At 35.9% G+C, this 102722-nt stretch overlaps 1 protein-coding gene across 3 annotated transcripts; it reads right to left on the minus strand.

Annotated features, from left to right (window-relative positions):
* Positions 1 to 26607: 26607 nt before the first annotated feature.
* LOC123531541 (gamma-tubulin complex component 5-like) lies at positions 26608 to 92080 on the minus strand. 3 transcript variants are annotated; one of them, XM_053517089.1, is made up of 22 exons: positions 91937 to 92080; positions 82737 to 82843; positions 81083 to 81194; positions 78456 to 78552; positions 77784 to 77863; positions 69909 to 70023; positions 68130 to 68274; positions 67152 to 67241; positions 66246 to 66402; positions 65257 to 65395; positions 64541 to 64794; positions 63349 to 63464; positions 61604 to 61860; positions 58926 to 59172; positions 49890 to 50052; positions 47722 to 47784; positions 46683 to 46859; positions 45937 to 46057; positions 43798 to 43955; positions 38310 to 38524; positions 37436 to 37536; positions 26608 to 30780 (listed from the first exon to the last, which is right to left on the minus strand). In XM_053517089.1, the coding sequence occupies exons 1-22, from the start codon at positions 92066 to 92068 to the stop codon at positions 30737 to 30739; spliced, it is 3090 nt and encodes a 1029-aa protein (XP_053373064.1). In that variant the 5' UTR covers positions 92069 to 92080; the 3' UTR covers positions 26608 to 30736. The 3 variants fall into 3 exon arrangements, with proteins under 3 accessions (XP_053373064.1, XP_053373063.1, XP_053373062.1); XM_053517088.1 differs by having other exon boundaries at positions 91922 to 92080; XM_053517087.1 differs by lacking the exon at positions 91937 to 92080 and adding an exon at positions 91479 to 91628.
* Positions 92081 to 102722: the final 10642 nt, after the last annotated feature.

A 102722-nucleotide genomic window follows, 5' to 3' on the forward strand; every position in this document is an offset into this window, starting at 1 on the left:
GCCCCACGGGCCGTGGGCCGAAAACAGCAACGTCTGCCAAGATGGTTGCTAGAGTGAAAAAAATATTTGCTACTGATGCAAGATACACCGCTAGGCAAACAGCTAGTACGGTGGGCATCTCATTGGGAGCAGCTCATACAATTCTGAAACGTATTTTGAAATGAGAAAGATCTGTGCTAGATGGATTCCCCATCTGTGACAGATAGCGAAAAAAGGGGGCGCGTGCAATGCGCAAAATTGTTGCTTAAACAGTTTCCAAATTACAATGCACGGTCTTTCGCAAATGTCGTCACGGGTGACGAGACATGGGTTCACTTTTTTTTGAGCCCAAACGAAAGATTCAGAGCAAAATATGGGCAACAAAGTCTGGCAAAAGACCATGCATTGCAAAGAGGACCATGAGTTCAAGAAGGTAATGTATGCCATATTCTTCACAACTCAGGGTCCCGCCATTCAGGTTGCTGCACCTAAAGGCAAATCCGTAAATGCGAAGTTTTACAAGACTAGTTCTTCGAAAACTGAAGAAATATTTCAAAAATCTAAGACCCGCAACTGGTTTGGCCAATGCCAAATTACTACATGACAATGCGTCATCGCAAAAGGCGTCTATTGACAAGACTTCTGAAGCATGAAAAGGTTGTTGTGCTCCCTCACCCTCTTTCGCCTGACCTTGCCCCGTGTGACTTCTTTTTTTTTTTCCAAGGCTCAAAAATACCTTTCTGTCGAAAATTTGTGCAGCGCAAACACCTGGGTTTCTGCAATATTCCATGTCTTCATAGTATACCTAGAAAAGACTATGAATTTTTTCAGCATAGTTTTAAGAATATAGATAATAACTATCTTACACTGTAAAACAAAATGGATTGAAATTTAACTTAATACACTGATTTCTATACATATTGCTACATTAATTCAATGAAAATGTTAAAACATTTTAAAAACATATTTTCTTGGCCTAATATATATCACTGCCCAATTTGTAACTAAATATTTGTATATCTAATTTTTTCCCATGCAAATCATTATAATTACTATCATGGAAATACAAAAGAATACAGTTATTTTGTGGTGCCTTTTTAAAGACGTGCCATAAAAAAAACTGTATTCTTTTGTATTTCCGTGATGGTAATTGTGCAGTTTTGGGCATGAAGAAAATGAGAAATAACAAGTATCTAGTTAAAATTGACAGTAAATATATATAGGCCCAAGCAATGTATATAATGTCAAACAATATTAAATTAATTGTAGTATATGTCAGTACTTGATGTTTTAAAGGGTGAGTTTAGACCACTTTGTTTCTACAGTATAAGTATTTATTTTATGAAACTAGACTTTAAAACTGAAAAGGGGAAAATTGACTGAATAAGTTTGCGACGAAGTCGTGAAAACGCATATATTCAGGGAGGGCCTAAATTGTCCACTTGTCATCTTGTAGAATAGCTGTATTTATACCAGTATTATCAGAATGATTTGCACGAAGTTCACGGGTGGAAAACGTAGGCCACTAGATCATGGTGGGTCTTTAATGTCTAAATTTTTTATAGAATGAAACGTAGCATTACGCAGAAATTGATTAAATAATTTTGCAGAGGAAGTTGTAAAACACATTTATTCAGAGGGGCCTAAATTGCCCACTTGTCATTTGTAGAATAGTTGTTTTATAACAGTGTTATCAGACTGATTTGCACGAGTTCATGTGGGAGGAAAAAGTAGGTGACTAGGTCGTGGTAGGTCTTTAATGTCTAAATATCTTATTAAATTTATGCAGCATTAGCAGAATTGGTTGAATAAGTTAGCAGATGAAGTTGTAAAAACACATTTGTTCGGGAAAGGGCCTAAATTGTCCACCTGCCATCCGCAGAAGAACTGTTTATACTCAATCTGACCTAAAGTACATCTCCTATTATGCTACGCTTAGGAATCGGAAAACGAGCTATTGATGCCTCGTTCTGACAACCCTTCCGCTAGCCAATCAAAACTAACTTACAACATTCTGCAAGCTTGAAAAAGCCTTGGTTTTTGATATATAAAATTCTGATGTCGACAGATGTCAGATAGCCGTTACTCAGTCGGTAGACACTTGCTTTGTAAAGGAGGGGTCCGTGGTTCAGCCCTGGACTGACTGAATTTGGTTTTACTCTTTGACATTCGAACAAGTCGTCTGTTGGTTAAAATAAAAATAGTTTTGCAAAAATCCAAAATATACAGAAGACGAATGTGAATGGGTCATTCTCAGATCTTCGTTTAGAAGATCAAGTACTACAGACAGATTGTATTTTTACTACGCGGGGGTGGTTCTTTAAATACGCGCCACAAAATAATTTGTTTTCTTTTGTATTTTCTGGATGGTAATTATATATGCTTGCAAGAAGAAAATTGAGAAATAAAAGTACCCAGCTACAAATTGACAATGACACATAAAAGGCCAAGACAATGTGTTTAATCTAAGTATATCATTGAATTAATGTAGTAGTATGCCATTTTAGGTCACACTTTGTTTCTACAATGTAAGATATTTATTTTATTCCATGTTTATAAAAACTATACTGAAAAGAAAGAGATGAATAAGTTTCAGACGAAGCTATGAAAACACGTTAATTGGGGAGAGCCTAGATGTCACCTGTCATTATTATACCTGTATTATCAAAAAGGGATTTGCATAAATTTTCATGTAGGAGGAAAAAGTAGGTCACAGGTCGCGGGGGTCTTTATAAACCACCTCCTCAGGGATTTAGAATTTATCACACGGGTTTGGGAATATGATTTAAAAACCATCCACGACCTAGTGACCTACTTTTTTCACCACAAAAATTTCATGAAAATCATATTTAATACAGGTGATATACACTATACTACAAGTTTTCAGGTGGACAACTATGCCCCTTCCTGTAAAAATCGTAGAAACAAATGTGATTGAATTTAACTAAATACACGATTTCGAAACTACTGCTACATTAATTCAATGAATTGTTAAGACATTAAAACACATTGTCTTGGCTTAATGATGTCACTTTTCAATTTGAAACTTAATATCTCATATTTTCATGCAAATATATATAATTACCATCAGGGAATACAAATGAATACAGTTTTTTTGGGGTGCTGACAGCGTCTTTAATAAATTGACCAGTCGCCCCCTATTCAATAAAACTTATATCTTTGACCAATCTGTTTATTTCAGGTATCGATATTTAAAACACAAGTTCCGTTTTAATAATATCGCCGCAATTTTCCGTCACAATCTGAGTGTCGAGATTGCAGAAAAAAATTTAGGCATCTGTCTTTAAACTAAAGTTTGTGTATTGTGCAAATTATTTCTTTCCTTCTAACAAAATGAAGCCTCTGAAGCCTCGATCGAGATACATGCAAACTTTTACCTTTGTACAATAATAATCAATTACGTCGGCTGAAGATCCTTTAAAACTTTCATAAAACCTAAAAGTTATCAAAAATGTAGCAAAATATTAAATTGAAAGTCAACTTTGCACCTAAGTTAACCAAAACTTGGTGAGGCCCAAAAAAATTGAAAAGAATGGAACGGGGCCGATAACTTTCATCAGAAAGTAATATTGTTCATTATAGAAAAATCTTAAAATACTTCTTACATATAAAAGAAACAAGAGCTGTCACTATTGGTGACAAATGCCGCCGAACCCATCCCCAAAGAATGATACAGCTGTATGCGTAAAAAATCACATTTTGTGACCTTGCCCTTGACCTAAGTGACAGACATTCTCAGTATGGTTAACATTTATTTAAAATTATTTTCAAATCCCCTGATATATGGCAGAGTTATGAACCAGACAAGAAAACTTTTGACTTCTCGTTTAACCTTGCCCTTTGGGAGCTAGGGGGGGGTCTAGGTTTTGTGCATGACACCAAATCTCATTTAGGGAACATTTATGCCAAGTAATTTCAAAACCCCTTTTTCGAAGGCAGAGTTGTGGCCGTAAAAAGCAACAGCCCCTGTTAACCTTTAACCTCCCTTTTTTGCCCCTGTTATGTCCTCTTTTTACCCTCTCCTCCCTTTTTATGCCTCCCATCCCTTTTTATACCACCCCCTATTTTTATGCATGCCAACCTTTTTTTATACCACCCCCTTTATGTCTTCCTCCCTTTTTGTGCCTACGCCCCCCATCCCTTTTTATGTTTCCACCCCTTTTTTTATGTCCTTTTATGTTTCCCCACCTTTATGATCCCCCTTTTATGACTCTCACTTTTAACTTCCATTTTTACATTACCCGCTTTTACCCCATTTCCATTTTTTTTAACCTGTCATATTTTGTTGATGGATATCTGCTGTATATTTCCACTACAGTTTCTCTTATGTGATGTGTGACCGGCTGTATTTGCTGTGCTCAATGCTTCCAGGGAGTCGACCCCTACCTTTTCATTTAAAGACATTCTGTGACAAGGTGTTCATTGTAGCTGTTTACGAATTTAGTTAAATTTTGTGTCATGGCATTTTTTTGCAGTTGTACTTAAAAAAAACTTTTACTAAAAGAGTATGATGCATACCGATTGTTTGGTATTCATTCATTTTACAGGAACAGGTGGAAGAATATTGACAAGCAAATCTTAAAGCCCATGATACTGTGATGCTTTGATACTTGTCATTTGCTATTTAGCCTCTCGTTCTGTGCTTTCTGCAAAGGCACTGAGTACATGCGTTTGGGTACGTTTTCTTTTATATATTTTACACGAGCATTTAAAACACATTGTGCATTCAGTTACATAATTTGTAAGGGACTCACCTGGCGGGTATAACTTTTATTTACCTGGTCCTATAACTTTAAAACCCCAACCGCAAGAGTTCAGCTTTCCGGGGTATTTTTTTCATTGCCGATCCGGGGCGGTGCCCCCACTGTGTTCCTCTGTTGTCTTGTGGTTAATTTGTTTTGTCTACTCTTTTATGTGTATATGTTTATCGTTTACACATGCATTATATACATACACTAGCTGTTGTGGGTTTTGTTTAAGGGGCTGCCTTTTTTTGGAACAGCCTGATAAGTTTTTTTTTACTGATCGCTGTGCTTAAAGGGTCGTAAGCTAAAAGGGTTGAGTATATCTTTAGGGATAATCAGAGCTAGACAAAATGTCCCGACGGTTGAAAGAAAAAATGGATGAAAGTAAAGGGAAAAACACTCTCTATTTTAGAGCACTGAGTTTGAAAGGTGGTCAGTCATATTTAAGCAACATTTTATGATATGTTTCACTTTTCTTATATTCTGTCACAGATTTACTTAAGGAAAAAAACTGAGGCTCTTTGCATATAGTTAGATTCCTTTTAGAAAATGTTTGATTTAATGATCTTATAAAATTGTATACTGAACAGTCTTGTATTTCTTCTGATTTCAATAAATTTTTAGTTAGTTATAGATATTCATATACTTCATAGGTTAAGAAAAAATTAATACAATTGATATTGATCAACTTTACCGCTTCACCAACCTGAGATTTTTCACAGATTTTTTGAAACCAATTATGCATGCTTTAATTGATTATATTCGTTACGGGTTTTGTTCTAGATCATTCTTACAAAATGTATGGGTTTGGTCATCTAAGATCTTTTCGCGAAAAAAATTAGTTGTTTTTTTCTTAAGCAACAAATTGCTTCCTTAAATAAATCAAAGAGCTATAAAAATAAATGTATTTTATATTTTCTTTGATCAAGCAGGGAGATAATACACTCTTTTTTATTCCTCGTTTGGTTTTATTTTTAAACTGTTTTTTTCCCTTGTATCTAAATGTTTCCAGTACTAATTTTGTTTATTGTAAAATTGTGATGGAGAAAAAATGGGTCACCCCTCTGCTCCATCAGAATCGAACCCACCCACTACAATATAACCAACTGCTGTGACATACATAAAGTAACAGCGAAAAAGAAACCATGTAACTGAGCTAGAAAACTAAAAAAAATGATAGATGAGTGACGAATTAGCCACGGTGGATCTACCGACGGAGCAACCGAAGATTACCGCCGGCAGAGATCATAGCTTTTGTCTCAGATGATCATACTGCTTTTGTCTCAGATGATGATAACCCACCATGCTATGGCTCGCCCAGAATTGCACAACACATTTTGTATATATAAAGCTATAAAGTGTGTTATTTATAGATATTACTCAACGCAGGACGGAGAATAGGGAAATATCCCGATGTTTCACGCTTGAAACTCAAAATATCTAAAAATAGTTTTATGACCGCGAGATAGCTTAGTAGCTACCACACTTGATAAAGCGAAGTTTCTTTAAAAGATTATCAGAATAGTCGAAAGTTTTCTGGAAATATTATTGCGATAATTTACAATATTATCTCGATAAGTATTGCGTTGTGTCCATTAGCTGGATAGCTTTTCTCGGTACCTTCAGACATTGTATTGGTATTTCGAACTTTTCTGAAAAAAATTATCTCAATAGCCAAAAGTTTCATAAAAATGAAAAAAAAACAATTAAGAAAAAATATTTCAGGAAATAAATAAAATATCTAAAAAAATATTACTTCTGCTGATAAAAAATGGAAGGTAACTAGATTTATACCGTGATGGCTATCTAACTACCTCCAATATGCTCTACTTTTACAAACATGATCCTATCTATCTATCTATCTATCTATACGGCTGGACTCCCCTCAGGGGTAAATAGCCGGGTTGCGCGTCACAACCGATAAAAAGTTGTTTAAAGCAATGCTTCAAAATGAAGATAGTGAGAAAGAAGATAAAAGTATGAAAATGTTAAGTAAGACGAAATATATACAAGTTAAAAGGGTTAAAAAAACACCCGTTTTGTGAGTTCAGGGCGGTAAGAGAGGACCAAGGTCAAGACATCGTTTAACCCCTCAAGGTCAGGCTGAATTACAGTTTGAGAAGGCAGGTGGTTCCAAAACACGACAGTATAAGGAAAGATTTCCTTGCGGTTTTAAGGTTTAAAAAGGTTTAGTAGTAATGACTGTTACAGGAGAAATTTTTGCATTGTAAAAACTTAATATACAAATGTATTTTTATGATTAAAATTATGTTGTCAGTTTTGAAGAAAACTGTTGTGCATTCATCAGAAACTACTTCGTGACGAGTAAGGAATTTCAATTAAAAAAAAGTGACAGAAAAAAGCATTGAAATAAAGGATCTCAAACAGATTTATAAAAATATGCTCAAAATTTTATCCCAAAATAATTTTATACGTACAGCCAAATTTATCATAATATATGGCCAGTAAATGATTAAGATGCTATTTTTGAGGTCCGCAGTCATATATATGTATAGGATATATAATGTTTTAAAAAGTGATATTTCACCCCTTCTACAAACAAATCATTATTGCTCAAATTTGTGCTTATATATGCTAAACGTGGGAGTGGATAAGGCTGTACGACACATTTGTACAATTTTGCAAAATGTATGCATAGAAATAAACGAAACTGGATGAGCATACCGGAAAAATAGTTCATGTTGACTACAAGGCAATTAACGAGATTAGGTCATAATAGAAAACTTTTGATAAAACATGCAAAACCTTGTGTTTCAACATAGATAAACATTTTCTGTAAGAGTCAAAAAGAGTAAAGAAACTTTTTTGCCAGATTTTAGCAAATTCCACCATTTAAATCTTGTTTAGTGACGAAAAAGAAGAAAAAAACATGCGGAAAAAAATCGATCTTTCCTCTATCAAGAATCAAACCCCACGCACTACTTTGAATTACTCTTAGTTGTTTATATTTTGCAGAAACCAACTTGAAAAGAAACCAACATCATCTAATGCTGTAAAATACAAAAGGTGAGAGTCGAGTTAGCACAGGGGGTTCTACCGACGGTCCAACCGAAGTTTTCCGCCGGCAGAGAAATGCTGCTTTAGGCTCAGATGTAAGTTTCAGTAAGTGAAAAGTACCCCCATGCTAGGGCTCACCCGGTATGTCACAAGACATTTTAAATATAAAAACCCTAGCTTATGTGTTTTTTATAGACATTTACTCAACCGATGAATCTATTTTTAAATCATTAGATACAATAAACTTAAAAAGTAAATAAAAAAGCTACATATTAGACAATTATCCGGCTTATGCACATGACTTTTGTTTCTTCAACTTTCAAAGACCATTGAAATTGCTGGTTGACTTCTTGGCCCAATCAGGACAGCATTTTTTTTTTGTAAAACTTTTGTTGCCTATGACCCAAAAAAATCTTTGTGATTGTGATGATAGTTTTAATTTCACAAAACGCTTGACAACAACAAATATGGCGCGCTCCATTGAAAAAGATGATTTTCCAGTATAACTAGCTTTAATCTAAGAATGAAAGTTTGATGAGGGACATTGGGTGGTCACAGTAGCTTGTCAAAAACATTTCCGCTAATGTGAGAATAGTCAAAATCTTTTAATTTTTATTTTTTATTCAATTTTACTTAAAAAATCTTTTCACACACAGCTTAGTCAATCATATTAATGGCTGAAATTAATTAATGAAAGCATTTAATGAATTTAGGCACAGTTAAAGGGAACAGGACATTAATCTTATTAATACAGTAGTCGAATTAAATTTTAAGCCAAAATAAATCTTAAACACAAGATTTTCTAAGAAAAAATCCAGCTGTAATGTACACTTTAAAAATCTAACTCAATAAATGCATTCATGCAGCTTTGTAGAACAAAATTTTCATTCTTTTAATGTCAAAACAGTGCGAATGCTTTGATAATACAGGGAGTTGTCGTAAAATTTGTAAAAATGGTTTTAATTGTAAAAATGGGTTTAATAAAACAATTAACAATTAATTAGATGATAAATAGGATTGAAAGAGCTATTTCATGCTCACAAAAGTACTAAAAGGGTCAAGTGACTGTTAATTGTCAGATTTATTTATCTTAAGACTTCTTGCATCATGGTGATAGTTTGCATTTCCACTACTGTCCTAAACAGCTCAAACAAACCATGCCTGCAACATTTTTTGTTTTTGTCTTGTACTACCTGTGGAGTTTCCACTTTTCTATTTTAAAATGTCTACAAGTTTTCTATTGTCTTTGCCAGATTTATGGTGACATTGGGAATATTTCCAGCACTGTGAGTATCTGAAAAACAAATAAAATTTTACATTGTTTTTGTAAGTGCCATCTGGATTTTCAAAATATTGCAAGTGAAATTCCTTTCAGTCAGTATAAAAGCTTCATTTAATTTTACCTCAGACCAACTGGGCAACAACCACAACGTTTTATAGTGAAAATAATTAATTTATTTTACTAATATTTTAAACGACGCACTGAGACATTATAGGTCATATGGGGATGTTCCAACATTGATGGTGGAAGAAGACTCAGGAGCCCCACAGTACATCATTTCTTCATGAGCCGGCACTTGAGTAGAACCATCAACCTTCCGTAAGCAACCTGGATGGCTTCCTCACATGAATAATTCAATGCCCCAAAGAGGCTCTAAATCACACTGTGAGGGGCAAATGATTTGAAGTCAGCTAATTTTGACCACATGGCCATGGAGGCCGAGTGAAAATATAAAAAACTAGAGCTGCTTTGAGAAAAGTGAATGTCTCCAACAACTGCCTAATGATTAAATAGCAAGTCTGTCTTTATTTTACTGTTTACTCACTACAAATTCAAGGGCCAGAACTCCAAAATGCCTTGTCTAGTGACCTAGTTTTTGACCCCAGATGATCCATATCGAACTTTACCTAGATTCATCATGGCAATCATTCTGACCACAATTCATGAGATCAGTTGAAAAATACAGCCTCTATCGCTACACAAAGTTTTTCTTTGATTTGACCTAGTGACCCAGTTTTGATCCCGATGACCCATTTTCGAACCTGACCCAGATGTCTCATTTGACCAAAATTCTGAAGATCAATTGAAAAATACAGACTCTATCGCATACACAAGGTTTTTCCTTGATTTGACCTAGTGACCTAGTTTTTGACCCCAGATAACAATTTTCAAACTCGGCCTAGATTTTACAAGGTTTTCAATCTGACAAAATCATGAAGATCAGTTGGAAAATACAGCCTTTTCGCATACACATTTTTCCTTGATTTGCCCCAATGACCCATTTTCGAACTCGGCCTAGATTTCATCAAGGTAATCATTTTTGACCAAATTTCATGAAGATCAGTTGAAAAATACAGCCTCTATCGCATACACAAGCTAAATGTTGACGGACAACAGACGCCGGACATCGAGCGATCAGAAAAACTCACCTGAAAAATAAACGAACGCCGAGCTTTTTTTGCTATTAAACGTAGGCGAAAATAGCGAAAAAAGATTTTTTCATGGTGCGCTTGGAAAACACTTAATAACTTCATCATTTTTCGGTATATATATAGCTCAAATTTCGTATAGTAAGCTTTATTAACATTATTTACGATATGAAAAAAAAACTTGTAAATAAATTTTAAAAATAAACAAATGCCGAGCTTTTTTTTGCTATTTAAAGTATTTTTTGCAAAACAAAGTGTTTTTCGCTATTTAGGCATACCGTTGATAGGTGCATCACTTTAACCATGGACACAATAAAGAAAAACAATGAAATTAATCAAATTTCAGGTAGGTCTAGACCTTTTACGATCTTTTTTTTTATTAAACTTTTTTTTCTGACCTCCATTGTGTAAAAAAAAGAGCAATGATTGAGATGGATATTTACGGTGTGTTTCGGTCGCTTCATATTTTGAGAACGATACTACGATGTTGAAAAGTTGATTTAACGAAACTACGACGGTGAAAGGTCGAACCCATGATGATGAAAACACAGAACTACGATGTTGAAAAGTCGAAACCACGATGTTGAAAAGTCGAAACAACGAAACCACTATGATGAAATTACATTTTATTAATTTCGAATTTTCACCATCGTAGTTTCGTTATTTCGACGTTTCGTGTTTTCATCATAGTGGTTTCGATTTTTTACAATCGTAGATTCGTGTTAATTCGACTTTTCGAACTCAGAATATGCGGTGATGGCCCTAACGTACGCGACACCGTAGACATTACATCAATACAGAACCCTATATCTCGAAAGTCAAAATCACGAAACTGCGATGATGAAAGTCGAAAACACGATGGTGAAAGTCAAAATTACGATGGTTAAAACTCGAAACTACGATGGTGATTGTCGAAATCACGCAATATCATTTCAAGTTTACACCATCGTGGTTTCGTGTTTTCTTTATCATGCTTTCGATTTTCGTCATCGTGGTTTCAACTTTCATCATTGTAGTTTTGTGATTTCGAGGTATGGGGTTTAGGAAAGTTGAAAGCACGATTATAAATGAAAGTAGAAACTACGATAATGAAAGTCGAAAGTTCGATGGTGAAAGTCGAAACCATGCACGATGATGAAAACACGAAACCATGATGGTGAAAATGCGAAATGATATCGCGCTTTCATCATCGTGGTTTCGTAATTTCGACTTTTACTCGTAGTTTCATGTTTTCGCCTTCGTGGTTTCGACTTTCACCATCGTAGTTTCATGATTTTCGAGGTATGGGATTCAGGAATAAAACTCTCAATGGTCCAAACGGAACACCGTAGTTTTGAGCTGGCTCGTCTTCTGTTAATTCATCAGAAATTTCGTCAAATTTTATACAATGTTCTAACATGTAGTGCTATATATACAGGTTTTATTTTCGTATTCCATTGTACAAGTTCATGAATTTAGAGTCATTGTGATGCTTTTAATGTTTATTGAGATTTGAATACGCTTTGATGATTTGACAGTAACGATCAAAATCGTTTATAAGGAAACATTAAAACCCTCTTTTTTTTGTCTTCACTTCATTTCTAAATGCCGTTTTTCTCGTCATTTCCTACCATTTGGATTGTTCAACGTGCGGAATGGATATAATATAACTGTGAAAAGTATTTCATTCTAGAAAAAGTCCAGGTGGCCGAACATTGAAATTAGACAGTCGTTATTGTCATACGATTCATGAAATAATGGTAAAATCTTAAAAAAAACCCCAAAATTCCTGAAAGAAAGGGAAAAGACTATGTAAAGACAGAAGAATGTGAAAGACATATATTACAACGCAAAAACCATAAAACCAGAAAAATACTTATCACTTATAGTAAGTGGGTAAAAATATCTTTTGTATTTTTTTAATGACCCGCCTTGAAACAACACTGAACGATATTGTTTACCCCTAGGCAATTTGCAATACACAATAAAAGTCAAAGGGTTAATTTTAAGATATTTGTTACAATTAATCATTTATGCTTCATGTGATTGTGTGCAATCTTGAGACTAAACAAATAATAGATATCGCAATTTTTTAAAACGATGATTAAAGAATGTACCAAAAACATGCATTAATTTAAGAATACAGAATAATTAATTTCAAAGTAGGTTCGGAAAAAAAGAGATATCAGTTCATTTAAGGCTATCTTCAAATTGAAGTTTGGTCATAATATTATTATGAATAATAGAAAATGATTTTTTTTTTGTTTCAAAATTATTAAAAAATCCCATATGAAGAAAAGAAAGATGACCGCGTCGGAGATCGGACCCGAACCGCCGCGGCAATAAAAAGTCTCCAGATCGTTCGGCAAAAAATAATATAGGTACTGGAAATTAATCATCGCTATATTTCTTTAGAAAGCTTGAAACTCAATTACTGACAACTTATTTACCCCAAAACCATGAAATTGTTCTTTAAGTATTTTTGGATGAAAAATAAACGATTTTGTATTTTTAATGCGAATTGAACACTAATCCCCTATAGCGTTATTTTAAACGAACAGGCGATCTAGGTTTCGGCGTATCTGGGGTTCAACAATTAATTTGTTTTAATTTGTCTAATTACAATGTCAGTTTTTTTTTGTTTTTTTTTTTTTTTTGTCAGGTGAAGTTGCCTACAATTCTAGGCTTTGAGCTATAACAATTTGTACTGACAACTTCGGACTAGCAGACGACAATATTTTCCTTAACAGATTCCGAGTACTTACGGATGAATGTAGGACGTTTTGGCCAGCGGACGTTTTGGCCCGGACGTTTCGGCCTAGGATCTTTCGGCCTAGGATGTTTTGGCCAGGCATTCTTTGGGGGTAGGACGTTTTGGCCAAAAATAAGTTGTGGTTCCATATCATGCAAAATATGGTCTGGAGAACAAATTAAACTGATAATAAAACATACTCATGGTATTTTATTTTTATTTTTTAAAATCTTTCTATATGTATACATATAAACATATACACATTGTATGTGTCTGTGTATGTTAAAATATTTGCCATTTACAACAAACCAAAAGAGTTATGAAAATAAATTTTATTCACAATTACATTTTTAAAAAGAATGATCAATTATACTGTAACATATGATATGATAACATATTAATGTCCAGATCATAATTTGCATATTATGGAAATAATTTCTTTTTGGCCAAAACATCCTACCTCAAAAATTTTCTTGGCCGAAACGTCCTAGGCCAAAAGATCCTAGGCCGAAACGTCCGGGCCAAAACGTCCGTGGCCAAAACGTCCGTCCTCCCTTACGGATAACGGCGGAAAAAGCCGGAATTTTTTAAGAAATGTTCACTGTACACACTAAAATGCAAAAAGGACCAACAAACCATTAAAAAAATTAAAACAAATTACACATAGCGAAAACTGAATAATTTTTCTACATTTTTGGGGGTATCGAATTTTTGATTATTTGCGGAAAATATCTCATTTTATGTTATATTTGAAAAAGTCAGTTTTTTTACCCGTTTCCTACAGAGTCTATATGAACTGAGGTGGGTCTATTTAAAGTCAAAAAGGACCAACCAAATATCAAAATATCTTTTTTTAAAAATATTCATAATATCCGGAATAAATTAAACTTTAATTTGTGGGGTATTGAATTTTTGATTTCCAAATAGAACTTTTTCTATTTAAGTTTAAGTATTTTTTTCCTTCTTCGTTTATATAGGCAAATTTATCCATTTTTCATATAGATCGATGTTACTAAAAGTTGGTAATGCATTACGAATTCTCATAACTTTCCTTTTTGGAGGACAAAATTATTCCTAGTCCGTGTCAGAAATATAAAGCAAGATTTAATCAGAGCTGTTTTTCTTCTATATATAGAAGAGGCCGTTTATTGGTCCCTTCCCCTGAGAAAAATTCTTTCAACTCATGCAGATTTTCCCTACAATTGACTTCACATCAGTATTTTTACTTTATTAATCAGTATAGTTTATAGTTCGAGCCATTTCCCAACAAAATAACAGACCTAGGTCCTTGCCCTTAGTGAAAAAACCCTGAGATTAGATACATTTATTAGATTTGCTGTAAATATCGAGCTATACTATCTGTACATTTTAAACAATCGAATAAAAAAAATGAATAAAGAAATGCTATTTTTTTTCAGGAAATAAATAAAATAGAAAGAGGTTCATATTAAAGTTTGACGGTGGAAGGTGGAGTAAACGGAATTGCGTTGTAACTGTATCCACTGCCACCTACGTTGGATACATTGTTTGGTCGTTGTTTGATGGTGTCATACTTACGATGTGTGCCTTGATCCATGTTTTTCATAGTGTGCGGGAGAACAAGTTGTAGGTGAAGTGGGGATAGATATGGGAGTGGTTACCCATTTTGCAACTAAGGGCAGTGTGAAACGGTAATCTCTGGTGCATTTTCTGGGGTTGAAACTCCGAGTACTAAAATACCATTTTAATATCCATATCTGAACGCAGGAACGCAGGAAGAGACCGATGTATTCGTTTTTTGAGCCCATCGAAATACTCTTGAACATCACAAAAACAACCAAAACAACCGACTCAACATTTTCTCAGAACCCCCAATGCTGTTAAGTGTTGCTGATTACCCCCTGTAACCCAAGACAACACGTGTATTTATACGGAGAATACGGAAATACGCCGCATGTTTCACGATTTGCCCAAAAGTAGCCTACCACCGAACCCTAAAACAACATGCACATTTTGAAATATTGGCACAAATGACGCACTCTGGTGCTTCCCCCCCCCCCCCCCAAACTTTGATGAAAATCCGATGTCCCCTTCCTCCTCCTCTTAATATCTATCAACGGATTGAATAAAGGGAAGTAATTTGAAATAAATGATTAATGTTGAGTTTAAAACCTTAATAAAGGGAGGTAATTTTAAAAATCCATACTAAATATATTTCCTTAAGATACAGTCATAAAATTATGGTTATCTCAAACTTTGTAAGATACATTTATATATATAACGTCAGCAAACAATATTTACATAATATTATTATAAGGAACTTGGCTATCAGTCATTTTAGTTTTTGTATATAAAATCAAAATCAGCCTACATTATTTGACGGAAAAATGCATTCCTATTATTAACCCCTATTGGAAGGTTAATGATATCTGTTTAATTTTGACGTCTCTTAAACGAGATACAAACATATTACTGTTGTGAACAGGGAATGAAAAGTGGGGTTTTTTTGTACATGGTCTCGTGAACATAGATAGTAAACAAATAACAAACTTTATCATTCTTCACAGATACAAGATGTTTCATTAAAAGATGCTAATAGTAGAGCGGGTGTGGGTAATCTCGAACAGGGGGGTAATTCCGAACACATTTTTCCAATGACATTTTTGTATTCTTGAAAGGCACCAGTCTAATCCACAGCGTCACATACAAGATAACAACGAATTCCATATCATATTGCTATTTAAAGCAAACCCTTTTTTCGCGCATCTTTTCAAAATAATAGACTAGAATTTATACGACAGCATGCATGCAAGTCGTTCTTACCCGTTTTTGTTATTCGAGGGAGTAGTACGTAAGGATCTAAAGTATTTTTTTTTTACCGCTGACAATGTTTTGATGGAATTCTTACATCACAATGTCCCGTGGGAAGGGAGTTAAAATGCATTTATCATTATAGAAAACGTTGAAAGAGCAAAGAAGCCGTTCGAAATTAGACACACTTGTTAATTAATGTGTGGCTAATTCCAAACAATCAATATATGAAGAAAGTTTAACCAAAATAAGTACATATAAAGACTTATACTATATCTGAAGCAAATAACTAGAGCTAGATTATAAATTAAATAAATAAGTAGATAAATAAATATATAAATAAAAAATAGATACAGTAGCAAATAAATAAATCTATACTTTGTAAAATGAGTTTTAACTTCCTTTTATTCATACTGGCTCGTTTTAAAACATGACTGTGCAATATGATCCGACTCTGGGAGAGGAGGCGGCGACTCATTAGCAATAGCATGAGCTGTCAAGAGTTGCAAGCGAATTTGGGTGCCAAGATAACCCTGCACAACAAAGTCCACGTTTATGCTATGCATGTGAAAAACCCTTCATGCACCAATTGCGGTGCAGATTTCACCCTAAATGTGTGGCAGATGAGTTATTGGGCATACAGACAAACTTCCGTTGAATGCAAATACTGTTAATTTAAACACAGATTCTAAGACTTTCAACACTACACACTGCATCATTGTATAGGGTGGTAATACCATATTCAATGTTTCGGACATTAATCATGTAGAAAGTTGGCAAGATGTTGTGCTGTGCTTCTGCAAATTTAGGTTTAGATACAGATGCTCTGTAAATTCTAGTTGTATGTTTTGTTTTATAAAGTTTCTTTGTTAAAAATGCAAGTAATATCACAAAGAATGTCTGTATTTATCATTGTAAACAAACAAAAGTTCTGTTTTTAAGAAGTTGGAACTGTTCGGAATTAGCCCCCCTGTTGTTCGGAATTACCCCCTCTGTTCGGAAATACACGTCCAATAGGTAATATCTTCAATACACTGTACTGACAATATCTGTATACTTATATAGTTCGGAATTATACACGCTAAATCAGCTGGAATCACTCTATAAACAAGTTGTTTTAAATGGCAATATAAGCGGGTATATCAGAACATACAACATTATTGCTTAACTGTTCGGAAATACCCACTCCCGCTCTACTTAGGCGTAAAAAAATTGTTTCCGGTATCCCGTCCTATCATATTGTTGTGAACAGGGGATGAAAAGTGGGGTTTTGTACATGGTCTCGTGAACATAGATAGTAAACAAATAACAAACTTTATCATTCTTCACAGATACAAGATGTTTCATTAAAAGATGCTAATAGTACTTAGGCGTAAAAAATTGTTTCCGGTATCCCGACCTATCATATTGTTGTGAACAGGGGATGAAAAGTGGGGTTTTGTACATGGTCTCGTGAACATAGATAGTAAACAAATAACAAACTTTATCATTCTTCAGAGATACAAGATGTTTCATTAAAAGATGTTAATAGTACTTGGGCGTAAAAAAATTGTTTCCGGTATCCCGACCTACCCTAAATTTTTGGCCCGACCTTAAATGTTTTTATGGCTTTGGAGAATTTTTTTTCAACTTTTTAACAAAAAGTTGCAAAACTGCACTTTTTATGCTTTAAACATGGCCAGTGATGTTAGAAATCAACTTACTGATGCTCTAAAGGAATAACCCCTTTATCTGTATTCATTTTTTGACACAAAAATAATTTCCGAAAAGTCTCCCTTAATAAAAAAAAAAAATCACAAAAAAAAATTTTCCGACCTACCTAGCCTAATTTTTTTGAGCATGTTACCGGAAACAAAGATTTTTTTAGGCCTTATATGAGACTGGTTTACAATGTTAGATAACATCTTGATAAAAACGCACAAAAACTAAGAGTCGCTAACCCTCAATCTGACTAAAGTACATCTCCTATTACGCTACGCATAGGATCTGAGAACGACCTATTCATAGCCTCGTTCTGACGACCCTTTCGCTAGCCAATCAGAGCTTAACTTACAAAATTTAGCAAATTACCTGTAGCCTTGTCTTTTGATATTTACAATTCTTATGTCGGAATATGTCAGATAGCCGGTTGGCTCAGTCAGTAGGCCACTTGCTTAGTAATCGAGGGGTCCCGAGTTCGAGCCCTGGAATAACTGCACATTTTTCTTACTCTTTGACATTCTAACAAGTCGTCTCATTGGTTAAAATAAAAATAGCAATGCTGGAAATCCAAAATATACAGAAGACATATGTGAATGGGTCGTTCTCAGATCTTCGTTTAGAAGATCAAGTACTTCAGTCAGATTGCGCTAACCCTACACTTGGATTTTTGCTTTATCGTTGTCAGCTATTGACCTATTCAGTGAAATGAAGACAGTGGCTGCTTTATTTATTTACAAAAAAATATTTAAAAATGCGAAAGCGCAACCCGCACCCCCACCTCCGATATATAGTACACTTTAATCAAATTTCTTAATTGTTTAGAAGAATAGGAGAAGAATTCTATAAGACATTGTCTTTCGTTCTAATCCTGGCTATATATGGAATAAATATGTTTAAACTAAACTAATTGTTTACAAATACATGTTAAAATTCAGCAAAATGGATTAATGTAAAGACATCTTACGACCTGTAGACATAAAAGTACACATTACAAATTGATCATGCAAAAGATATGGTTTTATTGTATGAACCTTACTTCATCTGTTTCTACAGTTGTAAGATAGTTATTTATCTATGGTTCTTTTTAATTATTCTGAAAAGAACTCGACTGGATAAGTTTGCATGAAAACACATATAGATCTATTCAGGGAGGTCCTAAATTGTCCACCTGTATTATCAGAATGAATTTCAGGAAGTTCATGCGGGAGGAAAAAGTAGACACTAGGTTGTGGTAGGTCTTAAAACTAGTTCCAAAAAAGTCTTTCTTTTTTAAATCCTAGATATTTGCAGTTTGTGTACTGAGGCTGAGAAACTAACAAAATCATACCATAGCATCACTTGATTTGTTGAAATTTTAATATATTATATATATTAATAGATTACTTAGAACACATTTTTAATGTGTACCTTTGGAGGATACTGTTCCGTAAAAGTTATAAAGGGAAGTAATCAATTGTATAACTTTTCTCTTCATTTCTCAGTATTTTCATTAAGGAAATTATTTATTTCGTAGTATTAATTTCATGATATTATGAAAGTATTTTTTGTAAACCATTTTAATAAAGTATTGCTTTAGCAACATTATAAAATATTATTATAGTTTGACTATTTAAAAGAAAATCGCTCGCAGCGCGTTAACGGACAAAGGCAAATCTATATTGATAGCCCCTACTTACTGTTACTGGTTATTAATATGAATTTTCGAAACCTCGGTACGCTGAGGTACATAGAAATGATATCGTACTCTTGGTACGCTGAGGTACATAGAAACGGCACCGTAACTTTGGTACGCTGAGGTACATATAGGGACGGTATTTCATCTATCTTCTTCCGTTTTTGTACATTACCCTCTCTGGAGCATTGTCGTACAATGTGACTGTACAAGGTCATGACATGGTGAGGCGCAATAGGTGCAGATTAAAAAAAAAACAATAAAACTTTGTACATATTCAGTGTTATTTACATGTGCGCCAACCCTCCCTTGAATGCCTCCAGACTGGGTGCTGTGGCGATGTGCATTGGTAGCTGGTTACATAGGCGTGTAGTGGAGGGGAAGAAAGAGTGACGAAGGTAGTCTGTTCTGCAGTATGGGATGCTGTAGCCCACCGCGTGGCCTCTCGTCGCAACAGTTGCGGTGCGGAGGAACGGGGATGCAGGGATGTCTACGAGGCAGTGGATGACGCGGTACATCATGACTAGTTTTGCATGGGCCCTACGTTGTTGGAGGGACTGCCAACCTAGGTCCAAGATCATCTGGGAGGTGCTGCTTGTCGTGTGATAATCACCTGTGACGAATCTTGCCGCTCTGCGTTGGGCTGCCTCTAGTTGCTGGACGCAAACCTGTGTGTAGGGGTCCCACACTGACGACGCATACTCCAGAGTTGGTCTTACCAAGGACTTGTAAGCTTGTTCTTTGGTCTCTGGTGGACAGCTGGATAAGTTCCTCCTGAGGAATGCCAAGCTGTTGTTTGCCTTCTTGGTGGTGGCGTCAATGTGTGGTTTCCATGATAGGTCATCTGCAAGAGTCACCCCGAGATATCTGCCTGTCTTGGCCATGGCAAGATTGTGTCCATGGATTCTGTATGAGGACTTTACTGGGTTTCTCTTCTTGGTAATGTGGAGGACCTCGCATTTAGAAGGGTTGAAAGACATCAACCAGTCCTGTTCCCACTGTTGTAGTCTATCAAGGTCTTCCTGCAGCTTGGCAGAGTCTTCGGTAGACCTGATTAGTCTATAGAGGAGGGTGTCGTCAGCAAAGAGACGAGAAGTGGAGCTCACTCTGTTAGGGGGGTCATTGATATACACCAAGAAGAGTAGAGGGCCAAGGACTGATCCTTGTGGCACGCCTGAGGTGACTGGGGCGGATTCTGACATATGCCTTCAACAAGGACCTGCTGACTCTTGTCACTTAAGAAGCTCTGAATTCAGTCAAGTACTGTACCCCTGATGCCGTAGTGTCTCAGCTTAATCAGCAATCTTTCGTGAGGGACCTTGTCAAAGGCTTTGCTGACGTCAAGCAGGATTGCATCTATCTGGTCACCAGCATCTAGTCCAGCTGTGAGATCTTGAATGGTAAGTATGAGCTGGGATTCACAGGACCTCTTCTTGCGGAAGCCGTGTTGTTGCTCTGACAGGATCTTGTGTGAGTCGAGGTGTGTCATGATCTGGCTGTGGATTATATGTTCAAGCATCTTACAACATACAGAGGTTAGGGAGATCGGCCTGTAGTTTACCGGGAGGCTTCTGTCACCTTTCTTGAAGATGGGGGTCACATGGGCCTTCTTCCAATCTTCTGGTACTTTTCCCTGTTGCAGTGATGCCTGGAAAACTAGTGTGATTGCTGGTGCTATGTCGTTGGCCATTTCCTTCAGGAAACGCGTAGGTATGGCGTCTGGTCCTGCTGCTTTATGAGGTTCGAGTGACTGCAGTAGTTTCTGGACCCCTTGTTGGTCAACACAGAAGTGGTGGATTGCTGGGAACGGGTCGCCCGACATGATTGGGAGTTCTTTGGTATCCGCTATTGTGAAGACACTACTGAACTGTTTGTTCAATAGAGACGCTTTGACCTTTGGATCACTGTGAGCAATGCCGTCGCTCTTCAATGATGACACTCCGCTGCTGTCGCACCGCTTGCCCTTGATGAAGGTGTATAGCTTCTTTGGGTTCCGGTCTTCGGTTACAATATCCCGGACATAATTGTTGTAGGCTTTGCGATATTCATACTGGGTGCTCTTACGGAGTGTCGTGTAGCGTTCCGTGTCCTCAGCAGTTCTTGATGTTCGTGCTCTGTGGTAAGCCCTTTTCTTTTGTCTGGATAGGCGCTTTATCTTCCGGTTTACCCATGGTTGGCTGAACCTAGACGATGTCATCTTTGAGGGTACGCTCTTGTTGATAGCTTCTAAGGTGAAGTCTCTGAAGGTGGACCATAATGTATCAATGTCAGTGGATGGAGAATGTTGCGCAGTGAAGTCAGTTGAGAAGTCCTTTACTGCCTGATTCAGTGTGGTGAGGTCAGCCTGGTTCCACAGCAGGACCTTCCGTTTTGGGGGTCGGTTCTTTGGGACTCTAGTGGTCGCTTGTGTAAATACAATATCGTGGTCACTGATCCCGGGTACTGGTTTGCATTTGTCTATGAGGGATGGCCGGTTGGTGATGAAGAGATCAAGGGTGTTTGCACCTCTGGTAGGGAAGGTCACCACTTGTTCTGAGCCTGTGTCGTAGATCAGATCCAGTAGTAGCTGATTTATCTGGACTACGTTACTGTTCCCCTGTATTGTACTGGTTTCCCAGTTGATGTCGGGTAGATTCATGTCCCCAGCTATCCAGACAGTGGAATGTGGGTGGGTGAGATACAGGTCCTTCATTTTTAGGCACAGCTCTTCCATGTAGTGTACATCACTACTTGGAGGGCGGTAAACGGATGCCACTATTAATGGATGCTTACCGTGGCATTCAAAGGATGCTGCACACATCTCGGTGTTGGTGGAGATGCTTATCTCTGTAGCTGTGATGTTGTCTCTGGTAGCAATCATCACCCCACCGTGATGACTGTAGGCCTATAGTTAAAAGCAAACTGTGTCGTATACAAATATAGAGGTTCACACATTGTTAACAATAACTTGTTAATCATTTTTGTATTTATGTCGAATCAGACAGCAATAATACTGAAAAAACTGGCGAAATTACGCATTTCATACGACAGAAAATCTTTTCTTGAATTTGCGACAGTCGAAAAGAGCTGCAATGTAACATACCGCATAATGGCGGATACAAATAGTCCTCAGTTTTTTCGCTGTGTAGAGCTATTTTCCTTATTTTCTTTGCATTTTTTTTTGGTAAAATCACATGACAGATCTATGCTTGACATGAAGATAGCATTTTGATCATGAAATAACACCATGACAAAATATTTCATGGAAACTTAAATCATACACCACCAGTATAATTTGGGGTCTCATTTTTTAGCTGATTTTGCAGTTTGTGTGTTTGACTGAAATTATTTTTCTTGCATCAAACATGACCCCCACTTTTCTTTTGATTTTTAGTTAGCACTGACAATATTCTTCAAGAAAATGTAAGTTACTGAAATTTAAAATGGGTCCTGATGTGTGCTGCGGTCATTGGAAATAGGTCAATTTTATATAGAATAAAGAACAACTATAAAGAATAACTATTTAGTGTGTTATAACCAAAGAGCTATAAAAATAAATGTATTTTATACTTCTTTGGTTATAACCTAATACAGGTTTTGAATCTATATCTCATCTTTTTTTTTTGTGACTGCACTGTTATACAGCCTGCAAAAGCATTAATTTACTCGTGGAGTATCATTCTAATTGCTTATCTAAAGAATGTGTGATTATATACTTATAGTTGCTTTGTTAGTTCAGTTAAAGCTGCGATGCTGTTCTAGCCACATGCCTAATAAATATGTAAGCTAGAATCTTCACATCATCCGTCGCCGCAACAACAGTACGACCCGAAGACAAGCACGTGACTTTCGGTCTCGTGACTAATTTATCAATTGATCGATTGGCATTAAATATATATATATTACAATTGGCGAATTCATTTTTGCTGGACGTGCAGAAATCTAAAAAAGTTTGAATATGCCAAAAATAACCCCAATTTTATTTCGCGTTTCATTACAAGTATAGATATCTAATTAAATTTCGATTACAAGCAGATTTTAAACGATGGGTCTTTATAAAATTTATTGAATGATTGTTATAGGTGTATTTTATAAATACGACACATCTAGACATAAGTAATGCGTTTACAAAATGATCAAAAGCCGACAATTATAGATCTATATGCCATAATATGGGCAAATATCGGAAGGAAAAAAGAGGTCATTTTGTTTCTGCCTTTTTTATTTGTTTTGGGTTTAACGCCATTTTTCAACAGTATTTCAGTTATGTAACGGCGGGCAGTTAACCTAACCAGTTTTCCTGGATTCTGTACCAGTACAAACCTGTTCTCCGCAAGTAACTGCCAATTTCCCCACATGAATCAGAGGTGGAGGACTAATGATGTCAGACACAATGTCGTTTATCAAATAGTCACGGAGAACATACGCCCCGCCCGAGGATCGAACTCACGACCCTGTGATCCGTAGACCAACGCTCTTACCTACTGAGCTAAGCGGGCGGGCTTATTCTGCCTTTTTTAAAAACCATATACAAGTACAGTACGTGTATTTTTGTGATATATCATAACTGAGCTGACAAGATCATGCCATAGCATCACGTCTTAATATTGTCTTTTTTTAATGTGTATACCTATGTGCTGTGACTATAGACAAAAATATAAAGGGAAGTAATAAATTGTATAACTTTTTTTGTTTGTTTCTCAATTTTTGAAAGCAAAAATTATTTTTGACCAGTAGTATTAATTTTATAATATTTTAAAATATTTTCGTTAAATTTTTTATAAAAAAAAAATGCTTTATCAAACCTTGTAAATAATTATTACAAAGCGTCTACTTAAACGAAAAATATCTCCAATTTGGTAACGGACAAGACCAAATCTATATATAGTAACCCCCACTGGTTATTATTTTATTAATTTTGAATCTCGGTACACCGAGATACATAGATGTGATGAAAAGAGAGCCTGGTACTGGTAATGTGCCGCATCGTGAAATTATTCAGTAGGCGTACAATATTATTTCCATTAGAATAATTTGAAAATAAAACTTTGTTCTTCGCTCTTAAACCTTGAATTCAATTTAATTAATTAAGGTTTTAAAGAAGGTGGAAGGCTGGCAGACCTGACATTGGTAGCCTACCGATTTACTTACACTGACCTCTCTGCTAAAGAAACTGTATAATGTAAAGAATTAGTTTGCTGGTAGGTGACAATGTGAAGATGTTAGGCTAATGCAGATTTTTCGAAATACAGATTCTTTTCTGCAAACTTCTGAGTTGATCAGTGACGGTATGAAACTAAATACAAGGACTTGTGTAGCGCTGAACCCCATTAATTTTTCATTTATTTTACTCTTTTTATGGTTGGCGCACTTACACTTAACAGTGTCATTACATCTTCTGCATATCTCAATAAGAGCACCACAATGCGGTGCAATATATGACCGAAGGTATGACTTTTGACCCCCAAGTGTGACCTCGACCTTGTAGCTAGCCTTCCAGAACATGCGTTCTGCATATTGTCTTGATGTGGTGGACATTTATGCCAAGTTTCTTCGAAATCTTTCAAGAGAGCGATGACCTTTGACTCCCAAGTGTGACCTTGACCTTGAAGCAAAAACATCAAGAACATGGCACTCTGCATGTCGTCTCGATGTGGTGAATGTTTGTACCAAGTTTCTTTACAATCCTTCTAGCAGTTAAAGAGGTACAGAGTGGACATGAAACACCTCGAAGCATACCATCCAGAACATTTACTTTGCAGGTCGTCTCGATGTGGTGAATATTTGTGTCAAGTTTCTTTGAAATCCTTTATATAATAAGGGGTTCAAGAGTTACAGACTGGACACGAAATTGCTCATGGATGGACAGACACTGAGGGTATAACATATTACGTCCCTTTGGATGTATAAAAACTGTCCTACAGTCATCAAACATCACAGGAATATTATTCAAAATATGAAGCTGTGGTTTCACACAGCTAGGTCAGAGCTATAGCCCTTGACTTAGTAGCACAAATGCTTTAAAAGTTCAGGCCACATGTATCCAACAAGAGGGCCATGAAGGCCCTGTATCGCTCACCTGACCTATTGACCTAAAGATCAAGATAAACATTCTGACAAAGTTTCATTTAGATATGGTCAAAAATGTGGCCTTTAAATAGCTTTTCCTTTGTTTTGACCCGGTATTCAACCTTGACCTAAAGATCACCAAGATTTACATTCTGACTAAGTTTCATGAAAATACAGTCATAAATGTGGCATCTGGAGTGTAAACAAGCTTTTCCTTTGATTTGACCTAGTGACCTAGTTTTTGATCCCACCTGACCCAGATTTGATTTTGACCTATAGATCATCAAGATTAACATTCTGACCAAGTTTCATTAAGATATGGTCATAAATGTGGCCTCTACAGTGTAAACTAGCTTTTCCCTTGATTTGACCTGGTGACCTAGTTTTTGATCCTATATGACCCAGATTCAAACTGGATCTTGAGATCATCAAGATTAACATTCAGACCAAGTTTCATCAAGATACAATCATAAATCTTGCCTCTACAATGTTAACAATCTTTTCCTTTGATTTGACCTGGTGACCTAGTTTTTGACCCCTGATGACCCAATATCAAACTCGTCCAGGACTTTATTGAGGGTAACACTCTGACCAAGTTTCATTAAGATTGGGCCCAAATTGTGACCTCTAGAGTGTTAACAAGCTTTTCCTTTGATTTGACCTGGTGACCTAGTTTTTGACCCCTGATGACCCAATATTGAACTCGTCCAAGATTTTATTGAGGGTAACATTCTGACCAAGTTTCATTAAGATTGGGCCCAAATTGTGACCTCTAAAGTGTTAACAAGCTTTTCCTTTGATTTGACCTGGTGACCTTGTTTTTGACCCATGATGACCCAATACCAAACTCGTCCAAGATTTTATTGAGGGTAACATTCTGACCAAGTTTCATTAAGATTGGGCCAAAATTGTGACCTCTAGAATGTTAACAAGCTTTTCCTTTGATTTGACCTGGTGACCCAGTTTTTGACCCCAGATGACCCAATATCGAACTCGTCCAAGATTTTATTGAGGGTAACATTCTGACCAAGTTTCATTAAGTTTGGGCCCAAATTGTGACCTCTAGAGTGTTAACAGTCAAATTGTTGACGACGGATGACTGACGGACGACGACTGGCAATCACAAAAGCTTGGAGTCAAAATTTTTTATTCTGCCTTCTTTTCTTTTATTACTACCACCTCTCTGTCTCTCTCCCTGCCACACACACACACACACACACACACACACACACAAAGTATTACCTTTTAGTCAGTTAATGACTAACACCCCCACCCCAAGGTAGTACGAAAATTTACTTGCATTGTCAACAAGTACAATAATAGGAAGTATGGGCTCCAGTGTCCTGTGGACAAACTTTTAGCTTTTACTATTTGACCACTTGCTACTTAAGCCTGACAAAAAGGGAGATAATAAAACTTACCATGACATATCCCACTTATCCTTCCTGTCAGGTAGGTAACAAACAGTAATCACAAATTTATCATTCACTTTTTATTTACCATAAACTTAACATGTCAATACATTTAAATACAGTATATATCAATCACATAGCAAATATGAAAGAAAAAAAAACAGCCACCAACTTATTCCAGAGTCCCCTAACCTACATTTTTAACATTGCAGAGTAACACAACACTTTCTATTTAACAATAACTTCTGATACTTTAAACTTTTTCAGCGCATTTTAAATCTGGCCACTATGCATAGAAAACATGGGTCATTAAATATATTCTGAGTTCTGAATTTCTCACTAATAGAACATATAGTATACCCCTCTATTTGTAAATTCACCAAGTTTACACACAGTCACTGTGATGAAAGAACAGTAGATTTCAATGTCCATCTTAACTTTAACAAGAGCTCGTCGAACACGAAATGCCCCCCTTGATGCATTCAGTAATTGCACAAGGAACAGTAATTATATGCTCACTGTAAACAAAAGTTCATTCTGGTTTAATCTGACCTTGACCTTTAACCTATTAACCTAACAAGAGATTACAGAGTGATCTTGGCGCCATCCACTGAGCCATTTTTGAATGTTCCAAATTTCAAGACTTGTTCAAGGTCAAAATCAAGGTCAAATTTCATTTTGGTACAAAACAATGTGTATGCGGTCCAAATTTGAAAGCTGTAGCTTGAGAAATGTGAAAGTAGGTCACAAGGTCAAAATCAAGGTCAAATTTTATTTCGGAACACAAAACTACGCAAGTGGTCCAAATTTGAAGCCTGTACCTTCAGAAATGTGAAAGTAGGTCACTAGGTCAATCTCAAGATCAAAGTTCATTTCAGTACACAAAACTATGCACGTGGTTCAAATTTGAAGGCTGTAGCTTGAGAAATGTGAAAGTAGGTCACTAGGTCAAAATCAAGGTCAAATTTTATTTTGGAACAAAAAACTATGCATGTGGTCCAAATCTGAAGCCTGTACCTTCAAAAATGTTAAAGTAGGTCACTAGGTCAATAACAAGGTCAAAGTTGTTTTCAGTACACAAACCTATGCATGTGGTCTAAATTTGAAGGCTGTAGCTACAGAAATGTGGCAGCAGGTCACTAGGTCAAGATCAAGGTCAACTCATGTCAAGGTTCATCTTGCCACTCAAAACTATACATGTGGTCTAAATTTGAATGATGTAAGTTATTGACATGAAGATTCTAAGTTTTTCCCTATATAAGTCTATATGAACCATATGACCCCTGGGGCGGGGCCATATTTGACCCTAGAGGGATAATTTGAACAAACTGGTAGAGAACCACTAAATGATGCTACATAACGAAATATCAAAGCCATAGTCTTGGTGGTTTGGACAAGAAGATTTTCAAAGTTTTTCTCTATATAAGTCTATGTAAACCATGTGACCCCCAGGGCGGAGCCATATTTGACCCTAGGGGAATAATTTGAATAATCTTAGTACAGGACCACTCGATGTCATATACAAAATATCAAAGCCCTAGGCCCTGTGGTTTTGGACAAGAAGATCAGAAACCGTTTAACTGTTCCTGGCCAATGTGACCTTGACCTTTGACCTAATGACCTCAAAATCAATAGGGGTCATCTGCTGGTCATGGCCAACCTAACTATTAATTTTCCTAACATTAGGCCCAAGCGTTCTTGAGTTATTGCCTGGAAACCATTTTACTGTTCCTGGTCACTGTGACCTTGACCTTTGACGTACTGACCTCAAAATCAATAGGGGTCATCTGCTGGTCATGATCAACCTCCCTATTAACTTTCGTGATCCTAGGCCTAAGCGTTCTTGAGTTATCATCCGGAAACCGTTTTACTGTTCAGGGTCACTGTGACCTTGACCTTTAACATACTGACCTCAAAATCAATAGGGGTCATCTGCTGGCCAATACCAATCCCCCTATCAACTTTCATGATCCTAGGCCCAAGTGTTCTTTAGTTATCATCCGGAAACCGTTTTACTATTCAGGGTCACTGTGACCTTGACCTTTGACATACAGACCTCAAAATCAATAGGGGTCATCTGCTGGTGATTACCAACCTCCCTATAAACTTTCATGATCCTAGGCCCAAGCGTTCTTGAGTTATCATCCGGAAACGGATTGGTCTACATTCCGACCGACAGACCTACCGACCGACATCTGCAAAACAATATACCCCTCCTTCTTCGAAGGGGGGCATAACAACATATACAGGTGTAAGTTGTAGCACTGAGAACTTTCTATAATTTTGCTTGTGTCTTCTTTAATATGTATTCTAATATGTATTCTCTTCTCTATTAAAGCACTCTTACGCTACAATGACGTCACATTAACGTGCGGTGACGTCAATGTTTTTGTTGCGACCAAGAAAGAGCGCTACTATATTTCTTCTACTGTTTTAGATTAAGGGCATATTAGAATCAACATAATTTATAGCAAAACCGTGTTTTAACACTATTTATACACTCGGGCGGTAATACGTCGTACAAATAATTTCACTCGGGCTGCGTCCTCGTGAAATTATTGAGCCCGACATATAACCGCCCATCTTGCATAAATAGTGTTAAAGCACTCTTTTGCTATAAATTATTCTTAAATTAAATGCAAATGAACGTTACAAGTATCAATCACCATGCTAAATTCTGCATTTAATCTATTTTTAAAACACCAGTTGGCAAATTAAGTAAACAAGAGGGCCATGATGGCCCTATATTGCTTACCCACGATTTTCAGCTCACACTGGTACAACAAGAAACATTTCTGCCAATTGACTTTGAAAACTGGCCTGCAAATTCAGTGAAGAAGAGCTATATTGGGGAAAACAGACTTGCCCATAGGCAGGTAGGTTTTAGGCGATTTTAGTAGATGGCCACCAAAGAAACATGTCTGTGAAATTGTTTCAAAATAAGACTTTAAGACTAATAGTTTAGGAGATATAGTTTGGAGTGTTTTTATATTTAGGTCTGACAGCAATGCTTTTTTGACAAATGAGAATGATTTGATCAATTTTAGTAAAAGTCACCCAAGGAAGATTTGTGTAAAATTATTTCAAAAACAGGCAAGCAGTTTCTGACAAGAAGAATTTTGAAGTTTCCATTACAAATATATAATTATAGGGAGCAATGACCACGCCCTCAGGCAGCCAAGTTTTTTTCGACAAATAAGAATAATTTTAACAAATTTGGTAAAGAGTCATCCAAGGTTCACTCAAGGCTGTTTCTGACAAAAAGATTCTTAAAATTTCGATCATATTCATATAGGTACATATAGCTCCCATCCCTATGTTTGTTCTGTCATATTTCTCATATATAATTTTTCTTCATTAACAGTGGAGATAACTCCAGCAGGTTGTTTCTATATTGACATTTTTTATTGCCCCTGACTCAGAACATAGGACATTGGGTGAGTGATCAAAATAGCTCACCCCAAGCACTTTCTGCTCTGGTAAGCTAAAAAAAAGGCCAAAATATATGTTATCAAAGTCATATTATTACAGTATGTAATATACATGTACGGTACAATAGAGATGCCAAGTACCGGTAATAATCTTTAAAGATCCTTGTAACATGTTAATTTATAATCATTTGCTAAATTTTAATCTTAGAAGCAAGGCATGAAATCAGGAATATCAGATATTCCAGGCAAATTATAAATGTTTTCAAAAATGAAATAATGCTAGTGTGAATTGTACAGTTTTTCTTATAAATATAGATCAATATAAATTAGCAAATGGGGAAAAACTAAAGTTCACACTGCTCGTTACTAAGCAACTCGTATCTGCCACAATAACAGTCACATTGTTTATTATGTCTATATATGTATATAGTTCCTGACAAAGTTATCAGTTCATTGTATTCTGCTAAATTTAACCACATTTATTTTGTAGCCCTTTGCAACACAAAAGTGCATGGGTGAAAAGATGCACTCTGGAAACTCCTGGATATGTCTTTTAATCTCTGAATAAACTTTCATTCTCTGTTGACAGTGGCATGGAAACAGGTTTTCTCTACACTGCAGGGTCCCATACTCGAGTCCATTCTACTACAGCTCAATACAAGTTATTTACTCCAGTACTCTGCATGTCCGGCTCCTCTGTCCTCTGTATACCACTCCGCATTGAGCACATGCTCCACAAACATGACCCAGATGTCTTGTTACCTTGGAATCAAGTTCTCCAAACCAAATGCTAATGATTCCACTGAAATTTAAAGAGGTATACTTCTATACATTCTATTAAAATTTATATCTGTAAATGACTAATTGTTTTGTTTCCAACAAATGTAAAGAACTTTGTTGGATTATATATAACATCAATAATTAAGGAGATACAGTTTCAAAAATCAACAAAGGTTATTTGTACAACACATTATAATGGACTGTGAGAGGAAACTGGGTAAGTAATCTTTAGCTACTGAACACAATTGTTTTTTCTTGGGTTCAAGGTCACACCAACACAAATATAAGCCATATGGCAGCTTCACAGCTCTTGATGATGGAAAAAGACACTCCGAGCGAGGTTTCGTATCCACTACAGTGAGGGGTGGTTTAAAGTCTGTGACCTTACCAACTCAGCCTCAGGCTTACCGACTCGGCCTCAGGGGCCCAAAGAACAGAAATTGTTTTATTGTTTTAGCCTTGAGGTCAGTGTTACCTTTACATTTGCCAACTAGAGCTATCACTAAAGGTGATGAATGTATGCCCCCCCCACCCCCCCACCCCCCGCATGCACTGACACAGTACATTGCAATTTGACACGCACAAGATTGCATAATTATGTGGACTGTATGTATACAGTATAGTAACAAAAAACAAAGTCCCATAACTATGCAGAATATTTATCTAAAAGAATGTAACATGCACCATGCACAACTAGGGTTGGTACTGATCACTTGTGTGAAGTTTCATTAAATTGTGTGCAAGGGTTTGGTAGATTAGGCATGCACAAGATTGCATATGCAGACTGTATGTACGTAGTATGTTAACAAGAAACAAAGTCCCATAACTGTGCAATTTTTGTCGCTGAAAGAACCTAACATGCCCCATGCACAACTACTGTTGTTACTGATCACTTGTGTGAAGTTTCATTAAATTGTGTGAAGGGGATGAGGAGAGATGGTGCGCACAAGATTGTGTCTATGTATATAGTATAGTAACAAAAAAACAAAGTCCAATAACTCTGCAAATTTTTTTTCTGAAAGAACCTAACATGCCCCATGCACAACTACTGTTGTTACTGATCACTTGTGTGAAGTTTCATTAAATTGTGTCAAGGGGATGAGGAGAGATGGTGCGCACAAGATTGTGTCTATGTATATAGTATAGTAACACAAAAACTTAGTCCCATAACTCTGCAAATTTTTTTCCTGAAAGAACCTAACATCCCCATGCACAACTACTGTTGGTACTGATCACTTGTGTGAAGTTTCATTAAATTGTGTCAAGGGGATGAGGAGAGATGGTGCGCACAAGATTGTGTCTATGTATATAGTATAGTAACAAAAAAACAAAGTCCCATAAATCTACAAATGTTTTTTCTAAAAGAACCTAACATGCCTCATGCAAAACTACTGTTGGTACTGATCACTTGTGTGAAGTTTCATTAAATTCTGTCAAGGGGATAAGGAGAGATGGTGCGCACAAGATTGCGTCTACGGACAGACAGACAACCTGAAACCAGTAAACCCCCCCTTACAACTTTGTTGTTGGGGGGTACTGTTGTTACTGATCACTTGTGTGAAGTTTCATTAAATTGTGTTAAGGGGATGAGGAGAGATGGTGCGCACAAGATTGTGTCTATGTATATAGTATAGTAGCAAAAAAACAAAGTCCCATAACTCTGCAAATTTTTTTTCTAAAAGAACCTAACATGCCCATGCACAACTACTGTTGGTACTGATCACTTGCGTGAAGTTTCATTAAATTGTGTCAAGGGGATGAGAATAGATGGTGCGCACAAGATTGTGTCTATGTATATAGTATAGTAACAAAAAAACAAAGTCCCATAACTCTGCAAATTTTTTTTCTAAAAGAACCTAACATGCCCCATGCACAACTACTGTTGGTACTGATCACTTGTGTGAAGTTTCATTAAATTCTGTCAAGGGGATAAGGAGAGATGGTGCGCACAAGATTGCGTCTACGGACAGACAGACAGACAACCTGAAACCAGTATACCCCCCCTTACAACTTTGTTGTCGGGAGGGGAGGGGAGGGGGGGGGGGAAGGGGAGTACAAAAACTCCTCACTAAGTCAGCTATTGACCACAGGCAATCATGAAATTTGGAGGCTGTAGGCCTGTGAATGCATCAGATATTGACTTGCAATCAATTCAATTCAAGGTTACAATGACAACAACCTTTGATAGATAAGCCTCAGACCAGGAGTCATTTACTGGCTATCGGCAAACATCATTTGGAAGTTTGGCAGCAACAGAACCAGGCATAATACAATAATTTATCAGAGATCATTTTAATTCTCGAGGACAATGTGACCTAAAATGTTTCAGTTTCATGGTCGTTAAATCTACTGAACCCAAAACCAATAGTCTTCTACTATTCACAGCAACTTTGATGATTTTAGGTCAAAGAGTACTCCAGTTACTGACCAACTGACAGTGAATGAACAATATACCCCCTCTTCTTTGAAGGTGGGTTGGCGGGGGCGGGGGTTGAAAAAAATGTACGTTAAATTTAACATTCTGCTTTATATTTTCCAACTGTAATCTCCAATCATAAAACTAAAGGTAGCTTTTAAGAAAAATACAGCATGTGACATTAAGCAAAATAATAAAAGCTTTCAGTTAAATTTGGATTCTGGAGGCATTGACACATGATCAAACCAAGAGCTGTCACTAAAGGCGATTAATAACCCCACAGACCGCTTTGGCACAAGGTAAGTAAAATGTGATCATGACCTTTGACCTTTACATGTGACACTGACCTTTGACCTATTGACCTAGGTTGTACACTCTGCAAGATGTCTTGATGAGGTTAACAATTAATGCTTTGTAAAAATTCTTCCAGTAGTTGAAAAGATATGGAGCAGACACAAATTTGAGCTACTTAATCTTTGCTTTGACCTGGGACCTCATGGCTTGGATTGTGTACTCTGTATGCCACCTGGATCAGGTTAATAACTCAACGCTAATTTTATGATAATCTTTCCAGTGATAAAGAAGATATGGCAAGGACAAACAAGAGGGTCATGATGACCCTAAATCACTCACCTGAGTAATATGAGCCACATGTTTAAAATGGCAAACTGATGCTAAAATATTACAAAGTAGGTCAGTAGGTCATATTTATGGTCACTGAAAGTCAGTTTCAAGATTGGTGTGCAAAACTGTACATGTCATCCAAATTTCAAGGCTGTATCTTAACAAGAGCTGTCACAGGAGACAGCATGCTCGACTATTTCGATGCTCGATAGTGAAACTGGGCACATCTGAGGAAACTGGAGCTGTCACTGGAGTGTTTATTAACTCCAATGGTGAATGAAGATATTGGACAATTGCCTGCGTCTGTGTCAAAAATATTAAGTAATAAGAGAGGTACAGATAAAGTGTATCAAAACATTTTAAGTATAGCCTAAGCAAAAAGGGGGCATAATTAATAAAATATTGGTGCAAGAGTTATGCATCTTGTGTCATATGATGTAGGTGATAATGTGGAACAACTACTTCAAGTTTGAATCAAATGCATTTCATAATAACTGAGAGATAGTGAAAATGCATCAAAATTCACTTTTAATTCTAAGTAAAAGGGGGCATAATTCATGAAAAATTGGTGCCAGAGTTATGCACCTTGTGTTAAATGGTGTGGGTGATGATGTTGAACAACTATTTTAAGTTTGAATCAAATCCATTCAGTAATAACAGTGACAGAGTGAAAGTGCATCAAAACTTTAACCTGAAATTCTAAGTAAAAAGGGGGAATAATTCATGAAAAATTGGTGCCAGAGTTATGCACCTTGTGTCAAATGATGTGGGTGATGATGATGAACAACTATTTTAAGTCTGAATCAAATCCATTCAGTAATAACAGTGAAAGAACGAAAGTGCATCAAAACTTTAACCTGAAATTCTAAGTAAAAAGGGGGAATAATTCATGAAAAATTGGTGCCATAGTTATGCACCTTGTGTCATATAGCATTGGTGATGATGCTGAACAACTATTTTAGTTTGAATCAAATCCATTCAGTAAAAACAGAGATAGAGTGAAAGTGCATCAAAACTTTAACCTGAAATTCTAAGTAAAAAGGGGAATAATTCATGAAAAATTTGTGCCAGGTTTTTTTTTTATTCTATAGCAGCAGCCGAATATCGGCCTTGTCCCCCAGCCGAGGATTTCCCCCACAGCCAAGGATTTCCCCTACTGCAGTCCGAAATTCCCCTACGTCCAAAATTCCCCCCTCCGAAATCGTAAACAAAGCAAGGGAGATTACTCTGTTAGTTCATATTGACGCTTTACGATACTGTTTTACAACATCATCGGTTCCGATACCAAGCGTAAAAAAACTAAAATATCAGAGTCATTTTCGGAGGTAAACGGGATTGTTAAAAAAAAACTTCTTTTTTCATCGGCAAAAGACGTAAGTATATGTCTCATATTAAGACACACTTTGTAAATATAGTTTAAAGTGTTTATTATGCATAATTGTAAATTCCTCCCGCCCCCTCCCCGAGTGAAAAAAATCCCCCAAAATTGCTCGTCGCGTGCTATTATTTTCTTCCCCCAATGACAGGCTGGGGCCCCTTCCTCAAGTCCTAAAAAAAACCCCTGTGTGCCAGAGTTATGCATCTTGTGTCATATGATGTGGGTGATGATGTTGAACAATTATTTTAAGTTGAATCAAATCCATTCAGTAATAACAGAGATAGAGTGAAAGTGCATCAAAACTTTAACCTTAAAAACTAAGTGGAAAGGAGAGATAAATCATGAAATATTGGTGCCAGAGTTATGGCCCTTATGCCAGATGATGTGGGTGATGATGAGGAATAACTATTTCAAGTTTGAATCAAATCCATCAAGTAATTACAGAGATAAGTTGAAAAAAGCGAAAGTGTAAAAAAACTTTAACCAAGGTGGGGACGCAGAAAGACGCCGACACCGGGTCAAGTAGGATAGCTCTCCTTATACTACGTATAGTCGAGCTAAAAAACAAAAAAGTAGGTCAGTAGGTCAAGGTCACAATCAGGTGACCCCTAATCACTTGGGGTCATCAGGTAATTATAATTAAACAGTCTAGGAAATATGATCTGATAATTTTTGAAGTTTTTATTCCTATATAACTAATACAGCAAGTGACCCCCAGGGTGGGGCCTCTTTTCACCCCAGGGGAATAATTTGAACAATCTTGTTATACATCCACTAGGCAATGCTACATACCAAATATCAAAGGCCTAGGCCTTGAACTTTCAGACAAGAACATTTTTTTCCCTATATAAGTCTATGTTAAATTTGGGACCCCCAGGGCAGAGCCTCTTTTCACCCCAGGGGCATAACTTGAACAATTTTGGTAGAGGACAACAAGGCAATGCTACATACCAAATATCAAAAGCCTTGGCCTTGCAGTTTCAGGCAAGAAGATTTTTAAAGTTTTTTCCTATATGTCTATGTAAAACTTGAGACCACCCCGGGGAAGGGCCTCTTTTCACCCCAGGGTTATAATTTGAACAATTTTGGTAGAAGACCTCAAGGCAATGCTACATACCAAATATCAAAGGCCTGGTTTTAGACAAGAAGATTTTTAAAGTTATTTCCTATATAAGTCTATGTAAAACTTGGGACCCCCTGGGGCGGGGCCTCTTTTCACCCTAGGGGCACAATTTGAACAATCTTCACAGAGGACCATTAGATGATGTCACATGCCAAATATCAAGACACTGCATTGCGGTTTTGGACAAGAAGATTTTTAAAGTTTTTCCTTTCGGTTGCCATGGCAACCAGAGTTCTGCATTGAATTCAATTCTTTGAACAATTTTGAAACGGGACCACCCAAGGATCATTCCTGTGAAGTTTGATGTAATTCTGTCCAGTGGTTTTCAAGAAGAAGATTTTTTTAGAAAATGTTGACGGACGGACGACGCACGACGGACATTGAGCAGTCACAAAAGCTCACCACAAGCCTTTGGCTCAGGTGAGCTAAAAATTAAGCTATTTGATCTTTGACCTCTATGTGTGACCTTCACCTTGAACTAAGTGACCCAGGTCATATGCTCTGCATGTTGTCTTGGTGAGGTAAACAATTTATGCTTGTTTTAAGAAACACATTCCAATTGTTTTGATGATAAGTAGGGGACAAAAACTTCAAATGTGACTCTGACCATGGACCTAAAGAAATGAACAGTTCTTTGAAAATCTTCCCAGCAGTTTATAAGATATGGAGCGGATACGAAATTAAGCTATTTGACCTTTCACCTGCAAGTGACCTTGACCTTGGATCTAATGACCTGGCTTGTGTGCTCAGCACTTAGTCTTGGTGAAGTAAACAACTGATGTAAGTTCCAAGAAAATCGTCCAAGTGGTTTAAAGAATACGAAACAAACATGAAATTAAGCTATTTGACATTTGCCCTCCAAGTATGACCTTAACCTTGGACCTAGTGACCTGGGTTGTGTGCTCTGCATATTGTTTTGATGAGGTTTACAATTGATGCTAGTTTTATGAAAATCTTCCCAGCTGTTAGGAAGATATGGACCAGACATAACAGATGGACATGCAAGACTCCTATATAATATAACCACCACATACTTTGTATCTAGGGGTATAATAAACAGTCCTGAACTACTGTATTAGATCCCTGCACAGTTAAAACACTAAACAAAAAGAAAACAGCTAATACTTAATACTAACAATGTGGAAATGATCCCCTTTGTATGACAGAGTTAAGGAATGATCTGAGAAATTGTATACACCGTGAAAACTCCATCTCTGTATCTTCAATCTGCTTCATACTGAAATAAAATATTCTTAAGTAATTATATGATATCACTCAAACTATTGCTGATGAATAATTATATGCATTTATATATTATTATGACTTTACTGTGTAAAAATATTTTACGATTCCATGTGAAAATCTGACCATATATTGTTTGAGTCCCTTGCGAGCAGAAGCAAGTAGAAAGTCAAAATATTTATATGACATCTGTAACAATGTGTACTGAGGAACTACTTACTAATAAATATATTTTTGCAGTTGTATATTTAATTGAAAGCTTTTGTCTGTGTACATTTTAAAGAAAGGACCAATAATAAAGGATAAATAATAAAACTGTGCAGTTCAAATAGGTAGTATTGCAAAGTTAACTCAGTGAATATTGTATACCCCTCTTCCCATTAGGCTTAAGGAAATACATCTCTGTGTAATCATCTAGGTGAACAACAAATCAGAAAAGCATGGTGATGTAATATTCCCTATATATCTATTCAAAAAAGCGATGTCCAGTATAAGATAAGGATAAGAAAGTGCAAAATCAGTCTAGTTAAAAGAATTTTCAGAAACATATAACATCTGTCTTTTTAGAACCATTTCATTTTACCGACACTGCAAAATAGCTAATAATCCTCTACACGTTTGTCACACTGGAAGTACAATTTCTATACTAGATTCAACGCAATAATGCATTCCAGACGAGAGGAGACAACAAGTTTTATCCGAAGCTTTAAACATAGATATGTAAGAAGACAGGACTTGTAATTTGCAGGTTGTTTCTATAGTACTTACCTGATATTATCTATCCCACAATCCCACTCTTTTTGAAATCTAAGAGATAGGTTAAGCACCTTCAGCACAGCCTCTTTCAGGAAGGTATTTTTCTTGTGTAGTAGACAACGCTCATGGATTTTACGAATATATCCTGCATGAATTTCAATAATCTGATCCAAATCTTTGGCTTCCTTCAAATCATGTGTAAACTCCAGTCCAATACTATGCAGAATCTGTTAAAATATGAATACAATGTTGGAGGACAGAAACGCTTGACTATTCGAAAGCCTTGTTATCAAAACAATTACACACATGAATACTTCAGTTGAAAAAGGGATATAACTTTACAAGAAAGCTAGGCCGAGTTTTGAAACCTGTACAGTGCAGGTAAGATCAACACAGTAGGCAACTGTGTGAAGTTTCAATTTTTTCTCATCAGTGAGTGCTGAGATACAAACTTAAATGCAAAAACTAAACAAAAATAAGATGCAGGACTTTTTCAAATTGAGTTATGGCACCTCGTCATGTCAGCGCAATAACTCAATAAGTGCTTATATAATATATATACACTTATTGAGTTACTGCACTGACATGACGACCTGCACACTGCATGTCAGATGGTAATAATGAACAAGCATGTGAGTTTGTTTGTTTGTTTTGGGTTTAACGCCGTTTTTCAACAGTATTTCAGTTATGTAATGGCGGGCAGTTAACCTAACCAGTGTTCCTGGATTCTGTACCAGTACAAACCTGTTCTCCGCAAGTAACTGCCAACTTCCCCACATGAATCAGAGGTGGAGGACTAATGACTTCAGACACAATGTTGTTTATCAAATAGTCACGGAGAACACACGCCCCGCCCGAGGATCGAACTCGCGACCTCGCGATCCGTAGACCGACGCTCTACCTACTGAGCTAAGTGGGCGGGTTAACAAGCATGTTTCAATCTATTTTCTATAGTGATTCCTGAGATGCAAGAAAATACTGACACTGACGAGAACACTGGCAAATAGGTGATTGCAATCTCTACATATTCTCTGAATAGTCAAGCTTACATATTTTCGATACACATTTGTTTTGGGATAAGCGTCATTTGTTAACAGTATTTCAGTAATGTAACAGCAGGCATTTAACCCAACCGGTGTTCCTGTATTGGACACTTAACTAAATCAACCAAATATCCCATCTTGTAGTCAGCTTAAAAAAAAACACTTGTCAAGGCTGTTTAGTTTAGTTCTAAGTTACTTGTAACACTAGATACATGATGCCACAGTCATTCACTGACAGTTTTACAACTACTGTGGAAGTGTAACTACTAACGGTAGTATTAACATGTGGTAGTCAGTTAACTTTGTTTTGTTGGGTTAAACGTCACACCCATACAATCATAGGTCATGTGGCGACTTTGCAGCTTTTCATGGGGGAGGAAGACCCAAAATGGCCCTCAGTGCATTATTTCACCATGGGCGGCACCTGGGTAGAAGCACCAACCTGTAAACCAGCTGGATGGCTTCCTCACATGAAGAACTCAACACCCCAAGCCAGCCTAAAACCCTGCTGGTAGTCAGTTAAATGATTAGTTGTCAATTGAACAAACAGTGGTCAGTTAATGATCAGTTAAAAGAAACCTGTGATCAGTTTAACTGCTAGTAGTCAATTTAAGCAGTACTACTTGTGATCAGGGTTAACTACCAGCAGTCAGGCTATCTACTAGTGGTCAGGCTAACTAGCAGTGATCAGGCTTACTACCAGCAGTCAAGGCTTTTTTTCCATTCTTAACCCTAGTTGCCCCTAAAACGGCTAAAACTACCCAACCTGAAAAAATTTGGGAGAGGACCTTACAGTGATGCAACAAAAGAAGATTGATAAAGATTCATCAAGTGGTTCATGAAAAGAAGTCATTTAAAGGTATTTCTATTTTTAGATCTAGTGGATCTTACAACAGACCCAAGTGTCCCCTTTTGAGAACCTTACAATACGCTTCGCACAAAGTATGATGAAGAACCATCAATTTTTTCATGAGAAGAAGTCATTTAAAGGTATTTCTATTTTAAGTTCTAGCAGGCCCTAAAAGGAGCCAAGTACCCCCAATTCTCTATAAATCAAATTTGATGAAGATCCATCAAGCAGTTCATGAGAAAAAAAAAAAATTCAAGGCATTTCTATTTTTAACTCAAGTGGCCCCTAAAAAGGGCCAAGCATCTTCATTTGATCAAATTTTGGGCAGGACCTTATAATGATCCCAAAGACCAAGTTTGATGAAGATCCATCCATCGTTTCATGAGAAGAAGTTGTTTAGATGTATTTCTATTTTTCCTTCTAGTGGCCCCTAATAGGGGCCAATTACCCCAATTTGTAAACAAGAGGGCCATGATGGCCCTAGGTCGCTCACCAGAGTAACACACCATAACAAACATGTTTGACCTAGTGACCCAGTTTTTGAAACCACATGACCCAGTTTCAAACTCGTCTGAGGTTTCAAGGAGATAAACATTCTGACCAAGTTTCATGAAGATTGCAGCAAAAATGTGGCTCTAGTGTTTTTTTCTTTGATTTGGCCTTGTAACCCAATTTTTTACCCAACTGGACCTAATTTTCAACCTGTTTGAAATTTCATGGAGACATTCTGACCAATTTTCATTAAGATTGGACCAAAAATGTGGCCGGAGTGTAAACAAGCATTTTCTTTCATTTGACCTAGTGACCTAGTTTTTGAAACCGAATGACCCAGATTAAAACTTGTCCATGATTTCATGAAAACAAACATTCTGACAAAGTTTCGTGAAGATTGGAGCAAAAAAGTGGCCTCTGGAGTATAAACAAGCTTTTTCTTTGATTTTACTAAGTGACTTAGTTTTTGACCCTACATGACCCAGAGTCGAAATCATACAAGACTTAATGATACCAAACATTCTGACCAAGTTTTATGAAGATTGAATCAAAAATGTTGCCCCTAGAGTGTTAACAAGATTTTCCTTTGATCTAACCTAGTGCCCTAGTTTTTGACCCCACATGAACAAGATTCGAACTTGGCCTAGAGGTCACCAAGATAAACATTCTGAATAAATTTCATGATAATAGGGTCATAAATGTGGCCTCTAGAGTGTTAACAAGCTTTTCCTTTAATTTGACTGGGTGACCTAGTTTTTGACCCCACATGACCCAGATTCGAACTTGACCTAGAGGTCATCAAGACAAACATTCTGACTAATTCCCATGAGTTTCAAACTTAAAATGTGGTATCTAGAGTGTTAAGGAGGTAGGTTACCTTGTTACAAGGGTAAATTCAAGTTAGTTTAACCGCTGCATTTGTTTGTATTCCATGTAATATGAAGTTTTACCTGCTACAATCTCAATTTCGTTTGTCTCTGTCCCTTCAAATTCAATTTTTATCTAGGTTTGAAGAACATGACCCTCTGAAGGTATTTCATATTAAAAGAAGAAGGAAAATACGGATATTTAACACTTTTCAGTGTATTTTAGTTTCATTGATATCCGTAAAAGTCTGCATAATTTATAATTTTACTAGTATGCACGTTAGCTTTCTAATATAAGCTTTAAATGCATATGTCGCGGGGCTCGTGTTTCCATAGTAACGCATTTTCTCTCAATTTTAAACAACTATGTATAAAAATAGGGGTTTTCGACGGCTTAAGTGGCATTCTGTTAATGACTAACATGGAATATTTGGGAAATATTATAAGCAAAATACCCTGGACTTTACATGGTACCCTATTTTTCTTAAAGTTTACAGTAATCATGGCAACAGAGATGTTTAAATTAAATAGTTTATATCTTGCTTTTTGTCGTAATTTTTTATAGAAAAAATATTGAATAAGATTATCTTTCTAGTTAATGCAGCTTTAAAACATATTATTTCTAACGTAAGTTATATTTTCTTGTTATTTGCATTGATTCAAACAAATTTCACAGCTTAGAATACATACGGCAGTACCCCTCGCCTGGCATTTTTCATGGAAAATTCGTTCAGCATGCTGATATTATTCTAATGGGTATTGTTGAAATGAAAATAAAAAGCCGAAGTTGTGTTTCTTAAATAGACCAGTGTCAAAGCTTTTGAATTTTACATTTAGATACATAGGTCACGGGCTTCGTTTCCATGGTAACATCAATTAAATTTAAGGAACCACATTTTTCTACTGAAATTTGAACAGTTTTAGATCTTATTTTTAGTATATAAGTAACAAATTATCAACCGAACCTGAAAAATAGGTATTACAAATCAAACTGCTAGATTTTTTATTTGAAGATGGCCGTTACAAGTAGCCTTTCATCCAACTATATTCCAAATAACATTGGTTACCATCATCCATTTTCTTACAATCCGCACAACGTTTCAATATAATTACATAAAAGAAGCAAAATATTGATGATTATTCAGAGCAAAAGATTCATAACAAATATTTCAGCAAATATTTGTTATTTGAAGATAGTTAAAATAAAGAAAATGCACAGAATTACGTACTTTCAAGATAAAAGCTATTAATTTTGCGCGATAACTGACACGTAACGTCATGACGTCAATGACGTCATTTAAAGGCAACATTGTTTTGAAGCGTTTCTGCGGCAATTGATTCATTATTTCTGCATTATTAAACCATAAAGTATCAGATCGGAGGCAGGTTCATGATTTGTTTTCAGGAGAATTAATATACAAACACATTTAATTTTTCGTAAACGTCGTCGTAAATCGTCACGTTAGCTTCCGGTTGGACATGCGCACATACAAATATGAAGGTAACCTACCTCCTTAACAAGATTTTCCTTTGATCTGGCCTAATGACCTAGTTTTTGACCTGACATGACCCAGATTCACACTTGGCCTAGGAATCATCAAGATAAACATTCTGAACAGGTTTCATGAAGATAGGGTCATAAATGTGGCCTCTAGAGTGTTACAAGCTTTTCCTTTGATATGACCAAGTGACCTAGTTTTTGACCCAACATGACCCAGTTTCGAACGTGGCCTAGAGGTCATCAAGATAAACATTCAGACCAAGTTTCACGAAGATAGGGTCATAAATGTGGCCTCTAGAGTGTTAACAAGCTTTTCCTTTGATCTGACCGGGTGACCTAGTTTTTGACCACAGATGACCCAATATAGAACTCGTCCAAGATTTTATTGAGGGAAACATTCTGACCAAGTTTCATTAAGTTTGGGCCAAAATTGTGACCTCTAGAGTGGTAAAAGTCAAATTGGTGACGACGGACGATGAACGACTGATGACGGACACAGGGCGATCACAAAAGCTCACCTTGAGCACTTTGTGCTCTGGTGAGCTAAAAACGATGAGAGGGCCTTACAATAATGCTACTGACCAAGTTTGATGAAAATGCATTATGTGGTTCATGAGAAGAAGTTGTTTAACAGTATTCCTATTTTTAGCTCTTGCGGCCCCTAAACAGGAATAAAGTTCAGGTGAGCTAACAATAAAAGTTTACTATCAGAATTGACTACCAGTTATCTTAAAAGGTGTATGCCTACCCTAGTCATGATATAGTTGTGTAGACTGTTAACAAAGTTGATGAGTTTCATTCTGAGGAGATGCATTCTGTGAATTCTGGCTGACCGAGGTTCTTTATCCAGGCTGAGGGACTTCAACAATCTGTCTGTGGTTGAGGAAGCACACTCTTTGGCAAGATCTAGAAAAAACACAATTAAAATTTATGACACTATCTTCATGAAACCTGTTCAGAATGTAATGTAATAGCTGTTTTGTAGTGTCATCACTGGAGGTCATTTGGACTGAAATTATTCCAATGTATTCGTTTTTCATTTAATGAACTTGTAAAACTCCTACATTTAAAATCTGTCATTTGTATTTCATTATGTACTCAATTGCACTTAACTGCTAGATATCCTGCACTGGTACTCAAATTTCATATATGAGCCGCGCCATGAGAAAACCAACATAGTGCATTTGCAACCAGCATGGATGCTGTTTGCTAACAGTTTCTCTAATTGCAATAGACTTTGAAAGCGAACAGCATGGAACCTGACCAGACTGCGCAGATGCTGGTCGCAAACGCACTATGCTGGTTTCCTCATGGCGCGGCTCATATATCAAAATGACACCTGCAAATACCTATCAACTTCTACTTACAATTTGTAAAGCAATTGTGGAATAGAATCTATATGAAGCTCATCACTATTGTTCTTAATACTAAATCAAAAGATGTTAAGTTTAAAATTGTATAAGAAAAACACCAAAGCAGCATTAAACCATACATTGTAAAAAGAACCATCTCAGAAGACAGTGTTCTTGACTATTTCATTGCTTGATAAATTGGATGGAAGATTGAGCTATAAACAGAGAGTTTAATGACTCAAATTTGGAAGACAATAGATGACAATAGCTTAACCTTTATCCTGCTAAATTTCTAAAATGGACTGGTCCATCATTCAATTTGGGCAGTATCACTGATTAGTCAAGGTCACAGCTGATAAAAATAGATATTTTAATGCCCCCACACATCTATGTGGGGGACATATAGTGTTGCTGCTGTCCGTACATCTGTACGTCCCGGAATCTTGCGTCCAACTCCTCCCACACTAATAGCTTGTATGCTTCAAACTTTCACAATTGAACAAGAATGATGTGCAGATGACCTTAATGGAAGGATCTTTCTCTTTGAATATTACTGCAGTTATGGGTCTTATGCCCTTTAGTTTTTTGCAATATAGAGGATGGCACAGTGATATTAAAATAACTTTTTATCACAAGAAAAGTTAGGCCTTTAGTGGGATTTGAACCTCAATCCATCTATTCCACGGCATAAAGATCACTTTAGCCCAAAGTTCTAGACCACTGTGCCGCAAACTGCAGATTTCAAATTAAGTTATATCATTCCAAACTAGAGTTATTGAGCGGAAACCATTTTTTTTTTTACTTTTTGGTAACAGTGGCCTTTAACTCTTAAAGCTATCAACAAACCAAGTCTGCTGACAACAGGAGTACCTAAACTCAAGATACTGAGTGGAAGCCATTTTTCTGTTTTTAGTAACAGTGATCACATATATCGACCAAATCTAATTCTTCAAATATGCTTGTTTTATACCAAGTTTGGTGTCAATAAGTAAATCCCAACTAAATCAAAAATTGGAAACTAACTTTTTAGACAAACAGAGTTTAAAAAGTTTTTTTTAGTTTAACATACCCTTCACCCAATGGTTTTTTATCACAAAAAAAAAACAGGGTTACAAACCATGTGTTACCTGATGAGGAGAATTATTTTTTAAGTTTGAAAGACGAACCCATTAAATAACAACAAAGATATAGTGAAAGTACATCAAAATTTACCTAAACTTCTAACTAAGAAGGGGGATGATTCATGAAATGTTGGAGCAATAGTTATTTTCCTTGTGTCATATCAAGATCATTAATTTTTGGTGATGACGAGGAATAACAATTTAAGTTTGAAGAAAATTCATTCTATAATATAACACAGATAAAACGAATCAAAACTCTAACCGTTTGGACAAGGACACCGGTGCGAGGGCGAGTAGGATAGCTCTCCCTATATTTTGTATAGTCAAGCTAGGACCTTCAAACTCCACTCTAAAATCTGACAAACCAAAAAAAAAGAGACCCACTGTTTGGGCGTATTAATGTCCTTTTCTTACCATAAAATCTGAGTTCATCAAGGCAATATTTGGCACGTTTAACTTGAAGCAGGAAACTGAAGATGTGGTTGTAAATCTCTTGACATCTTTCATTGATCACAACATCCACTGGACTAGGAATCTTCAACGTAATGAGAAAAGTAATTATTTTCTTTGTAGGATCAAGAATGTAAATCAGTTTAGGGGCATTTCAAACTGGAGAACATACTTAAGCAAACAATTCCATTTTGTTAAAACTTTTAGGAAAATTTGGGGTTAGCTAGTTGAGAGGTTGTGTTTGGTGTTGCTAGCCACTATTTCTAAGTCAATTCAAGTTGGATTCCTTTTAATGGGTGAAATTATTCATATCAAAACATGAAGTGTTCTGTAATAAATGACCTGACTGTATAATTCATAATTATTTTGAACAGTTTGCCACTTTAAATGTCTAAATATCTTGTTGTCCTCAGCAACTTTAACAAGCACAGTCATGCTTTGTTTAAGTAAACTGATTTTTTTGCTTGGGTTTTATATCCCAGTGACACAATATAGGAAGACCACAGGAGCCCCTCTGGGCATTATTACAGCCACGGGTGACCACAAGAGTAGAACCACTGATCTTTTTTAAGCCAAATGGATGACTTACTCACATTAACAAACCAGCACAGCTAAACCCTGCTGAGAGTGACTTTGAAAATGTTATGATCAATAAGGGTAAATATTCAGAATTTAAAAACACATAAAAAAAGGAACCAACAGAACATTACCTGATACTGAAGTTTCAAACAGTTTGTCACATTGATTGGCTGAGAATCTCTATCATCTTCACTTGTGTCAACGAATACAGCTATCCTGGTCACCTCATCAGGGAAATGTCGATCAAGCGCCTCGTGCAGGGCCCATGTTACTGTTGTGGTATCCTTCCAATGCTCGTGTAATCTGATCTGAATAAAAAAAGTAAATTATCGTGAATTTGTATACAGGATGTGGTGAATTTCAAATTTATATGATATGGGAAATTTCATGCTTATATGATACGATGAATTTCAAGCAAATACTGTATATATACATGTACAGTTAACATATGAATTTCCAGCAGACATGATATGACGAATTTTGTTTTTATGACGTAATGAATTTAAAGCTGGATACAATTAGGTGGATTTAATGTTATTTCTGTTGAATTTAAACCTAATGTAATAGGGTGAATTTCAAGTTTATAAGATACCTCATGAATTTCAATCTTAATAAATAATACATGGTAAATTTCAAGCTTTTATGACGACAGTAAGATCAAAGATTAAAAGTGAGCTGGACGATCAGACAACAGTATTCTGGACCCTAGCAAGACTTGTACTGGTGGTGGGGAGGTGCAATTTTTCTTTTTTGTTGGGTTTTATGTTACACTGACACAATATAGGTCATATGGCCACTTTTCAGCTTTGACGGTGGAGACAGACACCAGGTGCCCCTCTGTGCATTATTTCCATCAAAAGCAGGCACCTAGGTAGAACCACCAACCTTCCAAAAGCCAGCTGAATGACTTCCTCACATAAAGAATTCAATGCCCCGAGTGAGGCTATGACCCACATCAATGAGGGACAAGTGATTTGCAGTCAGCGAACTTAACCACTCGGCCATGGAGGCCCCCAAGCCCCCTCCCCTATGGAGAGGTGCAAGACACTGTAATCATGCTGGACAGAATCTCCTTTTGTCAAGCAAAAAATGATTGAGAAACATAATAACACAGCAATATAAACAACTTTAAACATTAACAATGTCTAAAGAACTATGCAATTATCTTACCTTATCAAATATCTCTGTATAGAAAATAAACATTGTGTCTCCTGCTTCCATTAAGAAGAATCTCTAGAAGGGAAAGGTGACATTTTGAGGAATAGTTCTTATGTTCATCTTTTCATTAACAATAAAATATTTCTTTCATACTGACACAAGACAAATAATACAGCAGATATGTTTCTCTGAAAGTGATGTTTCACTGTTGTTACTGATCCAACTATTACATGCATCTTGTATCTGACAGTAAATAAAATCTATAAGAAGATTCTTTGGAAGCAAAGAATGTAACCAAGCAAAATAATAGCAGACTCAGCTGGACAGTCTGCGGTGATAAAATGTGTAACACCTCTAAAGCCTCAAGGCATCGGCATTAGCATAATTCTACTATACAGATAAACAGAATGAACTATATAACCTCAAAGGAGCAGAAAATATCACAACAGTAATATACTGAGCTAAATTTACACATCATTTTGTCACTGCACCACTCTTTTATATTTCAAACTTTGATATGCTTCACTAGATCACAATATATTTGATTTACACTCCTAAAATTGATATGCTGCATTAGATTAATGCATAACTATTTAACACTCATCCAACTGACATACTCATATAGGTCATTGCATTACTAGTTAACACTTTTCAAACTGACAAACTCCCTTAGATCACTACATTACTAATTAACACTCATCTAAATGACACACTCCACTAGATCACTGCATTACTAACTTACACTCAACCAAATGAAACACTCCACTAGATCACTGCATTACTAATTAACACTCATCCAAATGAGACACTCTTCTAGATCACTGCATTACTAACTTACACTCCTCCAAATGACACACTCCACTAGATCACTGCATTACTAACTTACACTCATCCAAATGACACATTCCACTAGATCACTACATTATTAATTAACACTCATCCAAATGACACACTGCACTAGATCACTGCATTACTAATTAACACTCATGTAAATGACACACTCCACTAGATTAATGCATATTACTAACTTACACTCATCCAAAATGACACATGCCACTAGATCACTGCATTACTAATTAACACTCATCCATATGACACACTCCAATAGATTAATGCATTACTAACTTACACTCATCCAAAATGACACACTCCACTAGATCACTGCATTACTAACTTACACTCATCCAAATGACACATTCCACTAGATCACTACATTACTAATTAACACTCATCCAAATGACACACTGCACTAGATCACTCCATTACTAATTAACACTCATCCATATGACACACTCCACTAGATTAATGCATTACTAACTTACACTCATCCAAATGACACACTCCACTAGATCACTGCATTAATAACACACATCCAAATGACACACTCCACTAGATCACTGCATTACTAATTTACACTCATTAAACTGACAAAATTACCTAAATATCTGCATTACTAATCTACACACATCAGACTGATAAATTTCACTGATTCACTGCATTGCTAATTTACACTCATCAAACTGACAAACTCCACTAAATCACTGCATTAATTATTCACTATCTTCAAACAGACAAACTCCACTAGAATACTGCATTACTAATTTACACTCATCAAACTGACAAACTCCACTAGAATACTGCATTTCTAATTTACTATCTTCACACTAACAAACTCTACTAGAATACTGCATAACTAATTTACACTCATCAAACTGACAAACTCCACAAAGCATTTACTAACTAACACTCACCAAATTGACACACTCCACTAGATCACTGCATTAACACTTCAAATTTTTCCAAAACATTATACTGCATCTGATTCAGTTTATTCCATATCTTATATATGCCCCTCTTATCAGTATGCTCTGATTGACTGTTGGAACTTTTTAACATTCCTGAAACTCCATTTTAACATTGTATCATTAACTTTCTGCCTACCGGCAGCAAGTGGTTCTGCCTTTGTGACTAGTGCAGACCAAGATCAGCTTGCACATCCATGCAGGCTGATCATGGTCTGCACTGTTCGCTTTTCAGTCAGTAAATTTTCAGTGAACTTTCCTTTGAATCATAAGAGGTACTGTCCAAACTGAATGATGGACCAGTCCATTTTAGAAATTTAGCAGGGTAAAGGTTAACTTACCCTCATTGCTTTCAGATAATCCAACAGGTTAACTTACCCTCATTGCTTTCAGATAATCCATCAGATGATATTCAGTTTTCAGTGTGTCAACTAACTTGAGACATACTTTTCCATACTGTTTGTATATATGTGGATACAAACATTCCTGCAGGATCAATTCTACTGGCTGAAGATTGTCTAAATTCAGGGAATGCATCTTTCTGAAAAAAGAAAAGAAATGCAGTATGTGATAATGATTTGTATTGTTGGCTATTAAGTAACATCAGTGTTTTTTGCTCAGCATTTTGGGAGGATGGACCATACGCTTGGCTTTGGGAATATTTGCACAGTTTTGTTCAACATTAGGGAACAGCGCGCTCGACTATTCTCAGTGTTTGATAGTATAATATAAGCAATGAGTAAAACTTTAACATTACAATAAGCATATTCCAAGTCGAAAAGGGGCCATAATTCAGTCAAAATGCTTGATAGAGTTGCCTCCTCCTTTTTACAGACAGGGGTCATGATGGTAAACAAGTATGCAAAATATCAAAGCAATATCTCAATGGACTTCGAAAATATTTGGGGTGGTACGCAAACTTTAACATTTATTCTAAGTCGAAAAGGGGCCAGAATTCAGTCAAAATGCTTGATAGAGTTGCCTCCTCCTTTTTACAGACTGGGGTCATGATGGTAAACAAGTATGCAAAATATGAAAGCAATATCTCAATGGACTTTGAAAATATTTGGGGTAGTACGCAAACTTTAACATTTGTGTGACGCTCACGCTCACGCCGACGCCGGGGCGAGTAGGATAGCTTCCCTATTCTTCGAATAGTCGAGCTAAAAAGTGCAATTACATATTTACCCTGTACATTAATAGTAATGAGCAAACTGTTTAACCTTCGGCTAACATGTTGCATAGATTTCTTACACTGAAGTTTTCTATATCCCAATCAAAATTTTGAACCATCAACAGTGTGAGAATAGCAAGAAATAAAGTCAGTGACACTAAACCATATAGATGCATCCTCTATTATAATATATCTTTCGTATAAAACACTGAAATAACAATTTGGAACAGGCTAGTGTATTTGTATAACAAGTTTATGATTTTATTACACATAAATGTCAGTGTAACTGGCAATATAGTCCAAAATGGAACAGATAATCTGACTTGAAAATTCAAGTACTGACAACATATACTTTGATGGACACAATTAGACCTTTTTGCAGGTACCAAAGTGTAAGAATACTTTTACAAATCATAGAATCCTAATTATAAACCTAAACACATCGAAAAAGAAGTTAATGCTCTACAGAAAATAGTTCCATTGATGCACATTATGCATGATAATTATTAATGATCAAGTAGTCCAGCTGACTGCAGTAATTTTAGACAATATAAAATTTACCAGTAATAAAGTAGTCCAGCCAGTGGTAACTTCAATGAAAACCATTTAGCTTAAAGAAGTTCCTGACTTGTGTGAGATTGAACAGTGTTCAGTTGCATATAGAATTTCCAGGCCTATTTCTGTCTTTCTTTTTACACAACTAGGTAATAACTGTAATATTTTGGCATGCGATTGTTACTTACTGATAACATATACTAAATGTAATACTCAGACTAAGCAAATTTTTAAACTTTGAATGCAAATTACTTATATATAAATCTTTTGTTAGATCCACTTTTAACTACTGCCCAGTAATCTGGTATTTTTGCAGTAAAACCAATACAGATAAATTGGAAAAACTACAACACAGAGCCTTGAGGATTGTCTAAAATGATTTCGAGTCCTCGTACAACGAACTTCTCAACAGAGTAAACATGCCAACACTACACCTAGGAAGATTAAGAACCTTAGCAATTGAAACTTTTAAATGTCTTTATAATTTGTCTCCACCATATTTACATGACTTAGTAACCTTTAAAAACTCCAAATATTCTTGTAGGTACACCAATACAGTTGAAGTCCCGAATGTAAGAACCACTACCTACGGTAAGAGATCTTTCCAGTTTGAGGTGACACAGGTCTGGAACAGCCTACCAAACAATATACGCCAAGTAGACAACTACAAGGAGTTTATTAGGCTAATCCGGACATGGGTCGGCCCAAGCTGTAAATGGTCAATGTCCCACTAGTTTTGATCCCATTATCCCCCCTTAGTTACAGTAGGTTAGATGCATGCTCCCTTTTTGCTTGCTTTTTAGTCTTTAATTTTTTTTTTTTTCAGTTTCAGTTTTTGTCTTTCAGCTGCAGCTAGTCAGCATGCTCGCTAGTCTATTTATTTCTTTACCTTGTCTTAAATGTATTAACATATATTATTATTATTATTATCCTACTTATTGCCAGTCATGTTTGTTTTAACCATGTTTTAAATGTATAATCTTAACTTAATATCTTTTAGTTACAGGTTGTTTGTTTTTTAAATGCTTTATTGTCTTTTGTTTTATAGTCGGAAAATAGCAAAATGCTAATGTTATATGTTTAAAAAACGGACTCAAAACAGAGATTCTTGTATCTTGTAACACAATCCGGGACATTCATAATGCTTTTTTTTTATTTTCTTTCCCTCAAACATTCAGTTTGTTTATTTCTTTTCTTTATATAAAATGTTTCCTTTGTAATGGTTTTCGTAAATTTTATTTTGTGCAAGTGACATGATATCTGTTAACAGATAACTAGCAAATGCAATTATTCTCTACTTCACCCCACCATGTAGCATTAAGGCACCCAGTCATAGACATAAAACAGAATTTTATTTAACAAAAAACCCATCTCTGTACAGTTCTCTCTGACTTTGATTTCTTTCCTGCAGACACACTGCAAATGTCTAAATCCAAAGTTTAGTCCATAAGTTTGACAATGATTCTAGTTCAAGTAGTTCTCAAGTTATTTATCGGAAATGGTTTTCCATGTTCAGGCCCCCGTGACCTTGACCTTAAATAGTTACCCTAAAACCTATAGGGGTCATCTACACTGCATATCCAATCATCCTATGAAGTTTCAACAATCTGGATCAAATGGTTTTCCATGTTCAGGCACATGTGACCTTGACCTTTGATGGAGTGGCCCCAAAAACAATTGGGGCCGTCTACTCCATAAGCCCTACAACCCTTTGAAGTTTGCAGGTTCTAGGTCTACTGGTTCCCCAGTTATTGATCGGAAATGAAATGTTATGGACGGACGGGGCAAAAACAATGGGGTGGTGAGACATAATAAATTATATAGTTTTATTTGTTTTGTTTTATACACTTTATATTCTAGGAAACATTTCATTTGCTAGACAATGGTAAAAGTATTTAATAAGTATGTTTTGCTGACTTCTAGGTTTCATATAGTCCAGATCTAATATGGAAGTATCTGGTCGAAAAGCACAAGATACTCTGTCTCCAACGCTGTCCCAAGGCTCTTGTGAAGACTTTGAACTTTTCTGTCAACGATGTGACCAGGATGACCTGCGACTTCCAGCATATGGGTTCTGCAAGGACTGTGAGGAGCATATGTGTGAGTCCTGTTTTAACCAACATAAAAGGGCCAAACCTTCAAGACAATATATCCTCCTGGATAAACACAACATGCCACAAACTCTACAAGTTCCATCAAAATCTACCCATGCTGGCAAGCCTGATGATCTTACAACACCCTGCCTTGCACACAAGAAAGAAATGATAAAGTTCTACTGCCATGTCCATAATGCACTTCTATGCAGTGTATGTGTCACCCTTGAACATACCCAAACATCTTGCAAGGTCGACTATATTCCGGATATATCTAAGCACACTGTAAACAGCACTGAATACTATAAATCTCTTGAAGTAATGGATGATGTAACTGAAAAATGCCAAAAAGTAACTGAAGATCTAAAGAGAATGACAACCGCATCTAACCATTCACTGACAGATGTTCATGAAGAAATAAGAAAGTTCAGACGAGAGATAAATCAAAGATTAGATGAACTAGAAAAGGAAGTTGAAGACTTGGCAAAGACTCTGCAAGAAGACAATGATGCAAGATTAAAAGCAGCAGAAACAACATGTGATGATGTCACAATATCTCTAAAAGCACTCTCTGAAGACATTAGACAATTAAACAAGTTAAAACATGCAGACACACTCTTCATGGAACTCAAACGGGCAGAACAACTGATAAAAGATAACGAGAAAAAGGTCTCCTTGCTTGCATCACTCAATCACGTAAAACCTTACCATTTTCAACCAAATCTAACTCTATCAAGTTTTCTCCTGAAGGATACATCACTAGGTAGGATAAACTGTATTACACGTCATGATGATGTCTGTGTAAAGACATCAGAAGATGAATACAAATTCATAATAATAGGAATGGTTCTCCTTTCACCTTCTAAACTCATTCTTGCAGACCGCTATAATAAATCAATCAAAATGATTGACCTGCATAACAATTCTCTAACTGATCAATTACAATTAGTCACAGAACCCTGGGATATTACAGCTGTAACGAATGACCAGGTTGCTGTTACACTACAGGATGAAGGAGCAATTCAGTTTATATCTGAATCTTCCAACAAACTGAAACTGAAAAACAAACTTAAGGTAGATGGAACATGCAGCGGTATAAGTTGTTATCAAAAGAAACTGGTGGTGACATTTTCCTCTCTAAGTATGCTTCAAATCATAGATATGAAAGGTAAAGTAATAAAAACAATAGCAACAGACTCCAATGGCCAAGATATTTTAAATGTGCCTTATTACGTGAAATCGAACAGCCACTCTATCTATGTATCTGATGCAGGTAAACATGCTGTTTTACAGTTAAACTGGCAAGGTGAACTGATAGGCAGTTATGGTGGTATGGGTCTTCCTGAAGGTATTGCTCTGTTAGAGGATGGATCCATTTTAGTGAGTGACCGTGACAACTGTAACATACAACATATATCTTGTGACTTAACCAAAGGAAGTGCTTTATTGAAGGATATGAAGAAGCCCCATGCCGTCTGTTGGAATGGTACAGACAATAAACTGTATGTCAGCAGTTACAGCTTGAGAGATATAAATAACGACTGTATTCAAGTCTTTCAGGTGTCAAAATGTAATGTGGAAAACTATTTACAAGGCAAGTTTGATTTGGAATGGGGCCATTTTTGACTGTAATAACTTTCTTGTATGCTGTGTGGTTTGACAGTTCATTGAAACTGATAAAATCTCTGAAGCTTTAAAACCATTTTGTTCAACCTACCAATTTTATTGTATCCCTTCAAGGATGTTTTAATTTGGTAAAATGGTTTTACAGAAATGCTTTTCTACACAAAATGATATAATGACATTGTCTACCTCTATGAAGTCTTCTAGAACATAACCATGAAACTGCATGTATAAAATTATATTAACTGTAAATAAAAAGATTATTTTATCATATCTGAATTTTCTTTGCATGCTTTGTCTATGTTATCTTAGTAATAAATGATAATAGCAGAAACCATTCTCTGTTTATTACCACTGTCAAAAAAATTCCATGCAACAAGTACATTTTTATGAAGGTTTACCGGTAGTATGAATAAAGTTGGACTGCATAACAGCCCCTTTAAAACAAATTCATCTATTATCTTCTTTACACCTTACCCTGCTTAATTTCTATAATGAACTTGTCCATCTGTTAATTTGGACAGTACCATTAACTGTTAAAAGGGGTGCTTACCAAACAGATACTTCAAAACTGAATGGCAAACAGTGCAGATCATGATCAGACTGCATGGATGTGCAGGCTGATCGTGATCTACACTAGTACACTGGTACACATGTTTTTATATTTCCAAATAACAGCCTTTAAAGACAAACAACTGTTACAAGATAAGACAATTTATTGTCTATCCAAATATTCTTAAAATCTTTATAAAAGGATCACCAGAAGAAGTTCTGCCTAAAAACATTTTAAAATTTAATAGGTAGCAGTTTTTGACAAGAGTTTTAAAGTTTTTCCTTTCCATTGCCATGACAATCAGAATTCTGCATGAAATGGATTTCTTTGAATAATGTTGAAAGAAGACTGCACATTGAATATTTCTTGCAAAGTTTGGCCAAAGTTTGCTAAGAGGTTTAGAAAATGCACACTTTTTAAGTTAAGCTTAGGTGACAATAAAGTAATTGCTAGATTTTCATCCCCTCTTCTTTGTCAGGGAGAATCTCACCTGTCAAATGTCAGTGGAGTTTTCCTATTTTTCAGCAGGTTTTCCCTCAGTTTGCTACTAATGTGGAAATGAGAAAGATCTTGTTGAAACAGAGGAAAACTACCCAACATGTGAAATGTGTATTTCTGGCAAAAACCCTTTGATGCCTAAAAGGGGTAAAATAACAACCGAGAAGTAATACCTTTGTATATGTATGTTTATGCACACACATAAAAGTATGAGCTTGATATTAATAAAGACATAAAATAAATTAATGTGTAGTAAACACATGATTTGTGCTTTCTTAACCAAAAGAATACATCTGTATGGTCCCTTCAGCAAGATATACAGAGTACGAATACATATTCAATCATGAAACAGTCAGCCAAGAAAAATGAAAAACAAGAGGACCATGATGGTCCTGAATCGCTCACCTCTTCCCACATGATCCAGTTTTGAGTATGACGTCGTTTTTTTCTATTATTTGACATAGTGACCTAGTTTTTGAGCTCATGTGACCCAGTTTTGAACTTGACCTAGATATTATCAAGATAAAAATTCTGACCAATTTTCATGAAGATCCATTGAAAAATATGGTCTCTAGAGAGATCACAAGGTTTTTCTATTATTTGACCTATTGACCTAGTTTTTTAAGGCACGTGACCCAGTTTCAAACTTGACCTAGATATCATCAAGGTAAACATTCTGACTAATTTTCATGAAGATCCATTCAAGGGTATGGCCTCTAGAGAGGTCACAAGGTTTTTCTATTTCAAGACCTACTGACCTAGTTTTTGATCACAGTTGACCCAGTTTCGAGATAAACATTCAGACCAACTTTCATACAGATCCCATGAAAAAAATGGCCTCTAGAGAGGTCACAACGTTTTTTCATTATTTGACCTACTGACCTACTTCTTGATGGCACGTGACCCACTTTCGAACTTGACCTAGATATCATCAAGATGAACATTCTGACCAATTTTTATAGAGATCTATTCACAAGTATGGCCTCTAGAGAGGTCACAAGGTTTTTCTATTTTTAGACCTACTGACCTAGTTTTTGACCGCACATGACCCTGTTTCGAACTTGACCTAGATATCATCAAGATGAACATTCAGACCAACTTTCATGAAGATCCGTTGAAAAATATGGCTTTTAGAGAGGTCACAAGGTTTTTCTATTATTTGACCTACTGACCTAGTTTTTGAAGGCACGTGACCCACTTTCAAACTTGACCTAGATGTCATCAAGATGAACATTCAGACCAACTTTCATACAGATCCCATGGAAAATATGGCCTCTAGAGAGGTCACAAGGTTTTTCTATTATTTGACCTACTGACCTACTTTTTGATGGCATGTGACCCACTTTCGAACTTGACCTAGATATTATCAAGGTGAACATTCTGACCAATTTTCGTGAAGATTTCATGAAATATATGGCCTCTAGAGAGGTCACAAGGTTTTTCTATTTTTAGACCTACTGACCTAGTTTTTGACCGCAGTTGACCAAGTTCCGAACTTGACCTAGATATCATCAAGATGAACATTCAGACCAACTTTCATACAGATCCCATGAAAAATTTGGCCTTTAGAGAGGTCACAAGGTTTTTCTATTATTTGACCTATTGACCTAGTTTTTGATGGCACGTGACCCAGTTTCGAACTTGACCTAGATATCATCAAGGTGAACATTCTGACCAATTTTCATGATGATCTTGTGAAATATATGGCCTCTAGAAAGGTCACAAGGTTTTTCTATTTTTAGACCTACTGACCTATTTTTTGACCGCACGTGACCCAGTTTCGAACTTGACCTAGATATCATCAAGATGAACATTCAGAGCAACTTTTTTACAGATCCCATGAAAAATATGGCCTTTAGAGAGGTCACAAGGTTTTTCTATTATTTGACCTACTGACCTAGTTTTTAATGGCACGTGACCCAGTTTCGAACTTGACCTAGATATCATCAAGGAGAACGTTCTGACCAACTTTCATGAAGATCTTGTGAAATATATGGCCTTTAGAGAGGTCACAATGTTTTTCTATTTTTAGACCTACTGACCTAGTTTTTGAAAGAACGTGACCCAGTTTCAAACTTGACCTAGATATCATCAAGGTGAACATTCTGACCAATTTTCATGAAGATCCATTGAAAATTATGGCCTCTAGAGAGGTCACAAGGTTTTTCTATTTTTAGACCTACTGACCTAGTTTTTGATGGCACGTGACCCAGTTTCGAACTTGACCTAGATATCATCAAGATGAACATTCTGACCAACTTTCATAAAGATCCCATGAAAAATGTGACCTCTAGAGAGGTCACAAGCAAAAGTTTACGGACGCACGCACGCACGGACGGACGACGGACACTGCGCGATCACAAAAGCTCACCTTGTCACTTTGTGACAGGTGAGCTAATAAAAGATAAAATGTCCCCCCCCCACCATTTTGGAAAAAAATTTGGCTGAAAATTTAGCAATTAATTTATAGTGGCTTAAGATCAAGGCTATTTTTAGGTCTAATTTAGGGGTTCCAAGTTGAAAAACAGGACCTAATTGGCCTATGTTTTTCCTTGAGGAGGAATGAAAAAGTTATGATACTGCTGAAACCCCTGTGAAAGTCTCAAATTTACATGAAGTGATCTGGCTTTTTGGACATACTTTGTTAGCAGTATGTAAAATATTTTAGATAAAGGACTACAAACCCTTGTTATATTCATTCTAGACTTCACAGCTCTGTGTAAAGCATGCAAATACACTGAAGCTATTGTGTCCATGTCCAACATTTTTGGATAATCTGGTTTTTAAATCTTTTTCAATCCAAATGTAAGATGAACAGAACTGATGATAACATCTTTCTGAAGTTCACTTTCTTCCAACTCTGCTCAGTTTAAGAAATTTGTTTGTTACTTATAGAAATTAAACAAAATACTACTTACTGTGAAAAGTTTTCTTCTAAGATGGAATGGTATTCAGTATCTTGCTGCATTATCTTTTCAAAATGCATTTTCAGGAAGCTGTCATGAATTCCCTTTTCCTTCATTTGTCTTTCAATATCAGGGGAGAAAACTGGTTCATTCTGAGTCGTGCCCCTTGTTTCCTCTCCACTGTCTGATTTAGTTTTAGTCCCCAGAAGAGTTTGCAATGAGGTGATAAACTTGTCATATAAGTGAGTTTCTTTAAATTCTGAAAGGAAAAAAGACACCTGTATTAAAGATATGATACATTACTACATGATTTCTGTGAAAAGATTCTATTCCAGTTATTCAATCCCATGCATGATATCAGCATGCATATTATTTGACAGATCTGTAATGCCCATAAAAATACAAAATGTCTTCTTGTAAAGTCCTATCAAATACAGCATTTAATTTCACAAGAGGTGTAATTATTACAGTGCTGCAAAAACATCAATTTGGTGCATGATTCTTTTATCTATTTCTTTTCATTTATTATCATGTATTTGTTTTAAACATCATTTAACATTATAACAGTTAATACCCAATGACAGAGTCGAAGTAGGACCATTAAAACTGGAGTCCATTAGAGAAATGGGGCATATCTGAGGAACCTAGAACAGTAAGAACTATAAATGGAGTGATTCATAACCCCACAATACTACTCTGTCACAGGAAACAAAACATTTCATGTGAGCAATTTCTCAGCTGACAAGATAAATTCAAATAAGTGAAGAAATTTAGGGGTTACAGGTGATCCCCACAGCATACATTGCCCTTCCCCCACACCCCACAAGCTGTAATAAATGTCATGCAAATCTACACCATTCACATGTGGGCGTGATGTGGAACAATTATCTTATGCTTGAATCAAATAAAGTGAGAAATGACATATAGAGGGTGAAAGTGTACCAAATCATTACAAGAAACTCTAAGAAAAAGGGGACATAATTCATGGAATATTTCTTCCTGAGTATTGAACTTTTGTCATATGACTGTGTAATGATTTGGAACAGCTATTTTAAGTTTGAAGCAAATCAATCTAGTACAAGTGTGGATGCAGTGGTCCAGTGGTAAGACTATTTGACTACAAAACGAGAGTCTCAGGTATGGGTGCTTTACAAATGGCAGGATAAAGAACCAGGGAAGCTTCTGGAATTGGAGTGTCTTTGTATCTTAGACTATCTTCCTACTAAGAGTACCAGCAGTCTTCTGGAGGAGTAGCCCATATGGATTACTGGTGGCGACTATAAATAAGCTTAAACAAGAGCACCGCCTTGCGGGTGCTGACGCTCATCTGATTTTTTTTGTATAATAGAAATATTGTCCTACTCATGATTTTCTAAGTCTAAAAAGGGCCATCTTTCTTGCAAAAAGCAGGATAGAGTTATGTTTCTTGATGTACAGTGTCCACTTATGATGGTGAAAAACTGTTGCAAGTTTTAAAGCAATAGCTTTGATAGTTTAGGATAAAAGTTGACTTAAACATAATACTCAACCAAGAAAATGATTTTCTAAGTCCAAAAGGGGCAATAATTTTTGCAAAAAGCAGGATGGAGTTATGTTGCTTGCTGTACAGGGTCAGCTTATGATGGTGAACAAGTGTTGCAAGTTTCAAAGCAATAGCTTTGATAGTTTAAGAGAAAAAGTTGACCTAAACATAAAACTTAACCAAAATATCTGATATTTTCTAAGTCCAAAAGGGGCCATAAATCTTGAAAAGAGCAGGATGGAGTTATGTTTCTTGCTGTACAGGGTCAGCTTATGATGGTGAACAAGTGTTGCAAGGTTTAAAGCAATAGCTTTGATAGTTTAGGATAAAAGCTGACCTAAAAATAAAACTTAACCAAGAAAACTGATTTTCTAAGTCCAAAAGGGGCAATAATTCTTGCAAAAAGCAAGATGGAGTTATGTTTCTTGATGTACAGGGTCTGCTTATGATGGTGAACAAGTATTCCAAGTTTCAAAGCAATAGCTTTGATAGTTTAGGAGAAAAGTTGACTTAACATAAAATTTAAACCCAAAGAAATCTGATATTTTCTAAGTACAAAAGGGGCCATAAATCTTGCAAAAAGCAAGATGGAGTTATGTTTCTTGCTATACAGGGTCAGCTTATGATGGTGAACAAGTATACCAAGTTTCAAAGCAAAAGCTTTGATAGTTTAGGAGAAAAGCTGACCTAAACATAAAACTTAACCAGGCAACGCCGACACAGACGCCGACGCCGACAACCACTCAAGTGATGACAATAACTCATCATTTTTTTTTCAAAAAATCAGATGAGCTAAAAAACACACAATCTAGAACATTTTTGTATTCACAGAGATAGAGTGAAAGTGCATTGAAACTTCTACCAAGCACTGGACACAGGTGAGTAAGATTAAAATGACTGAGGCATTGTATTTTATGGTGATCACTTTTACACTACTTCTCAATAAATCACTGAACTGATTGCCTGTGTATACTACAGCAAAGCTACAATATTCAGTTAGACTAAATTCAGGAAGAACAATCATACATGTTATTCGGGAAAGTTTTAAATATGTTCAGCATTGAGAAAATATCACAAAGCAAGATTTTTTTTATCAATTAAATAGTCGGAAATTCTGTGATAGAAATCAATATAAAAGCTTATAATTACAACTTTTCACAGAACATACCATTCAGATGATTAGAAAATCCTTTTCCATCATATTCTGCTAATTTCCCGAGCCCTTCTAACATTTCCATGGATTTTCCAGTAAGAACTATTTGTTGTAAGACAGGCTGAAGGAACTTGGGTGCCCAGTCCATTGTGTCGTATTCTTGCACCCTTTTGTCCGAACCACTTCCAGATGTATCAGGATCTTTCACCATTGTGTGGAAAGCAAATGACTTCTCCCAGAATGTTTCATCTAAAGTGTCTATTTCTTTGTTTCTAAAAATTAATGAAATAAATGTTGAAACTGCATGAGCTGAAGCCAACATATGTGCTTAACTGAAATTTATCACATTCATGCAGTCTGGTCATGGTCTCCACTGTTCACTATTCAGTCAGTAAATTTTTCTGTGAACACCCCTTCGAATAATGAATGGTTCTGTCCAAACTGAATGATGGACCTTTCCATTTTAGAAATTTAGCAGCTGAGGGTAAAGGTTAAGTTGAAATCCACAGATTTATATCCCCAACAAACAGTCATTTTGGCACAAAAAACTAAAGGATTTTACAATACTCACTTCTGAACTTTAAGTTACAACAGAACATAATTTTTTTTCTACAATGATAAATGACTTTATGCCATCACTTCCGGTTTATCAAACATGCAGAACTACTTTATCACCAATATTTTCCCATATTCGCATGTAAATTTTTGTAATGGTGTCATTTGTAATGTGATATTAATGTAAATTTCTTGAACGTTGATATTTTGATAATATAACTTTTAAGTCTAGGTGAGTTTGCTAACATTATTAGCTTTGTATCAAGAAATATGTGCTCTTTTTGCCAAGAATATTATTGCATTACCAGTGTGATTTTTTCACTTCAACTTATTTTGGTCCCATTCTCCTGAAAAAGTATGTAACTTTTTAATTTAATGAAAACCATCCCCTCAAACTGAGGAACAAAAATCTGGTATTTATTTCATCAAGTGTTGGCCAGAATTGTCACCAGAATCTCAGTTTCCATCAGCAAAAGCTTCACTAAGCATTCCTAACATTTGCATTCGGAATCTTCTTCAGAAAATTGCCAATTGCAACCTTGATTTTTTGTTGTTTTTAGAAAAAAAACAACAACAGAGTTTAGAATGATCAAAATTGAATAATGTTACATGTTTTTGGTTGGAAATAGCATACTAAAAACTCCTTAGTGTTTTGGCACCAACTAAATGATGTATTAAGATAAAAGATCTTGCTTTGTTTTTGGTAACTTGCACCAGTATATTGCAAATCTTGATAAATAACCATTAGGTTTTGCTTAAATTTATTAAGTTAAGGAATTGATAACATTACTGAATGGTATTATAGACCTGAAAATTTCCCTTTTCTGACAAAACATCAAGAAATTCCTCTCTCTAACTTCCCCCCCGACAAAAAATCACCGACTCCTGAAGTTGTGAATATTCACCCTGCAGAACTTGTGCACATTGCTTGGCATAAATCAAACCTTAGCCTGCTGCAGGCGAATTTAACAGCCTTTGCAAACAGCTTGGAACCAGATCAGACGCCGATTAAATCGGCGTCTGATCAGGTTCCAAGCTGTTTGCTACTCTGACAATATTTCTTCCAATTTTGGAGCAAATTGAATGAACTTTACAATTTTAGCAGACGACATTTCCAGCAGACGACAATTTATCTAGCATGCTAAAGGTTAAAACTATGACTGTACCCTAAACGGATGAAAACTATAACAGTTACTATAACTGACCTTTGTATAATGAACTCACTGTGAGGGTCAGTGAGATAACCATGTGATATCCATGTGTCTATGATGTTGATGTATGGCTGGCATGTCTGTATCCACATTGGAAGCAACAACTTTAGCTTCAATATAACAATTACAATTTTAAAATTAAGTGTTGCTGTATGATCTACCTTCACCATATTTCATTTTAACTATTAGACAATTTTGAAGGCATATTTTCCGGAGTAAATTTTCGCTGATTTCTTTTACAATTTTTGTGTGTGTAAAATTCAATTTTGACTTTATTTGTGAATAGATTGTTATAAAACTTTCAGGATATCTCAGTTAGTGTACAAGTAACATTTCCATGCAAAATTTGTAAATTTTCTAAAAAGAACTTTTTTCAAAATTGTGACTTTGTCTGATTTTTAGAACAAGAAAAACATATTTTTAGCCATACAATTTTCCTTATTAAAGACGTTTTAAAAATTCATGTTACAGTACAGATGGATTAAACAGTAATTTTAATATCAAGATGGAGTGACATATCTATCTGCTCAAACCTTGGCAACTGGCACAATTTGGAATGAAGACTAACAGTTCAAATGGTTTAAATTTCCATGTGTAAGGTGGCACTTTAAGAATAATCTTTGCTGGCTTTTTAAGCAACACAGACAGTTATTTCAAGTTCAAAATCGGAAGAACAAATTTGACCAATAGGCTTATTACATGGCTACAAACAACAGAGGACTGTATGTGGATGTCTGAAACCATTAGAGGACTGCATGGTTGTTTGAAACTAACAAATGACTGTATGTAGATGTTTGAAATCAAAAGTGGACTGTACGTGGATGTTTGAAATAAACAAAGGACTGTACATGTACGTCTGAAACCAAAAGAGAACTCAATGCCAGTATCTGAAACCAACAGCAAACTGTGCGTGGATGTTTGAAACAAAAAGAGGACTGCATGTATTCGACTGTTCAACATAATCATCCTACAGGCTGCAACAAACTTAACATCAAAACTCTTTTTGAAGTCAGTGGCACCACAAAGCCTGTTGTCGTAAATAAACAGATAGTTGTTCTGTTACTGCTCTCAGTTCAACATCCAGGTATTGGTATCCTTTAAAATATACTCTTACCTGGTTTCTTCAAAATTATAAGTTGAAGTAAAACTACAGAACTGAAAGAGATCTTTTTAGCAGATGCCATACCATATCTGTTGTATCACAGTTCTGTCCTTGATTCAGGTCAACACCTCCCTCGTCGAACAAAGGTGTTTCAAACAATGTATCACAGCTGAGAAGCGTGTTGTACAACGTCGTCAGTAGTAACGTAGCTTTCTGACTAGCCAGCTTGTATGGTCTCCCCTGATGAATTCCACGCATATAGACGAGGCATACAATCCCAACTTTCTGCATCAATGGTTCTGTATCCCTAGCTACAGTCAGCAAGGTCAATACCTCCTCTGTAAAAAATTCAAATAAAAATTCAGGTTTTGTACTGTGGGGTTTAATGTCATATTTCCAAGTAATTCAGTACCAAATATGAAAAGTTACCTATCAAAGTTCCTGGATTTTATATCTGACAACTTTCTCACTAAAGACACTTGTATCAATGGTGTACAACAACTCTACATATTATCTTTTGGGTTTTAAAATATTAGGTCTTACAGCAACTGCATTTTTATATTTTTTGAGTGCATCAATATCCTTTGAAATACAACTGATATCTCAAATTCAAAGGGATCAAGCGTTTTTCTTCAAAATAACTGAAATTCAACATAAAATGATATTTTGTGCATGTGTTTTAGGGACAGGACTTGAAAATGTTTTTGAGATAGCTGGAATTTTGAAATTCAATTCTACATTATATCAAAAATATTGATCCAAATATGTAGAACTACCTTAAGTGCACAAAATATAGCTACCTTGCTTAATGAGTTTCTGCTCGAGTATGGATAACTGTGTCTTCACATCCTGTAAGAAGTCTGCCACTGTACTAGCAAAAGACTGGTATGTCTGGCAAATATCTGATCTGTTTCCATGGTTACATTCTTCAACAAAATTCTGAAACAAACAGATGTTACAAACATATCTGAGCTAGAAGCTGATAAATATATTTCACTTATGACAAAATTTTCAAAACCATCTTTGAATAATAATGCACATTCAAGTATTTTTCCTTGAAATTGCAAGAACAAAATAATCACATTTACACAGTCACCAACCTTTAAAACACTATAATGTCATCGTGATTCAACTCAATGCTTATGTCACAAAAGACTCATTCACAAAAAATATGTCATAACCTTTCATAGGCTTCTAAAAAAATTAGACCCTACATAAATTTTCTTACTTTCCAAATTTAAGAATTCCTAGAGACATTCTTAGAGACATATAATTATGAAAAATATATTTTTACTAGACATTTATAGAAGAAATAATTCGGACAATGAAAAAGTACCATAACTATCCATATAAAAATACATTTTTTTCATATTGACATATTTAAAGTCTTATTGCTTAGTAAATAACATCTACATCATAAAGTCCCTTTCCTCAGCCTGACTACCATTACACTTTAATGAATAAATATGAGAAAATGGGACTTCTACAAAATAACTGTATTAGAAAAATTAAGTGGAGAACAAGATGAGCTGCACCATGAGAAAAACAACACAGTGCATTTGCGACCAGCATGGATCCAGACCAGCCTGTGCATCTGCGCAGTCTGGTCAGGATCCATGCTGTTCGCTTTCAAAGCCTATTGCAATTAGAGAAACTGTTAGCGAACAGCAAGGATCCTGACCAGACTGCGCAGATGCGCAGGCTGGTCTGGATCCATGCCGGTCGCAAATGCACTATGTTGGTTTTCTCATGGCGTGGCTCATTAATGTATTGGAAGTTGATAAATTACCTGTAGAATCTGTATGTAAGCACCATATCTGGTGAATTGTGTAAGACAGTTGTGTAATGATTCCTCTGACAAGTGTGGCACACTGATGTCTCGTTTTGGTACGAAGAAACGGCCATTGAACTCCAGTAGATACAGGTTAGATATGCCCATTAACATCCTAAATAATGAAAAAGAAGAAATCCTTTGTTTTATGTTTTCCACTGGCAAAATGTCTCATGTCTCCCCTCTCCTTTGCGATCATTTCAGTTTCTTTTATATTTTATCAATAATCATAAAATACTTAAATTTAAAGTGAAATCTGACTTCAAAGCTTTAAAGCCGAGTCTGGTGACCAGTCCTAGAATGCAGTCTTGTCACTGGTCAAATTTGAAATGGTGATCCAAAACAACCATTCAGATGCTAGAGTTTAAACCCTAATTTATAATCAATAATTGCATACTACTGACTGATAGTTCATGTTAGTAAGAAACAAGGTCAAGAATCTCTGAACATTTAAAGTCTGGTATATAGACACAGAAACTCTAAATATTTTTATTTGCCTTGCTTTGTTTATAGAATATTTATATCGTTGAAATTCTGATGAGATTTCTGTAGCTGTAGAAGGCTTATTCAAGCAAAACTTAATGAAAAATACATTTGAGTGTAAAAAGAAAATTTAGAAATTTAAAGCCAATATCTAAGTATCAGACTATGACACTGATGAATATGGGCTCTGATTTAAAGTTTACATAAATTTACACCGATTTTATAAAATTTAAACATTTGATAAAATAACCTCTACTGATAAAGATATTTCCATATACATTAGTCACCTTGGTACCTCTAAGTTTTGTGAAAATTCCAAGAACTAAAACTGTCAGTGAATCTATTTATAGCAGAATCTATTTATAGCACAAATATTCTCACCATATAACTTCTCGTAGAAGAACATTTTCCGTAACCACCACTTTATTTCTGTCACAAGACAATGGATCTATTCTTTCTTTGTATGCCTCCCTGTTATTAAAATGGTACACAAATGATGATAAAATATTTTCTTAAACATTATAAATTTACTCATACAGTGAATTTACATTTTTTTCATATTTTTGTGTGATTGTAGGACACAGGGTTCCCCTACTTTTCTGTAACAAATTATTGTAAGACAGAAAATGGTCATCTGGTATTTAAGTGCTGTCAAAGCAGCTTTTAAAATAAAATGAATGCATCGATACTTTTAGAGATATCTTTACAATAAACTTTTAGGTCCTTTATGCTAAGTTTTGATCAAGTCAAGGGCCATAAGTAATACTGGTCATATACTATGTGAAATCCCAAACAAAACCAAAGGTCCCGAATAACATTTCTATAAAATCTGATGACTGTTCTTCAACTGCTTTTGAAGATGCCTGTGACACATACTTTTAGTTAAATTATGCAACTTTTTGTCAAAGTTGGGGACGTAAGAATGGTTTTGCTAAAAGAAATCCCAGTTGAAAATACAGAAAAGGTCCCTTTTCCCAGAAAAAGGCACTCAAAGGACCCTACACAATCTGGTAATCCCACACAACAATATTGAATAAGCAGCTAGTTTTGTATTATAAAGTAATAATTTCATTTCATTAAGATTGTTTTCTTTTTTAACAGTTGTTATGCAAAGGGACAGTAAGTGTTAAAGGACATCTTTCAAGGTTTGTAATACGTATCAGCTTTCTTTATCATAATAATGTAATAATGGAAGTAACTTAACACTGTAAAATTAACAATTAAAACACAATAATGGAAGTAATGTTATACGGTAATGTTAATGTTTAGTAGCACGTATTGGTATTTTGGCAGAACTTTAACCACTAAAAATAAAATAAAGTCTATTTTTTGTTTGTTTTAAACAGTTTAGATGTTCACCAGTTGTTATTAAGCTGACATGATCTATATTTCCCTGTCTCCACCTCCACTTTCTCCCCTTTCCAGTACTGGGCTATCAAATTTCTTGACAACCAATCACAATCTTCCACATCTCCAGGCTCCTCCTCATGAACAGTACTTGAATCTGGAAAAAATAACCTTAAGTGTCATACTTTTGTAGTCCCACCCCTGGACTCTCCATATTTGGGTCTAAATTTATCAGTATTTTAAGTCTGAAATTTGAAATGCTAAAATGCTTTTTGCACTATATTCGTAAGTCTTGTACCACTTTTAATAAAACTTGCCCTATATATAGAATTTACCTCAAAAAAGAGCTTTAAATACAAAAATTTCTTGAATTTATGTGAGTTATATTTCAACATATTACAAATATAGTAAAAGCAAATGTATGAGTTTAGGATTATGAACACTAAAAAGTCATTGCAGTAAAATCAGAAAGTCAAAGTAGTGTTTCCCACCAAGACTTAATATTTTGGATAACAAGAGCACCGCCTTGCGGGTGCTGACGTTCATCTGATTTTTTTTGTGTAATAGAAATATTGTCCTACCCATGATTTTCTAAGTCTAAAAAGGGCCATCATTCTTGCAAAAAGCAGGATAGAGTTATGTTTCTTGATGTACAGCGTCCACTTTATGATGGTGAAAAACTGTTGCAAGTTTTAAAGCAATAGCTTTGATAGTTTATGAGAAAAGTTGACTTAAACATAATACCCCCAACAAGAAAAATGATTTCTAAGTCCAAAAGGGCAATAATTATTGCAAAAATCGGGATGGGGGTTACGCTGCTTGCTGTACAGGTCAGCTTATGATGGTGAACAAGTGTTGCAAGTTTCAAACATAGCTTTGATATTTTTTAAGAGAAAAAGTTGACCTAAACATAAAACTTAACCAAGAAATCTGATATTTTCTAAGTCCAAAAGGGGCCATAAATCTTGCAAAAAGCAGGATGGAGTTATGTTTCTTGCTGTACAGGGTAAACTTATGATGGTGAACAAGTGTTGCAAGTTTTAAAAGCAATAGCTTTGATAGTTTTAGGATAAAAGCTGACCAAAACATAAACTTACCAAGAAACTGATTTTCTAAGTCAAAAGGGGGCAATAAATCTTGCAAAAAGCAAGATGGAGTTATTTTTTCTTGCTGAAACAGGGTCAGCTTATGATGGTGAACAAGTTTTCCAAGTTTTCAAAAGCAATAGCTTTGACAGTTTGGGAGAAAAGTTGACCTAAACTAAAACTTAACCAAGAAATCTGATATTTTCTAAGTACAAAAGGGGCCATAAATTTTGCAAAAAGCAAGATGGAGTTATGTTTCTTGCTATACAGGGTCAGCTTATGATGGTGAACAAGTATTCCAAGTTTCAAAGCAATAGCTTTGATAGTTTAGGAGAAAAGCTGACCTAAACATAAAACTTAACCAGGCAACGCCGACGCAGACGCCGACGCCGACGCCGACAACCGCTCAAGTGATGACAATAACTCATCATTTTTTTCCAAAAAATCAGATGAGCTAAAAATTTAACCAGTGGTTAGGTTAACAGTCAGTTAAAGTTTTAAACAATTGAGCCCTGTTAGAGAAGCATGTCTGTGTCTAGACAGAGGTGAATCTGAATTTCAGTTTAGCACTAGTCACATCAACATTTAAAAAGTGGCAAATATTTATCAGATAAAAGGGGGAAGCACTAAATCATTTTTACAACTACTTGAATGTCCAGACATCATAAAATCAAAATAGTCTCAGTACAAAAAATTCAAGAGTTACCTGAGACAATATATGGAGCTACTGTCTGCCGTTCATCAAACGATTGACTGTTATCGCGGGCAGTACGTCTTACATACTTCTCTTCTTCACTGTCATCATCATCGTCAGTCCAATCCTAAATGACAGTATATATGTGCATGTTACTAAATCATACATAATTAAGAACATAAAACACAGGTTCAACACCAGATCAAACTACCTTTGACTTTCAAATTTGACCTTGACTTTGGACTGGGTTTGTAAACTCTGTGAGTTGTCTTAATGAGGTTAATGAGGTTAACAATTGGTTTTATGAAAATCCTACCAGTATTTAAGAAGATATGGAGCAGACACGTACTTAAGCTATTTGATCTTTTATCACTAAAAGTGACCTTGACCTTCGACCTTACAACCAGGGTTGCACACTCTGAATGTTGTCTGGTGGTTTTATGAAAATCTTTCCAGTGGTTGTGAAGATATGGAACATACACAAATATAAGCCATTTGATCTCTGACCCTGAAGTGTGACCTTGACACGGGTCATATGCTCCGCATGTCATCCTGATGAGGCAAACAACCGATGCTAGTTTTATGAAAATCTTTCAAGTGATAAGGACGATGCAGAGCAGATATGAAGTTAAGCTATTTGACCTTTGACCCCAAAATGTGACCTTGACCTTGGATTTAGGGACCTAATTGTACTCTGTGCATGTCATCTTGATAAGGTAAACAACAGATGCTAGTTTAATGAAAATTTCCAAGTGTTTAAGACATTTGACCATTGAATTCAATGTATGACCTTGACCATGGACCAAGTGACCTGTGTTGTCTTCTCTGCACATCATCTTGATGAGGTTAACAACTGATACTAGTTTCAAATTTAAGCTATTTGACCTTTGACCTCCAAGTCTGACCTTGGACTTAAAAGAGTTCTGCATTGAAAATTCTGCACATTATCTTGATCAGGTTAAAAACTGGTGCTGTTTTATGAAAATCCGGACAAAATTGATGGACAGACAGACTAACTGACAGGCGTGACTCCAATATAACTCCAATATACTTTGTATCTGGTGGTTTATTTTATTACCCGAAATTATAACCAGAAGACAAGTAACATTCACATTTTTACATGTTTATTTAAACATTTCAGATATGAATACAGTCACATATTTCAATTACCGGTACGTAAGATACGGTAAACAGTGCTAATTCAACCTATGAAATATTCCTTTCAATATAAAAGTTATTATCAATATTTTGGCAGAGTAGGGCCCCAACTCCAATGAAAGCTATTTGAAAAACCAGTGGGACCGGGAGGAAACCAGACGACTCGTAAACCCACCACGTCATGCTCCACGGTTACCTGTAGAGCAACAAGCAGCGCCACACGGACGCAAGGGATACCACAGTACACCACAGAAAAATTAAACACCCCCCCAAAACTCGACGTTACCTGCAAACAATGAGGAATATTTAGCGGACCAGGGGAGCAAAGGCAACTTACTGTGTTCAAGCAACGAGCAAGGCTACAGTAACAACAATTTTTAGGGGACCAAGGGAGCAAGGCAACGTACTGTAATTCTAAGCAACGAGCAAGGCTACAGTACACCCCCAATTTAGCGGAGCAAGGCAACGTACTGTACTTCTAAGCACGGCAAATACTATAATGAGCAAGGCTACAGTACACCACAGTAAATTAAATATTCCCCATAACTCGACGTTACCTGCAAAGTAATGAGGAACATTTAGCGGACCAATGGAGCAAGGCAACGTACTGTAATTCTAAGCGAGGCAAATACTATATGATGACAAGGCTATGACATCAGAAAGGCTATGATACATTTAAGCAAGGCTAGTCAGATATTGCCAAGGCACTAGAGCAATACCTTAATATACACCGTAACATCCGTACATCAAAACGCCCCAAAGCACGCCCGATCGCCCCCACGGTCGACAGAATTTTTCCAGGCCCTTACAATTAGGAGTGACATAAAAATAATTGTATATAAATATGGAAATGATTACGGAATTTTAGTAATAAAAATTATACATGAAATTAATTCTAAATTGTCCTTTTGATTTCTCATAAAGCAACAGTCCGGAAGAATGATATCCTTTAGATTTGTCTGTTTCACAAATTGTTTGTAGCCCAGGAATCCTTCGATTAAGTCTGTGGAAAGTACCTGGAGTCTGATCACTTCCGGAGCTGGCACCCAATGGCAGCAATTATCTGCAACATAAATACTTCACAAAACAGTCAGATTGTCATAACAGAATTAAAGATACAAAATATAATGAATTGTAGTATACAACAATTTTTATTATTAGTATTATTATTATTATTACTGGGGTGTGGGGGGTGGGCAATTTAACATCGATCTAAGCGCTAGCCAATACACCTTAGTTCAACTGAAAAGATTGCACGTGCTCTCGATTAATATAACGTTCGAGTGGTTCCCTGACGAATAGGCGTTTATCATTTATCTGTTATTTTTAGAAAAGGGAAACTAGAAAACTGGATTACTTGACAACGCCATAGTTTATAGCTAACACACCTAGCAACGAGATAGGCTAAAAATTTCGGGAAAATAAAAGTAATTATTTTTAGGCAAAATAATTTTTATTATTTTATACCCGAAATTATAACCAGAAGAAAAGTAACATTCACATTTTTACATGTTTATTTAAACATTTCAGATATGAATACATTTCCAATTTCAATTACCGGGTACGAAAAGATCTGTAAACATGCTAATTCAACCTATGAAATATTCCTTTCAATATAAAAGTTATTATAAAATATTTTGGCAGAGTATGGCCACTCCAATGAAAGCTATTTGAAAAACCAGTCGACCGGGGGGAAACCAGACGTACTCGAAAGCACCACGTCATTGCTCCACGTTACCTGTAGAGCAACAAGCAGCGCCACACGGACGCAAGGGATACCACAGTACACCCAAAAAAAATTAAACATCCCCCAAAACTCGACTTACCTGCAAAGCAATGAGGAATATTTAGCGGACCAACGGAGCAAGGCAACGTACTGTGGTTCTAAGCAACAAGCAAGGCTACGGTACACAACAATATTTAGCGGACCAACGGAGCAAGGCAACGTACTTTAATTCTAAGCAACGAGCAAGGCACAGTACACCACAAATTTAGCGGAGCAAGGCAACGTACTGTACTTCTAAGCAAGGCAAATACTATAATGAGCAAGGCTACAGTACACCACAGTAAATTAAATATTCCCCATAACTCGACGTTCCTGCAAAGTAAGGGAGGAACATTTACGGACCAATGGAGCAAGGCAAGTACTGTATTCTAAGCGAGGCAAATACTATATGATGAGCAAGGCTATGACATCAGCAAGGCTATGATACATTTAAGCAAGGCTAGTCAGATATTGCCAAGGCACTAGAGCAATACCTTTAATATAAACCGTAACATCCATACCATCAAAACGTCCAAGCACGCCCGATCCCCCCCCCACGGTCGACAGAATTTTTCCAGGCCACAAAAATTTGCAAAATTTTATCCCCAAAAATTCTGTGCAAACGATTTCTTAAATTCTAAAAAATACTCTCAGCTTTACAACAATTATATTTGTTCTTTAAAACCAAACTGGTTTATCCATATAACTAAAACATAATCGGATAGCTATTGAAAGACAATAGAGCAAATCCCGCCAACATCACGTGGTCACGTTTTGCCCAAAGTATGAAACAAGGAGCAGAAGGATTATCGTCTTGCGTGATTCGGATCATTTGTTCATCATCATGATGATAATCTATATCTATCTTTGAAAGAAATAACTAACTTAAATGCTTACCTAAAATATATTTGTTGGATACACGTTTTATCTTTGATTTATGTCCTAAGTAATTCAGTTAAAATTTGATTCCAACCATGTTGATGTACCCCCTCAAGGCTATACATCAATATCCAGAAAGACCATTATCCCCTTTTTTCCGCAAGCATTATCCTTTTATCCACAAGCATTATGTTGTTACTGCATTTTGGTTAGCTTTTTTAATGATTTACCAGGCCTCAACGGGTTGGGTATGAAAAACACAATCCAATACACTACGGTACCAATTTAAACATAGTATAGATCAACTTGATACTAAATTAAAACGACTGTATGTTTATACATTGTATTGTCGTTTGCTTGTTATGGTTCTCATGCATCGTTGAACTCAAGAAGATTGTCAATGAAAAAAGTTAAGGCATACTGAAAATGTTTTTTGTATTGAAACGTTTTAAAAGAAGAAAATCATAATTATCAACATTTTATCGTTTAAGTTACCGTGTGGGATTATACATCAAGGCATGTCTGCACTATTAATTTTTAATAATACTGCGGTAAAATACCGAAGCTAGCGGGTGGGTCACACCCTCCCAAATTGTCGTGCAATTATACTTAATTTTTAAATGAATAGATCTACTGCGGGAAATAGGTCGATATATTTATCAATAACGTGTTAAGTATTGACTTCTGTCGAATCGTATATTAAAAGGGAAAAACCCTACTTTACTGCGAAAACCCTGAATAATCGACTTTTCCAATAATGTTTCGCATATCGCTTTCTACTTATAAATACGTAATCGTTCTATAAATAGATTGCGCTATACAGCATGAAATATGTCCCAGAACTAAACTTACACGAAACACAATTTCAACCTTATTTTTTAAATCTAATACATAATGACGTTTAACATAACTTGTCTTTATAAATAATTTCGCTTGGTTTGTCAAAGAAATTTGTTACTTTAAAAATTAAAATTCCGACTTAATAATTTATATAACAAACCAACACTGATTTATGAAATCCCGGTTCCGGGCTAAGGTCAAAAACTACAGAATTTCGTTAACATGATATAGTGCTACATGAGCTATTCGAAGAGAATTCACTTACTGGAACCGGGGAAAAATTAAGACAACCCAAAAGTTTTCAATTTATACTAACGTAACAACGACTGGCAGTTTGTTATAGATTTCAACCAAATCCCATGATAACAGCTCTGAAGTTTGCTTACTAATCTACACATACATACTCCAAGATAAATCATCAGTCAAGTGTGTTGTAATACAGTATGATGACTTCCAAAATTTAAAACCATTAAAATGACTGTGATATTGGATTCGGCTAAAAATTGGCAGTATATCTTAACGCTACATATTTTCAACTATTGATGTCCTAATCTTAAATTATTAGCTTCTAACCCCAAACAAAAACGTGACACTAATAATGGGAAACCAAGTGCAAAACAGTTCTAAACTATTGTTATTTGCAATGTCACGCCATTTTAAAATGTCATGTTAACTGACAAACCCGTGCCCTTAGAATAAATACGAAAAAGCTCTAACTAAATACTATTAAGAATTAATGACAACCAATAAAATATCATAGGAAAGCTGCCACATATAAAATGTATAAATTCAATTGATTTCTCTTTAGTTTTAAAAGTTTAGAATGGTGTAAAAAAATAAAAAAATTTGAGGCTGCAACTTGAATTAACAAAGTTTCCGTGATATCTTATTTGACTCTGGTAACCATAGAATCTATAATAATATAATAGAATCCGGTTCTGTATGGAAAATAACAAATACCTATTGTTTTTCAGCCTCTAAATTGACAGACATCACGATTCTGACCCCGTTCTTTTTCGAAAAATTCAAGTAACAATGTGTTTCGGGAAAAGTAACAATCGTTTCAAATTTAATGTACGGAAAGTTGAGCTTCAACGAAAAAAGAATTTCCTCACCAAAATTAAAAACGTAGTAGTGCAACAATTAACAATCCTGAACACCAAACAAAGAACAAACTGCCCAACTAATACTGTTTAAAAACGTCTGAATCTTATTTTCATAATAGACCATTTGATTTTTTTTTTTTGTAAAACGTTTGCGAGCATTTAGCCTACAATAACATGGACGAGTTACATAAAATTTATCAACAACAGCCTCAACTCTATTTCAAAGATGCACTATAAAGTAACGGTACTCTTTGTAATCTGTGATGACAACTCTACATGATTTGCATGAAAAATACATGAGGCACACAAAGAATTTGTTCCAAAATGACAGGACAAAATTAAGCGAAGACATTGTGCATTTCATGAATTAATGTAGCGAAAAATATGTACTCCGTGGTTTAGTTAAATTTCAATCATATTTGTTTCCCAGCATAAGAAAATTATTACTCTATACTTGACAAACTATGCTGAAAAGAGATTTAATAATAATCTTCAGATAATGTTGCGAAAAAACATTTATCAAAGGAAGGGCCTAAATTACCCACCTGACATGTTTTATTTACCTGTATTATACAACCTAGCAAGTTCAACTTCTTTATTTTTTTTGGATTAAATATTGTGGGTCTTTAAATTTCGATTCTATGTATGCACGGGTTCCGTGCAGTGTATTTGAAGATCATTACCGAAACCAAACGGAAGAAAATGTAAGTACATCTAAGTCTAATATTGAACCAGTGAATTTGTTAGTGATATTTGTTTAGATATCGAAAGAGTTAAATGACCTAACCTGATCCAACGTTAACAGGTGCTGATGCCTGCGTTTGCATGCCGACAGATTCTCCTGGTCATGTAAAACTTATCGCAAAGTGAGGGTCGTAATTAATATGCTTTAGAAAACCTACTTAATATTTTACCCGTTGCGTCCTTGTATAAATATTTTTCCTTACAATCTTTTTGGTTTCCATCACCCATCGATCTTAATCCATAACTATACCCTTGCAAAACTAAACTATTCGACGTCCCCTAAAGGGGACGTTAACCCTAAAACACTCCAAAAATTTTGCTATTTTAAAATTTCGGAAGTAAATGAGCACAGCAGTGTCACTGTCTTATGAAATGTGCGTCACCGATTTTTACTATTTACTTTGCGAGCACCTTACGAGTAATAAAACGGAAATGCCCTATATGAATCTCGTGTATTGAAAGTACCACTGCCTGTCGGGAAACAAGAAACTATTACGCAGTTGACTGAACTAGCAACATTATTGCTTTGGGTTTGAATCTGTAAAATTATAGAAATAGGGTCGCCAACCCCCCGTATTAAGTTTACATTAATACAATACACAATTCATAACGGTGCATATATGTTAACGGGAAGACATTGTGTATAACGATTTACTGACGTAAGTACTGTCATTACCAAACTGCAGAATTAATTGCGACTCCTTCAAAATTTGTTCGAAATCAATAACAAACCTACCGGCATTTTGTCTGATGCCTGGAATTTCTGGCAAATCCGCCGACTAGTTCGCCTTTCATTTCCTTCCCTTCATAATCATCTCGACAGGCTGGCTCGCCTCTACCTTTCAGGCGTGCTCTGCATCGACCACGTGGCATGGCTATTCAATTTAACATCGATCTGAAGCGCTAGCCAATACACCTTTAGTTCAACTGAGAAGATTGCACGTGCTCTCGATTTAATATAACGTTCGAGTGGTTCCCTGACGAATAGGCGTTTATCATTTATCTGTTATGTTTAGACAAGGAACTAGAAAACTGGATTACTTGACAACGACGATAGTTTATAGCTAACACACCTAGCAACGAGATAGCTATAAATTTCGGGAAAAATAAAAGTAATTATTTTTAGGCAAAATAATTTTTAATAATGAAGATAAAGGGGTTAGTATTCTGTTATTTTCTTCCCACTAGTGCTTGAAATGAGAGTAATATGTCAGGAAACAAGTGAAGGAAATAATCATCAGAATACAAATGGAACATCCTGTCTATGGTAAAGGCTGACATGTTTGTAAATATAACAAGTGTTTAATGTCATTTTTCTTGACAACAGTAATTAGGTAATGAATTTTGTCTTAAATATGCGGTATATAAAGAGACTACAGGTCATTGCTGACTTACTGATAACTCTCCATCACTGGGATCGTATCTTTGAATGCCTTCTAATAAATAAGCTCCCCAGTCAATGTCGTCTTTCATGTCTACAAAACAGAATAAACAGAATGTTTTTTAAACTTTATCACATAAACAGACTAATTATGGGCGGCGGTTACCACCAAAATTAGTAAAAACCATAACTAATGACAAGAGAAATTTGATGATTTGATAAAAGACATTGTGTCATTTGTCCACCACATCTTATTCATGTGAAGAAGTTGCCAGTATTTGTGGAGAACAGATTAGTACTAGTACAGAATCAAGGAACACTAGTTAACTACCTGACATTACATAACTGAAATATTGTTGGAAAAATTGGGCTTAACCCAAAACAAACAAACAAATCAACAGAGAAACTTTATTCCCCGCCCAAAGGAAAAATATGTGATTTAAGCCTTAACCCTTACCATGCTGGACACGACTGGTTCTGCTTTTGCGACTAGAGTAGATCCATGCAGTCTGATCATGATCTGCACTATTAGCTATTCAGTCAGTATCATTTTGGTAAGCACCTCTTTTAACAGTTAATGGTACTGTCCCAATTGGAAGATGGACAAGTTTATTATAAAAATTTAGCATGTTAAGCCTTAAACACATTTAACCAGCTGAAATACAACTGAAATTTCTAGTAGCTACCTTGGGCAGTGACCTTTTCTGTTTCCACATAGTCACTGTGTATAGGATCGTTTGATATCAGCAAGAGGAATAACAAAACAGAGTAGTGTGTGTCCGTCTGCAATGCAATAACAAGAAATGCGGCAATGCCACGAAACCAGGTTTTCAACACTTTTCATAAGAATAAAAAAGTATACTGAATCACAGTGCACTACTTTAAAGCACAACCCTAACCCAAACCTAACCCTCACCCTAACCCTATTTTTAGTAACAATGACCTTGACCTTGATCCCAGAAACCCCAAAATCAATCCCAAGCTACAACTCTATATAAGTTTTCTATACACCAAGTTTCATCATGATAGCTCATTCCTAAGTTAAGTTATTGACCGGAAACCCTTTTTCTATTTTAAGTAACAGTGACCTTGACCTTGACCCCAGAAACCCCAAATTCAATCCTAGCCTTTGTCTTGATATAAGCTACATACATACCAAGTTTTATTCAAATATCTTTACCGAAACAAAAGTTATTGACCGGAAACACCAGTTTGACGCCGCTGCCCGCCCATCTGCCCGCCCGCCCGCCCAACCAACGACATTCCCCAATCTAATAACTCAAGTTTTCGTTGAAAACCTGGTTAAAAAGCAAACACTGTATATAAGACACTGTATATCTTAAACTGTCATTCAGTGTGACAATGTTAATGAACAACCAAAGGGAGCAATGAAATTGACTGTGTACAAAACAAATAAGAGCTGTCAGTGGATAGCGCGCTTGACTATTCTTAGTGCTTGATAGTATAATATAAGCTATGAGTAAAACTTTAACATTACAATAAGCATATTCTAAGTCGGAAAGGGACCATAATTCAGTCAAAATGCTTGATAGAGTTGTCTCCTCCTTTTTACAGACTGGGGTCATGATGGTAAACAAGTATGCAAAATATGAAACCAATATCTCAATGGACTTTGAAAATATTTGGGGTGGTACGAAAACTTTAACATTTATTCTAAGTCAAAAAGGGGCCATAATTCAGTCAAAATACTTGATAGCATTGCCTCCTCCTTTTTACAGGCTGGGGTCATGATGGTAAACAAGTATGCAAAATATGAAAGCAATATCTCAATGGACTTTGAAAATATTTGGGGTGGTATGCAAACTTTAACATTTATTCTAAGTCGAAAAGGGGCCATAATTCAGTCAAAATGCTTGATAGAGTTGCCTCCTCCTTTTTACAGACTAGGGTCATGATGGTAAACAAGTATGCAAAATATCAAAGCAATATCACAATGGACTTTGAAAATATTTGGGGTAATACGCAAACTTTAACATTTATTCTAAGTCGAAAAGGGGCCATAATTCAGTCAAATGCTTGATAGCATTGCCTCCTCCTTTTTACAGGCTGGGGTCATGATGGTAAACAAGTATGCAAAATATGAAACCAATATCTCAATGGACTTTGAAAATATTTGGGGTGGTACGAAAACTTTAACATTTATTCTAAGTTGAAAAGGGGCCATAATTCCGTCAAAATGCTTGATCGAGTTGCCTCCTCCTTTTTACAGACTGGGGTCATGATAGTAAACAAGTATGCAAAATATGAAAGCAATATCTCAATGGACTTTTAAAATACATGTATTTGGGGTGATACGCAAACTTTAACATTTATTCTAAGTCAAAAAGGGGTCATAATTCAGTCAAAATGCTTGATAGAGTTGCCTCCTCCTTTTTACAGACTGGGGTCATGATGGTGAACAAGTATGCAAAATACCAAAGCAATATCTCAATGGACTTTGAAAATATTTGTGGTGGTACGCAAACTTTAACATTTGTGTGACATTCACGCTCACGCTAACACTAACGCTGACGCAGGGGCGAGTAGGATAGCTCCCCTATTCTTTGAATAGTCAAGCTCAAAAGCAAAGATTAAATCAACCTGACCCCAATGACAGCAGCCAATTTGGAAGAGTGGTTAAGTTCACTTGCCCATCACTGATGTGGGGGTCTCTGAGGCCAAGCAGTTGCAGACTTCAAATCTTTCTACTCACTGCTTTGAGGGCCTCTCTAGCTGAGAAGTTAAGGTTGCTGACTTCAAATCACTTGCCACCCCAAGCCTGAAGTACTGCAGGAAGGGGAGCTGGGGCTTTCCTTTACCGCAAAAACTAGGAAGTCCCATAATTTTTTACCTTAATAAGATGTAGATACTTTCCTCAATAGGCAGAAATACAAGACGATTATCTACACGCATGTTCCTAGAAAACAACTGTCATAATAAAGTAAAATCTATAACAGATACTTTAGAAGCATAAGAACACAACCAATCAAAAGAACACTCAGTTTGGTCAAGACTGTTCAACAGAAATAATAAAATGTGCAGTAATCTCATGCCTGCTAACACCAGCTTAATCAGAATTCTATCTAGCCCTTATCATGCTGGACACCATTTGATTCTGATTCTGCGACCAGTGTAGATCATGATCAGCCTGCACATTCGTGCAGTCTGATCATGATCTGCAATGTTCGCCATTCAGTCAGTATCTTTTTGGTAAGCACCCCTTTAAACAGGTAATGTTACTGTCCAAATTGAAAGATGGACAAGTTCATTATTATAGAAATCTAGCAGGGTAAGAGCTAGAGAAACAACTTACTTTTCCAACATCCTTGCCCTCATACACTGCTGTTTCTAGAAATTCTTCTGACAGTGCTTGAAGCTTTGATGCCTTTTTTGATTCTGAATGAATCTTCAATTTCTCACATACACTAAAAGGTAAATACTTTACATGTTAAAAAGATAAACAAATGTTACAGGTCCCTTGGTTCAATAGATAAGACTTTATGTTCTAAATAACACAGTTTTTATCTAAGAAATGCATGTAGCTGGCTAACCTATTAGGTTAAAATGATGCCACTTAGTTGCTCAACCGACCTTGACAGTTTCACCTTTAACATATGTCATGACACACTGTATCAAGGAAGGTAAAAATTGTATTTACTTTAAAACTTGACAAACAAAGGAAGGTTCATAAATATCCATCCCACGATGTCATTTCTAATGTTAATCTTTGCATGTAGCTGGCTAACCTATTAGGTTAAAATGATGCCACTTAGTTGCTCAACCGATCTTGACAGTTTCACCTTTAACATATGTCATGACACACTGTATCAAGGAAGGTAAAAATTGTATTTACTTTGAAACTTGACAGACAAAGGAAGGTTCATAAATATCCATCCCACGATGTCATTTCTAACATTAATCTTTTCCTTCTATTTAACCTACTAGTGACCTTGATTTTATGCCAATATGACCTTATACTGCAACTGCAACTGACTTCATTAAGACAAAGATAGAAAATGTGTACACAAGGTTCTTCTAATTGAGCCGTGCCATGAGAAAACCAACATAGTGGCTTTGCGACCAGCATGGATCCAGACCAGCCTTCGCATCCGCGCAGTATGGTCAGGATCCATGCTGTTCGCTAACAGTTTCTCTAATTGCAATAGGCTTTGAAAGCGAACAGCATGGATCCTGACCAGACTGCATGAAAGCGCAGGCTGGTTTGGATCCATGCTGGTCGCAAACCCACTATGTTGGTTTTCTCATGGCACGGCTCATTTTATGAAGATCAAGTAGAAAATGTGGCCTCCAGAATGTTAACAAGGTTTTTTCTATGATTTGACAGACTTTAGTTATTGGCCTTTGGTACCCAGTTTTGAATTTGACCTAGATTTCATAGAGACAAATATTCTAACAAAGCTTTAATGAAGATCAAGTAGAAAATGTGGCCTCTATAGTGTTAAAGACCAGCTCCAGTCCTACCTTTTAAACTATGAAAATCCTGACTATGAACAGTGATGCCTGTCAAAATAGAGACTATTTTATATAAAATTCTATATAAAATACCTGACCCCCAGATGACAAACGCATCCAAGATTTGACTGAGACCAACATTCTAAACAAAGTTTAAGATTGGGTAAAAAAATTGTGACCTCTGGAGAGTTAACAATTAAAATGTAAACAATGCAAAAAGAATGGCAATGGATAAAATGTGATCACAATAGCTCATATTTAGCATTTCCTGCTCAGGTGGCCCCAAGCTAAAAATGAATGTATTACACAAATGAAATACCTTAATACAGCTAAAACTCCCACCTCTTAAATGTTATTCCTGTAGGTCACGTCCCTAAACTCTTGTGGAAAACATTGTCTACCTTGTTTTTCTTATAAAACTTACAATATTAGAATATTTTGAACATTAAATATCCCCAGCATTGGACTTTAAGATAAGAAGGTAAACTACATACCCGTCTAGCTGTCTTGTAACTTTGTGACTGTCAACACTGAGGAATCTGTGATATTTCAAGTTAGAGATGACAAACTGCTGGCAGATAGCAAAATTTTCCTCATACTCCTGTAATACAAACTTCTATGTTAACTTTGCTTTATTTTCAAAAAACAACAACAAATTGTTACAACTGCATTTTAATTTTTACCTTTTTTTGGAATGAGTTTGGTACTACTCAGACCAATCTTGAAAACATGAAAAATTAGTAAACAAGAGTTCCGCCAAGCGGAGCAATATACACCCGAAGGGTTATATCAGCGGAGGTTGGATGAAAAATTTAAAGAAAGAGCAAAATTTAAAGAATTTTTAAACTTTGACCTACAGAGCTGGTTCAAGTGCTCTGCACATCGTTTCATCACCGTCGACCTATATGCCAAGTTTATTGTCAATAACTTTAATGGTTATAAAGGTATGCTCCAGACATGGACAGATCTATGCACACACCATCACATAATAAGTCTGTTTTTTTTATGGGTGTATAAAAATAAATCACGACTTAATGCAAATTGGAAATTTGCACAAAAAGGTGTTGTTTTTTTTTACAAAAATGTTGCATATCACAAGAACTTGTACACACACCATCACATAATAAGTCTGTTTTTTTTAATGGGTGTATAAAAATAAATCACGACTTTATGCAAATTGGAAATTTGCAAAAAAAGGTGTTTTTTTTAACAAAAATGTTGCATATCACAAGAACTTGTACTTAGCCCATTACCTACGATTATACGGACGACCATACTGACTGAAATATGTAAACAAGAAGCCAAAATGGGCCTAAGTCTCTCACCTGAATAAAGCCTTAAAGGTGGATAATCAAATGTTGGTCAACCAATGGATTTGTTCAAAACTTAATCAACTGATCATTTACACTCATTTATGCTCACCGAGTTCTTAATACACATCAAATTTTCACTGGAAATATTTGTAAAATTTGATTTTCCTATCCTGGTTGCCCAACCAAGATAGCATTATTTTAGCATAGGTATAAATTAAATAAACATATTTTGCATTAGGAATAATATGAAAATCAGCACTACTGTATTAAAGTTGTCAAAGATTTGCACTGACAAGTACATATTTTGCCAAAATTGATTAGAAAAGTTTATTAATTATTATTACCTCCCTTTATCTATCTTGGTTGGTTGCGCAACCAAGATAGATTGAAAATGGATGAATTCCAAAGCTACAGGCTGTTTAAAAACTTGCCTTTTGTTTCAGTTTGTTAAAGTATCCCAATATTTATCAAATGTAAATGTAAAACTAGAAATTGTATGGAAATCAAAAGATATTGTCCACTTTTTAAATGTTTTTATATTAAAGGGAAGTAGTAACAAAATTTCATAAAAGCAATTAGACACACAATAGGAATCAGACTCTATTTAATGGGTATATATTCCCCTTAAATCCCAGTGTACACATAACCTTCACATGGTCCATGAATAATACATTTGGGCAAAAATACTGAGAGCGTTTGGCAGACATCTTGTGCCAAATACAAGGAAACCCCAAACCGCGAAATGATGTGTCGTTTCCAGCATGCACTGACGTAATTCCTGAAAATTTCAACATCATAGCTGTTTCCGTTCAAATCTCTCTGTAACTTTAGTAACATCGCTGTTTAAAAACAACATCGGCATGTGACGTCAAGTTATGGAGTGTCGTGAAAATGTGCGTAGGCCTTCAGATGTCGCCAGCAGAAACTCTAAAGCTTATGAAAAAATCAACAACACTTCCGCCATTCAGGAAAACTTTCGTTTACAAGTGGCATGAGCAATTCTGTAATGGAAGATTATCTGTTGAAAATAACCCCAGAACCGGGTGGCCAATGCAATTTAATTAGAAAATTGATGAGGTGAAAAACCATATTGACAAAGACAGTCGGGCAACAGTGCTAAGTATTGAAGATGACCTAGATATCATGAAATCGACTGTTTACCGCAATATCACTGAAGAACTAGGAATGTCAAAAGTGAGTGCCCACTGGGTGTCGCAGTTACTGACCAAACACCAAAAGGAACGATGTTTTGTTAATGTCATCGGTGTCATATGTGCTCCAGGTGTTGCGTGATAGGTAGTTTCTGTACATTCATTTATGAATTCATATTTATTGTAATCTTTTGATTCTTATACATTTATGTTTCAAAATATTAAATATTGTCCTGATGATTTCTTTGTTTTAAATAACCAGTATTATGAATGGTATCTAACAATTCCGAGAACTTCTGGGATACCCCTGGTACATTGGAATTTCACTTGGATTACAAAAGGCTATCAAAAGAACATAAAATATTTACATTAAGTCTTCATTTCCAAACATTCACCCAAAAAGAGACAAAAGTTTTTTAAATAGGCTCAAGTCCTAATAAGATTCTGTAAGAATTTAAAAAATATTTCGCACGACAAGCCTTTAAATTTGAAGCATTTATAGTAAGTGATTTGTTTCTATGATCATAATTCAGGGCCTCCGCTGTCGATCGCCAATGTCGCCATTTGCGATAATTTTAAGAATTTGGCGCTAATTTTTGCAAACTGGCGAAAATGAGTGGCGCATAGCTTTTTCCTCGGCATTTGTTTTTTCTTTAGTGATATAAGCGGCCTAAGAATTGGTACCCGATACACGTGTTTACCTAGATGCTGGTAGTGAATAAAATCTATAACCAGTCTAGGCAGTGTATTTGACAATACGACTAATCAATTGAAGTTGGTTGACACTTTGAGAAGATACTTGCGTAATATTGTGTGAATTGATGATTAATCAGTAATCAAAACATCTGCCAGCTTGTATGTTTGACCTCTGCCGAGAATTCACCAAAATTAACGCCGATTACGGTGTACTTTATGTGTTGCGATTTTTTACAAAAAAAAAAGATTGACATGTTTGTGGCATGCAGTTGTATGACCAAAGAAGTATAAAATACACAGAATGGCAACTGGCTGTAATCTCGCGTGATCTTGTGTCAGAACGTGAATCGGCATTATCTTAGTAAAAGCAAACATCAGCGAGCATGGAGTTACAATTTGTACCTTTAAAACTACATTTAAAATACATGTTAGCTTCTAAAACAACATTAGTTTAATGTGAAATAGTGTTAAGACACAAAGTACACGTTTCTTGCCATCAAAAGAAGCGTGGTCATATGGTGATAATTATTATACCGATGAATAATTGCTTTCGCATACAAAATGGCCGTGGAGAAAGCGTCACTTCCAGTAAATGAGATCTCATTCCGTTATCACGGGATGTTAGCGAGATTTGCTCTATATGCCTTTTAAGTTGCCAATCGATTTATTTTTATAGCTCTTTGGTATGACTGACGAATTTTAAATAAGTACAAAAGATACATTTAATTTGTTACTTTTTGCAAGATAATTTTGTAATTCCTCAGTTTTCATAAAAGATTTTAACAATGGATCCGAAAACAAAAACACATAGGCCTCAATTTGTATCCTGGACCTGGTTAATTTCTTTGAAATGTTCAGAAACTGGAAGATCTCACTTGCTACCGTGGCTTCTTAAAAAACATTAGAGGAGTGTTAAACTCGACCTTTTAGAACAGAAAAAATCCGAATTTTCCTTCCGAAAATAAATGTGTCCTGAAATATTGGTAATTCTGACATGGATAGATATGATTATTAAATTTAATAGATAATGATTTGTGTCATTTGTATCCAGCTACAAATTGAATTTACTTCTACAATAAACTAATACACCTTCAAAAGTTGTTATTATTCCTAATGATATTATTTACAATATTTTATTTCTCTATGCACACTATGACAGCCAAAGAAGAGAAATAAAAGTGGCTCAGAACTTTGGCTCAAAAATGGCTCTAAAGTGGCTCCACCTTTTTCAAATTGGCGAAAAGGTTGGCGACAAGTATGAACAAGAGCGCCGCCAAGCGGGGCAATATACACCTGAAGGCTTACGTCATAGGATGGGAGAAAAATTTTAAGAACTTGACTGTTGTAGCCCCAAAGGACTGGAACAACAAAAGGAAAGCTTCAAAAAACAAATCTAAGTCAACAAAAAAATATTCAAAGTCTACAAAAAAAATCCTTATCAGGTACAGGTATGTAAAAATACACCTTAAAATTGGAGGTATCATCCATGTTGTACCACAGAAAAGAGGTCTCGGTTTTTCCCTACGGCCAATAATAAAAAAGTTTCAAAATAAGCTATTTATAGTAACATAAAAGGGAAGTAATTAAAAAAAAAATTATTGTAAGTACAAACAAGAGGGCCAAGATGGCCCTAGGTCGCTCACCTGGGAAACACACCATAACACACCATAATTTGACCTAGTGATTTCATGGAAAAAAATATTCTGGACAATTATCATTAAAATTGGAGCAAAAACCTTGAGTATAAATAAGTATTTTCTTTGATTTGACCCAGTGACCTACTTTTTGATCCAAGATGACCCATATACAAATTTGACCAACATTTCATCAAGGCAATCATTCTGACTTAATTTCAGGAAGATCTTTTTAACCCCAGATGACCCATTTTCAAATTCAGCCTAGATTTCATTAAGGTTTTTATTTTCACTTAATTTCAGGAAGATCAATTGAAAAATACAGCCTCTATCGCACACACAAGCTTTTTCTTTGATTTGACCCAGTGACCTAGTTTTTGACCCCAGATTACCTGTTTTCGCACTCGGCCTAGATTTCATCAAGATAATCATTCTGACCAAAATTCATGAAGATTAATTGAAAAATACAGCCTCTATCACATACACAGGCTTTTTCTTTGATTTGACCTAGTGACCTAGTTTTTGACCCTAGATGACCCATTTTCGAACTCGGCCTAGATTTCATCAAAATAATCATTCTGACCAAAATTCATGAAGATTAACTGAAAAATACAGCCTCTATCGCACACACAAGCTTTTTCTTTGATTTGACCTTGTGACCTAGTTTTTGACCCCAGATGACCGTTTTCGAACTCGGCCTAGATTTCATCAAGATAATCATTCTGACCAAAATTCATGAAGAATAATTGAAAAATACAGCCTCTATCGCATACACAAGCTTTTTCTTTGATTTGACCTAGTGACCTAGTTTTTGACCCCAGATGATCCATTTTCGAACTCGGCCTAGATTTCATCAAGATAATCATTCTGACCAAAATTCATGAAGATTAATTGAAAAATACAGCCTCTATCGCATACACAAGCTTTTTCTTTGATTTGACCTAGTGACCTAGTTTTTGACCCCAGATGACCCATTTTCGAACTCAGCCTAGAATTCATCAAGATACTCATTCTGACCAAAATTCATGAAGATTAATTGAAAAATACAGCCTCTATCGCATACACAAGCTTTTTCTTTGATTTGACCTAGTGACCTAGTTTTTGATGCAAGATGACCTGTTTTCGAACTCGGCCTAGATTTCATCAAGATAATCATTCTGACCAAAATTCATGAAGATTAATTGAAAAATACAGCCTCTATCGCATACACAAGCTTTTTCTTTGATTTGACCTAGTTTTTGACCCCAGATGATCCATTTTCGAACTCGGCCTAGATTTCATCAAGATAATCATTCTGACCAAAATTCATGAAGATTAATTGAAAAATACAGCCTCTATCACATACACAAGCTTTTTCTTTGATTTGACCTAGTGACCTAGTTTTTGACCCCAGATGACCCATTTTCGAACTCGGCCTAGATTTTATCAAGGAGATCATTCTGACCAAATTTCATGAAGATCAGTTGAAAAATACAGCCTCTATCGCATACACAAGCTAAATGTTGACGGACAGACGACAGACAGACAGACGCCGGACATCGAGTGATCAGAAAAACTCACGTGAGCTAAAAAAGAGATCTGCCAAATAAAAACAAGAGCACTGCAATGCAGAGCAATATACACAAAGCAAAGTCATATATGACCTTTGACCCTTAAGTGTGACCTTGACCTTGAAGGGAGTCATCCGGAACATGCGCTCTGCACATCATTACAATGTGGAGGACATTTCTGCCAAGTTTCTTTGAAATCCTTCCAGCAGTTCAAGAGTTACAGAGCGGACACGAAACAAACTGATATGACTTTTGACCCCTAAGTGTGACCTTGACCTTAAAGCAAGTCATCCGGAACATGCGCTCTGCATGTCGTCTTGGTGTGGTGAATATTTGTGTCAAGTTGCTTTGAAATCCTTCAAGGGGTTCAAGAGTTACAGAGCGGACACGAAACAAACTGATATGACCTTTGACTCCTAAGTGTGACCTTGACCTTGAAGCAAGACATCCAAAACATGCGCTCTGCACATCGTCTCGGTGTGGAGAACATTTGTGTAAAGTTTCCTTAAAATCCTTCAAGGGGTTCAAGAGTTACAGAGCGGACACGAAATTGCTAACGGACGGACACCAGCGTCATAACATAATACCTCCCTTCGGGCGTTTAAAAACCCAGAGGAGGCCCTGATAATTTATGTAAAATAGTCAATACAGTATGTTTTAATATGATAAAGTTTAAACAGAATTATGCAAATACGGTTTTCTCATCTTGGTACTGTAGTACTGGTATATCTACCGTACTTCCTTCTGCTTAGAATATTTAACAAGTTTTCACATGTTTTAATTTTGATGCAGTCTATGGTTTATAAGAGAGTATCAAGGACACAGGAGCTTGGGCGGCAGGGGCCGTGGGTACCGCTCCAATATTTCAAGGAGCGACGCAATGCCGAACTCATAAATGTTTGAAAAGGCTAGAAAATAATAGAAAAGAGAATAAATACAGCAGGTTTCCCTTGCCAATTGTCAATTTATCATGAAATGCATCGGCAACTAATATGTACACAGAATCGACACCTTGCTAGATCACCTTGGTGACAGGTACGTATTGTACAAATTTGATAATCCGCAACAACCAATGTCGCTGTATTTTCACGCCCAGCAGACTCGGATTATAGGCGATACATTAAGTAATGAAAGTTAATCGTATTTATTTGCTTACTGCGGAACAAATTATTAAAACTTGCAATTAATGTTGTGTCTCAAATTTTGCCAAAAAAGGTAGCTTCTACATAAAAATGGAAAATACCTTTAAAATGCCATTTAATGACTAAAATGCCATCAGGATTGGTTTACGCCTTTAAGTCAGGGTCTTGTACTCGATCCCCAACTTAGACATTACTGGTTCTACCCTGACAAGGCATTGTCCGTATCTGACATCATACTGCCATTTCAGTGTTTAAACACAGTAAACTGTAAAAAAGGGGTGAAAACTCGAGAGAAAAAACGAGTATGTTTAACAGCTACTAAGCAGTCTAAGAAGTCACCATACTGCACTATTTACTCTAGCTATATGCAATTTTTCCTGGACCCCGTTGATGCGTGGGGGATACCCCTCCCAAACTCACTCCCTCCGCCTCCCCAATGCTCAAATCATCCTCTGAGTATTATTGAAAGTGCAGGTGTCCCCAAACTTGAATTATCATTAATACAAATAACTGTGCAGGGCATTAGGTAGACCCAAGATTCTGGGTTTTGACCCGCGAAAATCGAGAAAAACTCGTATTTGACCCGCACAAAAAATGCCCTGTGCGTCGGTTTGTCTCGCGGAATTTTCGAGTTCCAAAGTTCTGCCCATTGTCAATCAAATCCCGGTGAATTTCAATATTGTTCACCACCACAAGCGAAAGTATGGCAGTAGGCGAAGCGTCATGTGCCGACTGACACATGGTCATCTCGTGGTTTGTATTTAGTACCATAATGTCCTTCATTATCAAAGGTGTTTATTGATCAATTTATAAGTAAAAGTTAATTGATAAACAATGCATAGATTAGAAGAGCAGCCTATTATTATGTTTGTACCACTTGCTAATTAGCGGTACATGTGTAACAGGCCCAGTACAAACCTAAAGTTATCTTTTAGACTTCAACTGTGTAAATGACCTGTACGGATGACATACATATTTTGTATTACACTGGCTAATGTTCTATTATTTGACATCCAGTAAATGTCGTCTGCTGGCTGATACGAGGCATTTGATTGGAACGCACACCGCTAATAACCAATTATTATCACTTATATGTCATCTTGTTCATGGTTGGTCAATTGCACTTACGGAAAGTTACGAAGTTTTGTTTTAGAATGAGTTGCTTAGATACTATTGCTGCGACCAATGAAACAATTGTTAGATCTTTTTACGCTGTAAAATGTGCATAAAATGTGTAAACGATGACTGTTCAAGAGGGTTCTTTCTCTCGCTGCACAAGCGTCGAGTTCCCTCACTTGCTAACATGTAGGATTTATACATTGTTAATATGTACTTGTCCCCTAAACCCCGGCTTAGGAAGGCGGTGCCCGTTACACATGTATACAAAGAGCCTACAACGAAAGGTAGGTGACAATAATGAAAGGTTTGTTGGTTCAATAAATTGAATAATTATACAAGAAATCAACTGGACAACGCCTCTGATCTTTCCATTTTTTCTGTGTACTGATTGTGTGATCAGAATAGCTCTTTTTTTATGAATGGAGCCCACCTTATTGATGTTCGCACAGCTAGCCCAACTGAAACGTGCACGAATCAGACGAATTTGGTGTACCGGGAGCGGGGTAGACAATTGAGCCCACTTCTAGCAACTTTTTTAGCTCACTTTTCCAACTCCAACCATGTATTTGACAAGTACTGACTAGTATCCTCTTGTATGCTTATGACATATTCTACAAATGTAAAAATATACCTCAAAACCCGTAACATGTTTAATTAATTTACGAATCTCTTGTAAATTATCTTTTTCAATGGAGCGCGCCATATTTGTTGTTGTCAAGCGTTTTGTGAAATTCAAACTATCATCACAATCACAAAGATTTTGTTGGTCATAGGCAACTAAGATTTTACAAAAAAAAAAAAAAAAAAAAAAAAATGCGGTCCCTGATTGGGGCCAAGAAGTCACCAGCAATTTCAACGGTCTTTGAAAGTTGAAAAAACAAAAGTCAGTGTGCATAAGCCGGATAATTGTCTAATATGTAGCTTTTTTATTTACTATATAAGTTTATTGTATCTAATGATTTAAAAATAGATTCATCGGTTGAGTAAATGTCTATAAATATCACATAAGCTAGGTTTATATATTTAAAATGTCTTGTGACATACCGGGTGAGCCGTAGCATGGTGGATACTTACACTTACTGAACTTACATCTGAGCCTAAAGCAGCATGTTCTCTGCCGGCGGAAATACTTCGGTTGGACCGTCGGTAGAACCACTGTGCTAACTCGACACTCATCCTTTTGTATTTTACAGCATATAGATGATGTTGGTTTCTTTTCATGTTGGTTTCTGCAACTAGAAACAACTCAGTAGTAATTCATGTAGTGCGTGGGTTCGATTCTTGATAGAGGAAAGATCGATTTTTTCCCGCAGGTTTTTTCTTCTTTTACGTCACTAAACAAGATTTAAATGGTGGAATTTGCTAAAATCTGGCAAAAATGTTTCTTTACACTTTCTGACTCTTACAGAAAACTGTTTATGCTATGTTGAAACACAAGGTTTTGCATGTTTTATCAAAAGTTGTTCTATTATGACCTAATCTCGTTAAATTGCCATTGTAGTCAACATGAACTATTTTTCCGGTATGCTCATCCAGTTTCGTTTATTTCTATGCATACATTCATGCAAAATCTGTACAAATGTGTCGTAAAAACCTTATCCACTCCCACTTTTTAGCATATGTAAGCACAAATTTGAGCAATAATGATTTAGTTTGTAGAAGGGGTGAACTATCACTTTATAAAACATTTATATATCCTATACATATATATGACTGCGGACCTCAAAAATAGCATCTTAATCATTTACTGGCCATACATTATGATAAATTTGGCTGTACGTATAAAAATGTATTTTTGGGTAAATTTTGAGCATTTTATATAAAACTGTTTGAGATCCTTTATTTCAATGCTTTTTTCTGTCACTTTTTTTTAATTGAAATTTCCTTACTCGTCACGAAGTATGTTTCTGATGAATCCACAACAGTTTTTCTCAAATCTGACAACATAATTTTAATCATAACTATACATTTGTATATTAAGTTTTTACAATGCAAATTGCTCCTGTAACAGTCATTACTACTAAACCTTTTTAAACCTTAAAACCGCAAGGATATCTTTCCTTATACTGTCGTGATGTGGAACCACCGGGCCCTTCTCAAACTGTAATTCGGGCCTGACCTTGAGGGGTTCAAACGATGTCTTGATCCCTCGGTCCTCTCTTTACCGCCCCTGAACTCACAAAGCGGATGTTTTTAACCCCTTTTAACTTGTATATATTTCGTCTTACTTAACATTTTCATACTTTTATCTTCTTTCTCACTATCTTCATTTTTGAAGCATTCCTTTCACTGCTTTAAAACAACTTTTTATCAGGTTGCGACGCGCAACCCGGCTATTATATCCGTGAGGGGAGTCCAGCCGTATATAGATAGATAGATAGATAGATAGATAGGATCATTGTTTGTAAAAGTAGAGCATATTGGAGGTAGTTAGATAGCCATCACGGTATAAATCTAGTTAACTTCCATTTTTTATCAGCAGTAAGTAATATTTTCTAGATATTTTATTTATTTCCTGAAAGTATTTTTTCCTTAATGTTTTTTTTTTTTTTTTTCATTTCCATGAAACTTTAGGCTATTGACATAATGTTTTTGCAGAAAAGTTCGAAATACCAATACAATGTCTTAAGGTACCGAGATAGCTATCCAGCTAATGGACACATACGCAATACTTCTCGAGATAATATGTAAATTATCGCAATAATATTTCCAGAAAACTTTCGACTATTCTGATAATCATTTAAAGAAACTTCGCTTTATCAAGTGCGGTAGCTACTAAGCTATCTCGCGGGTCATAACAACTATTTTCAGATATTTAGAGTTACAAGCGTGAAACATTCGGGTATTTCCGTATTCTCCGTCCTGCGTTTGAGTAATATTCTATAAATAACACACTTTATAGCTTTATATATTAAAAATTGTGTTGTGCAATTCTGGGTGAGCCATAGCATGGTGGGTATATTATCATCTGAACAACTGTATGATCATCTGAGACAAAAGCAGTATGATCTCTGCCGGCGGTAATACTTCGGTTGCTCCGTCGGTAGAACCACCGTGGCTAATTCGTCACTCATCTATCATTTTTTTTAAGTTTTCTAGCTCAGTTACATGGTTTCTTTTTCGCTGTTACTTCATGTATGTCACAGCAGTTGGTTATATTTGTAGTGCGTGGGTTCGATTCCTGATGGAGCAGAGGGGTGACCCATTTTTCTCCATCACAATTTTACAATAAACAAAATTAGTACTGGAAACATTTAGATACAAGGGAAAAAACAGTTTTAAAACTAAAACCAAACGAGGAATAAAAATGAGTGTATTATCTCCCTGCATTGATTCAAAGAAGTATAAAACACATTTATTTTTATAGCTCTGTGATTGATTCAAGGGAAGCAATTTGTTGCTTAAAGAAAAAAAAACAATTAATGTTTTCGCGAAAAGATGTTAGATGACCAAACCCATACATTTTGAAAGAAATGATCTAGAACAAAACCAGTAACGAATATAATCAATTAAAGCATGCCTAATTGGTTTCAAAAAATCTGTGAAAAAATCTCAGCGTTGGTGAAGCGGTAAAGTTGATCAATATCATATTGTATTAATTTTTTCTTAACCTATGAAGTATCATGATATCTATCTAACTAACTAGAAAATTTATTGAAATCAGAAGAAATACAAGACTGTTCAGTATACAATTTTATAAGATCATTAAATCAAACATTTCTAACAGGAATCTAACTATATGCAATGAGCCTCAGTTTTTTTCCTTAAGTAAATCTGTGACAGAATATAAGAAAAGTGAAACATATCATATAATGTTGCTTAAATATGACTGACCACCTTTCAAACTCAGTGCTCTAAAACTAGAGAGTGTTGTTTCCCCTTTACTTTCATCCTTTTTTTTCTTTCAACCGTCGGGACATATGTCTAGCTCTGATTATCCCATAAAGATATAGCTCAACCGTTTATTAGCTTACGATCCCTTTAAGCACAGCGATCAGTAAAAAAAACTTATCAGGCTGTTCCAAAAAAAAGGCAGCCTCCTTAAACAAAATCCCACAACAGCTAGTGTATGTATATATGCATGTGTAAACGATAAACATATACACATAAAAGAGTAGACAATTAAAACAAATTGACCACAAGGACAAACAGAGGAACACAGTGGGGGCACCGCCACGGATCGGCCAATGAACAAAAATACCACCGGAGAGCTGAACTCATTGCGGTTAGGTTTCAAAGTGATAGGACAGTGTAAATAAAAGTTATACCCGCCAGGTGAGTCCCTTACATAATTATGTAACTGAATGCACAATGTGTTTTAAATGCTCGTGTAAAATATATAAAAGAAAACGTACCCAAACGCATGTACTCAGTGCCTTTGCAGAAAGCACAGAAACGAGAGGCTAAACTAGCCAAATGACAAGTATCAAAGCATCACAGTATCAATGGGCTTTAAGATTTGCTTGTCGATATGTCTTCCACCTGTTCCTGTAAAATGGATGAATATCGAACAATCGGTATGCATCATACATCTTTTAGTAAAAAGTTTTTTGAAGTACAACTGCAAACAATGCCATGACACAAAATTTAAATAAATTCGTAAACAGCTCCAATGAACACCTTGTCGCAGAAATGAAAAAGGTAGGGGTCGACTCCCTGGAAGCACTTGAGCACAGCAAATACAGCCGGTCACACATCACATAAGAGAAACTGTAGTGGAAATATACAGCAGATATCCATCAACAAGATATGACAGGTATAAAACATGGAAATGGGGTAAAAAGGGGGTAATGTAAAAATGGTAACTTAAAAGTGAGAGTCATAAAAGGGGGATCATTAAGGTGGGTAAGCATAAAAGGACATAAAAAAGGAAGTGGAAACATAAAAAGGGATGGGAGGCGTAGGCACAAAAAGGGAGGAAGACATAAAGGGGGTGGGTATAAAAAAAAGGTTGGCATGCATAAAAATAGAGGGGTGGTATAAAAAGGGATGGGAGGCATAAAAAGGGAGGAGAGGCATAAAAAGAGGACATAACAGGGGGCAAAAAAGGGAGGTTAAAGGTTAACAGGGGCTGTTGCTTGTACGGTCCACAACTCTGCCTTCGAAGAAGGGATTTGAAATTACTTGGGCATAAATGTTCCCTATAATGAGATGAGGGTCATGCACAAGACCTAGACCCTAGCTCCAAGGTCAAGGTTAAACTGAAAAAGTCAAATGTTTTTCTTGCTGGTTCATTAACTCTGCCATATATCAGGGGATTTGAAAATAATCTTAAATAAATGTTAACCATACTGAGAATGTCTGTCACTTAGGTCAAGGTCAAGGTCAAGGTCACAAAATGTGATTTTTACGCATACAGCTGTATCATTCTTGGGCATGCTTCGGGGGCATTTGTCACCAATAGTGACAGCTCTTGTTTCTTTTATATGTAGAGCAGTATTTTAAGATTTTTCTATAAATGAACAATATTAACTTTCTGATGAAAGTTATCGGCTCGTTCCAGTCTTTTCAATTTATTTTTGTCCTCACCAAGTAGTGGTTACTTAGAGTGCAAAGTTGACTTTCAATTTAATATTGTGCTACATTTTTGATAACTTTTAGGTTTTATGAAAGTTTAAAGGATCTTCAGCCGACGTAATTGATTATTATTGTACAAAGGTAAAAGTTTGCATGTATCTCGATCGAGGCTTCAGAGGCTTCATTTTGTTAGAAGGAAAGAAATAAATTTGCACAATACACAAAACTTTAGTTTAAGACAGATGCTTATTTTTGTCTGCTAATCTCGACACTCAGATGTCGACGGAAAATTGCGGCGATATTATTAAAGCGGAACTTGTGTTTTAAATATCGATACCTGATAATAAACAGATTGGATCAAAGATATAAGTTTGTTTGATAGGCGGCGACTGGTTAATTTATTAAAGACGCTGTCACGCCCCACAAAATAACTGTATTTATTTGTATTTCCATGATGGTAATTATATATGATTTGCATGAAAAATATGAGATATATTAAGTTTCAAATTGACAGTGACATACATTAACCCAAGACAATGTGTTTAATGTCTTAACAATTCATTGAATTAATGTAGCAGTATGTACAGAAATCAGTGTATTTAGTTAAATTCAATCACATTTTGTTTCTACGATTTATACAGGAAGGGTCATAGTTGTCCACCTGAAAACTTGTAGTATAGCTGTATATTACCTGTAATATAATATGATTTTCATGAAGTTTTTGTGGGTGAAAAAAGTAGGTCACTAGGTCGTGGTTGGTTTTTAAACTCACTATTCAACCAGTGTGCTAAATTCTAAATCCCTGAGGAGGTGGTTTATAAAGACCCACCGCGACCTAGTGACCTACTTTTTCCTCCTACATGAACTTCATGCAAATCATTCTGATAATACAGGTATAATAGATGACAGGTGGACAATCTAGGCTCTCCCTCAATTAACGTGTTTTCATAGCTTCATCTGAAAACTTATTCAGTCTCTATCTTTTCAGTATAGTTTTATAAACATGGAATAAAATAACTATCTTACATTGTAGAAACAAAGTGTGACCTAAACTGTGCATACTACTACATTAATTCAATGATATACTTAGATTAAACACATTGTCTTGGCCTTTTATGTGTCATTGCCAATTTGTAGCTGGATACTTGTTATTTCTCATTTTCTTCTTGCAAAGCATATATAATTACCATCCAGAAAATACAAAAGAAAACAGTTATTTTGTGGCGCGTATTTAAAGAACCACCACAGCGTAGTATAATACAATCTGTCTGAAGTACTTGATCTTCTAAACGAAGATCTGAGAATGACCCATTCACATTCGTCTTCTGTATATTTTGGATTTTCGCAAATCTATTTTTATTTTAACCAATCAGACGACTTGTTCGAATGTCAAAGAGTAAGAACAATTTCCAGTCAGTCCAGGGCTCGAACCACGGACCCCTCCTTTACAAAGCAAGTGTCCTACCGACTGAGCTAACCGGCTATCTGACATCTGTCGACATCAGAATTTTATATATCAAAAACCAAGGCTTTTTCAAGCTTGCAGAATGTTGTAAGTTAGCTTTTGATTGGCTAGCGGAAGGGTCGTCAGAACGAGGCTATCAACAGCTCGTTTTCAGATCCTAAGCGTAGCGTAATAGGAGATGTACTTTAGTCAGATTGAGTATAATACAGCTCTTCTGCAGGATGGCAGGTGGACAATTTAGGCCCTTCCTGAATAAATGTGTTTTTACAACTTCATCTGCAAACGTATTCAACCAATTTCTGCATAATGCTGCATTAATTTAATAAGATATTTAGACATTAAAGACCTACCACGACCTAGTCACCTACTTTTTCCTCCCACATGAACTTCGTGCAAATCAGTCTGATAACACTGGTATAAAACAGCTATTCTACAAATGACAAGTGGGCAATTTAGGCCCCTCTGAATAAATGCGTTTTACAACTTCCTCTGCAAAATTATTCAATCAATTTCTGCGTAATGCTACATTCATTCTATAAAATATTTAGACATTAAAGACCCACCATGACCTAGTGGCCTACGTTTTCCGCTCACGTGAACTTCGTGCAAATCATTCTGATAATACTGGTATAAATACAGCTATTCTACAAGATGACAAGTGGACAATTTAGGCCCACCCAGAATATATGCGTTTTCACGACTTCGTCTGCAAACTTATTCAGTCATTCTCTTTTCAGTATATGTCTAGTTTCATAATAATAAATATCTTATACTGTAGAAACAAAGTGGTCTAAACTCACCTTAATACATCAAGTACTGTACATACTACTACATTAATTTAATAATATGTTTAGACATTATATACATTGTCTTGGCCTTATATATATTACTGTCAATTTGTAACTAGATACTTGTTATTTCTCATTTTCTTCATGCAAAGCATGCACAATTACCATCACGGAAATACAAAAGAATACAGTTATTTTGTGGCGCGTCTTTAAACAGGCACCACAAAATAACTGTATTCTTTTGTATTTCCATGATTGAAATTATACATGATTTGCATGGGAAAAAAATTAGATATACAAATATTTAGTTACAAATTGACAGTGATATATATTAGGCCAAGAAAATATGTTTTTAAAATGTTTTAACATTTCATTGAATTAATGTAGCAATATGTATAGAAATCAGTGTATTAAGTTAAATTTCAATCAGATTTTGTTTCTACAGTGTAAGATAGTTATTCATCTATATTCTTAAAACTATGCTGAAAAAAATTCATAGTCTTTTCTAGGTATACTATGAAGACAATAGAATATTGCAGAACCGAGGTGTTTGCGCTGCACACATTTTCGGCCAGAAATGTATTTTTGAGCCTTGGGAAAAAAAAAGTCACACGGGGCAAGGTCAGGCGAATAAGGAGGGTGAGGGAGCACAACAACCTTTTCATGCTTCAGAAAGTCTTGTACAATAGTCTTGTACAATAGACGCCTTGTGCGATGACGCATTGTCATGTAGTAATTTGGCATTGGCCAAACCAGTTGCGGGTCTTAGATTTTTGAAATATTTCTTCAGTTTTCGAAGAACTAGTCTTGTAAAACTTCGCATTTACGGATTTGCCTTAAGGTGCAGCAACCTGAATGGCGGGACCCTGAGATGTGAAGAATACGGCATACATTACCTTCTTGACACTAATGGTCCTCTTTGTAATGCATGGTCTTTTGCCAGACTTTGTTGCCCATATTTTGTTCTGAATCTTTCGTTTGCGCTCAAAAAAGTGAACCCATGTCTCGTCACCAGAGACGACATTTGCGAAAGACCGTGCATTATAATTTGGAAACTGTTTAAGCAACAATTTTGCGCATTGCACGTGTGCCTTTTTCTGCTCATCTGTCAACAGATGGGGAATCCATCTAGCACAGATCTTTCTCATTTTCAAATTACGTTTCAGAATTGTATGAGCTGCTCCTAATGAGATGCCCACCGTACTAGCTGTTTGCCTAGAGGTGTATCTTGCATCAGTAGCAACTATTTTTTTTCACTCTAGCAACCATCTTGGCAGACGTTGCTGTTTTCGGCCGACGGCCATGTGGAGCATCTGTTGTTGAAACTAACGCACATTTGCATTTCTTAAACCAACGAATAACTGTCGAAAAAGACATTTCATTATGCCCATAAACAGAACATATTTCATCAAAAATGTCTTTACACCCTATGCCAAGAATACAACGATTCTTTTCAACGGCGTACGCTGACCTTCCAACCATTTTTGTATTAGTATACACGAGTAGGCAATGTTTAGCGAGCGATAGAAACAGCTGAAGTCAGTTGCACTTACGGAAAGTTACGAAGTTTTGTTTTGTAATGAGTTGCTTAGATACTATTGCTGCGACCAATGAAACAATTGTTAGATCTTTTTACGCTGTAAAATGTGCATAAAATGTGTAAACGATGACTGTTCGAGAGGGTTCTTTCTCTCGCTGCACAAGCGTCGAGTTCCCTCACTTGCTAACATGTAGGATTTATACATTGTTAATATGTACTTGTCCCCTAAACCCCGGCTTAGGAAGGCGGTGCCCGTTACACATGTATACAAAGAGCGTACAACGAAAGGTAGGCGACAATAATGAAAGGTTTATTGGTTCAATAAACTGAATAATTATACAAGAAATCAACTGGACAACGCCTCTGATCTTTCCATTTTTTCTGTGTACTGATTGTGTGATCAGATAGCTCTTTTTTATGAATGGAGCCCACTTTATTGATGTTCGCACAGCTACCCACTGAAACGTGCACGAATCAGACGAATTTGGTGTCCCGGGGAGGGGGGTAGACAATTGAGCCACTTCTAGCCACTTTTTAGCTCACTTTTCCAACTCCAACCATTATTTGGAAAAATACTGACTAGTATCCTCTTGTATTCTTATAAACAAAATCTACAAATGAAAAATATACCTAAAAACCCCGTAACAGTTTTTAATTAATTTACAATCTCTTGTAAATTATCTTTTTCAAGGAGCGCGCCATATGGTCAAGAGTTTTGTGAAATTCAAACTATCATCACAATCACAAAGATTTTGTTGGCATAGGCAACTAATTTTTTTAACAAAAAAAAATGCGGTCCTGATTGGGGCCAAGAAGTCACCAGCAATTTCAATGGTCTTTGAAAGTTGAAAAAACAAAAGTAAATGTGCATAAGCCGGATATTGTCTAATATGTAGATTTTTTTTACTTTTTAATTTTAAATTGTATCAAAAAAAATTAAAAATAGATTCATCGGTTTGAGTAAATGTCTATAAATATCACATAAGCTAGGTTAATATTTAAAATGTCTGTACATCCCCGGGTGAGCCGTAGCATGGTGGATACTTACACTTACTGAACTTACATCTGACCCTAAAGCAGATGTTCTCTGCCGGCGGAAATACTTCGGTTGGACCGTCGGTAGAAACCACTGTGCTAACTCGACACTCATATCCTTTTGTATTTTTACAGCATATAGATGAGTTTGGTTTTTTTCCCATGTTGGTTCTGCAACAAAGAAACAACTAAGTTAGAAAATTTCATGTAGTGCGTGGGTTCGTTTCTTGATAGAGGAAAGATCGATTTTTTTTCCGCAGGTTTTTTCTTCTTTTACGTCACTAAACAAGATTTAAATGGTGGAATTTGCTAAAATCTGGCAAAAATGATTCTTTACACTTTCTTACTCTTGCAGAAAACTGTTTATGCTTGTTGAAACACAAGGTTTGCATGTTTTATAAAAAGTTGTTCTATTATACCTAATCCGTTAAATTGCCTTTGTAGTCAACATGAACTATTTTTCCGGTATGCTCATCCAGTTTTTTGTTTATTTCTATGCACAAAATTCATGCAAAATCTGTACAAATTGTCGTACAACCTTATCCACTCCACGTTAGCATATGTAAGCACAAATTTGAGCAATAATGATTAGTTTGTAGAAGGGGTGAAATATCATTTTATAAAAAAATTTATATATCCTATACAATATATGACTGGGGACCTTAAAAATAGCATCTTAATCTTTTTACTGGCCATATATTATGAAAAATTTTTGGCTGTACGTAAAAATGTATTTTGGGGTAATTTTGAGCATATTTGTATAAATCGTTTGAGATCCTTTATTTCAATGCTTTTTTTCTGTCACTTTTTTTTAATTGAAATTTCCTTACTCGTCACGAAGTATGTTTCTGATGAATGCACAACAGTTTTTCTTCAAAACTGACAACATAATTTTAAACATAACTATACATTGTATATTAAGTTTTTACAATGCAAATTGCTCCTGAACAGTCATTACTACTAAACCTTTTAAACCTTAAACCCGCAAGGATATCATTCCTTATACTGTGTTTTGTGGAACCACCTGCCTTCTAAAACTGAATTCAGCCTGACCTTGAGGGGTTCAAACGATGTTTGATCTCCCTCGGTCCTCTCTTACCTCTGAACTCACAAAGGGGATTTTTTAACCCCTTTTTAACTGTATATATTTCGTCTTACTTAACATTTTCATACTTTTACTTCTTTCTCACTATCTTCATTTTTGAAGCATTCCTTTCACTGCTTTAAAACAACTTTTATCAGGTTTGACGCGCAACCCGGCTATTATCCCCTCAGGGGAGTCCAGCCGTATATATATATTATAAAATATATAAAAAATATATATATAAATATATATATATATATAAAATAATATAAAGATAGATAGAAAAAGATAAAATAGATAGATAGGATCATTGTTTGTAAAAGTAGAGCATAATTGGAGGTAGTTAGATAGCTACACGGTAATAAATCTAGTTAGCTTCCATTTTTTATCAGCAGTAAGTAATATTTCTAGATATTTTATTATTTCCTGAAAGTATTTTTTCCTTA

Source organism: Mercenaria mercenaria, chromosome 11 (genome assembly GCF_021730395.1).
Source record: "Mercenaria mercenaria strain notata chromosome 11, MADL_Memer_1, whole genome shotgun sequence".
Taxonomy (NCBI): domain Eukaryota; kingdom Metazoa; phylum Mollusca; class Bivalvia; order Venerida; family Veneridae; genus Mercenaria; species Mercenaria mercenaria.

What these genes read in the sequence shown, in the direction of transcription:
- LOC123531541 (XM_053517088.1), bottom strand. Translation starts at nt 92,068, where the DNA reads ATGAAAAGAAACCAACATCATCTATATGCTGTAAAATACAAAAGGATG. An exon ending in CAGATGTAAGTTCAGTAAGT is followed by an intron (nt 82,844 to 91,921) that starts GTAAGTATCCAC and finishes TTTGTATTACAG; the next exon opens with GAGTATGAGGAAAATTTTGC. An exon ending in AGAAAAGGTCACTGCCCAAG is followed by an intron (nt 77,864 to 78,455) that starts GTAGCTACTAGA and finishes TCTGTTTTGTAG; the next exon opens with ACATGAAAGACGACATTGAC.